This window comes from Hakea prostrata, chromosome 1 (assembly GCF_041222555.1).
Source record: "Hakea prostrata isolate BN-2017 chromosome 1, UWA_Hpros_2, whole genome shotgun sequence".
Lineage (NCBI taxonomy): Eukaryota > Viridiplantae > Streptophyta > Magnoliopsida > Proteales > Proteaceae > Hakea > Hakea prostrata.
In genome coordinates, this window is record NC_142600.1 from 25,793,886 (window position 1) to 25,938,064 (window position 144,179).

The 144,179-nt window shown below is 38.0% G+C and overlaps 3 protein-coding genes and 1 pseudogene across 9 annotated transcripts; 1 reads left to right on the forward strand and 3 right to left on the reverse strand.

Annotated features, from left to right (window-relative positions):
• The first annotated feature begins 12,535 nt into the window (after positions 1-12,535).
• On the forward strand, positions 12,536-48,316 carry LOC149028481 (2-oxoglutarate (2OG) and Fe(II)-dependent oxygenase superfamily protein). 2 transcript variants are annotated; one of them, XR_016170226.1, is made up of 16 exons: positions 12,536-12,644; positions 12,757-12,834; positions 15,819-15,902; positions 16,010-16,153; positions 23,683-23,751; positions 23,966-24,092; positions 31,914-31,986; positions 38,254-38,370; positions 41,268-41,387; positions 41,566-41,584; positions 42,902-42,983; positions 44,015-44,331; positions 44,908-45,023; positions 45,122-45,215; positions 47,287-47,711; positions 47,836-48,316. XR_016170226.1 is itself a non-coding variant. In XM_089137009.1 (15 exons), exons 1-15 carry the CDS (start codon positions 12,555-12,557, stop codon positions 47,353-47,355), a joined length of 1,599 nt encoding a protein of 532 aa, XP_088993135.1. In that variant the 5' UTR covers positions 12,536-12,554; the 3' UTR covers positions 47,356-48,316. The 2 variants fall into 2 exon arrangements, 1 of the variants encoding a protein (XP_088993135.1); XM_089137009.1 differs by having other exon boundaries at positions 47,287-48,316.
• Positions 48,317-60,313: 11,997 nt separating this feature from the next.
• LOC149028482 (protein indeterminate-domain 12-like) lies at positions 60,314-64,388 on the reverse strand. Its single transcript, XM_089137022.1, has 3 exons — positions 63,583-64,388; positions 63,082-63,478; positions 60,314-61,527 (listed from the first exon to the last, which is right to left on the reverse strand). Exons 1-3 carry the CDS (start codon positions 63,749-63,751, stop codon positions 60,609-60,611), a joined length of 1,485 nt encoding a protein of 494 aa, XP_088993148.1. The 5' UTR covers positions 63,752-64,388; the 3' UTR covers positions 60,314-60,608.
• Positions 64,389-78,184: 13,796 nt separating this feature from the next.
• LOC149028483 (pentatricopeptide repeat-containing protein At5g15010, mitochondrial pseudogene) lies at positions 78,185-115,888 on the reverse strand (annotated as a pseudogene). 5 transcript variants are annotated; one of them, XR_016170229.1, is made up of 4 exons: positions 113,709-115,888; positions 100,931-102,884; positions 100,765-100,826; positions 78,185-80,028 (listed from the first exon to the last, which is right to left on the reverse strand). The product of XR_016170229.1 is annotated as a pentatricopeptide repeat-containing protein At5g15010, mitochondrial pseudogene, transcript variant X2 (transcript). The 5 variants fall into 5 exon arrangements; XR_016170230.1 differs by having other exon boundaries at positions 100,765-101,028; XR_016170227.1 differs by lacking the exon at positions 78,185-80,028 and adding an exon at positions 88,610-88,895 and having other exon boundaries at positions 100,765-102,884.
• A 17,246-nt stretch (positions 115,889-133,134) lies between these two features.
• Positions 133,135-135,685, reverse strand: LOC149028484 (heat stress transcription factor A-7a-like). The gene is made up of 2 exons (XM_089137058.1): positions 134,816-135,685; positions 133,135-134,387 (listed from the first exon to the last, which is right to left on the reverse strand). The coding sequence occupies exons 1-2, from the start codon at positions 135,113-135,115 to the stop codon at positions 133,620-133,622; spliced, it is 1,068 nt and encodes a 355-aa protein (XP_088993184.1). The 5' UTR covers positions 135,116-135,685; the 3' UTR covers positions 133,135-133,619.
• Positions 135,686-144,179: the final 8,494 nt, after the last annotated feature.

The window sequence follows — 144,179 nt, forward strand, 5'->3', positions numbered from 1 at the left end:
CCCGGATTTGAGAAAAAAATTGTTGGTTGCTATGAAGTTGTATCCATGGGTCAAACCAAAAATATGTTTCTCTTCCATTGCCTATTTTCCTTATCACCATTTTCTTTAGAATGGATAAGATACTACAAATGTTGTTCCATGTCCATGACCCTTCTTTAGCTAAACCTTCGGATCGAAAGGGTAGTATTGGGAAAATATCTTGCCTTGAGGGTTTGGACCCATAGTGTTTCAGGGTTGGTGATCCATCCTTGTTTTAGAAGGAGAGTTGTGTTGGCATTCCTCCATCTTTTAAAACCCATACCACCATGTTCTTTAGGGAGACAATATTGGTTCCACGATATGAAAGTAATTTGTTTTTGCTTGTCAGGATGCCCGAGCCAATTTTTTTGGCATAGGGAATGAATTTTCTTGCAAAAAGTAATAAGGAAATTTGAAAATTTGTATATGATAGAGGGATGGTGAGTGGAGAATTGATTGAATTAACATTCCCCTGCTAGCATATGACAAATTCGTCAATTTCCAAGATGCCATCTTCTTCTTCATTTTGTGGAGAATGAACTGCAAAGTTTTTGTTTTTGCTCTTCCATGAAAAAGATTTGTTCCTAAGTGGATCGCATCTTTCTTCATTTCCTTGATGCCGAGAGAAGACAGGATTGATTGTTTGTTTTACTGTGGAACATTTCTACTAAAGAAAGCCTCACTTTTATCATAGTTTATTTCCTACTCTATTATATCCATGGTAAAACATATCGCCAAAAATCAGTGAAATTTTGCCGATTTTCGATAGTTTTGCTGACCAGCAAAATAAAAAATAGATCGAAACGAAAATGTTTAAATGTCACCGAAAAATCGCCGATTTTATGGCAAATCAAACGAAAGTTGTTGAAGGAGAAAAAGAAGAAGAAAGAGAGAAAGAAAGAAACAGAAGAGAAACAATAGCAACGGCGATGCTAAAACAACACCGCCACAATTGGAAGAGAAAGAAACATAAGAGAACCAGTAGAAACGGCAGTGCTAAAACAGCACCACCGCAGTTGGAAGAGAACCAATAGCAGCAGCAGTGCTAAAACAACACCGCCTGCACTACCACCGCATATACCACCACCACCACACGCAAGCAGCATCAAATCGTAGACAGCGATTTCCGGCGAACTTTCAGCGAGATTTCGCCGGTTCGCCAGGTAGCGAACCGACGAACTCTACCGGAAGTTCGCACCCTGGTTATATCAGAGAATAAATCTAAGATTGCCTTTAAGGTCAACGTATCCTCTTTTTTTGCACAACAGAAGATATTTCCTAGCTACCTTAAAAGCGATCTTAGATGGGAAATTCAAGGGCTCTTCTAGCTACCTTAATCCCTTTAAAGAGGTTGAGAGCTATGTACTCATTCAGCAACCTTGAAAGAATTTCCATTATCATGAGGAAAAGGTAAGGGCTGAGAGGGCAGCCTTGTTGCAAACAACGTTAGCTAGAGAACCAAAGGTATGGGCTGTCATTGAGCTTAATAGAGAAAGAAGAAGTCGAGATTAGGGAGTTGATAAAGTCACACCATTTTTTGTTGAAGCCTAGAAAATGGAACAATTTGATTAAGACTTCCCATTCAACTCTGTCAAAAGCCTTTGACATGTCAAGTTTAAGAGCTACTTAGCCAGTTTTACCTCTAGTTTTCCCCATAAAATGGAAGATCTCTTGCGCTAACAAAATGTTGTTAGAAATTTGTCTATTGGGCACAAAAGCCCCTTGGCGGCTAGAGATGAAGTCTATTAAGAAGGGTTTTAGTCTAGAGGCCAAAAGTTTAGCCACAATTTTGTAACTAACATTGCATAAACTAATTGGCCTAAAGGCAATTACATTCTTGGGTTGATTTATTTTGGAATAAAATATAGAAGGGTGTGATTGACTCCAGAGGGCAATGTACAGGTGGAGAAAAAAGAGAAAACAAAATCATAGTGATCATTATTGATTAGGTCCCAATGTTTTTGGTAGAACCAAGCAGTAGAGCCATCAAATCCTAGAGCTTTATGCGGTCCTAAAGAGAAAACCATTTTTTTTAGTTCCTCCATGGATGGGAGAACAGAGATCCCTTCAATAGTTCACTTGTGGGTAATCATGGGAATAAACATTCAATAAAAGAGGGATCTAACGGGTCAGAGGAGGAAAATAAATTTTGCATCAATTTAGAGAAAGCAGAAGCAATTTCAGAGGAGGAAGTGATAGACTTACCATTGTATTCCAAAGATTATATTTTAACCAAAACTGGTGATACTTAGGGCCCGTGCTCTGTGATGCAGTTTAAGCAAGAGATCAAAAACTTAATCCAAGTTATACAAGATTTCCTGAAGTTCTATGTTGAGAAGTCTTGCTTGATCAAGTCCTTTCCCTATCGCAAAGAGCAATGCCTCCAAGCCATTCCCTTTTTTATTCACCCAACACCAGAGTTTTGAATATTTCGATTCCATGCTATGCCCACCCTCCATCCCCAGCTATTTAGAAGTTGAATCCATTAGAGCTACTATTCACCTTTTATTGATTTATAGAATGATACTTAAAAGTATATAATTTTGTTTCTCTTATGGATTACTTTTTACTGAGTGTTTGTAGGAATGGAGAATCATTTGGTTTGGTCTACTTTGTTGAGAGATGGGTCTTGATGTAATGGTCAATAGAAAACAGATTTAGCCTAAAGTCAAGACATCAAAATAGTTTCAGAAAATTTCAAGCATAAGGCTGCATGGCAAAATTGCCTAACCCCCTACCCTCAACTTTGTCTAGGGACCTTTGATACCGAGTTAATTTACCCCATTGGCCTTTTGTTTACTTGGTTGCATTAATGATTTTCTCTAATAATTGGAAGAAAAAAAAATGGATGGAAAGTACTTTTTCCTTTTATTTACTAATGGATTTCATTTGCAAAAGCACAATGCAGTCTCCATTGTTGACAGAATCTTAATGTCCTTTAGTTTCTAAATAACATTATTAATTAACCACCCACTTGTTCTAATTCATGTCTCTTTTTTCTTTTTCTTTGTTTATGATAAGGGTCAAACTCTCTTATTAAAACATGAATTAATTATATCTTTTATAAAATGGAGAAGATATATTAAAGACAAAGAAGAAATAATGACAAGACGAATCGAACTATGTTCATTGAATTGTGTGCATTACATATTTATAGTAAAAGTGGCATTTTCTCTAAAATTGAAATATTAGAGACTAGAAGGAAATACATTATATGATTCTTGCACATAATAGGATGCTCTTAATATGGAAGGATAGATTGTTGTGATATTCAATTAATATGGAAATGTGGATCGCCAAGATTGCACATAAGGTGGTTGAGATGTTCATTTGAAAGTTACATCTTTTAATATTATCTCTTTGGGATGATGGACATCCACAATCAATATTATTTAGAACACTCTCTCTTAGATGTCTATCAATAGATAATGCAGCTCGTTAAAATCTTACTAAGAAAAAACTTGTGGAAAAGAAGAAAAAAAAAAAAAAACTTAGTGAAGGAAAAAGATTATACATATCTAAATAATACGTATTGCTAGCTGCCTCATTGAAAACCTTACCAAGAAAACTCAGTGGAACAAAACTTTGGTGAAGGAAAAAAATAATTGTAGCACGTATTTCATTCCTCCTTATGATAACATCATTGAATGTCTTTAAGTTTGCATTTCTCAATCTTATATATTAACTTCTCAAAATGTAAAATAAGCAATGCCTCAATAAATAAATCAGTCAAATTATCACTTAAACAAATTTGTTGAATATTGATTTAACCATTTTGTTGAAGATCATAAGTAAAGAAGAATCTTAATAAAATATGTTTCGTTCTATCTCCTTCAACGTATTGTCTCTTCAACCGAGCTATACATACAATTTTATCTTAATATAATATTGTTGTGAAATCCCCTTTTCTAATGGAAAACCGCATGCTTCCAGGATATGTTGGGTCATTGATCTTAATCAAACACATTCCCGACTTGCTTCATGAATAAATATTGTCTCTGCATAATTTGAAGATGTGGTAGCTATAGTTTTTTTTTTTTTTTTGAATGCCATGAAACAGTTGTACTTCCACTCATGAATAAATAATTTGTTTGAGATATAATTTTGGGTGAATCAGATAAATATATTGTATTTGCATAACAAGTAAGTTGATGTCCACATTCATTTGAATAAAATAATCACATGTCAATATTTCATCGAAGGTACTGAAATATATGTTTAACACCATTCCAATGTCTTCGTATTGGAGAAGAGTCAAATCTTGTGACTTATATAAAATGTTATATCTAGTCGTACATTATTAACAAAATATGTTAATGCCCCAATTGCACTAAAATATGATACTTTAGGATTAAGAAATTATTCATTATTTTTATGGGGTTGAAATGAATATTTCTTTATGTTGAGCGATCTCATAATCATTGGAGTACTCAATGATGTGCTTTATCCATATAAAATCGCTTCAAAATCTTCTCTGTATAAGTTAATTGATGAACGAATATTTCGTTCGTCAAATGTTCAATTTACAAACCAAGACAAAACTTTGTCTTTCCAAGATCTTTCATTTCAACTTTCTTTAAATAATCTATTGCTTTTAGAAGCTCTTTAGAAGTTCCGATGATATTTAAGTCATCAACGCATACACTTATTATAATAATATTATATCTATATTTTTTAATAAATACACAAGGATAAATTGGGTCATTTTTGTATCCTTCTTTTAATAAATATCCATTAAGGCGATTATATCACATATGCTTTAATACATATAATGATTAGCCTTATTGAACAAATTTATTGTCATTTAGAGTTTTTCATATAAATTTTACAATCGAGTAAATCATATAAATAGATTGTAATAACATTCATTTAACGCATGCCAAGTTTTTTATGTATTGTCAAACTAATAAGATATTTGAAAGTGATTGCATCTACCACAAAATAATATCTTTCCATATAATCAATGGTAGGCCTCTACAAAATCCTTGTGCTACAAGTCGTGCTTTATATCTTATGATTTTATTTTTCTCATTTCATATTCACAAAAAAAAAAATTTATACCCCAGTGATTTTTCACCTTCAGGCATTTGGACTATATACCAAAAAACTTTATTTTTTCAAGCGAATTCAATTTTGCTTGAATTGGGTCTTTCTATTTTTGGAAATCATTTCTTCATTTACATTCATCAATAGATTTAGATTCAAGATCATCGTCTTGTTTCATTATTTTAACAATATATTATATGCAAAAATGTATTGACAACTATATTTTTTCCGGTTCTATTTCTTTCTTGTATGACATAATTAATAAGGATTTTTTCACTTTTATTATTTTCAGGTACCTGAACCTCTTTTGTAGTTTATAAAAAGTTGCATCTTCAAAATTTTCATGAGTAATTGTCTCCATATTATGACTATCTTTATAATTTGTTATTTTTCCTTTTTCTAGGATTTTTATCCATAGAACTGATTGATCTTCCATGTTTTAAACGTGGTTTCTCATTTGCATTAATAGATTGCTCTACTGAGACATTAACCCGAATTGGAGTATTTACAGCTAAAATATGAGATTTAGTAACTCTTGGTAGGTCAGTAAATCTGTCAGTTATTTCGTAATACTTTGTAAATGCATTATCTTTTGAACATCAGGTTCACATTGTTCAATGTGAGGATCTAAATAAGATAATGATAATGCATTTCAATCAATCTCTTTTTTTAACTATTTATTCTCTTCCTTTCATGTTGCAAAAACTAAATCATCAAAATGATAATCAACAAGTCTTACTTTAAATAAATCTCCATTCATTGACAAGATAATGTGTCACATCCACCCAGCCGATATCCATCTACTTGAATACTTGAGGGAGTGATCCACGATCACAAGATCAAGTTCACATGCAATCACTTACCAATCCACATAGTAACATAATCATCAACAATAAACAATAGAAGTCCACTAACTAATGAATATGAAGGATCAAGAATATTCAGAAGGATCTCAAAAATGGATATCAAATATGCAAAAGTGTAATCAGAACTAGTAGAAATGTCAATCTAAAAATGGAAAGTCAAACTGCGAATGAAAGAGAAGTTTAATAATCCCAAGGTTTATATAATTTTTGTAATCATTTAAAAGTTTTCATTATTGGATCTATCTCTAATTGACATGCCCAACAACAAACTAAACGAGGCCTATCACTGTTGATCGGAACCGTTGGAGTACTCCATCTCACGATCCGAGTTTTCATATGCTTGGTTTGACCCCCATTACAAACATCCAACCAGGGCATGTGACAGTTCCTCTCAGTATCAACTTGTTTATAACTATTAAAAACAGTGCTAAACTAAACATTTCCAAGGATGAAAACAGATAACCTTGTTTGACAGTTTGACTCATATACATATGTATACGGTCCAAAGTCCTGTCTTATTGACATTGAGTTTCACCCAGTGTCTAATTAAATACATACAACCTCAAAAGAGTTATATACATTTCACAGTCTAGTTTAACAAAACATCAGTTGCAAAAGAAATTCCCCTCCTTGACTTTAAACCATACTCTTGGATGCTAGTACCTTTGCCATTATCATGTACCTGGGGACCTGTCAACATTTACAATAATGAGCTTTGCGGGCCTAGAAAGCAATATAAACAAATATGTAAGTAAATCAAGTAAATCAAGTAAATCATCATGCATCCATTATCACATCAAAGTCATAAAATATTATGCATTTCAAAAAAAATTTTCATTTTTCTTTTCTCTTTCTTTATTAATCCAGATCTAAGCGCTACCTGTAGAGAGAACACCTTCAATCTAAACCACACAAGTGGCATCAGTCTCAATCTCAGTCTTAGCAGTTCTCATTAAGAGATTCTCTTTTCAATCTTTTGGCACAAGACCAGGTGTTCTCTACAGGAGGCCATCATTGGTCTAGACTATCTTTCCACTTTTTAGTCTCGTTTCATGCCTTCCCATTTGGGTACACTAGGTACTAGGACTTATAGAAGCCATTTATATTTTATTTATTCTTTTATTCTTATTTTTCCTCCATTTTCTTTCCTCTTTTTATATTCAATTTTAGTTTTGCATTACTATACCCTGTCCATTTCAATGTGCTTCTTGCATTTCAATTATCATTTAGCCTTATCTGAATAAGACTTGGCACAATTCATACAATCCCATCATTTAAATACGAAAACATGATAATTCTAAATTTAACAAGCATAAACATCATTTCAAATTCATAATTTAATAGTTCAAGAATACCATTAGCATTTCAATTCAAACATTTCAATCAAGTTCTTAAGTTGTCATTCGATCTCATGCACCTTTGTTCTATTCACAAAGCAACATATCATGCACTTCCATAAATTGTATAAGTGAATAAATAAGGTAGACTTTATACTAACATGTGAATGCTACCTATTTACTAAGTGGAATTACCTACTTATAACATACATAGGTTAGTCAATACCACTTACTTATTCCTATTCTATGTGTGTCACTTGATCCTGACTCAGTTAAAGCTCACCATCTCTCATGTATTGTGAATAATCCTCGACTATTTCAATACATGCAAGAACTAAGGCTTCCCCTCCATTTTCCGTATTTCCTTTCTCTCTCCTCCTTTCTCTCTCCATTCTCTCTCAAAACTTCTATTCTCTTCTGTCTGTTCACTTTCTTCTCTCTCCGTTCCCTCTATTCTCTTTCTTTTATTCTTTCTCTTTTTCTTCTCTTTTTGCTTCCACACATTACTTCCTTTTTATTCTCTCTCTCATCCTCTCTCTTCATAAATTCTCCTTTTAACCTCTTTTCTGTTCTCTCTCCTCTCTCCTCTCCAATTCTCCTCTTTCCGTTCTCCCTCTCTTCCTATGTCTTTCAACTCTCTTTTTTCTCCTCTTTACTCCTCCTCTGTTCTCTCTTCTCTTTCTCTTCTCTCTCCTTGTGTTCTATATTCTCTCTCCTTTTTTCTTCTTCTTTCCACGCAAAACCAGCCACCTCCTTATTCTTTCTTTCCACTCTTATCTTAACTCATAAAATATTATATATGATTATAACACCTCATGTCGCCTTTTTTGAAAATTCACCACGTTAGGTGGGAGGTGTCATCTCCTCCTTCTCTCTCTCTCCTTAACTTTTCACATTTTATATATTATATATAATATAATATAACATAATATATACGTGTATATATATTTAAAACTAAATAGTGGGCTTCTTTATGGGCTTGTGGGCCCACTCTATTTCCTTATGTAGTGTCACGACTCTAGTTTTCACAGGTTTGGTGGAGCCCACATTATGGACATTCAACTAGGGCACGTGACAGTTTCTCTCATTATCAACTTGTTTATAACCACTAAAACAAAATGTTAAACTAAAAATTCTCAAGGGCAAAACAGACAACCTGTTTGACAGTTTTGACTCATAAACATATGTATACAGTCTAAAGTCCTGTTATGTTTACATTTGACCTTTCAATAGTATCTAGTTAAGGACATACAATCTCAAAGGAATATATACATCCATAGTCCAGTAAAACAAACATCAGTTGAAACAACAAAAAATAAAGAAAAATAGTTTCCATTTTCCACTTTAAAGGCATTGTCAGGTGGTAGTATTCTTGCCCTTATCATGTACTTAAGGACCTGTCAACATTTACAATAGTGAGCTTTGCAGCCCAATAAGCAATATAGATAATCATGTAAGTAAGTTAGACAATTCATCATACATCAATAATCACATCAAAGTCATATAACATCATGCATTCCAATTTTCTTTTCATTTTCATTTTCCTTTTTCATTATTAAACCAAACCTAAGCGCTACCTGTAGAGAGAGCACCATCAGTCTAAACCACACAAATTGCATCAGTCTCAGTCTCATTCTTAGAGGTTCTCATCAAGAGATTCTCTTTTCAGTCTTTTTGCACAAGGCCAAGTGTTCTCTACAAGAGGCCATCATCAGTTTAGTATATCTTTTCACTTTTCAATTTTGTTTCATGCCCTCCCATTTAGGTACACTTAAGTACTAGGACTTACATAAACCGCTTCATGCCTTCCCATTTGGGTACATTAAGTACCAAGATTTACAGAAGCCATTAACATTTTATTTATTTTTCTTTTACTCTTTTTATATTCAATTTCAGTATTTCATTACCATGCTCTATTTAATTCAATTTATATTTTTCATTTCAATCATCATTTTGTCTCATTTGAATAAATGTAGACACAATTCATACAATCCAATCATTTAAATATAAGGGCATGATAATTCTACATTTAACAAGCATAAACATAATTTCAAATTCATAATTCAACATCTCAAGAATATTATCGACATTTTAATTCAAACAGTTCAATCAAGTCATTAAGCTGTCATCCGATCCCATGCATTTTTATTTCATTCACAAAACAATACATCATGCATTCTTATAAATTGCATAAGTGAGTCAATGAAATCAATTCTATATTAACATGTGAATGCTACTTGTCTACTAAATGGAATCACCTACTTATAAATTATAATATACATGGGTTGGTCAATATCACTTACCTGTTCATGTTCCATATGTGTGAGTCTTGATTATGATTCAGTTAAAATCCGCTCTCCTTCTTGTATCCCAAACAATTAACGATTATTTTGAATACACGGGAGCCAATAGGGGGTTTCCTTTTATTTATTTATTATTTTCTCTCTCCTCTCCTCTCCTCTTTTCCTCTTCTCTCTCCTCCTTAAGTATTCTGCAACTGCATGTACTTCTTTTTCTTCTTTCTTTCTCTTCTCTCTCTCTCTCGCTCCTCTTGCCTCCTTAATGGCTTCTTCTCTCTCTTAACTTCTCACTTCTTTCTCTTTCTTACGCTCTTTACTTTCTTCTATCTCTTCTATGTTTTCTCTGCACGCATAAACTTCTCTAATCTTTCTCTTTTCTTCTCTTATGTTACCCACACAACCTAGTCCCTCTTTCTTTTTGTTCACCTTATAAAGTAAATTATGTAAAATATAATTTGAAGTGATGACACCTAAGGTGTCACTTCTTCTCTACTTAATAATTCTCGGTGCATTAGAAGAAGTCATCTCTTCCTTCTCTCTCCTTAATTTCCTTAATTTACCATGTTATATATATATAAAAAAAAAGGATTTATGCAAGTGTCATAATATTTCATTTTTTTTAAACAGATTCAGATATTGATAAAATTATATAAAAAAAATGTCATATTATATTAATAAAATTAATGACTTAATAGTTCATCATTTGTTTGACTTTAAGATTCATCAGATCATATATCATAATTAAGGTGCATTTACATTGCTAGATAGATAAGACAAACTCTATTGTTTATAGAAAAAAAATACAAGAAAATTGATCATCTTTTTTACCTTAGAATATAAAGCATAATGGCATATGGCCTATCATCTTTGTTTTTAGAACACAATTGTTTTAAGTGAAGTCGTGTTAATAAGATGCTCTTGATATGAAATTATAAATTGTTGTAATCTTCAGTTAATATGAAAATGTTGATCATCAATATTGTACACTGAAGTGGTTGAAATCTTCATTTAAAAATTACATATTTGGGTATTATCTCTTTAGAGGAGATGGATATTCACAATTAGTTCAAAATTTTTTTTTCAGCATCAAAATATTAAATTTTTTTTTTGCTGGTAAAACATCGTTTTAGTAATATCATTATAACAATAATATTTTTATTTTATTTTTTGTTTGTTGTTGTTGTTGGTTGAATGGGTAGTTCTATATTAGAGGTAGAGACTATTATATATACCATAAATTGTATAAAACGTGTAACTTCTTCAGTAAGAAGTGTTGGTCATTATCAATAGAATAGAACAATCTATCGATGATATAATGATAAGTCTTTTTCGAACTAAATTGGATCAGTTACATGAATGATGAATCTTTGCCTTCCATCCCTATATTATCATTTTGACAATTTAATCTCGATCTCTCATTTGGTGAACCAAACCAGATCGAAACAACCATTTGAAACCGCATGTTTCGTGTCGGGGCATGGCTGAACCAGTGAACCGGAAAGTAAGGTTGTATGCATGGCCAGTGTACACGTCAGACTAAATATAAAAGAGAGGTTGGGGGGGGTGAAGGCAGGGGAGCTTCGGTCTATCCATGTATCACAAGGTTGAAAACCATCATCAATGCAAGGTTGTTAGAGTGGTAAAATCTATACTTCTTAGTGGAGAGGTCATAGGTTCGACTCTTGTGGATGATAAAGCTCCATTTGAGGATATAATCGAAGTGCGCCTAAGCTGGCCCACATGAACCTTAGACCGGAAAAAAAAAAAAAAAAAAAAAAAAAAAAAAAAAAAGAAAGAAGGGTTTGAAACATGGTCCGACACGGCGAGTTGAGCGACATGTTGTCCAACTTTTGGGGTCATTTTGACGTGTAACCTAATTTGATACTAATAAACATACTGGGAACATTATTTTTGGCCTGAAACATCTCTTAATCTAAAGTTTTAGATTGGCATATGTCTGGCTATATGCGGGCAAAACTTGAAGTTTGGAAAATTCATATAAACTAATGTAAAAAATGCAAAGAGAACACAAATGCACAACTAGTGAATAGATGTACTAAAGTCTACCAAAAAAAGAAAAAAAAAGAATAGATGTAATAAAGTTTACAATTCATTATACAATTATATTGAGTATGGTTCATGCTTCACATTTTGTTGTTGACAGACACGGGGGTGGGGTGCGGGGAAGCCGCCCCGGCAGGGGTGTGGGGGCAGCCCCCGGAGGCTGTAGAGGTCCTACATCACTTTGGCAAAAATTGAATGAAAAATCGGTGAAAAATCGAATAAATCTTTATTAAATATGTGAATTGGGCGATATATCGCCAAAATGTCGTCGACTTTTTGCAGGGCGGGGCAATATTCCCCTTCGGCGGGCAGGTGACCACCTATTCGCCCACTGGGCTTGTGGGATCGGTGAAAAATCAATAAATTTTATTAAATATGTGAGATTCACTCAATATTGTCTAATTGGTTTTCGGTTTGGGTTCGATTCTTCTTGGGTATTGGCTTATACCTTCTCTAATGGTCTATTTCCTTTTTTGTGAACTTCTTCTTGCCCTATCTACTCCTTTATGTCTTCTCTCACCTCTCGTGTCGCTTGGGACTTGAGTCTTGTTGGTGCTTTGCAATATGTCACCTTGCACGCCGAGTGCATCTCGGCGATATATCACCCTGTTGTCGGCGATACAGATAGTACCATGGTTTGAAAACCATCCCGGTATTTCAAGGGAAAAATAAATAAATAAATAACAATAAAAAACCGCAGCAGGATCACAGTGTGAACTGTGAAGGAGGAGTGCTTTCCCCTGAAGTTTTGAGTTCTGAGTTGGGGCAACTGGGGTGAAGTTTTGTTTGGGGGGGGGGGGGGGGGTGGGGGGGGGGGGGGGGGGGGGGGGGGGGGTTTTTGTGTGTGTTTTTTTGTTTTAAACGTGTTTCGGGGTTCCCAATTTGCGGTCCCATGTGTATAATGAAGAAACCAAGTAAAAGACATGGATGAAGCTCTGCGAATCCAACAGTTCAATTCGATTCCTTCCACTGAAGTTTTCGCATCACAGATTGAATCGAGAAATACACCTGCGGTTATTTCAACTTACCATCTATCTTTCCTTTTATTGTATTCAGATAAGTTAGTTTTCAACATTACTCTTACCATTAGTCACCTGCTAATTTTTCGTTTTCATCCGTGAAAAGGTATTTTACGGCTGCATCAAGAACTGGGAAGCCATTTCCAAGTGGAATCCGTCTAATAATGGACTCGACTATTTGCAGGTTTTCTCATGCTTTGGTCGTCAAATATTTATTGTGTTTGATGTTAGATTTCCAAACAAGTATTCGTCTACTGTTTGATCCTCTTTATTTACTTGTTTTTATATATAATTTCTCTTCTCATCCTTAATTCAGCTGATTTTATATGATTATTGTTGTTTTCTTCGTGATTTATGCTATGCAATTTGAACGAAATTTAATTTTTGACAGAGAAATGTCGACTAGTATAATTCTTCTGAAATAATGGTGTAATTCTATGTGAGGGAAAATATGGTAGTTTGTTGTCTCTTATCTGGTATTTGAACTGAAGGGTATTGTCGATAGAGAATGTGCAAATGTCTTACCTCTTAAGCTTCTACTATCGGGAGTAATTTGTTGAGGGGAAGTTCTTGATAATTTTCACAGGAGAGGGAATATGACAAGGTTGTGCTGGACGGCACTGAGCTGTGAGCAGTTAGACATTTGCATGTCTTCTGTTGCTTGGTCACAAAATGGTGCACGCATAAATGAGAGATGATTTCTTCATTGGCTTTTGTCTTGCGTCATCTACTGTAGACCCAGAACATTCAACTAGAACCTATTGGATCTTGGCAACTGTTTAGAGCTTTAGCAAGTAAATACTACTTAAGCAATACCTTTGTTAGGTGTGGTGGGAGGAAAAAGTGCTATGCTCCCTTTACCATTTGAAGAAAGAAATAAGGTTCGAAGCTTAAATCAGTAATTGTACATAGAGAAAGCTAATGAAAATCTATTTATGACCATGATTTTCAAGACTTAACACTTCCACTTGGTTGGAGGCTCACTTTTTCTTTTGATGATTCTAATTTTTACAACAGAATGATGCGATTGGATAATAGACAAAAATGAATATTGGGGACTCCTAGTCAGAAGTTGCTAAATATTCTACCTTTGTTCTAGGACCAAAAACATTGAAACTGATCCATTTCAAGGCAGTTTATGTTTGTAGCGTGGAAAAATTTTTGGTCGAAACCCGACAAAATTTCGGCCCCTGGGAAAAACAAGATGAAATATGCCGACCGAGAATTTAATAGCATATCTGATTCATCTCGGTTGATGCACCATATTGACCTGAGTTGGTTGAAACAACACCTTTTTTTAGGGTGTATTCCTTTATTTCGACAAGCTTTGCCCAAGTCTTGATGGTTTCGGCATGTTTCTCGCTTGTGGCTTCGGCACAGAGCAGTCAGCATGGAGATTTTCAGAAGGATCTTTCCCTACTTCACCCCCAAGGTTCGATGGTTTCAACACTGGTTCTTGAGCCTTACTTATTCTTGATCTACTTCACCCCTCGATCTCCATTTGCCGCCTTGAAAATTTGCAGGTTCTTGTCTTCTTGAATGAAAAAAAAAAAAAAAGTGGCACGGCCACGTTCAATGGAGACCTATAAATGCTCCTGTACGGAGAAGTGATATAATCCATATTGAAGGAACCAGAAGAGCTAGGGGTAGACCTAAGATAACCTTAGGAGAAGTGGTGAGAAAGGATATGTATAGCTCAGGCCTTGTATTTAGCATGGCCTTGAACAAAACTGATTGGAGGGCAAGAATCCATGTAGCCAACCTCATTTAGTTGGGACAAGGCTTATTGTTGTTGTTGTTGTCTTCTTGAATGAGATTATCATGGGGGATTCAGAAGAAGAGAGATAGGGAGGGTTTTTAAAGTCTTTTGCATGGAAAATTTACTCTTGAAATTCCAAAGCAATTCAGAACAGGGTAAGTAGATTGTCCGGACCACCCAGAACTTAAGCTAATAGTGTCCAAATGTGTTGAAATTTACTGCAGAAGATACCTGGTTTTGGTCTTGGTTTCGAGGCTTGCTGAAACTGGCCTCAAAACCGAGATTTTGAACATTGGTTTGTATCTGTTAATAATAGAATGAAAATTTGATCCATTCCTATCAGATTTCCTTCCTAATGATCTGGATTTTTTTTCAGAAAAATAGAAGCAAATGTTTCTGTTCAAAAACTACTATCTTTGGCTCTAGAGAGAATTAAAAAGTCTCTGTAAAGTAAAGTTAGCATTTATCGAGCAATTCAGGTTCAAGACTGTATGGTGTTCACAGATGATTTTTGGGTCTGCATGATTGCATGATTACACTTCTGGTTTTGACTTTTTGCCCCATGTTTCTATTCCAGAATTTTGACTTTTTATATTCTAATTGCTGGGCTAAATTTCTGCGCAGAAAATGCATTTCGTGAAAAATAATAATTTCTGTATCTAGGCCTTAAAAAACAGAAACATGTTTGTTATGCACAATAATTTATGTATCCAGAAGTTCTATAAAATTTCAAAAATCCATTGAATGCCTAAAAATGTGCCAGAGGTGGCAGTTGCAGTGGTGGTGGCAGAGGATGGGCGGTGGGGTTGGGCTGGATGTGGTGGTGGCAATGACACTGGTGGAGGTGATGGTTGAAATGTATTTTAGAGGAAAGAAGTGGTGTTTTGTTGTGGACATGAAAGTACTACTTTGCCTGTCAAATTAACCATGTCTCATGGAAGAGCAACTTTCCTTTATTTCTTTCTTTTATTTCTGAGATGGAAAAGATACAGAATGGAGCTTCTTTTTTGTCTATTTCTCAGCGGCAAATTTTGTCACGTTTCATCCTATGAACAAAAAAGGTTAACCAGTATTAAGAGATGAATATCTCCATTTTTTTTTTGTTCTGAGAAACTATGAGCAGAGAAATAGAGAAGCAGAAGTGTAATCATGCAGACCGTCAAACTGAAACTCTTTGTGGTTCTTAAATTTTTGGGAGAAGAAGGAAATATTGTGTTGAGTATGATGAATTTGAAACATATGATTGTGGGTCATGTATCTTATTTATTTATTTATTTATTTATTATTATTTAGTTTTATGGCACTTTTAGTTAATTTTTAAGATGCATTCTTCTCATATTCTTTTGGCCTCCGAGTGCCCTTTTTTTATTTATTTTTATTTTTTTAATTAACTCAATCTGAAATTTCAGGAACAAGTAGGATCCTCTATTGTTGAAGCCATGTTGTCCAGATCAGGTCCTGTTTTCTATGGTGATCTTAGAAGCCATGAGAGGGTACTCAAATAAGAAAAATTGTGGGCTACTGGGCACATTCTTTGAAATTTATTGACTCTCGGATTGAATTGGGATGACAATTGAATATTTTCACCTTTCTGTTATAGGTTCAATTGCCATTGTCGACCTTCATCATCTCTTGCAAAGAGCGCCTCCAAAATGCAGGTGATGGTTCTGTTGAATCAGAAAATCCTGGATTGGTAGAGTCAAATAGAAAGCAAGATTCTCATTATCAACTTTATTTAGCACAGGTGATGCATAAGCTTTAGTCCCATCACTATTTTGCTTCATATATTTTCTTCCATTATTTAAAAAAGGGTAAATGGAGTTCTTCTAGAAGTTCTCTGAACTCAACTGAAAGATTTTGTTGTTGCCTGAAATCTTATTATCCAGCTTATAAACTGAAAACACATATAGCACAAATACTATAATTTTTTAGTGATTTAAATGCTACCAACACATATTCAAAGAATTGGATCTCAGAAATTTTAGTGCTTGTACTTGTGAATATTTTTACTTATGAATTTCAGTAACATCCTAGCCAATAAAATATTTCCCTTACTCAATATGAAAGTTAAAAATAACTCGACTTCAGTTGTTTATCACTTCTGATGGGTTTCCTCATGTTCATGGATTTCCATGTCGTCAGATCAATACAATAAAGTAGGATACTAGGAACTTAAGGGTTGGTTAGGATTAGAATAGTTTGTTTGGAGGCAGCGTTTCAAAATGTTTGGATGTGATATCTAGTTAATTTATTATCATTGTGACTTAAAAGTTTTGGTTCCATTCTACCTTATGCACTTCTGCATTATGGTCATGCAGAAGTGTTTATATACCTTCGTTAAAAGTTATGAAGTCTGAATATGCAATCTATAATGTTTACTTTGCCAAAATGAATAGAATATGTAAGATAGCTGATAGTGGACAATCTAGATCATACGCCAAATTAGTGTCGAAATTATAATGAATTGAATTTGTATGAGAGCTGATAGTGGACAATCTAGATCAGACACCAAATCAGTGTCAAAATTTAGAGAGGAACTCCACAAAAATTTAAAAGAGGATTAATAGTTCATGCTTCAGGAAGACTTAGGGTTTTGTTTCTGGGTCTTTGCAGCACTAAGTAAGCTGGTTATTTTTCCTTTTCAAGCTGGACTTGGCTTGGTTATTGGGGGTATTTACTCTTCATAGCATGTCCAAGGCCCAAGTGGTATTTCTTTTACAGTTCCTTAATTTTTGAAAGTGGTGCATGATAGTCTGTGTATAGGCTTGTAATTATTCAGTTTCTCTATGGTTTTGGCTATATGGTTAAGCGTCTTAAGACAATGGCCTCCTGCAGTTGAAGTTTGGCAAGCCTGTGTCTTCTTCTTTCTTATATTTACTGGTTTGTGTGCTTACCGTTTTTGAGTTGCCCTGACAATTGTGGGACTATTTCTCATTAGTCTGGAACAAAACTTCACGTGACCCCACATTATCTACTCTCCTGCTATAATTTATGTCAGTATATGTGAACACATCACATTTGATACTGTTAGGAAAGGCAATTTGGGAAAGGAAAGTTTCATCGATAAGAAAAAGAGGCGGTAATTAGGTGTTCTATACCAATCAAAATTGGTTGATGCTCTCCTATTTTGGTTCTACTTTGTTTTCTATATAGAATAGACTTGTAAATTAGCCTATGAATAGTGAAGTTATTTTGAGGAGTGCTCATGAGATCTATCTGAGCCTCCATAGCAAAGTCATCACTTCCATCTTCACCTCTCCCTCGTTCTTCACCTTATTCTTTCTCAAATTTACATGGTATCAGAGCGGTAGGTCCTCTTATTCCTTTCGATTCTAAGAGTTACTAGTACAAACAGTTGATTCTATAGAAAGGAAAGAGATTGTACTTGGTGTGAGAGTCGTTTCCAGAAATTAAAGAGGATGAAGCACATTATGCTGCACTTGTTGGTGGTTTTTGTTTGAAGATTGATGCAGCTCCATACACTGCCATTATTTGGTGTCTTTTTTGAAGATCGATGCAAGTGAATACCTAGATTGAGTTTCCTTTTCAAGGGGAGAGCTGTGCGATGACCTCTTCTCAAGATCGTTGCCACAATTGATGCTAGAGTTGTCTGGAATTTGCCATTCTCAGGTACGATAGATCTCCGATAGATGGAGAGAATTTTTCTGTAATTTGGGGCTGAGGAAGAGTGATTGTAGTCTTCCTCACTCTTGATCTGTTTAGGGCTGAGTGAATCATGTTTTTGGGAATTTGATTAGTTTTGAAACTGGTTTTGAGTTGGTTTGCTGGTTCGGTTTGATCTAGTGGTTCAGGTGGTTCAATATCTGGTTCTTTTTTGGGATTAATTATGATTTTGGGATTAATCTGATTCTGGGATTAATTTTGATTCTGGGATTAATCTGATTCGATTTATGAGATTAATCTGATTTGGTTTTAATTGTGTTTGGATATGGGAGAAACTTCATTTAAAATACCATGACTGAAATTGTTTCTTCATCCTCTCATCGGTTAACTGAGAAGAAATTGGAGGGTGTATCAAATTTCCACTAGTGGAGGGCTATAGTTAGAATTGTTCTTACTGGACGGGGACAGATAGATCATTTGACTAAGACTGTACCTAAAGATGATGATACTTGGGCAATTGTTGATGCTCGAATACTTGGGCAGATGTTTAATTCCTTGGCCGATAATATTGTAAATTTGGTTACTCACTTACAAACTGTGAAGGAGTTATGGGAGTATTTGAATGTGTTGTATTCTGGTCAGAATAATCTGGCTAGAATCTACGAATTGTCCCAGGAATTTTATTGAGTAGATAGGAAAGGTAGAGATATTACTCAATATTTTGTAGATTTTAAAAGAATGTATGAAGAATTAAACTCTATTCTACCTATCTCCTCAGGTGTCAAAACTATGCAAAATCAAAGAGAGCAATTAGCTGTTATGAGTTTCTTGGGAGGTCTTAGAAAGGAGTTTGACGCAGTTTAGAGCACGATTCTTGGTAGTGATCATGTACCCACGTTAGCTAACACTTTTTCAAGAGTTCTTTGTGTTGCAAGGGAGAATACCAATAACTCTATAGAAAATTCAGCTTTGGCAATAGTTTCCCATGACACTTCTGGAGGACAGACCCCTGGTGGACATAATATAGGATGAACTCAAGGAAATAATTCTGGAAAATATTCGGGTTCACAGAACTCTACTAACAAGACAGGACAAGTTAAGACTTGTCATCATTGTGGTCGTCTAGGACATATTCAACGATATTGTTGGAAGTTTTATGGGAAGCCCCCACACATGGCTAATGCAGTCACCACCTCTGAATCAACCTCTACAACTACTAAAATTCATCTTAAGGGTAAGACTGTAAAGATGATCAAGGAAGATTATATTCGTTTCACTCAATTTCAGGCCACTCAACCACAATCTGCCATTGCTACCCTTGTTCAAACAGGTAATGCTACCGCTTGCCTTTCAACCACATCTTGCCCTTGGATCATTGATTCAGGAGCTTCTAATCATATGACCGGGGCTATAGGTATATTTTCATCTTTTGTTCCATCATCCTCTTTGGTTATACTTGCTAATGGTTCTCATATCAATGTTAAATGAATGGGTACAGTTCAATTCACTCCATCCATTACCCTACCTACAGTTCTTTACATACCTAATTTGCCTTTTAACTTATTATCTGTTCATAAATTTACTTCCACTAATAACTATTTGGTGAAATTATTTCCTGGATATTGTTTATTTCAGGATCTTATGATGAAGAAGATGCTTGGTAGAGGCCATATGTCGGGGGGGGGGGGGGTGTATCTATTCGAGGAGATATCCTCTACTGCTTGTTCTAGCATTTCCATTCCCCATCAAATACATTGTCGGTTGGGGGCATCCTTCTTTGAAAAACCTAAAATTGGTAGATAAAAGTTTTCATTCTCTTTCTAAGTTGGACTGTGAGTCTTGTCAGTTCGAAAATTTCATCGTGTGAGTTTTCCCCCTTGTATAAATAAAATATCAGACCACCTTTTCTCTTTAGTTCATTCTGATGTGTGGGGACCTTGTCTTGTTACTTCTACTTCAAGGTACAGATACTTTGTTACATTTATGGATGACTTTTCAAGAGTCACTTGGCTTTATTTAATGAAAAATCGTTCAAAATTATTTGACATATTCTGTAATTTTGTTATTGAAATTCGTACTCAATTTAGTGTGCCTATTTGTACTTTTCGTAGTGATAATGCAAAGAATATTTCTCTGATCCCTTTTGAAAATTTATGGCTTTTAATTGAATTCTTCACCAATCTTCCTGTGTTGCTACTCCTCAACAAAATCGGGTTGTAGAAAGAAAAAATAGACACTTATTGGAGGTCACCCGTTCTCTCTTATTTGGGATGAAGGTTCTTAAATTCTTTTGGGCTGATGCAATTTTAAATGCCTGTTATCTTATTAACAAGATGCCTTCATCTGTATGAAAAGGTGGCATTCCTAATTCTCTATTATTTCCTTTATCTCCCTTATTTACCTTGCCCCCCCCCCCCGTATTTGGTTGTGTATGTTACATTTGTAATCATCGCCCTAGAATCTATAAACTTGATCCTTGTGCACGTAATTGTGTGTTTGTGGGGTACTCTCGAACCCAAAAGGGATATCGTTGTTATTCTTTCGACTTAAGAAGATATTTTGTTACTGTAAATGTGTCATCTTTTGAGTCCACTCCTTTTTCTACTGAATCTGTTAGCTTAATTGACTTAAATGATGATCTATGTATTATTTAAAGTGTTTTTCCAAATGGTACAGTTCCTTCACCTCCACCTCCACTAGGCATCACCAAAGTATACATACGCCGTCTAAAACCACCTGCTCCCCCCTCCGCACCTACGGTCTCTACCTTTGTGCCGACTTCGTCTGCTGATCCTGCGGATGTTGCTGCCAGATCTGACCTTGATATTCCCATTGCTCTTCGGAAAGGTTCTCGTCCTTGTGTTTAGTATTCCATTTCTAACTTTATTTCATATTCTGCTTTATCACCTGGGTTTTCTACTGCTCTTATCTACTATAGAGACTTGTCTTATTCCTAAGAATGTTCTTGAAGCCTTGTTTAATCCTGGGTGGGTCATTGCAATGAACGAAAAATTACAAGCCTTAGAAGACAATCAGACTTGGGATCTTGTGCCTTTACCCTCAGGAAAGACAGCTATTGGTTGTAGGTGGATATTCACTGTGGAAGTTAATTTTGATGGTTCTTTAGCTCGCTTGAAAGCTTGTTTCGTTGCAAAGGGTTGTGCTTAAGTTTATGGTGTGGATTATGTAGATACTTTTTCGTTTGTTGCCAAGCTTACTTCCATCCGCATTTTAATCTCTCTTACCGCTACCTGCAAATGGCCCTTGTTTCAGTTGGATGTGAAGAATGCCTTCCTTCATGGAGATCTACATAAGGAAGTGTATATGGAGCAACCACCTGGGTTTGTTGCTCAGGGGGAGAAGAATAAGGTTTGTCGCCTTCGCAAATCATTATATGGTCTCAAGTAGTCACCTCGAGCATGGTTTGAACAATTCACTACTCTTGTAATAGAATTTGGGATGACTCGCTGTGAAAGTGATCACTCTGTATTCTTTAAAAACTCTGATGTAGGCAAAATCTTTCTTGTAGTTTATGTTGATGATATTGTCATTACAGGAGATGACACTTCAGGAATTGATAGGTTAAAGATCTATTTACAAGAGAAATTTCAGACCAAAGACTTGGGCAAGTTAAAGTATTTTCTAGGAGTTGAAGTCGCCAATCAATAAAGGGCATCTTCTTGTCTCAACGGAAGTATGTACTAGATTTTCTATTTGAAACAGGAATGTTGGGATCAAAACCCCTAGACACTCCCATGGAAACTAACTTAAAGTTAATGCCAGAAGATGGAACCATTCTTAATGATCCAGAGAAGTATAGAAGGCTTGTTGGGAAACTGAATTATTTGACCTTGACTCGACCTGACATTGCCTTTACTATTAGTGTTGTGAGTCAATTTTTGTCTACCACACGAACAACACACTGGGATGCAATTATTCGAATTTTGCGGTATCTTAAGAAAGCACCAGGACATGGACTTCTTTACATTAATCATGGACATAGAAATGTTGAAGGATTCTTTGATGTTGATTGGGCTGGATCACTTATTGATAGAAGATCGATTACTGGCTATTGCACATTCAAGCGCAGAATCTAATTATCGTGTTATTGCACAGGCAACATGCGAGATGGTATGGATGAAACATTTACTCCAGGAATTAGGAATTATTGATGACACACCAATGAAGTTATGGTGTGATAATCAAGCTGCAGTTCATATAGCATCAAATCCAGTCTTTCATGAACGTGCCAAGCATATTGAAGTTGATTGCCACTTTGTTCATGAGAAGTTATTACAAGGCATAATCTCCCCCAAGCATGTGAGGACTAGAGAACATTGAAGTTGATTGCCACTTTGTTCGTGAGAAGTTACTACAAGGCATAATATCCCCCAAGCATGTGAGGACTGGAGAACAACTCGCAGATTTGTTCACCAAAGCTCTAGGGAGTACAAGGGTTACCTTTTTTTGTAACAAGCTGGGCATGAGTAATATATCTGCTCCAGCTTGAGGGGGAGTGTTAGGAAGGGCAATTTGGGAAAGGAAAGTTCCATCAAGCGCTAACTCTCGATAGGAAAAAGAGGCGGTAATTAGGTGTTCTATACCAATTGAAATTGGTTGATGCTCTCTTATTTTTGTTCTACTTTGTTTACTGTATAGAATAGACTTGTAAATTAGCCTATAAATAGTGAAGTTATTTTGAGGAGTGCTCATGAGATCTATCTGAGCCTCCACAGCAAAGTCATCACTTCCATCTTTTCCTCTCCCTCGTTCTTCACCTTATTCTTTCTCAAATTTACAGATACGTTGTCTGTATTTTGGCCTAAATTCTCCTAAATCTGTTTTTTTTTCTTTTTCTGGGGGGTGAATCTTGCGAATCTGGTTTGGTTTGTGAAATATTGGGATTGTCAAATGGTTACTGAAAAGTCCTTTATTGACATCAAAGTCGAGCAGAATTTTTTGGCTGTGACTTTTGAAAGGTTATAGTGAAGACATAGGATTAAATCCCTGGTCAAATATAAAAAACTGATGAAATAAGATAGAGAAATTTGAATATAGGAATTGATAACCCAAGAGTAACCTGAAGCAGTTTTCTTTGGAAAAAAACCAACCTAAGATCTGGTCTTTGAAGCCAAATGATAATTTTAGGGCAAAGATTCCAGTACACTCATGTGATCCTACAAAACTGAATACAATGAATACCCTTTCCTAGTTGCCATTATGGTTACAAGCACCAAAAAATAGTAGCCTTGAGAAAATACTGTCTCATGAACTGAAGCAAGAGAACTGATAATTGATGTGTAATGGTCTTACAAACTAAAGCATGTGCTTATTGTTGATGTGTAGCACCCTTGCAAACTGAAGCATGGCTATTGACTAATTGTCATTAATGTGCATGTTGCATTGATGGTTCACATAGATACTTCAATGTTCCAAGTTTATTATCATTCTTGTTCATATTTGGCATGTTAAGCTAATAGTCATTCTGTTGACTAGTTTATCTACTTTGTTTTCTATATTCTGTTGAGATTTCTTTCTATGTTGTCCCAACAGCACTACTTTGCTCCCTGTCAAAATTGTCAATGCAGAGTGTTCATAGATCTTTTGAATTGGATGCATTATCTTATTTCTTCATTAATTTTCATGCAGGTACCAATTTTAAATATGGAAAATCAGGAGAGATCTCAAGTTGAAATTCTGAAAGAAGACATTCAAATGGTTTGGACATCAAACGTTACTTTGTTGATGTTACTCTTTGTTTACCCTTTAAAAACAAAAAAACTAAAAAATAAAAAATAAAAAATACTCTGTTGTTTAGTTTATGCATTAGTACTGTTCAACTTTGTCGTCCTCATGATGATCTTGTCCAACTTAATATTTCTATTCTGGTTGAAGTGCAGATGATATTCTCATTAACCTTTGATTGGTGCAGCCTACTTTCTTGGAGACAAAAGCGTTATCTTCTATCAATATATGGATGAATGATTCAAAATCTAGATCCAGTACCCACTATGATCCACATCATAACCTTTTATGTGTAGTTGCTGGATGTAAAAGAGGTGGTTCTTCCCCGCACCTCAACCTCTGCACTCTCTAGTTGTAATTTGTCAAGTTTGTTATTTTGTAACTTGCAGGCAATGGAAAATTTTTACTAAACAATGTCTCTAACCTCCATCCACCCTTGGTGTTTTATTGCATGTTTGGAAGGTCATAAGAATGTCTAAACTAGAACTTTATTATTGTAGAAAGATCAAAATTCTTACTACCCTATTAAACTATTTTCTCAGATGTGGTAAGTAGTTCATATTTTATTTGTCTTTCGTGAAATATATGTTAAAAAAACAAATATTTTGTTGGCTAAAGTTGGTGACATAGCTTGATAGCTGTAAAATTTTCTGGAAAGTGGATTTATTTCTGTTAGAAAACAAGCATTAAATAATCAAAACAACAGCTGAACTTGAACAAAGAAAAGAGAGAAGAAGAAGAAGAGAAAGAGATAAGGAACCGAGAAGAGGCCGTGATTCTGCAAGAGTCTAGAATCACAAAGCCCTTTATTTATAACTTCTAATGATCTAATACAACTTGAGAGCAAGTAATTGTCCTCTAGAAAAGGAAACAAAAAATTACAACTTTAGGGACTTCCTAGCTCTAAAAGTAGAAAGTTCTGAAATTAGAAACTACCACCAAAATATAAACTATGCTTTCTAACAACTCCCAAAACTTTTGTAGAAGACTCCAACATTGAATAGAAGTAGATAACATCAATAGCATTCTGTACGCCCCGTTCTGTTCACTTGCGTCGTTTTCTGTTCCGTGCGTCCGTGCGTACATTTTATCTGTTCCGTGATGTGTCGTGCGTAATTCCCGTGTTTCTTCCAATTTCAGTTAGTTCTGGTCTAGTAAACTGTTCCAAACAACAAATTTGTCTTAGCCAACTAAAATGGGGCGGGCTATATAGATCCTCGCTTCCAATCAGCTCCATTCAAGGTCATATTTGATACGAGGCCTAAGGTATGCATGTCTTTCCTCACCAATCCTCCATACTGGCTCATCCGAAGGCCTTTGTTTAACATGGCCATGCCACCTCTAGTGGCTATCTCATAGCTTATCATGTGTTGGAGCTACTCCCGTATCAGCTCTAACATGATTATCTATGCTTCTCAGATTTGCAACTCATCCATCTCAACACCTTATTTTTTCTCCATTTGATTTCAAGCACATGATGCTTCTTAAATCATAGTCAATCGTATGGTTGTTCTATAAATGTTCCTGTTAATTTGAAGGAATAATTTGATCACAAAACCTTCTAGATACACCTTTCCAATTCATCCATCCTATTGTAATTTTTGTGTGAAATGTCATCCTTTATCTCACCTTCTTTATTTATAGGTGAGCTCCAATAGAATCTCCCTCTCATCAATTTTCACAACCTCATTATGCTCCTAGTGTAACTAGGGCTGCATATGATATACTTCATCATTGTTCTACTCATCTTAAAATATTTTCATTTCATGGTTGATCTTCATAACTCCAATTTGGAGTGAGGCCCTACTTTTGTCTCTTGTTTGAAAATAAATCTTCAACAAAAAGCAATACACCAAGAAACCTTCTCCAGAATGTCTCTAGTTAAATCATCCATGATAAGTGCAAAAATAATAGCTTAAAGATGATCCTTGATGTGACCCAATTGTAATTGGGAATTCAATACATTGACCTCTGTAGTCCATGGTCCATACACTAATTACTGTCCCCTCATACATATATCTAACCATGTCCATATATTTACATGAAACACTATTTTAGTACTTGCTAGATTAACTCTCCAGGGAACTTGTCCTAAGCTTTTACTATGTTACTAAAAACTAGATGGGTATCCTTTTTGTTGTTTCTAAATCTTTCCATAAGTCTCCTAGGTAGATATCTCTGTTGTGGATCTTCTAGGCATAAAACCAAATTGGCTCTCTGTAATTATAGTTACCTTTTTGAAGTACATTTCAATAATCATCTTCCATAATTTCATATTATGAACCATTAGCTTTTATGTCTCTATGGTTATTGTAGCTCTGAAAATGCTTCATGGCTCTATAGTTTTTGTTATCCAAAACTACAATGCTTCTCTTCCATTCGTCTGACATTATCCTTGCGTTCATGATTTTGTTAAACAGCTTGTGAGCCAAGATAAACCAGGTATTGTTAAAGTCTTCCACACTTCTAGTGGGATCTCACTTGGGCCTTGTGCCTGCCTATTTTCATCCTCCTTAAACCACCTTTTCCTCTATGGTTAACACAATCTTCCAGGGCACTATTACTTAAAAGTGTCTTCATTTAGTAAGCTGCAAATCCATATGAGAAGTACTTGTTAGGATGGATGTATTTGGTTTTCCGCCTCATTGTATAGATAGATAAGATTACATATTAGGATAATGATTACCATTAATAATCAAGTCTGTATATTATTCTTACTGATGTTATGATAATGTTTTATTTTTCCACGGCTCTAGTTTTGTATATCTTGTTCAAGAAGGAAGAATTTCACTCTCCTTTCTAAGGAAATGGCATCTACTTTTTGATGAATGTGAGGAACAGAGTAGGTACATTAAAAGAACCAAATAAAAAACAGTAGCATCTTGGCTAGTCAGCTTCCTACCACAAGTTATTGATTGTATACACCAATTTATCCTTGATAAACCACAAGACACTGCTGCTTCCTATGGCAGAACAAAAAGCAAATTCCAAGACACAAACTTATAGAAGTGCAAAATCGAACACTAAAATAGAAAGGTCTGAACCTGTCCATAACTAATAAGGTAAAGCAAGCTGACTAGGAAACTGAATTAGTAAACTAGGAAACAATATAAATAGATATACTGACTCAAAACAGTTCTGAACTTATAGAAACCTAATCTGGCCTAACTAAAAAATATAATAACAATTAAGAGAAAATGAAAACTTAATTTTGTAGGTCTGGCATCTAACTATAAAATAGGTCCATTAAGGAGGTACATTACAATGAGAATACATTGTATCACACATATATGGCCCAACCCAAAGCTTATATTTAGTGAAGTAGTTCTGTTTAGGTAATTTATTCATGTGAACACAAAGACTCCCCTAGCCAAAACCACAAGTGGAGCGCCCAGGATGGCTCCAAGAAGCCACCCTAAGCTGGCCGAACCCTTTTTAAGGGGTATTTTGGGCATTTTGTCCCTCCTTTTTATTATGGAATTATTTCTAGAATTTTTCAGAATTTTAATTGAGTCCATTTTTGCAATTTGAGTTGAGTTTGGTTGCGTTTACAGAGTCTAGTTTTATTAAAAGTTGTTGCCTGAGTCCTAGGTTATCTTAATTAACATGTGCTTTTTAAGTAAAGTGTATTTTGAAATATTCCAATCTACGGGTTATGGTCTTGTAGTAATTTGATTCCATTTTGAGTGTTTTGGTCAAGAGTTGGGATCCTTATCCATTAAGGAATCCCAACCCAAGTGAGGGTCATTTTGTTTCAAGACTATAAATAGCCTATTTGTGCAATGTAATTTTCAGTTTTGATGATTAATTGTAGTTGATTGTGTTGAGGATCAGGGTCTCCCCATTGGGTAGGCTCTGGTTGAGTGAAATTGCTTAAGTTTCTTCATTATCTTCTTCAATCCAGCAACTTCAAAGTGATCATCAAGCAGCCATTCAAGCAAGCCAGCATTCAAGTAATTAAATAAGCCCTCCCCATCTCGAACCCCCTCCCCTCTCCACTGTAGCCTTCTCAGCCCTTTCCCCTTCAATTGCAGCCCAGTTCTACCCATCCCCCTAGCAACTGTAGCCCTCCCCCTTCCCTTCTTCCTGCGATAGCAGCCACACCCTCCCCCTGTTAAACCTTGACTCTCAGCCCTTTTAAGCCCCTTTCACCTCCATTAGGATCCCATTAACCCGTGAGAGCAACTCCTACTGTTACTTAATGCAATTCAGCCCTACTTCCATAACTTCAGAAAACCTGCAGTTCATCTTCTACCTTTAGAAGTTGCAGAACTTTTTAAATTTGCTGAATTCTGGTTCTATTAAGTTCTGTTCAATCAGTTTACCTTCTGAGAGACTTAATATTAATTGAGATCAGTTCTGCAAGTGCAAAACCAGTAGGGGCAAGTCTTCTCCCACCGTAACAGAAGCTGCACTAACCCTAATTTTGGCTTTCAGTTCAAAATTCAAATCTGGACTTCAGTTTATTGAAGAATTCAGATCTGATTTCCAGTTACAGCAAGCTCTAGTGTATCCTAAACCCCTGAAACATCCTTCCCCTTTTGGTGGATTTCCTGGGCAAACCGTAAGTCTGGGGAAATTACTAAAATAGCCCTAACCCTAGACCTGGTTTCCATCATTTATCTGCGTGAATTCTCCTTGGCATGAAGAAATTCATCTCCAGTCTTGCAAAGTTGAGGGATTAGATTTATGTGGTGAACATCCGTCTTCAAATTATAACAGAACTGTAGCAGCTTGGTAGTATTTGGAATTAGTCTTTGAGCCATGGAGTTTTCTCTTCAGAGATCTTTGATGTATTGATGAACTTTATGTGCTCAACTTCTGAACCGTGTCAGCTGTGAATGTCATATTTATAGGTCCCAAGTTCTGGAGCCTTCTCATCAAAGAATAGAAGCACATACTCTATCTCTTACAAGAACAATTTAATGAATGCTCTAGATTAGTTTTCTCGACCACTTTAAGTAGACCTCTTTGGTAAAATCTTCTACCCATTATCTGAAGTCTTTGAAGCTTAACACTATTTCTTCTTTATCTTCACCTTGGTCACAGTTTACTGTGATTACCTCAGCATAATCTTGTAATTAGGCTCTTTTTCTTTGAGTGCTTCCTTTGATGGTGCAAAGTTGAGCTAAGTCTGGTGCCTGACTTCCGTTACTCTTTTCACTTTTGAATTGAACAATAGATGGTTGGTTCAAGTTCTCTTCAACTTCAAATACCTCCAGGCGTAGTCTTGTTGAAGGGCGAGCCCTTTGAATATGTTCTTTAGGTACATTACTTTAACTCATGTTTCATCTCTTGCCATGTCTTAGGTCCTGTCCTCTAATTTTGAGCCTCTCTTACATGGAATGTCTACCATTTCTGCATCAATTAATTTTGTTCTAACCAATTTCATCATTCTAGTTTCGGAGAGTTTGAACCCTTCAAAATAATCATTTGAGCTCTGCAACCAGTCATAGAATACCTCTGTAATAGCATACTTGGAAGTTATGCCTCCCAATATTATACTCCAGTTTTAGGCAGCTGTTGAGGTGCGCTTGTGTGACCATAAAAGTATGCATGCATTTTTTCTTGAAAAGTTGTTGGTGGGTGTGTAAGCTCTGTGGACCTCTATCAATAAACCTCTGCGTTGCAGTTCAGAATGTCCAAGTGGGTCAATTTGGCCTTAGAATACTTTATTTTGGCCCATGGATGGGTTTTATAGACATTAGATTGCTTATTTTTGGGTTTATTGATGTAATGGGCCTAATTTTTAATCCTATAAAGTGGGGGTAATGCTAATACACGGGATCAATATTTTATTTCATCATTTAAGTTGGTGTTTGAGGTAGATTGGGATACTTAATAATCCGATGGGATTCTGTTTTGATCCTGTTTACGTTTTTGTGAGTAATTAACAGTCCTTTTATGAGTCAAATTAGGAGTTCTAGAAGGTCTATATGTATGTAATGCATTCCCTACCAATTAGAGATGAGTTGATTTAATAATGACTTCTAATTGAAGTTTGGTGCTGTTTGTTAGTGCATGCAGGATTGCTTTCCTAATTTTGATTTCTTCTCTTTTCTTTCCCAAGAACTCCTTCTAATCTTCTTACCCAGATCTTTTTTCTTCTTCTTCTTTTAACGTTTTCAATTGAGATTGTGGAAGTTTAGTCCCTAGTTGATCCTCTTCAATCTTGGGCTACAGCACTCTAAGTCTGGTTGTTAGCTATAGACTGTTGGATGTTTTGCCCCATCTTCACTAGACAGAAAACTACCCATGGTAGAAGATCTCGCTCTCGAACCAACGGGGGTTGGTCCAAGTGGTAAGCAGCTTGGTCCGCTTAAGCAAGGTTCCGGTATCGAAACCTTGTGGATGCAAAAAATCCCCACTGGGAGACTCACCCACCACAGCCAGGTGTGCGACTGGGTCGAACACCGGATTAGTCAGGGCAAAGCCTTGGAAACCGGGGTTGGCAACCAAAAAAAAAAAAAAAAAAAAGATCTCGCTCTCGAGCGAGATCTTGCCACCTTGAAAAACCGAGATCTCGACCATCTTGGAGAGATATACAATAGTGTGAAACCGAAATCTTGTAGGATTAGGGAATGCAAGGTTATACAACATGTATTATAGAACTTTTAAGGCATATAAATGAAAAGCAAGTGTATCAAATGCATCAGGTAACCTAAATGTTATCAAAATTCCATCCATATGAGTATCACAATCTCAATTTTCAATAATAGAATAATAAAATTATACAACCATTAGAAGTTCTATATAAGTCATTAAATTATAAGTTCATAAGACAAGCAAATAATGATTGATCTTCCTTCGATGTTGTAAATGAGCTAAGAGTAGTTGTAAGTGAAAATCCATCCGAAATCCATAAAAAAGGCAAAAATTGAGAGTTCCAGCGAGATCCAGGGCGAGATATGGGGAGATCTCGAGCGAGATATCCCAACTCTCTGCTCTCGACCTCCATCTCGTCTTGCCTATGTGAAAAAATGAGATATCTCGTGAGATCTCCCACCATGAAACTACCTTTAATAGAGGTATCAATTTGGTCTTGCTGTCAACATATTGAAATTGCTTACTTTCTCAGAGGTCAGTTGTTGTAACATCATAATTATTCAGAGACCAGCTTTTAGCATCATGATTATCCTCCTACTATAAGGATCAGGAGGTTGACTTGGAGTCTTGTACTGCTCTGTGCCATGGTTATTATGCCACTTATTGTGATTCTGATTTAGATGTAAAAGTACTGGTATGGGAGTGGAAATATCCAGATGTGAGAGAAAATGTGGGTAAATAAAACCAACGGAGCAGGTAGACTGTAAGTCTGGGCAACTATCTTTTAGAAGGTAGAAACTATCCTGGTTTATCCTGGATCCAATCTCCAGATATGCTGATTTGGATGAGTCCTAGTCAAACTAGGTTAGGTCAAACCTACTTAAACTGGGATTTATATGACTGATCTGATCACGGATTTCAATGGTCATCAAATCTCAGACTAAACAGAACAGTGAATTCTAGTTATTGATTTCAGCTTTTATGTTATCAAAAAACCACTTCATTGAAATTGTCAACATGCTTGAAATATACCACAAAAATGGCACTGAAATATGATCTATTTGGTTTAAATTAATCAAAATGTGAGGACTCCATCAATTCACGTGCCATTTTGTTTCAGCCCTTTGGAAATGAAATATCTCATTGATTTTGAACTATGAAATCTGGAAGAATTTTTTTTTTTTTTGTTTATCTATAAATTGTGATATTTGTATATGGTGACTTTCTTTTCTCTCACCAGCATGAATTTCACTTCCTTCCATTGAAAATAGTTGCTAACACAACAATTAAGGAAAAGAAAAGAGGAAAGAGAGAGAGACGAGAATGCCAATTGATTATTCATTGTTATCCAATGGAAGTGGGAAGGGCAGGGTTTTTCTTTTTATTTTCTAAACATTATCTTTGCAATTTTATTTGAGTGGTTGCTTAATGGTTAGCACCTCTTGGTAAATAGAGGAACGAGAAAACTCAAGTTCTTGAAGCTTTTGAGAAAGAGACTTCTGATTAGGTTTCGATTTTCCTTTTTATTTTTTCTACTTTTAAATAAGCAAAGATCATCATAAACAACTAACTGCTTTTTGTACCTGCAGTTGATTTATGGCCTCCTTCAATGAGTCCATCGATGTACCTAATGCCTATTTATGGAGAGGCCTCAAACCATAGGTAAATAATCTTTTGGATAATCAGAAATCTGAACTATATATATATTTTTTTGGATGAATAAAATATCATTACCAAAAACCCAAGGGGAGAGAGAAAGAATGTACAAAGAGGGGGAAGAAGGGGGGAACTTTAGCTACTAGGCCGAAAGGTGGAACCTAAACGCAGGTAACAACAATGAGCTTATTCCTTAGAGAATCGTCACCAGGGGGTGGGGAATCATCTATAGCTTATAGGAGGCATCAAAGCAGATGGCTTTCAGATCAAGTTCAAGGACCTAGAATTGGAGGTCCATCTCCTACCATAAGTGGTGAATAGTGGCTCCAAAGACCAACTTACCAACACGGTCACAAATTGAGTCACCGGAAAAGGATTACAAAATCCAATGCCAATCCCAAGCAAACCCGAAATAGTGTCTAGAATGGGGCCAAATGGAAGCTAAAGCTTTCCCCCAAAAGTGAATGGGAAGGAAAGGACAGGTAAAGAAGAGATGGTCAAGGTCCTCCAAGCCATTCCAATAAAGGATGTAGTGGGAGTTGACAGGGATGTGGCGATGGATAAGAAAAGACTAGGTGGGGAGGTAGAGGCTAAGGGTTCACCAAATGGGGAGGGAGTGGCAAGCGATTTGGCATTTGGACCAAACCATGGGAGCCCAACAACAAGGTTGGAGGAGGTTGGTTATAGGTAGAGGCGGTGGAGGAGCCTGAAGAGGCCTATAGCCAAATAGTGTTATTATAGGAAAGGTTATGGAGGGGGTGGGGAAGAGGTCCAAAGCGATGTGAGGCTTGGGTGAGACTGGGGTGGGGGAGACCAAGAGCCATTGGAAATGGGGATAGATTGGGTGGTGGTCTTGGGGATGTAGGAGTCATAGACTATGCAAGGACCAAGGTGGTTGAAGAGAATACGTAGGGGTGCCAGGGGTCGAGTAAAAAAGAAATACAAGAGCCATTTGAAACCTAGGTTGAGAGGGCTGAGAGGGTGAGGGGCCTCAAAAGGAGAAGCTTCCTCCAGACGTAATTGGGAATAGAGGGGATCAGGGCTATCCAAATGGAGTTAGACTTGAGGTAGGAGTAAACCCATTTAACCTAGATGAGATTATGCTTCGAGGAGATTTTCCAAATGATTTTTAGCAAATTGGCATTATTGTACTATTGAATTCTATGGATACCTAAACCACCTTCTACTTTAGGACATCATACATGGGCCCAATTGATGGGGTGGAGGAAGTAGGTAACTTCATGACCTTTCCAAAGGAAGGAGCAAAAGAAGGCTTCCATGGCTCTAACGGTGGCTTTTGGGATTGAGAAGATAGCAGTCCAATACTGGTAGGATGATTGGAGAACAAACCGAATAAGAACTACTGTACCAAAGAAGGAGAGAACCTTGCTTTTATAGAGTTGAAGCTTCTTGTGAATATGGCCAAGCATAGGGGTGCAATGGAAAGGAACCAAGGGTGAAACCGATGGGCTGTTGGACAAAGGCCTTGACAGGGTTCGAGACCCCAGACAAGAAGAGGGTGGACTTCTCAAGATTGACATGGAGACCAAAGGGGGATTTGAATGGGGCAAGAGACGAGAGGATGTTGGAGATGGAGGAGGGAGAAGCTTTGCAAAAGATCATGAGATCATCTGCAAAGGTGAGTTGGGTCAGGTTGGGTGCCTTGCTTTTGGGAATGGGGGAACTTGGGAAGTTAGTGTTGGATTGATGCAAGAGAGGACCTCTAGGGCAAGGGAGGAAAGGAAAGGGGAGAGGGACACCTTGGTAGATCCCAATACGAGAGGGAAAGAAGCCCGCAAGGGAGCCATTATTGATGATGGAGAAATGATGGGTGAAGATTCAAACTTCAATCTAGTGAACGAAGGTGGGAGGGAACCCCATTAGCGTAAGGGTATTACTAATGAAGTCCCAATGGAGGGAATTAAAGGCCTTGTGGAGCTCAACCTTTAGGAGAGCTACCAGGAGTGGGAAGATCTATCAAACCCTCGAACAATCTCAACATAAATAAGGATGTTGTCACTAATGCTTCTTCTAGAGATAAAAACCAATTGGTTTTGGCTAACAAGGGAAGGCATCAATGAATTTAGCTGATTGGCCAAGATTTTAGCTACAAACTTGTAAAGAAGATTACAAAGAGAGATGGGATAGAAATTGGAGAGAGAGGAAGCCCAACTTCTTAGGAATGAGGCAAAGGAAGGTTTGGTTAATGGAGGAAAGTTGAGAAGGGTTGAGAAAGAAGTTGCGAACAAGACTAACAAAGTTGTCCTAAATGAACTCTCTAGGAGGCAAGGAAAAATCCCATATTGAAACCATTGGGGCCTAGGGCATGGTTAAACTTATGAAAATGAAAGGTAGTAAGAATCTCCATAGTGGAGGGGATGGCACAAAGGGCCTTAAGTAGGCCAGGGTCAACAAATTTGTTAATCAAGTGAGGTGGGAGGGGGACGGAGGGAATAGAAGAAGGAGAAACTTGAGCCTTGAGCATCAGAAATCCAAGATGACTAGAGAGGATGGGGATGGAATTAAAATTGTGGCAAGCTTTAAGGGAGCAATGGAAAAAAGCTCTGTTCAAGTCGCCAAGCTCAAGCCACTTGATTCTAGATTTCTAATGGAAAAAGCTCTATTTTGGGTAAGGGTGTCAATTGGTACGGTTTCGGTACGGTACCAACTTTTCTACCAAAAACTAGAACTGTACCATACTGAATTTACACAGTATGGTACAATTTTTAGGTATTTGCAAAAATGGTTCAGTATGGTTTTGGTAGTAAATCGGTGCGGGAAAACGGTTTAAACACGGTATTTAGTTTGGTACAATTTTTGTACGAACGAACCCATGCCAGTTCATTAAGTTCCTAATGAAATTGCGATCAAACAATCGATAGAATCTAATATTAACAAAGACAAAGTAAGTAAATCTAAGAAGAGAGTGAAGGACAAAACGAAAAACTGAAATAGGGAATTAGGAATAGGGTAAAGGTAAAGTTTGTAATTGTAAAATGACATTTATATCCCTGAATTTGGTACGGCACCAATTTGGTATGGTTTCGGTACATACCAACGGTATGAGTACCTAAAATTGGAACCGTACCCAAGAGATTCAGTTTCGGTACATACCATACCGAATTTTGAACGGTGCGATACGGCACGGTTTTAAACGGCTTGGTTCAATACGGTTAAACGGTTTCGGTATGCAATTGACACCCTTAATTTTGGGTTCAAGAATGAGGAGAGGTCAAGAGAGAGTTTTCTCTTCCTCAGCTTGGGAGGGGTTGAGAGACTTAAATTGGAGGAGGGACTATACTCTGGCAAGATCAGCCTGACACAGAGAGCATTCCCAAAGGTATAGGACTTCCAAGCTTTAAAGGCCTCCTCAATGTTGTAGAGCTTCCAAGCAAAGGCCACAAGAGGGAAGGAGAAGCAATGAACTGGTTTGTCCCAAGCACTAAGGATAGTGGGGAGGAAGGAAGGATTGGAAGTTCACATGTCAAAGAACTTAAAAGGGTTTGGGGCCACAGGTGGAGAGAGATCAGGTGTGTAGGAGGTAAATGGTGGAAAGACCCTTAAGGAAGGAAGTGTGGGAGGTGGGGAATTGGGATAGCTAAGAATTGTTTGCGAGGAACCAATCAAGCTTGGAGGTTGTTTTGTCCCCACCAACCCTATGGCTATGTTGAATGAGAGGGTGATTCGACCAATGAAGATCAATCAAAGCTAAGTCCTCAATACAAGAATTAAAGGCATTAACAACGACAGGGTTAAGGGTGGCCACCCACTCACACGGCGGAAATGGACAATATTGAAGTCACCACCCAGGCCTTATGGTGATCCCCCAACCAAGGAGCCGAGAGACCGAAGATTGGACCACTTAGGGATATGGTCGACGGAGTGATTGAAACTGTAAATGAGGGAGTGGAAGAAGTGGGAATGAAAGGCAGGAAAAGAGAGATAGAGATGCATGATTTGAGAGAAGGAGAAGGTGAGAGAGATTTGAATTTTTTTGGGGGTCCCAAAGGATCCAAATACAACCATTGCACAATGGTCATAATTTTAGAGGAAGGATCAGGAGGGGGCAATAGAAGAAGCAATTCAGGGGCATTGTCTTAGGAGAGATGGGTTTCGAGAAGGCACAAAAGGAGAGTTTGGATGACCTAATGACACCTTGACATTTGCTTGTTTGTCAAAGGAATTCAACACCCCTTAATATTCAAAATTAGAGTTGCAGACTTGAATGGGATAGAGGGAGCTACTATCAAACATAGGATTTGAGGCGTTACTCGGAGTAAGTACAGCCTAGCCGAGGGACATAAGAAGGGGAGCCCAAGGGGGGAGTCTCACACAAATTTGGACCAAAGGGGGAGGGGGTTAAAAAATACTAGCATCAATTAAAGACCCAAATTTTTTTTTTTTTTTTTTTGGGGGGGGGGGTGGGTGGGAGGGTAGGGGGAATGGAGGGGGTGGAGTTGGGAAAGAGGAGGGGTGACCAGGGAGAGGTTGGGTTGGGTTGTGGCCAAGTTCAACATGGTTTGAAAAAATGGTTTGGGAGGTTTGGTTCTGTAGCCATCATAAAGCCGCCCAACACAACGGATTGGGTGGAAGAACCTAAAGGTGGGGGAGGGGGGTTAGAAGGACCCATCAAGGGAGGAGGGTCAATGGGACCATGAGAGATGATGGGTTGGGGTTGGGTAGGACCATAGGCAAAGAGATGGGGGGGGTAACCAAGGTGAGGCAATTTAAAAGGTTACTAGGGTTTGCAGAGGAAAATTTAGACATAAATTTTTCTTGAAAATTGGGAAGATGACGGGTGTAGGTTCAGCAGCAGAAATAGGGAGGAAATTAGTAGGGTAGCATCAAAGAGAGGGGGATGAAGGCCTAGTCCGGGTCCAAGAATGGAATTGGTAGTAACCATTGGTCATTGGTATAGTAACCCGAGAAGATCCAGGAGGATTGCTAGTGGAAACATTTGTAGAGGATCCTGGCAAGGTATGATTAGACTCAGACAACTGGAGCACCTCATTGACCGTGGGAGGGAGTGAGGGCGCTTCTTGAGGCAGTGGAGAATTGGAAGTTGGGATGCCACGGTGGTGGCAATTCCTCTTCTTGCTTCATCTTTGACCATAACTTGGATCACTCGAAGGTATCACCTTATTGGTTAAGAACGGAGGAAGCCGCTGAACACTAGAAGAAGAAGCAGCAGCGGCATTGGAAGAAATAGGCACCACCGGCTGCAAGGAAGAGCTGTTAGGGCTTTCGTGAGAAGAAACAAGAGGACATTGCGCACCCAATGAAGAAGACTTGCAATCTTCATAGCCATGGGCAAAATCCAAACAAACATCACACCTGGGGGAGATTACTTGGTCAAAATATAGGCTGTCATCATTTCGATGGTGATGAAGAGAAGAAGGGCTTTGAGTTGGAAACCTCCACACAGAGGCACGCATAGGATAGTCTCCCCATCTTCCTCGTATTTCCATCCGAGCAAAGAGGCTTAGCAATAACTTGAACCAATCCTGCAAAGACATTCATCATGCCAGAATCCCAAAGGAAAACCAGGGAGGTTGATGCACAAGCGAATGGTGCTAAGGTCGACCCTATGGAGCGGAGTGGATTTCTCCCATTGATGAAGGAAGATAAGGACATTACCAATGAGCCAAAGGGAGAAGTCAAGAGCTTTGGTTTTGTCAATTGGGGAGGAGAAATTGAATATGAAGATCTGACAATCAAGAAGAAACATGTTGATGGAGCCTTGGGCCTGCCGTTGCTTGTTGAGTGAGGATTTGGTAATAGTGAAAGGTCTTGGACCAGGAAATTTGACCAACATGAACAGTTTGCCAGGATGCCTTGTTCAGTAGCAGAAGAGGGACAATGGGCATAGAAGGAGGAGCCAACAGGTGTGGGAGGATGAAAGTAAGGTTGTTTGCAGAGTTATGGGAAGAAGCAGAGAACAGGGCAGTTCAAGCCTCCGAGGTTTAGCAGAGGGGTTTGGGGGTGGCAGAGGGAAGCAAAGAGGCAAGAGTAGGTTGAGAAGAGGATGAGTTTTTTTCTTTTTTTTTTTTTTTTTTTTTTGGGGGGGGGGGGGAGGGGAAGGTTGAATAAGGCAGAGGACTAATATGCTGTGGCATCAGGGCAGTCTTGTTGCTTCTCTCTAAATTTTATTTCTTCTTTCTTACCTTCCGAAAGACTGTGGGGGGGGGGGGGTTGGTCAATCAGTAGTATTTATTTTTTTATGTTGAATTCATATCTTGACCTTATTTTTTCCCTTATTAAATTTGTGAGCAGTTCTGTCAATCTAGAGAACCCAAACTTCACAGTTCATCCCAAAGCAGAACATTTGATGGAGTACTCACAAACTGCCATTCTTCATCCTGGTGATGCACTTTTCATTCCTGAAGGATGGTGAGGTTTTTAATCTGAATCTAAGACATCCATTGGCTAAATTATCTAAGTTCCACAAGATATGAAATGTTACTGCAACTTGTATTTTGTTCAGGGGCTGTTTTCCCCTTTTAATGGGTGGATCTACAGTGGAGTTTCTAGAGGGTGAGCCTTGGTGACATAGTCTCCACTGTGACCAGGTGGTAATGGGTTCAAGTCTGTAGACAGCTCTAGCAAGAGTAGGGTAAGGATATGGGAACAAGAGAAAGATGGGGCGATGGTAATCTGAGGCATTTTCTTAGAAATACTAGTTTCAAGGAGGGAAAGGAGGCTTTGGTGGATTTGATATGGGCTTTATTTCAGCTTGCTTGGCTAGAGAAGTTAAGCGTTCAAGATTTTGTAAGAACCTGTCACACATCAAAGTCATTGGAATTTAAGGAAGACAGTTTGGGGGAAGGGGGTTGGGATTTGGGAAAAGGCTTACAGATGTTTTTTGGGAGTAAGCTAAAAAGAAACCACCGTGAGGGTAGTGGGTTGAAATGATAGGTCCTAGGGGGAATTAAAATTGGCATAGAGAAAAAAGGGGGGGGGGGGATATATGGGAGAGGCAAGAGATTCTGTGAAGGGGTCAGGAGTAGCACCAGGGATGAAAGATTAAAGGGGTTGGGCCCTGTTTTATGGAGTGGATTAGCTAGAGAATTAGGAACCCGTTGGATTAAAGAGTGAATGAGTTGAGGGGTTGGAAGGGCACATGGGGATAAAAGGACAAGTGTTGGGGGTGAAAGGTAGATGGGAGGGATAGGTGTTGGTATGGAAGCTTATGTGTTTATAGGAGAAGCAAAGGCACATGGATACATGAGGATGGGTGTTAAGGATCAAGAGTAAGGGTTTGTTGGGTGAAGGTTAAAATGGGGGGGGGGGGTGTTTTGGGCTAAATTTCGTCTGACATTTGCTTAAAAAGGCTAAATGTTGCCAAAAATATCGTGATATTTTGAGATTCTGGCAATATGTCGCGACATTTTGTTTTTTCTGTTTCGATGCAATATTTTGTGTCGTCTCTGAGCAACATGGTGATATTTCGCATAGTTTTGGCAAAACATGGCTGACATTTCCTACCATGGTTGGAAGGCATGGGACACAGGTCTTCTAAAGGGACAAAAGAGGGGATAGGGGTGTGGGCTATGAATATGGGGACTGTGAGGTGTGCGGATAAAGGTGATGGCAGTGGCACAGGGTTGTCATGGACGAGACTTTGAGGTTCTTTGACGAGATCTTGGTGCTTCCACTAGAGCCAAAGAGCTTGTTGTCACAGTATATCAGAGGAACTGGAACTAGTCATTTGAGGAGCTAGACGAGCAGGGGCTGGTAAAGAAGCTGATTGGAAAGCAATAGTAGCAGTGTTGTGCAGACCAAGTAGAACAGCATCTTGCAAATCCAAGGTACAAGAACAGGTAGTCAAAGAGGAAAGCACAGTATCAGAGACTTTCATCGAGGAGTAAGCAGTGATTGGAGAAGTAGAATCTTGGGCAGCTCTTGAGTGCCCATCATGCAAAATTTCAAAAATGAGATGGAGAGAACTTGTGGGGTACTCAAGAGAGGTTGGAGAGCACTAGCAGCAGCAGCAGCATGCAGAGTGGTGGTAGGTATGGATGGCATTGTTAGACAAGTGTAGTAGCAACTAGCAAATAACAGCAGCATCTGTTGGAGTATTACCAGTTCAAGGAATGTCCATTTCAACTAAAGAAAGGGACCTCTGGAATGACTAGGGGGTGAGCCACAGCAGATTGTTCATGGAGCCATTGGCGGTGGGGCTGTGATGTCTAAGGCGACCACAAATGAGATCTCAGTTGGGGAAGGGGTGAGGGGTTGTATAAATGGCGGTACCAACGGAAGGGGAACTTGGGGCCAGGGTTGTGGAGAGAGGAGACTAGGGTGATCACAGAGAATGTAGGGGTTAATGGCTGGGTCAGACTGGTTCTTAGAATAGGTTGGGGACAAGCTAATAGAATGGGTGGGAGCCACTTGAGTTTTATTGGAGCAATAGTTGGAGTGGTGGCCAAAGTGTACAGGGTGATCAAATCCAATAACATCTTCATCTAAAGAGGGGGGGGGGGGTGACAGCAGAGATTTCTATCACAGGTTCTTGCATAGAGAGCCTTTTCATCTTCATAGTACAGGCATTAATGTGGAAAGGGAAGCCAATGACCAGAGTCACAAACCAATTCACCTAAGGCAATCAGGGCTCCAGAAATCAAAAGGGATGCTTGGTAGCACAATCCAGGGGGAATAGAACTGAAATGAAGTTTTCTTAACTGCAAGGGAGGGTGCCTTGGAAAAATCATCTTTGAACCAACTAGCAGGAAGGACTTTCAATAGCTCAGGCCTTGAGTTCATCAGAGGCAAACTTGAATATGAAGACACCATTGTTGAGGAGGTAAATGCACACTTCACCTTGAACTTTCCATTGTTTCCTTAAAGAGGCTTGGAGATATTGTAAGATGGTCTAGAGTAGAGGAAGTGACTCATGAAGCCACAAATTCATCTAGAGATTTCAAGGTAGAGGAGGTCATTTGGGCAAAAGGTGTAGGGGAGAGGAACCATTAGAAGCAAGTTTCATTTAGTGGAGGGAAAGGTCTGGGTTGTAGCAAGGGTGGCAAGTGGAGAAGAGAGAAGTCCAGGTTAGAAGTTAGAACCAGTCAGGGGAGAGGGAGGGAGGGAAGGCATGGGGGGGGGGGGGGGTGGAGGGGTAGAGCTCATCACAGCCAGGAGCTCAGCTCATTGCTGATGGATTGCTAGACCCAAATTTTCTGTTCCTCAGTAGTTATTGTTTGTAATTGTGTGTTTATTGCACATATTCCCTTGTTCATCTATGAACATACTCAAATACTGCCAGTAATGTTGTTTTCTAATTACTTCAGGTTCCATCAAGTTGATAGTAATGACTTGACTATTGCTGTTAACTTTTGGTGGCAGTCTACCACAATGTCTACCATGTCAGAACACATGGATGCATATTATCTTCGTAGAGTTTTAAGAAGGTATTTCATATCTTATCTCTTGAATGTTATGAGCATTTCTATTAACTTACTCCTTCCTTTCTTCTATGAAGTATTTTTGTTTTTGTTTATTTTAGTTTTGAAGCTCTCTTAACAAATACTAACTTGAGTTCTTTTATGATTTCATGTCACATTTATCAAATCAATCATCCAAATAAAGATTGATGGACAAAGAAATGGTATGCATCCCCTTCATCTGTCTGATATAATTTGTGTGCACTACTTTTCCCAAGTCTCAATAGGCATCACTCTTCGAGTAAAAACTTGGGTGCTTTGCTATTCCAGAATGAGTTGATAACATTTTTTGTCCTTGTAAATAAAACAGGAAAACAGAAGAGAAGAGTAAAAAAGAGAAGAACAGCATACCTGCAAATCTTGGGTAGTCTAGCCATTAGGTTTTAGTCCCCACTTTTATTTAATGTACATTAATAGGGCAACACATTACACAAGGGCAGAATAGTCCACCTGTTATTCCCAGGTTAACACCCGGGTGGGGGGGGGGGGAATCAAGGTCACATTGTCGTGTACAGACCCTAGCAAGGCTCAAAGGCTCTACCAAGTGTGTACACCCATCCTACAGACAACATACTACACAAAAAAGAAAGAACAAGCATTCAAAGAACACAAGATATATGTTGTTTGGCAAATTGCTTATATCCATCAAGTTTTGCTCTAATAGGGCTTCGTATTTACTCAATACTCTCCTACAAAAATTTGTTCACAATAATGATCAGAGAGCACCCACTCTCAATACACCAATACATGAAGCACCCACAAGAAAAAGACACCACAACCTCAAACAACTCATACCAAACAAGCACCTACTTGAGAGGTAATACTATTCAAATAAGGGAGATTACAGTAGGAAAGTCACCCACTTTCTTCAATGTTTTCATCAATATATACCTCCGGGCTTCTTCTCCATACAAATCTTGCTCCTAGGCTTCTTCTCCTTGTTTTTCCTTGTCTCTAGACACCTGAATCGCCAAAAACCCTATTCTGTTTTGCCTAAAATCAAATTTTACAAGAGAAAGAACATGAATATATAGGAACTGTCGGATTATACCTTCTGGATGAATCCCAAATGAAATCTAACTCTTAAAACCATTGGATTGTCTCTTTAAAGTGGTAGGTCAATTCTAAGCCGTCTAATTCTTAACTTACGTAAGATCAAAGCGCACTTCACACTATTATTTGAAATGGAATCTTACCTAATTATTCCTTGAATCCACGATACACCGGATCATTTTAATCATAAGTGCATGTCTACCATGTCAGAACACATGGCTTGTTTTTTTCATTCTTTTGACTTGTGGGAATTTGGGTTAGAAATACCTTTCAGTGGAGAGTCTTGTTTCCTTCCTGCCTTCTAGGCATTTATTTCTTAATATCCTCTTAATGGAGCTATTGCATATTTTATTCTTTTGATTATTTTGCCCATTACTGAGATACAAACGTAAAAATTATGAATATACTGTCTTTCTGACATAGGACAGAATCAAATGTTGCATCCGAGTTCAGCTGGTAAAGGGGACCCCGAAAGGCATGCAAATGACTCACATGAAAATAAAAATGCAGGTTAGCTTTCCAATGGTTTCTTATTTTGTTTTTAATGCTGGTACATGGTACACACATAGACATAGTTGTCAATGCGCTGGGCATTTCAAAGTGTTCGAGCTCCTGCTTGAGTGCTTAACTGGTATAAATTGAGTTCCAGTACTATTTTTTTAATATATCATTTATATTTACTACTAGTAGTCCCAATATGTATTGTATTGCAATATTTCATTAGAATAACAAAAAAAATAATTAAGAGAACAAAGATGCCAAATTTTAAACATACGTCAATATTCATCCAAGAAACTTCAATATAAGGTCACCACATCATCACAATTTACAACATAGTTGTCTTAATACAAAAAAATTATAAATATAAAGGAAAGGAAAGGAAAGGAAAGGCAGTTTAAGTGTGTGTGAGTAAATTCGCCCAACTTTATGATGCCAAAATGAGTGAGCCCAAAAAAATTCAATGAAAGAAAACATTCACTAAACAAAAAGTTCAATGATTTTCTTAATATATTTATCAGCATCTGGAAAAAAAATTGCAACTTTAAGTTTTGATTAGTGTGGTCAATTTACTTGTGTCAATTAGATCTGAGAAATATAGTATTGATCCTATTTTTCCCAGCGTACAAATTTTATATAAAACAGCCAATGAAAAGCTAATAAATAGAATACTTGAAAATTATTACAAAATAAAAAATAGATTCTAAAAACCGAAATACAAATAAGAAGATTCCTTTGGACCATGGTGTAGCAATGCGTTGCTTAGGATGCGAAGATGATGCCTCACAGTCACTAGACAAAATGCTTACTTTCCTGCATAATAGAAAGTGTAGCACTACTTTGTCCATCAAATGCTGCTTTACTGCCTAGGCAACTCTCTGACAACCATGTAACTTAAATGCTTCATTCTGTCAGGATTGAGGATCCCCTTGATACTTCTTTGAATTGGGTTGGAAAACATGTCTACCTTATTTTAGGTTAATACTTTGGAATGCTCTTTTTCTTGTCAAAGCTAAAGTCTAGCACTATTGTTCATTGATTAGGCCATCATATGGGCGAACAGTCTGGAACCAAGGATTTGAAAGGGAAGAACCAAAAGAAGATTATGTTGGATGAGCTACAGCCCTCCACGCTCCAAGCTCTTCATGAGCTTGTATCTTTAGTTCATGAGAATGTTAATGTTACTAGTCAAAGTGATCCTGAGGAATCCATCTCTGATAAGAATGCACCTGTCGATGTGAAGGGTGAAGAAAAGAAACTTGTGACAGCTAATCCATTTCATTTGGATGATGATCCGGTTGCAAAAATCCTTTGGAACCTTGAACCATTTGTAGTCCAGAATGTCTTGTTGGCTTTGGTGGTTAGTCTAGACTCTCTTTTGCATACACTTTCTGTCATGAGATGTTATTTTTGTTTATTTTTTGATAGGCTTCGATTCGATTCTCCTGTTTTATGAAATGGTTCTGGATAATTTGTTCCATTAGTTAAACAATTGGCATGAGTAAAAATTGTCACAGAAATTTTTTGTACTTGCCTGTGCTATTTATTATATATTTTCAGTGCGTCAATAAGGCTGTTCTAAATTTCATTGCCCATGCAATATTCTAGACTCATGTCTGGCAGTCAAATTTGAGGCCTTGCCATTGATAAAGAACTATAGGTTTGAGATTTTACGACTTAGGTTTTGTTCTTTTTCCCTCCTCATGTTAGGAGACATGCATATACAATAAGAATGTATCTCTTCAGTTATATCTCATGTTGGCAGACTTCCACTTTAACATAAGAATATCTTTTTAAGTCCCTCAGAAGTGTGTATCTTCTGCAATTGTCTACTAAAGCAACTTCCTTTTTTTTCATCGCAACTTTCCATTAATTTCTCTGAGAACTCTACTATTTTACTCTCGTCTATTAAGGCCTCGAATTCTTACTGTTTCAGCATAACTTCCCAAGGACGTTAGAGGCTCTAATCCTGCATATGCTTTCACCTGTTGGGGCAGAAGTACTTACCCGGAAATTTGATGAGATGGACCAACAGACAACAAAAGAAGAAAGGTGTGCCTTAAATTCACTCAAATGCTTTTCAATTCTCTGCAGATAACTGCATTTTTGAATGAATGGCTGGGTTTGTTGTCATTCTTTGTTCCTTCCAGGGATGAGTTCTACCAGGCATTTTACAGCATATTTGATGATCAATCTGCTGTGATGGATTCAATATTAAATGGGAAAGAGCAACTTGCTCTCCAGGTAATTATGCACTCCTAGTGTGTTGAACAATAACAATTGGTGTGTTAAGTGTCAACAAGCCTGGCTTTTATTCTATCTCTTAGTATATGCTTGATTATGGACATCTAAAGTTACATGACTGGTTCTCCTAGAACTGATCTATTTATGTGGAGACCAAATAGAGATCAGCTTTTCTGATGATAAGTAATATAGATGTTTATGAATCAGGATGACAAAATGGTAGAAAAGAAGGGCCATATACAGACAATAGAGTACAACAATCAACAAGCCAATGATCAATTGTGTTGGGCTCCTTTCTCTATGGTTGTGTACAATTATTAGCCAAAAAGTTGCCTGCTTCTTACATTTTTCTGTCAACCTATATGCTAACCATGCCCGGTTCCTAGGCTCACCTTTTTCTTCCATCCAATGCTATGGAAACAGAAAAAGCACTACTTTTTAAATCTTTGTTCATTCATCCAGGTGGCTGCTCTGTCTTATAATAATCATCATCTACTTAGGCATCACTTGACTTATTCCTGCAACTCCTATGGGTTTGATGATTTGACCTGAACCTCGTAGGCAAAAGGATAGTGAGCTGACAATTGGTGGATGGATTTAGTAGTCTGTCAACTATTTCTTGGACAGTGGCCCATCTGATCTGGAGTGTTTTGAGTTTCACCTTGTCATCGAACTGTGATCTCCTTGCATACACTGGAAGAGCTGAGGACAGGACTATCCTTACTTCTTGCATGTCACCTTAATGATAAGCCATAGCATTGCCTAATTTTTCTCTAAAGATGTGGTTTATGCTGATACTCAGCAACTGCTATTACCTCTATCCCCAACCAGCAGCTCAAATAGGTACAAGTTCACTAGGATCATGAATATGGTGTCCATGATCGCTTGAGAATCAATTCTTCAATACAATGCCCCATTGGAGTATGATTTTGAGGGTGTTGTAAATGAGGAAAATTCATCTTTGAGGATGCTGCTTATTTTTCCCCTGCCATATCAGTGTTTCTGGCCAATCCCAGTACCGGATCAGTTGATCAGATGGGATTCTTATGTGAATCCTCTGATATCCAGTACACAGTACACAGTAAACAAGCTTATCCATTTGAAATTACGATTTTCTGCATACTGGATTTGCTTGTCCGTCATGTTCAAATTACCATGCCTGGAACAGTTATCATTCTGACCTTAATTGAAGAGTTGCATTGAAAACTACTGGCTAAGAAGTTGAGTTTGTTTCAAAGATTGACACCATAACCAGACAAACATTTGTAGCCTGATATTCAACTATTCAAGTACCCGAGATGAGAGGCTGTCTTAAGCTGAGGCTGTAGTAATTCCATAGTCAAAATTTGTATGAGGGAAGGATGTTCCAATGCGCATATAATGACTATCTTGCAGACTGCAGGGCACCGTGGACCCATACCTGTGGGCATGGATCACCCCCCATCCCCACCCCCAAAAAAAGAAAAGAAAAAACACACACACACACAAGGCAGCAATCTGTGCTGTCATATTTTGTATGTGGGCCAGCAATTCCCACCTTATTGGAGAAGTCTACAATTTGCTTGATAATATTAAATATCTTTTTGCTGATGTAAGTGCATTTACTGGGAAATCTGTTATTGGTTTGTACTTTTCAATCTGATTACATAGAGCAGTCGTTTGCAACTTATTTGACATCCAGAGAGTCCTTAGGCCCCAGCTTTGGCAAAAAGTTGAAGCTACCTCTTCGAATCAGGGACGTTGGTCGTGGAATACCACTTCTAAATAGTTAGGCGAGTAGTACTTTCTTGATCAGCAATGACCTTTTCAACTTTGGCCGTTGGACTGGTCATCTGTGAAGCTTTTAGTTGCCTTCTTTATATTTCTTTCCTTATTTCTTCTATGATTTCCCTTCATATGCTTTCATTTCCCCCCCCCCTAATACTGCTCCTGTTTCGAGACTTATATTTTAATATTGCTAATCCGTTCTTTGGTGATATTAAGATGGTTGCAAGGTCATAGCATGGTACTGGTCAATAAAGCCTACTAACATATTCGTGACTCAGATATGGTTCTGATTCCTTTGTTGCAGGTATTGAGGAATGTATTGGATTTATATGTTGGAGTGAAATATGATGGATCGCATCAATCAGCTGGATGAGGTGCCATAGCTTTTTGACCTGTGATACTGACGTGAAATGATGAGAAACTGATTACTCCACTGCTGAACCTTTATTCCATATGTTTAGATCAGTCCCTATTGGTTGTATCAGATATTATTCAGATGAACACCGTCAGCTTTGTAGAATATAATGAATTAATGAGTCTAGAGATTGCTTCAGATTGCTGCATCTGAAAATGAATTGGTGGAAAATATCACACTGCATGGTCTAAGGATATTCATCTTTGAGCCATTGGGCAACTCTGTTCGACTTCCTCCCACTAGTTCAGCTATCAGCGGTGGGGTTGTAAAGTGCTAAACTGAGCTCGGGCATAATTTTGATCCCATCTTCCCTGGTGAGCTCCAAGTTTTCTATGTGATTTCATGATTATTTGGCTTTCCTGTGTTGCAGTAATTTCCAAATTGATAGCCATTATAAGTGTCTCTTACGCAGTTTACTGTTCCATTTGAATATTGTAGAATTAAGAGAGTAGATACATGGAAAGTTGTACAAGGCTTCCGTGGAGAATCTGACAAGTTGCAGAATTACAAGCGTTGATATGGCTGTGGAAGTTCTCGAAGGCTTCCATGAAGAATTTTAGGGTCATTTTAGACACTGGCAAAATACAACTGTTCAAGGTTTCTAACTGTAAGAGATGGAGCCTAATGATTATGTTATGTTTGGACTGCTGCAGGCCATGTTTCTGCCTCCTTTGGTTTCCACTAAATTCAAAAGCAAAAATGCTCCAGCCTAGGAATCCAAATGCAGAAATTAGTACCGGAGAACACAAGGTAAGATGCAGGCCGACACAAGTAGCAGGATCCCACCATGGGTTCAGAGACCCATGAGATCTGTAGGATAAAGAAAGATACAATAGAAACCTATGACAACCTCAAAAGGGGGAAAAGGAAAGAGTCAATAGCCCTTTTGTTTGTTTGCAAGATAAAAAGAGTGGGAAAAATAAGCAGGTCAATCAGCAGAATAGGAATGGAAAGTAAGGGCTGCAACTGGGTCAAGCTGGGTCGGGTTTTTGCAATCACAAGCTCAGCTCTATATGTTTTAATCTGAGCTTATTTCCGCCCTAACCCTAGTTCAGGGCCAAGGATTATTATCCCTAACCCAAAGCCCTACAGGGCCAAGCCAAGCCCATTCCCGCCCTAATTGGGCCGGGTGGGAATGGGTTGGCCTTGATTGGCCGTGACCCTAATTGGCCCTAACCTTGGCCCTCATTGGCCATGTCTTTGGCTTTGACCCTGATTAGCCTTGTCCTTGGCCTTGATTGACCCTATGTTGGCCCTAGCCTTAATTGGTCAATTCCGTAGACCTAAAATATCAAATGTAAATTCATAAAATATATATATATGATTCATAGCTCATACATATATGATAAATATATATCTATAAGTTTATAGTGTTGCTATATATACATAAGTAAATTTATATTCCATAATTCTATAAAGTGTTCAATAAGTTGCTTTGCTGTTGTTTGAAACATAAGTAAACTCATACTCCAGTAATGCTATGAAATTGAAAACCTCTTCCATTGAGTTTCCTTATTGAACTTTGGTATATATATGGAAATATATAAACCTCTCCGTATGGTGATGTATATTTATATACCTCTCCTATATATATCTTTGTTCATACATATATATATATATTCAAAACTTTGTTAACAAGTAAATCAACGATAATTTAGTAATGATATTTGTTTTTTCATATTTAAAGAAAATGATAATTTAGTTACAAACATAGCTATTTGTCTTTAATAGTTTCTTTCTTTCTCTTTTCTTTTTCTTTCTTTTTTTCTTTTTTCATTTTTTTTCTTCTAAAATATCACATTGGAGGCAAAAGAAAGATGTCCATGGATTCATGATGAGAAGTTGGGGTTTAGATTAGTGAGATATTAATTCATTCTCTATATACTAGCTTTATTATTTCTAATATATTATCTTGCCTTAGTCAAAAAAAAAATCAATGATTTTTTGGAACTAAAAATGACTTAGTTTGAGAAATAAAAAGATCTTAAAAATAATATAAAAAGTAAACTCATGGTCTAATATGATCAAAATGGTCGAAGGTCAAAGTTGAGACTTATAGTTATATCAATGTTAATATAAAGATTAAGGTAAAAATCTACTATATAATCATGGTCAAATTAACATTAAGGCTAGAGCCAAAATTAGGGTAAGGATGGGGCCATAATCAGATGGATGCTTACTACATTGGTAGTGAGGATATAATTTATTTTTATTTAATTTTTTACAAAACATAATCATGTTTTTAAAATTTGACACGTGTCAAGTATTCACCCATGTGGATTAGAATTAATTCCTCTCCATGTGGGTGGAGGGTCCAGACTCAAATCATGGCCAAGATCATGGGCCTAGATCAAGGTCAAATCAAGATCAAGATAGAATCAATGCCAAATCAAAACCAAGATTAGAGGGGTCAAGATCATGGGCCTAGAGGGTTGATCAATGCCCAAATCGGGGCCAAGATCAAGGTTAGAATTAGGACCAAGATTAGGGTCAAGATCAGAGAGAATTAAGGCCAAAATCAGGGACGGGTTGGAATGGGTTAGGCGGGCCAAAGAGTAATCCCAAGCCCGCCCTTAGCCTAGTTCAAGGCCAGAATATTTTGGCCCTAACCCGCCTTTAGAGCCAAAATTTTTAGTCCAAGCCCTATTCGGGCTCGGGCGGGCTTAGGACGGGTCAAGGGTCGCCAGGCCAAACTTGCACCCCTAATGGAAAGAAAAGGATTTTGTAGAAAAATAAAAAATATGGCTCTCATAATTAAAATTATATATATTTTTTTCATTTTCTTGATTTTCCATTTTCCCAAAAAAAGATGGGATGAGAAAAATTAAGTACCACGGTCAATAGATTAACTTTTTTTTTTTTTTTTGGGTAGAAGAGAGAAGGGTTATTAAGTTTTAGAATCATCGACTTTGATTTAAGAAAAACCCAATCTCAGAGAGGGCCAACCACCCTTAGAAAACCCTCAATAGATTAACTTTGTCTGTTCATTTTCTCACTCCAATGAACCAAATAAATCTATTAGACAAATGTTTGGTGCCACATCTTTCTTTTTAGGAGCCTTCTCGTCGGTGTTTTTGTTTTATATACAAAAATTCACTAACCTGGATTGTTTCTATAGAATTATGTTGAAATGATATCTGTTTGAGTAATTACAAGGAAATGAGCATTTTAGATTCTTTTCAAAAAATGTAGTACAAGGGCATGTAAAAGTGAAGTTATAGCAGTTGTTCACCTCATGGGCCTATAAGTCTAACCTGTCCAAGAAAATCTGTGAATTGGGAATTCTACGAAAATCAAGTCAAGTCAATAGCTTGGCCAAGCACTGTGCCCAGATGGTTTGGGCCCTAGTGAAAACTCTTCCTTTTTTGAATTGTTATGAAAAGGGATGTACAGTTCTCTTTCTGCAAGTGAGCATTATAAGTATTATATTTATCCGAAAAGTCGAAAACCAAAGCAGAAGAGAGTATTTTTAGTTACAAAAAAGCAAGGAGTGTGGTAATTATTAAGTTCTGAGGATGAGAAGTGTCCCTGTTGTATGGGGATTTGCAGAAAGAAAAGGGGAAAAGCACATAAAAGCAATGGGTCTGATAATTATTAGGTTTAGGAAGAAAAAACAGATGAGGTAGTAAAAAGAAGAAAGGGGTGGTGACAGATGAGAGATTCCTTTCAATGAAACGATGTGATCCAAAACCACTTTGGATGGAGAGACAAACGAAAGGTCTCTGATATGGAGAGAAGCTTTTGGTTTGTCTCCTTGTGCAGCATAGTGATTAAAAAAGAAAAGCAAGAGTCTTTTTTAGCAGGCAAATGGCATGTATTGTACCTTAACCCTCTGCTACACTCATATATACTTTCTAAAAGCTACCTTGGATGTCTCATAACATTATGCCCCAATCCCTAGGTCTCTCTCTTCAGGAAATTGAGTATTTTGCAACTGGTGCTTACGTTTGTCTTTTTAAAATTTGCATTAGAGGTAGATTTAATTTCTTGTGTTCTTTTTCATTTCCTTCTGGGCATTTAGGTGGTTTCATCTCTAATTCCGCACCAACAACATCAATCACTATTGGACCAGCCCATGGATGCCCCAGCTAGCTTCTCCTACATGCCTTAAGATCCCCTATATGATCAAACTAGGAAAACAAACATCCGTTCAGTCACTGACTCACTGCAAATTCTTTTGCAGGTCTTGACACATCATCTTCGTTGTTTTGCATCATGAAGCAAACTATTGATAAGACAGTCTTTGAGGTTCTTAGATTAATGGTCCAATGCAATCATCATATCTCCACACCATGACCACAAGCACCAACCAGTCATCTCTCCTTCTCCCTTTAGTTTGCCCAATTGTCTAAGTAACATAGGCTTCATTTCTTAATTTTAAAGATTGTTAACTTAGAAACCCATCTTTCCATGTTTCTCTGGGGTTGATATCATCAACTCAGATCTATCATTATCCATATAAAAAAGGGTTTTACTCCGAAGACGTTTTGATCAGCTTCCAGCCAATCCAAGGCTGGTTCATGGTTGTGATACTGTGATGAGTGATTGGGTCTTGCACAGAATTTGAGAAAGCAAAACCTCCAAGAAAAAGACTTCAAAGCTGTGCTGAGCATCTTTAACTAGCAGTTGACATTTCTTCTTCTGTCCTTATTTCTTTTCATTACCCAAAATTCATCGTTCACCTTCTTTTCTTCCCTCCCACCCCCCTTTTTTTTTCCCTCTTCCCTCGCTTCCTTCCTTTTCCTTTTCTCAATCCCACCACTAGACAATGTCGAATTTCGATCCTGAAGGATCACCATCTTGGTACACAAACTTGGTGTGCACCATTGACTTAGTTGCACCTTTCACCCACGCTTACACCAGGTTTACAGTTTCCCTCTCTCTCTCTTTAGAAAGCCTAAATTTCCTTCATTAAACTGCATTCCACTTTTCTTTGATAATTAGATTTAAAAGGTTTTGCAGTTGAATGCTCGATGCAGTCAGAATTTTGCAGGAACAAAAGAGCTATTTTTATGGTTTCTTTTCCACAGAGGGGAAGTTATGATTCATCCGTGTGCTTCTACTTCAAACTTGAAGAGACTAGAATTCCCCACTTACCCATTTACGTTTACAAAATAGCATGGGCTGCCACTTTATTTTAATGGACAAGAGCTACTTGAGTGTGTATGCCCTTTCTCAATCTCAAGAGTTTTTGCTTGCACATCTAAATTTCCATTTATGATGTTAAATTGGCACACTAATAGTGTGCATCTAACATAATCTAGTAACAAGTAAAGAAGAACACAAATGAAAAGTTATCACAATAGCAAAGAATTTATTGTAGTTCAGTAAAATTGTTTATACCTATCTAAGAGAACAAGAAATTTCACTATTTCCTTTCAACTTTATTAAGTGCTATCCTTTATTTGTAAGCATGGGATTTTCCATAGATAAAATGTTTATAGAGAAATCCAATACCTTAATACTATATAATTAAGATTCCAATCCTGTACAAGTAATTGACTCAAAATTCATTCTAATTATAATTATAATTAAAATTTAATTATATAGACATATAGAATATAAGACACTCTCAAACTTAATAATTTAAATAGAGCCATGGTATGTTGATTCTTTTGAATGGTCTTGGAGCCTTGGCCACCATAGCATTTTAATTATCACACTGAATTTTGGAACAAGTTCCTAATGTTCAATGTAATTATTATCCTATTTTGGTGAGAAAGAAATTAAAAAAATGTTGTTATAAAATGAAGAATAAATATTAAAGATAAGGAAGAAAATTAGGACAAGATGAATCAAAAATTTTCATTGAGTTATATCCATTACATATTTATAGTAGAAATATCATCTACTTTGACGTGGAAATATCAGAGTTATATAAGAAAATTCAATATATGATATTAACTCATTCTTTAATTTTTATTTTGGCACATATTCTACCTATAATCACTCAGCTAGAAGTCTGTAATTTAAGGCATGATACTGTAAAACTCTGGCTACTTAGTTTAACAAACTATCATGTAGGACTCCATTGTTTAGAGATTATGACTCATGATAGATGTAATTGTAACTGTTGATCGAAGATGTGATGAAACACAAGAATTGTAGAAAAATAGCAAGAAAAACACAACAATTGATTATGGAGTTCGGTCAATGTGACCTACATCTCTGGCACTCAAGACAGAGTCCGACTGCAATATGAGAAGTTTGAATTATTACAGATTTAGGGTAGAATGAATGTAATAGAAAGTGGTAATCATGGTGAATCAACCAGCGCCTCCATCGCCTGAGAACGCACGCCAATCACCGAAGAAAAACCCCTTGAGTTACAGTGGCATCATCTTCGTCGGAGCCAAGTCTCACGAGAGAGAGAAGAGAAACCCTTGAATGAACCCAACGTTTAATCTTCTTACCTCTCTCAAACCAACCCAAATAACATATATATAAAGACATGAACCAAGCTGGTTCAATCAATGATTCACCCAAACCATAAAATTATAGATTAACCCTTATAGTAATTTTATTGGCTAATTTAAGTATTTTATTTTCTTATAAAAGATAATACTAAAATTGATTCTTGCTCACAATAGAATACCCTTAGTATAGAATGATAGTATGCCCATAATGGAAGGTGCATAGAATGAAAATATAAATTGCTAAAATTGCACGCTGAGCTGGCTGATCTCTTTAGTTGGAAATTATATCTTTTATCCTTATCTCTCTGGAGGTGATGTACATCTACAATCGATATTATTTATAACAAATATAAACTTTCTCCTCAAGTTTCATCAAGTAGATCTTGACTACTATTCTTTAGAGATTAAAAGCATATAAATTCTCTAGAAATTTGTTATCCTGGTACCAATACAAATAGGCTGTTTGTGGAGCCTTCCTTTTAACATGTTAGGTGAAGAGGTCCATCCATCAACCATTTGAATACTAACAGAAAAGACAACTGTAATGTCCTGCCTCGTAGGCCCTCACCACCATATCTTGTTTTCAATTCCTGAGACCCTGACTCTCCCCCACTGATCTCTTCGGTGTGTCCTTGGGGCCTGCGTTGTTATTTGGTGTCTTGTCTTTTGATTTTCATCTGGTCATTTCATGATAAAGAACACTGGAAAGGCATCTTTGAGAGCTATCATTTGTCCTTCCTTACATAAAATTGCATAATGTGAAGAATAATTGCGTATTTGGACAATGATGGTATTTAGTTTTGCATTCATTCATTCATATAAGCACGTATCCTCGTGTGCATGGTTATTGGCAATATTCTTCGATCTTGGCGTCTGGTTCTGTTCCTTAAGAGAACCAGAAGGAAAGAGAGATGGAGAGAATCTCATCTTAGGAGGTGATCCCAACTCTTCTTCTTTTGCATCATCGATCTAAATCATCTAACCAAATATGTTAGATAGCTCTGAGATACACAATAAACTACAACAAAATCAATACTTGAGGTCTTACGGCAATGTTCAATAGAGCAGTACCTTAAATGCCTTAGAAGAGTGATTTGATTTAAATTGAAGAATCAAGAGAATTAGGGGTAAGCCTAAGATATGATTTTTAATAGAATTTAGAGCAAATTGCACTAGCACCATAAATGGAGGCCTTAAAGCACTGACACCCCACTTTATGTTAAAAAGCACAGAAACTCCAAAATTGAATTTTCATTGGATATATTTGTCCAATTTATTACTGAAAATCTTTCAGGGTTATTTTTTAAAATAAACAATGATTAAACTGTTTTCAGAGATAAATTTGACAAATATATCTAATGAAAAATCCAATTTTTGGGTCTTTGTGTTTTTTAAACATAAAGTGGGCGGGGGGGGTGTTAGTACTTTAAGGCCTCCATTTTGGGGTGCTAATGCAATTTGCTATAGAATTTATTGAAAAATAAAAACCTATATAATTAACTCTATTCAGTTGCAGTTGCAAAGGTTGTGTGTAGGTGTATTCTTTGGAGGCAATGTGAACCTTACATATGGTCTTATCATGATCTACATTGTCAGCAGCCACAAAGGTGTGGTGTGACACCCAGCCTAAATCTAGCCCGGAAACCCGATGTGTTTTGGGTGAAGTCGGGTTTTGTTTAATGTTGACTTTGAAGTTTGACCGTGATTTCAGTTTTACTATCTTTGAAAATGAAGGAAGATGTCCTTGTGGGCCATCTCAGTAGAAGATATGGTGTTTGACCCAAAACCCATGGATATTGATGATGGTGTTTCCTTATGGAAACCTTACTTGATTTGGTGTTGAACTATTTATTTGTTAAGAAGAACTTGGTTGATGGACCTAAAGCTTAGTTGGACCTAGTTTGAAGACTTCCCTCCATACTAGGTAAGTAGTATGATGTGTTGAAAGAAGCCCATCCAAAAATATTGAAGTTTAGCCCATTAAATCCCTATTTTTGAATAAGCTGTCCAGGCAGTGGCATTTTGGTAAATATCTGTTTTGAAGGTTTTCAAAAGCTTTATTTCTTTTAATTTCGTGGTAAACTATTCCCACCATGTTTCTAAACCTCTAGATAGTGTGGGATCGACCTTTGAACTTCCTCTTTGGCAACCAATCAACCAACAGGATCAGTTTGGTCAGTTCGGTGAAACCCTAGTAACTCTTGAACTCTTTGTGCTATTTAAAAGGGGGAACTCCATGTGTTTCACTCTCAATCTGTTTCTAAGTCTTTGGAGAACGTGGGAAGATCCCTAGAACCTCTCCTTCGAAGCCAAGGAAGATCCTCAAGTATCTGTTCAGGTTTCTTCAGCGGTTTGTCTTCTAAAAGGTTGGTATTCAATTTGCTTCTTCTTTAATTCATTCCTTCTTCTCTACTTCTGATTTTCTGATCAATTGAAGGGTACTACACTACTGTAATGACCTCTTCTTTAATTCTTTTAGCCCTAGAGTGAATCCCCCAATTCACTCTATGATCTTGAAGCCATATGGCGATGATCCTTGAATTTGATTCCACCAAAGCTCTTAATGATACTTTCCCTAATTTCCTACCTATCTTTATTATTGTGGGGAAGGTCTCATATTATTACCATGACCTTCCCTTGTGTCCTCATGATTGAGGAGTTGATCTTTCCTTGGAACAATTGGCAACCCTTTTATTTTCTATTAATTCATTGGACTCTCCCCAAAACCTTTCTTGATTGTAAATTCTTTGCCCTAAGGGTGAATCTTTATTCTCCCTAGTCTTTTCGTGGGATACACGGATTCTTGTTAGTAAATCCCTAATTGTATGATTTGAATTTGTTTCCCTTCACTTTAATTGAGAACCTTATTTTCTCTCATTAGTAGACCCTTCCTAATTCTATTCTTTATTTTGAAATACTAATGAGATGTTCCTTTATCTATCTTGGGTTGTTTTTGTGAGAATTAATTATGGGTAACTCTCATGAGAGGTAACCAACTCTTATGAGAGGTAACCATATATGAAACCCTATTGTTCTTTTATCTGTTGGAAACTCCCCAACACTTTTTCAGATTGTGCATTCTTTGTTTCTCTTTCCCATGGGTGAATCTTGATTCTTTGTTTCTCTTTCCCTTGGGTGATATTTGTGTTAACCTAAACTTGATCACTATATTTTCTTCATGATCCATGTTTAACCTAATTAGGATTTCTAATTATTCTTTCTTCGTTCTTGTTCTTTTTGAGATCAGGAAAAAGATGATGCATTCTTGCAACCATCTATTCCATGATCTCATCCTATTCTTTGAGATCTATGATCATCATCATGATCTTAACCCTAGCCAAATAAATTCCTTGAAACCCTAACCCTTGAATGATCTTTCTGGAAACCTCTTGTAACCTTCCATGTGAGGGAAACCTCATGGGTAATGTTTCTGTTAACATAAACTAGATTTCCTATGATTTCTTGTTATTTTCTTGATAACAATCATTCCCTCTCTTTTCGTGATCATAACCTTTTCATGAGCCATATGTTATGATGAAACCCTAACCCTTTTTATTACAAACCTATTATGATTGATTTTTCGGACTATGATCTCCCCCATGTCTTCATTTGGGTTTGGTTGTACTTGGTCTTCAACCCCATGAGCAAAGCACCCTTGTATAGCAATATACTTGGGGGCGGTTACTAGTGGCGATTGATTAAACCAAGCGACCGCCTTAAGCGACCGCCCGGTTCGCTTTGGAAAATGCCCTCTTTTGCCCCCTCGTTCGTTATAAATAGCATCCCTCGCCCTATTAACGCATTATTATGTTCGGGATTGCTATTTTGGGCGATTAGGCGGCTGTGGAATCGGCAAGGGATTCAGTGTCCGAAGTGTTGTTAATGATATGAAACCTTTTCTCTTCTATTCTTGGTGATTCTGATTAAGGTAATGAATCTCCATCTGCAATTCTCTTCTTTTTAACCTCTGATTGATATGAACCCATCCCCTTTTTGTTGGTGGTTACCCAATTGATTTGTTGTATCTCCCTTTTCAATGTTCTTGATGAGATCCTCATCCGTAAACGAATCCCCGCATTTGTGTAATGGATGGATCCCATCAAGGGCAATGATTTGGGTAATAAATCTTTGTTAATTCTAGGGTTTCTTGTTACCCCCTTGTTCTAGACCTATTAAGCTTGAAATTCGGACTAAGATCATCCCAAAACGGATTGAAATCGGATGATAAAAAGTCTGATTTTCGGAGTTGGAAACCTGTGCGAATAGGAGGCGGTCGCTTGTGGAGGTCGCTTAACTTAAGCAACCGCCACAAGCAACCGGCTGGTTTCCATAGAATCGTGTAGGTTTGATTTTTGAATTGTTTTGACTCTTGACTCTTATACATTCTTGTAACCCTATGCCTAGGTGTTCTCTGTTTCAAATAAAAGTCTTATAATTGTTTTTGGATTGCAAGTTAGAGGACTTCTACTAAATTACAGGTAAGGACATGCATTCTTATTTATATGCAATTACATATACATGATGATTCTGTTGTTCTATTTACTATTCTTTGATCATGTAACTTGTCAGTAATTGTATAAAGAATGTGAATCTTATTGTACACTTGCTGTTTGTGGTGTTCTTTGATGTACTTCATCTTTTATGATATTGCACGACTGTTCATGATATGATAAAGAGTGATGTAGTGTGATTGTGATGGAAGGGGTATTCCATTGGGATATCTTGGCTTGGGATATCGGAAGGTCGTGGAATGGGACACATGCCCGCTGATGTCTCCAAAGACTATCATGATTACTTGATGACATACTTAGGGAGTCTAGAATTGCATGGCTAGGTACCCCACATGCTATTACCCTTTCGGCAGGGGAATTGAAGCCGGGTGACCCGTGACAATGGTGACGTGACTATGTTTCATCCAACAACTGGTAACCAGATCCGTGCGGAGACTCGGTGGTCCACTATTGGTCATGTAATGGTAGGGTTGCATATGTTAGGGTTGGGCTCATGGACGTCCAAGGAGCGGACCGGGTGTCGCGAGGAGTCATGAGAGCATCCGCCCCAATAATATGTGGATGACCATAGGGTTAAGGAGTGGAGTCCAACAGAGGTATCCGATCCGTGAGGATTCTTACTCCTAGGTTGCGAAGGATACCGAACCGAGTTGGTTGGTGCCATAGGGGAAGTATCTCGGACTTCATATAGTATGTTACCATTATGACCTTGCATTGGATTAGAAACCCCGACATGCGCCAAGTACTCATTGCCAATGGTCGTGGTGAGAGAGTGTTGACTTAACCCCCACCCACGGTTTTGAGAGCTAGGTGTGGACTTACCCCTTTGCCCAGGATCCCTACAGAGGTAACCGGTCCTTGCCGGATCGAGTGATGAGACTTACCCAAAGGAGGGCTGGTGTATATCTTAAAGCATGTCAGCTATTAGAGACTTGCATAGTTAGATCTTAGTAGCATTCATATTTCTGCATATCATCCATATCATTTCATATGTGCATTCGTGGATTGTGTTGACATATATATGAGAATTGCTTGTTCCTTACTGAGTTCGTTGGAACTCATTCCTTTCATTGTATGTATTATATAAACCGTACGAGATGGTTGCACAACGTCGGAAGTTGGAGATGATTCGTATGAAAGAGCCTTCTCGTTTGAAGTCGATGTGGCACAGACAGTGATACATGAACTTGCAGAGCATGAAGCCTCCTGAAGATGAAGACTATTTAGTTACTTATTTTGCTTCCGCTGAACTCGATATTACTTTTGATTCTGGATCTTCCTTCTTTCGTTCGTTCTTGGATTTTTATTGGAGTATTTGGACTCCTGTAACCTTTTTATTGATTATTGTACTATTCTTGCTCTTGATTCATGTATTTGTATTTATTATTATTGATAGACTAAAACCATGGATCCTGTGACGGATCGCACCCACGGGTTGTCGGGCGGGTAACCCGAGCCTGGCGGGCGGGGTGTGACATGTGGTATTAAACCATGGTCTGAATTTAAATTTGAAAATTTAAATCATTCAATAGTGAAATTATCTAAAGATACTTTTGCATGCATCTTATACACTCTTTATTTAAGAAAAAAAATTTGAAGTTTTTTTTTTTAGTTTTTTTCAAAATGTGCTGTGGATCCCACGTGTTTGTGTGGTTGGAAAACCGTCGAAAAGCAGTCTGTGATCCCCGGTCGGAGTGAGGATCTGGATCCGGACTCCAATTCATCTTCTGTATCTTCTATGAATGCTCTCCTCGCATGTAAAGACGCTCATGACATACAAATGATATGACCATCCATGCAGCGCTGTGCATGGCCCCACTCTTGGATGCATGGATTTCTCGTTTTGTGTGCATGCAAACCTGGTTAAATTACCATAATGCCACCATTGCCCCCACATTATTACTGTACCTCCAAATCCCATCCAAAGCACCTCCAAAAGAAACAAGCAATCACCGAACGACGACGACAGAGTACAGACAAACCAAAAAATTACCAAAATGCCACATTATTATATGCCCCACCACGTGAATAACGCGAATGGAAATAAGTGCAAAACACCTATGAAATGAAAAGAGAAAAATGAGAGTGGTATTGTCGTAATTTTAGAGAAATCACAGACAAATGATACATTTATTATTATTATTGTTGTCCAAATTCGGTAATTACCATTAGCTTAACCGTCCTTTTTAATCCCCTACCAAAAAAAAACAAAACCTCTATTCTGATTTCATCTATTCGTTTCTTCTCTTCTTCTTTAGCCGCCGATCGGTGGAGGGTTGACGTTTCAACAGTCTCCCCACCCTTGGGTCTCAGGTGAATGCTCAGCAAATACGAAGCCACCAGAGGTTGAAGTCTTCAACAGTGACTCGTCTTGGTCATAAGGTGGATACCCAACTACCCCATCGAATGATAACACATCATCTCTAAGGTCAACATCCATGAGTACTTCGCCGCCGCCGCCGCCGCCGCCTGCTGATCGGCCGGGACCGGGGCCACCGCCACCACTGTCACAGCATTCTCCTGCCAGACCCAGAAAGTCTCTGGTCAGACGGTCACTTTTCCTCCACGTTTCAAGATTTCCTGATCCATACTCCGGCGAGATTCCAGCACCAACCATGTGACCACCTGCCGTCGTGTTGAACCCATCCATCTTCAACCTATGAGCGATGGAAGATGCCATGTGACTCACTGATTGAGCTTGTGCAGCGCCTGTAATGGCAGATGTACCAACGTTTGCAGCCTTTTGAAGGAGTGCTGTGGCTGACATAGGAGTATTGTTCGTATTGAGCTGTTTAGGGATTGCTCCTGTTGCTGCTGGTTCTTGCAAGAAAGGAGAGGCTGAGATGCTAGGGATCCGCTGATACTGATGATGATGATGCTGATGCTGATCAGGGTGGCGATGGATTTCATTCTTGACTTGAAGCGGGTCTTGATGTGGGTCCCATGAGTTAAGTGAGATGTGAGTAGGAGGAGAAAGATCACTGATCATCATCATCATATGCTGTTGCTGCTGCTGATACTGTTGATGCTGCTGGGCTGAGTATGAGAAGGAAGAAAGAATTGGAGTTGCAGGGTTTTGATGAGGATGCAGATGAAGAGAGTGATGGTCCCTTGGGTTTGTGGTTAATGTGTTCGTGGATAATCTTGCACTCTCTTCGGCTAAGGCATCACAGAAGGCCCTGTGAGTGATGAAGCTGTCCTTCCTGTACATTTGACGTTTCACTTAATAGTAATTTCAGCAACAAAAGTGAGATTTATACTTACAGAGTCATAATTAGCAAACGACAAAGCCAAGGGTATAATTAAACTTACAGTTTAGTGTATTTTTTTTTGATAAAAACTTACTAGTTTAGTTAGCATAAAGCAAATAGAATAGAATGTTAATGGAGATTGTTTCCTTCACACCCCACCCTTTTTTATTTCCCTTGCCCTATTTAAGATATGGAACTATCATAGAATAACAGATCACTTCAATGAAGACACATCTTAGAAGAAACATTTCTTCTTTTCTTGATGATAATCCATGAACCGAAAGAAAGGGATAAAATTGGATATGGTTTCCTTTATCTACAAGGGTCAAGGAAGAATATTGAAAAAGTGTCATGAAGTATATAGATCGAGTGGGGTAGATACTATAAAGTATGAATCGAAGTTAAAGGGTTTCTTAATTTGCAGTTTTCAGATGATCTTTTGAATCTTAAGACCAAAATATGGATGGAAAATTCAAATGCGGCTCTATAGTTGAGGAAATTCAATGCAGGGAGAACAAAGCAAGCAGACTAGTACGTTTGTATCTGATTTTGTGCGCATCTGTGAGTCTTTGAGCTTTTGTGTATGCATATGTGAGAGAGAGAGCACTGGGCTGGGGATGTGCATGTAGAATAGGTTGCAGCTTCAGATTCGGAAATTTTAATGAGAGAAGTCTTTAGAAATCGTGAAAGATAAAGGGTATACGGCTTGAAACCAGGCATATATTCATACTGTCGGAACTAAGGATTTAAATAATAATTAAAAAAATAAAAAATAAAAAATAAAAAATAAAAAAACAACTCTCATGCTTATTATAATTTCTGAGAGCTTCAATTCTTCAGAGAGGATTCCCAAAGTAAATATTGTAAAAGTAGAGCAGTGAAACCAAATCATTATCAGGCCTGAGTACAAACATAGCCATAAGGTTATAGGAGCTCCATTGCCTGAGTAGCAAGTACCTTGAAAGGAAAAATAAGAAAAGGAAAAATGGAGAAGTAACTGGAAGTCTTTCGTAATGGCTATGAACTTGAAAGATGGGGAAATTCAAAAGTTGATCAGGCATTAGTCATTGAGATTATAAAGGTGTTTTCATTTGATTTGAGCAAGATAGTATTGGGTTTTCGGTTTAGTTTTGGACCTGGAAACCAAGAGGACAAGTAGATCTAATGCTTCAAGATTTGTTCACTGGATCAGGAGAAAGAGTCGAACAAGCCATTATATGATAGGTGGTTTCAGATTCATTCCATGCAACCTTTGCCAATCTTGTGTGAGAACAAACCCAAAACTAAGTCATTTGAACCAAAAAAAAAAACCCTTCAAAGGACATTAATGGACTTCCCAGTTATATCAGAAGCCATTAGAATCCAAAGAAATGAAGCACAAGCCAGAGGAGCTGCAATAATAAGGGAATATTTGAGTCCTTAAAAAGACAAGTCTGAAGGGACAAATCGACAGACACAAGGACCCAAACGAATTTAAATTTGATTTTATGGGCGAAAAAATATTACCTGGAGAAAATGGTTCCACAGTCACAACTATATTCTCTGGTTCCACAGGTTTTAGTATGAGCCTTCCAATCTGATTGAACTGCGTATCTCTTTGAACATTTCTCGCACTTCCATTTCTTCTCCCCGTGTTTTCTACAGAAATGCTTCTTGATTCCTGTCAGGTCACCTAGAGCTCTTGAAGGGTGGTGATGGATACATGAAGGTTCTGGGCACACATAAACTTTCTTTATTATCTCTTTACTGGTTCTCTGTCGTAGCTTCCATGGAAGATTATGACCTCTTCTGTGAAGCTGAAGGTTTTGATCCCTCTGGAAACCCTTCTTGCAGACCTCACACACAAATCTATTGGTCGCTAATAGAGTCTTTGGGGATAGAGCAATCACTTCAGCATCTGGATCTGAAACCATAAAAAACCGAGACGCACACAAATAAACAAGATCAGAGAAAAACCTGAAAAACCCTAGGAAAAAATAAACCAGAAGATGTCAAAGTGAACCTTACCAGGGTTGCCAGGAAGGTTCCTCTTCTTTTTAATCTTTTCTTGTTGTGGAGGAGAAGGGGCTGAGAACATGGGATTCAAGCTACTTAATTCATGTAACCTACTACCAGAAGAAACAGTACTAGCTTCCTCAGACAAAGATGTTGAATTAGACATGGTTGCAGGTAACATGCCTTGCTACTAGTAGAAGAAAATTTAGAAACACAAAAAAACCAAAAGTTCGGCTTTCCCTGTAGACCCACTTTAACTCTGAACCCAGGAGATGAACTGCAACACAGGAATGGATATATATCAAAGACCAGCTGTCAGGAATATTGGCAAAAGCAAATCTCGTGAGGAGATGATGATGGATGATGGGTAATTCTCAAACTCTCTATCTACTCTTGGATTGCTTGACTGAGTAGCTCTGCAACACGAATAAGAAACACAGTTCCACTCATTCTCACTCTTGATACCATCTTCAAGGCCACCATGCAATTAAACAGAGAAAAATTAAACAATCAGATCCGTTTCTAACCAAACCTTCACTGCCCATTAACCCTTCAGGTTTACTTATTTTCCGTGTAAATAAAAGGGCTCAGAGAACTAAGAGAACTGTTGGTCACTTTCGGATTGGAATGGAGAGATGGTAAATCTCGGCAGAAGAAAATTAAGAAATTATGGTTACAGTGGCAGACTAAACCCTAAGGAGAAGATGTCTCAAAGCAGAGAAACTGAGAAAGTTTAGGGATTCTGCAAAGTAAGGAGGCTGGCAAGAAATAGAGAGGCCGAAGCAAAGCAGAGAGAAAAGGAATCACTCTCCAGCACTTCCACTTGGTGCATCAAATATTTTGATAGTTTTTACATCTACGCTATTATGATTATTGCCCAAGCATGACGTTGGCACTTTCTGTCGTTTCCTTTGTTCCTGTTATAGAGCACTCGAACCGTAAAAAGACCTGGATCTGAATGGAATGATATTTAAAAAGAGAGAAGGCTTAGGAGAAGCTTAAAAAGCTTTGGTTGGTAAAAAGCAAGAAAAGAGAGAAAGAAAGAAAGATAAGAGGTTCTCTCACAAGTCTTAAACTTTTCAAAAATCTAAAGCAAACATGATTGATTCATTGATTGACTCTCACCTTAGGCAACAGCTTGTTTAACGAGATAGAGAAACCCTCTCTCACCATATAAAGCCTAATGCAGTGGACAAATGTCCTTTCCTCTCTATATATATTTTATTAGCTTAAGTCTAATGTCTTAACCTTGTCTCAACTCTTAATCACTTTTGAACTTGAAATCTGAACTCTACGTACATTCTTCTTTATTGATCACAGATATCAATAAGGTCGTAGGGTAGCTTTTCACAAGATTAAAATTTTGAATATTCAATCGGTTCAACAAAATATCACTCACCATATCAAACTTTGCTTGGAGAGGATAAATTTTAAACCCTAAATCCTAAATTAACCTTTAACCACCTTGATGACAGGGATGATTACATAAAGAAGAATTAATTAGTATACGATAAGTCTTCCACTTGTATAAAGATGAAAGTATTATCTTCCATCATAGATAGCCATGCATGCAATAATCCTTAAATTAGTAAAAAAAAAACCTACTTGCTTGGCCAAGTAAATTCTAATGAATGCTTTTATTTTACACCAACTAAATTCCTCAGAGAAGTCATAAATTTTTTTCCCTCACTGGTCTGATCTCTCTTCCTCCATCAATTTGTACTCTCTTGCATCTGTATATTCCTAGTGCATAGTGAAAGTGGGCCAAGATTAACCCCACCACGGGAATTTTGGAGGTCTTATCCTTGTCAACTTTTTAATATTCCAAACCCAAGTCTAAAGCCATGTAGAGGTAACTGCAGATAGATCCTGCTGGCTCTTCTGCTCTTGTTATGAGAAAACCTTTAAAATTCCACAAAGCTTAGAAGGGGTCAATTTCGCCATTAATTTCATCAGGCTTAAGGGTCAAGGGATTTTCCTTTTCTTTTCAAGATCAGGGCATGCGTTACTAAACGTGGCTGCCCTCTACTCTCAACAGCCTCTGAGGCATGCAACCCCTGCAGTTCAAAGGAGGACCGCGTGTCTGAGAGAGATGGACCCAGCTAAATTTATGTTCTTATTTGGTGAGCCCACCAAATTTACTTCGAAACCTAAGGGCTGTATGCAATTCCTTATCATCCATACAGAGATAATCATATCAGCATGCCACTAGTTTTTTTTTTTTTTTTTTTTTGTACGGGAGTAATTTCATTCAAGCAGAAAAAGGAGGCCTTAAAAAAGCAGAGGAAACAGGGAAACATAATTCCTGAATCCAAGGAGAGGAGCAAGGCCAAAACGTCCTACACGGGATAGACGTGGCACTCCGGGCAAGAACATCAGCTACACAATTGATGCCTCTTGGAATGTAAGAGAAAGAAACATGTACCAGCGAATTCTTCAGCCTTCTGATATCTGATATCAATACTATCAGGTCGATCATCTTCTTAGTATCTAAAAGACTGGTAGAGAGTATTTTTTTCTAAAAAAATTTAATAGCAAATTTATTATTACATATACGATCAAGAAAAATTAAACCCACAAGGGCCACGACTTCTTCACCTTTGTGGTGGTTATCAACTAACAACCTTTTGATGATAAGATTGATAGAGTTAAGATACTCTTACAAATATGTTAGTTGACTCTAAGTTCGGATTCTCAACCTGTCAAGATAAAGATTCATGTTCCCTTCACACCTCTCCATCACGCAATTAGATGCAGTTCACATGGGTCCTACTAGGAATTACTCCTCTAATTTACACGTGTGTTATATAGTGGAGAAAATAAAGAGAATAGAGACCTCTACCTTGACACGATGATTCCATACATGCATTGAATAGGGCAACGCGTTTAATTGGGATCGGATGTAATTGGTGTCGAAGATGACCTTGTGGTTCAATTTAATTTGAAAATTGAAACTATGGTATTTGAATCTTACTCCGATTTTCCAGCTACAAAGAAACAGAAGTACATGATGGGCCACAGGCCCACAACTCACTCACGGGTCAGTTCTCTATTCTTTAGTTGACCAACCCAAAAGAAGGGAAAAAATCTCAAATCTTTTCCCCCTAAATTTACAATCAATTACATTTACTACTTCTAAAAGGAAATCAATTATAAATACATTTTTATTGTTAATATTATCATTCAGTTTTACTAATTAAGAACAAGGGAATATTTGTAATTAATTCGTTTTCAAGGATAGTAGATATAATTGATTGTAGATCCAGGGATCTATATGTAATTTACCCTTCTAAGTTACAAGGACCGTTCATCCCCTCGTTAACTGTTTATTTTTTGCATTATTTTGATCTGGCTTTTCAACTTACGTGATGCTTGATGAGGAGGTCCAAGCGGTCAATTGGATAATAAATCTACTACGTATGTTAATCCATTGTCACTTGGATTCTCTTTTTTTTGGCCAAGCACAGAAAACTTCATTCAAATAAACAAATCTGGGGAGATCCTCCCAACAGGAACATTATACAAATGATCAAGCCCTCTTGGTGGCTGCAGCCACCAAACTTTAGACATACCCAAACAACGGGCCCCTTTAGCTAAGAAATCAGCAGAAACATTGTCTTCTCGAGAAATATGTAATACAACACAATTTTCAAACCCTAGCAAAATGTTCTTAATAAGCTGAACTAAGTTAAAACAAGTCCAATCCAAAGCATTAGAGTCACCATGTAAACTGAAAACCACTGCCCTACAATCAGAGAAGAGCTTGATATGCTTTATCCCTAGAGTAAAAGCAACTTGAATGATGTCATACATTGCTTCCAGCTCCACTTGCGATGCAGATAGAGCCCAATCTGCTTTCATGCTCGCAGCTATAAAAGATCTAGAAGAGGTCTTGATAACCCCTCACGACCACTACGAGAAGTTGTTGAATCCCATGAACCATCTGAAAAAAACATGAAAAAAAATAGGTATCATCAACTTCTATCATTCGTGAATGCAAATCATTAAAAGATACACCTGATGAATCAATCAACATATGAGAACTAAACACTCTAGTTGTGGCTGAAGTAAAGGTAACCTCGAAAGATAGACTATTAATATCCTACAACAAACCATTTAAGGATCAGAGAAAAGTATTTAAGTTGGGTTCAATCCCATCAAACAGATCTCAGTAAGGGGTTGGACTGCAATGTTTCTTATTTTTTGTGTTTTTTCATGTTTTTGAAATAGAAATTGTCCAAATCATGTGTGTATAATTCGGTCTGTTTCTTGTATTTATTTTTTTTTACAACAAGTTGGCGCTTTGGCACATTTTTAAATTCACTTTTCACAGAAAAGAAAACACTTCTTTTGAAAAGGTAGAGGGACATTATTGTCCTTTTATGTTAAAACATAATTTCGTATTTTGAAATCCCAAAATTCGAAAGTTTTCCCCTTTTTCATCCGTTCTTTTTGTTACTAAACCCTCTTTCCTAGTCTGTTCTCACCTAGAAAATGGGAGAGAAACGTTGCCACCCATTTTATCCTAGTCTGTTCTCACTTAGGGTTGTATGATAATGCTCCTAATACACTTATTTTGTGCAAGTTGCCCATTTTGACAGAAAAATGCTTAAATCTTGTATGGTAATAAAATTTAAAAAATATGTGTTGGTTCAACAAAAGTGTGCTAAACCAACTTTTTGGCACACAAATTGTTTGCGCCCAAGAAACTATAATTTGAAGCTTCTTGTGCTAAGAAGCACTTCTCATGAAAAAAAAGGCAGGGGACACTCATTGGAACGACGCCTTACTAAGGGCATCAGTGTCATTTCACTTTATTTCATTCTTAAGCCCTCCAAGCTCGTCCAAATGCTCAAAACCCTTGTATGAAAGTCTCTAATCACCCAAAGAGCTTCTCTATCATTCTTTCTCAATCTCGCACGAAACTCTCTCAAATCTCTAGCTCAAGACTCTCTCCAATCTCTCATAACTCTCGCTCAACACTATTGCTCTCGGATCTCTCACGCAAATCACTCCATCAACGAAACTCTCTGGTTTGCAATCTCTCTGCTTCTTCCACTTCTTTGTCTTTGTTCACCAATGACTTGATCAAATTTGAACAGATCTCTCATGCAAGTCACTCCATCAACTCTCCTTCCCAATCGTTTGCGGAAATCAGCATATGTTAAGGATAATAATGGTCTTTTGCAGTCTGAGGGCAAAACAGGAAAATCACAAACAACCCTAGCCGAATATAGGGTTGCCATAGTCACCACTACTCCATGTGTGCAAGGCTTCAACAACTCCAGTCAAACTCAACTACCTCCATGCTGCAAGACTTCAAGAACTAGACTCAAATTCAACTACTCAAGAGACTCCAGTAGATTACATCTTATCCACAATTGGATTAGACTCAGAGTTGCATTCAAACACACAAGAGACACAGTTTATACCAAACACAAATAGATAACTTGAGTAATTCAAACTCTAGAGTTAGTGTCCAAGATTAATGTTGAGTAGGACTTGCAATTATAAATATGTAATATGTACTACAGTCAATCTCAATGAAGCAAATCACATTCCCGTGGATGTAAGTTGTAGAGATCAACTGAACCACGTAAAATCGTGTGTGTGTGTGTCTCTCTCTCTCACGTTTTCTCTCTCTTTTCATAACTCAAAAACATGTCTCTCTAACCCTAACTCATGGCTTTTAACATAGCATCAAAGCTCCATGTTCCCACCCATTCGTTTCCCTCCCTCAATGGCTTCCTCTCAACAAAGCTTAATGAGATGAATTATTTGTTATGGAAATCTTAGATAGTTCCTCTTTTGAAGACATAAGAACTAATTGAGATTGTTGATGGCTCTTCTCTTTTCCCACCAGCTGCCATTCCCGATAAAGATGATGCTGCAATCTTTCGACCAAATCCTGACCATCAAAAGTGGAATCGTCAGGATCAACTATTGATGTGTTGGATCATTGCTTCCCTTATTGAACCAGTTCATGCATAAGTTATTGGTTGCTCCACCTCTAGAGAAGTCTGGTACAAGCTTGAGTAGATATACTCAACTTGCTCTTCCGCTCGCATAATGCAACTTCACCTTCAGATCCAAATTATTCGAAGAAGTAACAATAACATTCATGATTACCTTCTTTGCATAAAAAATATTTCTGATCAATTGGACACTGTGGGACAACTTGTGAATGATGAAGAACTCTATCTTCATGTCTTGAATGGTTTGGGAGTTGAATACTCTCCTTTTGTGATTGCCATTACCACTCGCAATTCTCCCATCTCCTATGATGAATTACGAGATATGTTATTGATTCAAGAAATTCGGTTAAGAGATGAACTAATGATTGTTGACTCTTCTTCCCCTATGGCAAACATGGTCACTAGCCAACCCACCCCTAATAGGCCTTCACGTCAGCCTTACAAAGGGCGTTTTTCTCCAAGAGGCAGATTTAGTTGTGGTCGTTTTTCTCCTCATCGTGGCTCTCATACACATCAGCCACCTCATCAAACTAACAATTGTTTTATCTGCTAGATTTGTGATTATCCTAGACATAGAGCAAAGGACTATTACTAGCATTTCAATCATGCCATTCAAGGTACCTTTAATGCAATTGCATCTATGAATATTTCTAAACTTTCTAGTGCATCTCCTCTAGATGAAAATTGGTACCCTAATTCTAGCGCTACACATCACATCACTAATGCTCTTGAGAATCTCCATATTGCTCAACCCTACCATGGTTTAGATTGGGTTCAAGTTGGTAATGGTATTGGTCTTCCTATCAGTAATATTGATAACATGAATATTGATACATCTTCCTCTCCAGTCTATTTGAAGTTTGTTCTTCAAGTGCCCTCTATTTGCAAGAATTTATTATCGGTCTCCCAATTCACTAAGTATTAGTTTGTAGAGATCTTCACAAAGCCTCTATCGCATCAACGGTTCAATACTCTTTGTTCCAACCTCAAGGTCTCATCTCTACCCTTGAGTTTGAGGGGGCGTGTCAAGGATAATACTGGGTCTTTCGCGTTCGAGGGCAAAACAGGAAAATCACAAGCAACCTAGCTAGCCGAATCTAGGGTTGCCCTAGCCACCACTACTCCATGCATGTAAAGCTTCAAGAACTCCACTCAAACTCAACTATCTCCATGCGTGCAAGATTTCAAGAACCAGACTCAAACTCAATTACTCAAGAGACTCCAGCAGATTACATCTTATCCACAAGTGGATCAGACTCAGAGTTGCACTCAAGCACACAAGAGACACAATTCATACTAAACACAAATAGATAATTTGAGTAATTCAAACTATAGAATTAGAGTCCAAGATTAATGTTGAGCATGACTCTGCAACTATAAATATGTAATCTGTACTACAATCAATCTCAAGGAAGCAAATCACATTCTTGTGGACGTAGGTTGTAGAGATCAACCAAACCACGTAAAACTGTGTATGTGTCTCTCTCTCCCACGTTTTCTCTCTCTCTCTCTCCATCATTCAAAAACGTGTCTCTCTAACCCTAACTCGTGGCTTTTAACAGCATCTGAGGTATTTCTCTCATTATCTCATCTCTTAAGTTGATGAAATGGCAATTAATCTTGTTAAAATGATTCATTTATTTCTATTCTCAGGTGGGTCTGTTCATTGGTACTCTATCGGGACTAGGGTTTTTCTTCTGAGACCTATTTCGTTATTATTGTTATTGTAACTTCTTTTCAAGCTAAACCACATTGTCTGTATTCATCGTTGGATCTGAATATGTGTGTTTGTTGCTGCTGTCAGATCATATATTTCACTTAACTTGGCTAAATTTTGTTTACGGATGATAAATTTTTTTTATCTACTGTGTATTACGCCTATTTGATTTTCTTCCCATCAATGCACAGAATCCACAACCGGAGCTATGCATGAAGTCTTTATCTTTCTTCTGCATCCCTAAACCGTATCTAATAATCCTCTCCTATGCATGCCAAACAAGTATTATAAGTAAAACTTCCTCACTTTAACTGTAACTAAAGAAGCAACTATTGCACCAACAGAACCCAAGACCAACCCTCTTATTCCCTCAATGGTTCTGTTGTTTGTTACCTATTGAAGCTTGTGAGAATTGACATGGATGGATTTACCTGCTCTGGTGTATATTTTCTTGAAATAGGTTCTAAGATGATTACTAATACATAATCATAGTGTAGTTCTTGAAATAGACTATGGATGGATATACCTGCTCTGAGGTAATTGTTTCCTCTGCTCATTTCAGCTTACTATAATTATCATGACTTGAATTGCAAACCATGTCATGGTTGTTGACTTGAAATGCATGAACTCATCTCATGACTTGAATTGCAAACCATTTCAGGTGCTTATAAGTTTATGCATGATCTTTTGAGTTATCATTGACTTTCATAAAAGATTTGAAGTCTGTTGAAGACGTTACACATCATTTGTTGGACTCTCACTAATATAAAAAGATAGAAAAATTAAATATGGCAATGTGAAAGCTCAGTAGATAAGCTTTGTTTTTGCAGAGCTTTGTACATTGGTGATTTACACATAGGGTTTCTAACTTTTTATTTACTTATTTATTTTATTTTTTTGTAATCTCTAACTTTTTACTTATGGCTTGGAGTTTTTTGTTCTTTCTGGAATTCACAGAGAGAATATGGAATTCACGGAGAGAATATTTTAAAGAAGTATCATCATCTTGGCCATATTCGTATACAAGATTGAGGTAAAAGCAGCTATATGTGGTTGGTTTAGCTTGAAAAAGAAAAAATTCCAAACAATTTTTTAGTCAGCTTTGACTATATTACAAGTCAGACTATGCAACCGAACAGATGATTCTGATAAAAAAGTATGATTGCTGAAGTGAAAACATTGGAGCAAACAAATATACTGTTTTTCTTCTTTGGAAATTGTTATATCTAGAGCCAACATGCATGTGTAGAAAGTATTCTGGCCACGTTATGTAGGAAGCCATATATATGTTACCCGTGATGAAGCGGTAAATGCTGATACTGCACTGTAACGTATGGGTACACAATAGACTAGAGCAAGGATCATGAAAAGTTTGTTAGTCAACAACATGGTTCCTTGTGTCGGCGATATAAGGGTACACAATAGACTAAAGCAAGGATCATGAAAAGTTTGTTAGTCAACAACATGGTTCCTTGTGTCGGCGATATATCGCCGACACAAGGCGAAATTTCGACATGTCGCTGGGGGGCGACACGACACCCCCCAGCGACACTGATATTGCAAGAAGTCGACGATATGTTGTCGACTTCTCGCGATATATCGCTAACGGTCGAAATTTCGATTAAGAACATTAGTTTAGGTAATGTTTTAGATCAAAATAACACTACCAATGTGTTTATTGGCCTCAAATTAGGCTACACATCAAATTTCAGGTCAAAATGACCTAAAAAACCCATCGAAACAGGGGTTCAATTTTTCATCGAACCCCTACCAAAAGTCACCCGACTTTTGGCGATATGTCGGCCATGTCGCCGTGTTGCCAAGGTTCGACACGGCGACATGGATCGACATATCGAACCTTGGTCAACAAGAGCGGAATCAGGATTTAACATTGAAGGGTCGAAGAATAAAAGTCCATATCACCTTCGTGCTGGGGAAGCACTAATGCTTCTTTGCCACACATATTGTGTGGCTCTTATATGACCCACTTAGGGGTCCTACATTTGAATTATTTTATTATATTAAGACATAGTTCGATATATATTTTGTGAGGCCCACACATTTTTTTTTAAAAAATAAGTAAATTATTGATAATGATATTTTTTTTTTTTTTACAAAATATACGTAAATTAAAGCAACAATATATATAAAAAAAATGACACATGAGTTCAACCCTTAAAAGTTGGATGTAAACCAAAATTTTCTTTAGTAGGAGATGCAAACCATTTTTTTTTTTTGGGTGGGGGTGGGATAGGAGATGCAAACCAATGGTAGTTAGTTACCTTACTAATTACAGACATTTTATTCACAATATGAAATAAAATAACAAAAATTACAAATATAAATAAATTGAGAAAGATAAAGAATACTTAATTGTGGAGAATATTTTTTTTCTAAATTTTTTTAACCCACATATATATAGAAAGGGAAAAGAATAAATATGAAGAAAAGATGAGAGAAGAGAGAATAAACAGGATTGAGGAGTTAGTTTCTAATTAGGAATGACATTTTAAAAACCTAATAAGATTTTTTTTTTCCAAAAATTTCCTTAACCCAGGATTTATAGAAAGAGAAGAGAATAAATAGAAAGAAAATATGAAAGAAAAGAGAGAGGAGAATAAATAGGGATTGAGCAAATAGTTTTTAATTATGAATGACATTATGCCCATGATTTTATCTTTAAAAATTGTTCTTAATATTGAGAGGGGAGAATAGTGATATTTCACATGTGGAAAGAGAAAACACATGAAAAATTAAAGAAATTAATCAAAGTTTTCAAAAAATGGGGGGGGGGGGGGGGGGCATGGGCCCCTCCGGCCCCAATGTAGGTCCGCCTCTATTGGTGAATCTAGCTCAGAGGGAGGTGACAATAATATCATTTCTAAACCAAATGATGTAGATCCTGAGGTGATCCCAACTAGTCATATTCTTACACCTAATGGACTCATTCTTCGTAAAAAGACAAAACAAGACTTCAAATGCAAAGAGAAGAAATAAAGAGAACATAGGCACAGAGGTCAGCTACACAGTAATGAAGACAGTCGTATGTATCAGATCGGACTCATCTTTAGGAGAGGCACTAATATTTGTCGAACCCAATATCAAGGAGGATATTCTTGAGACAATGATCGCCCAACCACCCAATTGAATTCGCAGATTGGAACAATTTGTATGTGATGATTTTTAGCTTTTTTGTTGAATTTTATACATACCATACAGGATTTTGTGTCATTTTTATCACAGAATCGTGTTCATTCGGTTTACAATTATACAAGATTTTAGTATCAATGTGAATCCAATTTGTTCAAATGAATAGAGAATCATGAAAAATTGTGCCAATTTATAAAATCATTGTCATACAATCCCTTAGATTCCAAACCAAGGGATGGAAGATGGATTATCGGAATCAAGACACGTCTGTTCCCTCCGACGACCTCCGGCCTCAGGTAAGTTTACAGTCTTTAATAAAATCGTCGTGGATGGTGGGTAACAGTGGGTCCCAATTAATCGTGTCTGGGGTTGAGCTAATGAGTGACGGATAGAAAGAGATAGAGGGAGAGGACAGGACAGATGGATCTTAACTCACGGGAAAGATAAAAAGAGGGACGCTGACAAGCCACCTATCTGACTAGGACGAGTCGTAATGTTCCAATTCCATAAACGTGTGTCAAATTTAGATCCCTCCAATGCCTGAGATACCGAGCATTATGGGACTGACATGGCAACGCTCTTGGCTTTGGCTTTGGCTTTCCACGTGTTCGGTGCATGACAACCAGGCATGCAAAGTTGCAAGTTGGCAACGCTCTTGGCTTTGGCTTTGGCTTTCCACGTGTTCGGTGCATGACAACCAGGCATGCGAAGTTGCAAGTTTGCAACTCTTCCCAAGACTCTCTCTCTCTCTCCCTCTCTTTTATATGGAAAAAAATGATAATCTATTATCACATCAATCTGCTTTATGTATAATCAATCTTCTGTACTCTCATTTTCCACGATAGGAACCAGCAAATCATTAATGTATGGGGTCTACAAAATGTCTAGTGGCAAATAGACTAATAATGACAACATGATTACCCAAAAAATAGTTTAAAAAAAAATTCCCAGAAATTTCTTCATACTTCTTCCGGGTCAAGTGTCGTGTTGTTTATGAATTTGTGGAGATTGCATATCACAATTCACACCAATTGGTTCAAATCTGGCTCAATTCAATATGTGATATACTCACACCTACAAAATCATTGAAGAGTGGTTAGAAACGGAGTCTATCAGTTGGATCGGTGCTTCGTCTCCGATGGCCATATTAGTAAGAAATTAATGAAGAATTGCAGTTCCAGAGCTCGAGTGAGCTCTAGGTTTTTTGAATGTTAGAAAGCGAGAGTTGCATGGTTTTGAGTGAATGAGAGTGTGTTACCTCTTGCTTGTGTTTGATCTCTATTTATAGATTTTCCTTACTGACCAGGGTTATATCTGGACCGTTGATTGAGTGCTACGAAATCAATGGTTATGATCATATTCTTATGTGGCCTGTGGTCCAACCTCATATCATGTTTGGATCGTTGGTTGGTCTAACGTGAACCGGTAATGGATGATTTATCCACAACATGAGCCCCCAAGCCTGCAGAACAGGTCGAGCTTGATTGAGACTATGGTTAGGAGGTTTAGACTTTGCACCCTTTGATCAGTGTAATCATTTTCGTCTGATGTGTTGGAGTTTGTTCTTTGTCTGACCTTAGCTATGAGAATTCTTCAGTACTTGAGCTAATCTCCAATCATCAAAATTTATTCAAACGCTGAGTTCATCCTTTGATTGAAAAACTTCATCAGGGACCCTGAGCTCATTTTTCATCAAGGAGAGTTCATCAAAGAGTCTAAGTTCATCCTTTGATCAGCATAATTCATTAGGAGTCTTGAGTTCATCTTTTGAATAGTAGAGTTCATCAAGAGTCCTAAGCTCATCTTTTGATCAACAGAGCTCATCAGTTGATGTTGAATTCTTATATGATTAGGAGAGTTCATCAATGAACATTGGATTCATTAGAGCTGTCTTTTACCTTTGGAGTATTCATTTGACTCAGATATTAGTTTTGCAACTTCTTACTGACGTGGCAAGATTTGAATTCACCAACGTTTGAGTTTCTGAAATCATTTATGAATCAAATTTTGATTCAAATTTATCTGAAGCTGGATCTCCTTACCTTGGGAAGACGATTAATTTTTGTAATCATCTCAAGAGTAACGTTCAACCCCCAGAGTTGTTTCGAGCATCTAATGAAAGCTTTAGATTGTTAGCCTTTTGTGTTCCCCTCATAAATGCTAACCTTAGTTTTATTCAATATGGTTGATCTTCCACCATTCGATTCCAAAACCTTTTTCTTGGCTAATCAGTCTTTTCCACGTGTTCAGTTGTTTTGTTCCAAAATTTGGATGATTAAGCCTTTCTTTCTCAGACGTCGATTCATATTGGTTACAACCATTGATTTGAAACATCGTATATTTTCCTTCCAAAATTGAAGAGTTTTCAATCACATCGTTCTACCCCCTATATTTACTCCTTCTCAGTTACGTCTTTTCTTTTCCATCCTCATATCAGTTTTGCCTTTGCCTTTTTTAAACTCAAAGTTTGTTTGCAACCTGTGTTACTATGAGCATTTTTACAAACCTTTCTCATCTTTCCCTTTTTATTTCTTTCTTCTTTTCCTTTTATCCTTTATGCACCCGTCTGATAACCCTGTTGACCCTAGTTCTGTTTTTGGGGTTGAAGTTCCTTCAAACCTTGTTTCGGAAAAGACTATTGTTAATCTTCCACCACCGGTCCTAGTGGAGCCCCCAATCCTAATTGGGACCACATTCCTTACGATCATGACAAGGTGATGAACCATTACAAACTAGTTGATATTGCTAAGGAGAAAAGGAATCCAAAAACCACTGGTCCCGAATGGTATCCCGCCAAAATCAAGAAGGTGAAGTTGTCCTCTTACCTTTGAGATTACCGTTTTCTTTCAAAGTACAAAGCTTGGGCTCCTGGGCCTTATGATTGTGCTTATCTAACTGATCAGTTAATGCCATTTACATTAAGTCCTTAGAAGCCAGATTTAGGATTCCTTTGAGGCCTTGGGCCCAATCTGTTATTGATTACTATCAAGTTTGTCCCTACCAATTCACTCCAAACAGTTGGAAGCTAATTAACTGTTTCTGAGCATTTGTCCAAAGGATGGGGGCATAGTGTCAACCTTTTTCGAAACTACTATACCTTGGAAGTTTTCGGTGAGTGTGGCTTTTTACATTTTTCCAAAAGAACCAGTATGAGTGTTGAACTTGATGGGCACTACGTTTTATTGATATGTCTATTCCACATGACAATAAGGGTTGGTGAGAGAAGTATTTCTTTTGTTCCATTCGTTTTTCCAATTACCGCTCTCGATGGAGCTTCCAGTCTACTAAATCTTTGGCTCCTTTCAATTAGAGGCCCCATCTTGATGAGTATGATCATGAAATGTGGGATTTGTTTCCTTCCGGTTTACAAATTGAGGTAAGTGGATTCAACACCGATGATGGGTTGGCTTGCTACGGCCTTCTCCCAAGTACATTCTCTTTATTTTATTTATTTTTTAAAATTTTTTATACTTCCTCATGAGTCTTTTAGGCTGACTTCTATATTATGTTCCAGGGTTGGGATTTGGAAAGCCCCCAACATTATTGAAATCAAACGGGATGTTCATCTTGAGAAGGAGGCCGAAGTTGTGTTTGAGAAGAGAAAGAAAAGAAAGAAACCTTCTGGCAATCTTGGCCAACCTTCACAGAAGAAAGGTCCAAGTGCAGGGAGCAAGAAGTCTAATGAAGGCAGTGATGGCTCCAGTGAGGAGCATGATGATGTTAAAGAGGAAAGAAAGAAAACAAAGAGTAAGAAGAAGAAGTCTGATGAGAAGAAGAAAAGTGTTGATGAGGAAGGTGATGTGATCAGAAAAGAAAAGAATTCTAATGTTGAAAGAAATGATGATGATGAAATTGAAATTACAGGAGTTAGGGTTGATGAGAACCTTCTTCAGAAGTCCAAAGGGATGTGGACTTCAAGGAGGAGGCTCTGTTCCATGGGGCCTTCTTTTGGTCAGGAATTAACTACCCCAAAGAAGAGAAAAAAGATGCAGACTTCATCTCCTGCTTAGAAGGAGAATCTTGGGGATAAGAGGAATACAGAGGGGATAGCCACTCCTGTCCAGCCCTTCGAACGTAAAGTCTCTACTCTGTCTTCCCCAATTCATCATTCTGCTAGCGGAGAGAATGTCCTAGCTGTTCGATCTTTGGAATTTCTTGAGAATACCAATGTGTCTGATTTACCCATTTTCGATGAAGTTATTGGAGAACCTCATATTTCTCTAGAGAGAAAAGTCCATATTAGAAGTCAAAAGGTGAGGGATCCTCAAATTAGTCTAACTGATCAAATTAGGAATGTGGTTGAAGAAATTGTTGCTCATGCTGCAGGTGAAATCATTGAGCAGATCGCTAATCAACTATTTGATGATGAAGACTGTTGCTTGTATCTCAAGATATTACGCAAGTGTACGTATCGCAATCAAATAATAAATGATAAGTAAAGTATCGATCCCACGGAGAATTATATCATTAACTTTCAATGTAAAAGTAAAATTGATTTAAATGAGATTAATAAGGATGATTTGTGTTTGACTAACTAAATGACCAAATGACAGTTAATTAAACTAATGAACTAAATTGGAGATTGAGCAATAGAAAAAACTTAGTGAGTGAAAAGTGTGTTAGGAATCAAGTTTCCCTTCCCCTGAATTTATAATGCAAATGCTAAAGCAATACGACAAACCCAAGATAAATCAAGAACTTGGAATGAATGGCAATATGATATTTTTCAATACACATAAGCTAGCATCCTAAATCAACATCTGCATATTCCTATGAAGAATTGAATTAATAATGCAATTTAAACCCAATCCAATCAATGGTAATGTGAGGTAATTGGGTATTCCTACCCAACCTACTAATTAACACAACCTAATTAAAGATTATGCTAACTCACACAATTCAACAAACACCTAGACTCCATTAATTTTCCAATTAATGAAATCATAACATTCATTCAAGAAAGATCATTCAAGAACTAAAATTAGTCAATATAACATGCTGAATTCATTAACAGTAAAGTGGATTGCAATAAAACTAAAGAACACATGATTAGTTACATCTCAAAATTCAAGTTTAGGTACTACTATCATCCCAACACAGCAAAGATTTAGCCCATAACAAAATTCAAATACATAAAACCAAGTATAGTTGTCATGAGACTAGAAAGTAAGAAGATAGAGTTATAAAAACAAGAAGAAACTAAAGCCTCAATGCTTCCACACAAGCTCCAGCCTTCTTCTCCAGCAAATCAGCAACTCAGCAGCTCCTTGCTTCCACAAGAGCTCCAGCATTCGTTCTCCACCTCTCCTTGCCTTAGCCGAGTACTCTATTCTCCCCTTAGCCATATGTGTTGCTATTCCTCTCCTTTGCCCCCCTTCTCTTTCTTCCAAAAATGCTTTCAATCAGTAGGTTAGATTCTGGCCATAGGATTATAACATTCCTCCTGAGATCAAGGGCTGAGAACAATCATATATTTACAAGAATCATGTCCTCTTAAGTTAGCCCCTTCTGGGCATTTCCACCTGTATTGGATCTAAGAATATTCTGCTCCGTTTTGCTGCAGCAACTTCACAGCAAAGTTAGATGAAAACTTCTTCTCCTATTATGGCTCTTTACCTACATTTTTCAAGAGAAAGAGAAACAGTCAAATTTATCCACAAATCTGAAGAGAAATTCATGTAAATGTGACAATAATGAGCTAAACAAGATTTAACATGTTAAGACTAAATAAGACAACATCTAATAAATACTATCACTAAAATAAAGACAAAATGCTCTTAAATCAAGCCATCTCAAGTATAAAGTTACCAATCTTAACTCTATTTCATAGAGTTATCAAAGACCAAGGAGAATCACCCATTGCACCTGAGGATCCCCCTGTTAACATTCAGGTCCAACCTTAGGTTCAGCCTCCAACTGAAGCTGGAAATCAAGAAAACTTTGCAGTTGATTGTGGTTGACCACCAGGTTGCCTCTAATGATGTTGCTTTAGTACCTCATGGTCAAAAAGCTGCTAATGCTATTCCTGATCATGCAGTTGGTCAAGCTCAAGCTGAAGACAGTCAACGTATTGCTGACTCAGGAGACCACTTCCATTTATAATTTGAAAGAGAATCATACTGCTAATTGGAACTGGGAGGTTGCTCGTGAATGGGGCACCAAAGGTCAGATCCCTCGTGACAAAAGGGAAACTGTAGCTATGACTGACTTTGGTCTTTATTCTCATGCATGGGGGTAAGATACTTTGTTCTTTTCTTTCCTTTTCTGATTCCTGACCATTTTCTGATCTGGTTCCTGATTAATCCTTCTAATTCATTCATTCCTTCTTTACAGATGTTTTGGCGGTGCTTTCAATGCCTTCTCAGAAGTACTGGAAACGGAAAGAGGTCTTTCCATTGAAAACCAAAAGCTTATCAAAAGGAACTTTGAGCTGATCAATGAGGTACAGGATCTCAAAAATAGCTTAGGTACCTCACAAAGAAGATTGGAAGCAACAAAAATCAAGGAGAAAGAATTAAACTCTGAAATTGACAATTTGCAAGATGACTTTAATTTGTGTTCTGACCATTTTCGTGAATTGTAGGAAGAAAGTTCTTATTTGAAATCTTCCCTCTAGAAACAAAAGGAGGAAATGAATCAAATGGAGGCTCTAAAAGTTGATGCTTTGGAAAGGGCTAGGCTTGCCACTAGTGATAGGGAAGAAATCTACTAGAAGTTGAGTTATGCCATAGCATGGTCCAAAGGTTTTGAGGCAAAAAGAAATGAATTATTGAACAAGCTTCGTGAAGTTGAGAGGGAGAATTTTAGTCTAGATAGAGGTAATAAGCAAATGCAAGAAGTTCTGAACTCTCTCTCTCTCTCTCTCTCTCTCTCTCTCTCTCAAAAGAAAGCCAATCTGGTAATTGAGAGGAACAATTTGTATGTTACTTTGAATACAACCTTTCAAGAGAAGGCTGCCCTCAAAGAGGAGAAACGTAAATTTGAAGAGAGAAAAAAGTTGCGGAACGACTATGAAAATTCTGTCAAAGCTATTGCTGAGGCCATTGAACAAGCCAATGATAACCTCACTTTTTTGGGATTTTATGTGACAAAGTATGGGGCGAAGCACTCAAAATTCACCCTGATCTCAACTTCAAGAAAGTTTCTCCTCGATTCCTTCCTACTAGAACTTTCTTCAATGTTCAAGGAATTCATCATCCAGAAGATGATAGTTCCTTAGAGGAATCTGAGAGTGAAGATAGTTTTGGAGAGGAAGAATCTGAAGAAGAAGAAGTTAGAGGAAAAGGAAAAGAAAAAATTGATGATAAGTCTAAAGGTGAGAATTGAGAAGATGGAATTCTAACTCTGGCTGTTATGAGTCCGTTGAGGAAGATCATGCCCAAGATAAAGAAGATGATGTCCAGCCATGAAATTACTCTTTGAACTACTTTTTTTATTATAATTTGACCGTTGTAACTCTGATTTTGTTGAAGTCTCCTATTGTCATTTTGATTCTTTTTTTTTTTTTTTGGGGGGGGGGGGACTGCTGAGATGATAGTACTAAGGGTGTCAATTGGTACGGTTTCGATAATTCAGTACAATTTTTTGTACGGTACCAACTTTTACTACCGAAAACCAGAACTGTACCGTACTGAATTTACACGGTACGGTTTCAGTATTTGCAAAAACGGTTTGGTATGGTTTTGATATTAAATCGGTGTGGAAAAACGATTTAAACATGGTATCTAGTGTGGTACAATTTTAGTATGAAAGAACCCATGCCACTTTTGTTATTAGTTCATTAAGACCTAGTGAAATTGCGATCAAACACTCAATAGAATATGATATTAACAGGGACAAAGAAAGTAAATCTAAGAAGAGGAGTGAAGGACGAAACGAAAAACAAAAACAAGGAATTAGGAATAGGGTAAAGGTAAAGTGTTTTATTTGTAAAATGACCTTTATATTCCTTAATTTGGTACAATACCAATTCGGTACGGTTTTGGTACATACCGACGATATGAGTACCTAAAACCAGAACTGTACCAAGAAATTTGGTTTCATTACGTACCGTACCGAATTTTAAATGGTGAGGTATGGTGCGGTTTTAGACGGCGTGATTCGGTACGGTACGGTTAAACGGTTTTGGTACATAATTGACACCCTTAGATAGTACAACAATTCTATTCACTAGATCATCCAAATATGTATATCATTTGCCCCTCTTAAAGAGTTTTACAATCATCAATCATAGAATGTCTTCTTTACAAGTGCATCGTCTTTCTTTCTGACAAGTTGATCAGGCTGTCGTTTGTCAAGTCATAAGATAGTTGAGCAAAAACCTTGATAAAAAATGGCTGATTAGAAGCTTTTGGGACTTACGAAAAGTTTAAATGACTTATTTAAAAGTCTTGATGGCATACTATTAGAAGCCTTCATGCTGATAAGAAGTCTTTAGAAAAATTGGTTGATGAGAAGGCTTTAGAAAAAATTGGCTGATTAAAGCCTTCGTAGCTAATGAGAAGCCTTTAGAAAAATTGGCTGATTAAAGCCTTGTTGGTTGATGAGAAAGCCTTTAGAAAAATTGGCTGGATAAATCCTTGTTTTGAATTTCATTATGGATGACAAGGACTTGGAGTACAAGATCATCATTAATTTCCAAAAAAATTATGCGTACATCATTGATAATATTTCTTTAGATGAATAATGTTCCAAGGTCACCTCAGTCAGTTCTTGTGTAGGTCTTTAAGCCAATAAGTATTTGAACTGACAATTCCGATCACCACAAACGGACCTTCCCAGTTTGTTGATAATTTTCCACAATTTTTTGGATCTAAAGCTGATTTTTTCCTTAACAAATCTCCAACTCTGAAAGATCTAGGCCTGATCTTTACATTGTAGTAGGCTGTTGTCCTTCGTTGGTACTCTATGTTTTGATACAATGCATTTTCTTTGACTTCACCCTCTTCATTCATTATTGGATCAAATTCTTCTGATCTCTTTGATTTGGCTACTACCTCCACTGGGGCTAAAGCTTCAGATCCATATGTTAGCTTAAACGGTGTCTGTCCTGTAGAAGTTCGAGCGGTAGTCTTGTATGCCCAAAGCACATATAGCAACTCTTCCACCCACTGAACATTCGCTTCATTCAATCGTCTTTTAATTCCCTGAACGAGAGTTCTATTTGTTATTTCAATATGCCCATTGCATTGTGAATGAGCGATAGAGGAATTTCTGTACTCTATGTGATAATGTGTGTAGAATTCCTTGAATATTGTATTATCGAATTACTTATCATGACCTATGAGTAGAACTTTAGGCAGACCAAACCTAAATATCACCTTGTTTCGATAGAATTTTTCCATTTGATTAGTGGTTATGGTTGCTAAAGCCTCTACTTATACCCACTTGGTAAAGTAATCAATTACCACCACAACAAATTTCCTTCCTCTTGAAGCTATGGGAAATGGCCCAAGGATATCCATTCCCCACATAGCAAAAGCTACTGGGCTGAGAATAGAAGTTAACTGATCAGTAGGTTGTCTCTGGATGGAGCCTGGATTTGACATTGATGACATCGCTTTACGTACTCCATTGCATCATACTGCATTCATGGCCAATAAAATCCTTGTCTTCGGATTTTATAAGCCAAAGCTCTTCCTCCTATATGAATTCTACAAATTCTTTCATGGACTTCTATCAATGTGTATTGAGTGTTTGATGATCCTAAACACTTCAGCAATGGACCAATGATTGTTTTTTTGTAGAGTAATCCATTTTTCAAAACAAATTTTGTTGATCTTCTCTTCAAGGTCCGAGCTTTTTCCTTATCCTCAGAGGAAGGATGTCATCTCTGAGATAGGCTATTTTGGATCCATCCAAGATGGCTCATTATCAATTTCCATTATTTCTAGTTCCAAGTAAGCTAGCGAGCTCAATTCTTCGATGTACACTACTTGCAGTAGAGATGTAAACTTTGTTGAAGCCAGTCTAGCTAGGGAGTTTGTCATTATATTTTGCTTCCTTGGTATCTTAGTATTTGGAACTGTGTAAATCATGCCTTACATTCGAGCACCTTCCTTAAATAATTGATCATACGATCATCTTTTGCTTCATAAGCTCTTGTGACTTGGCTGACCACCAATTTAGAGTCACTTTGACTTCATTATTTTGTACGCACAATGATTTGGCTAGACGAAGTCCTACAATCAATGCCTCATATTTTGCTTCATTGTTAGAAGTGTGGAATTCAAAACGAAGTGCACTCTGAACAATAAAACCAGGGGCTTTGAAGAATTAATTATGCTCCTGATCCCTGAGAGTGATTCGAGCCGTCGACATGAAGAATCCATCTACCAGGAATTTCACTGGGATTTCAATCCATGAGTGGTGATACACTCTCAGACACAAAATTAGCTAGAACTTGTGCTTTAATTGCAATCGTGGGTTTATAGTCTATATCATGCTCTGTTAGCTCAACTGCCCAAGACACTTTTATGAAGAATTTTCTTCAATGGCCAATTCGTCAAGACAATTATAGAATGAGCTTGAAAATATGGTTTGAGTTTTCTTGCTGCTATTACTAGAACCAAAGCTTGTTTTTTTATTTTAGGATATCTATATTCGGCATCAAGTAATGTATGGCTTACAAAATAGATTGGATTTTAATGCATACCTTCTTCTTTAATCAATGTTGCACTCATTGCTGCTATAGAATAATAGATTTGTAGAGTTTCTCCTGGAATTGGCCAAGATAAGACTGGTGGACTAGTCAATCGTCTCTTCAATTCTTCAAATGAAGCTTGGCATTCCATTGTCCATCTGAATTCTTTCCACGGATTCAGGTTTTTTAATGCCTTGAAGAAGGGTGCACATTTGTCACCTGATTTGGATATGAATCTGCTTAGGGCTGCCACCTTTCTTGTCAGGCTTTGAATTCCTTTTACGCCATTCAGTGGTTCCATATCCAATATAGCTTTGATTTTTTTTGGATTTGCTTCAATACCTCGTTGTGTGACCATGTATCCCAGAAATTTTCTTGATGAGACCCCGAATGCACATTTTTTGGGATTAAGTTTCATCTCGTTTCTTCTTAAAACATCAAAGCTTTCTCTTAGGTCTGCTAGAGGATCAGCCTTGAAGATGCTTTTTTCTAGGAGATCATCCACATATACTTCCATAATACGACCAATCTGATCAGCGAATAGTTTGTTCATAGCCCTTTGATATGTTGCTCCAGCATTTTTCAAACCAAAAGACATTACCTTATAGCAGTAGCTTTCCTGATTGGTCATAAATGTTGTATGGGCTGGCCCTCTTTCTTCATAAGTATTTGATTATAGCTGACGTACGCGTCCATGAAGCTTAGCATCTGCTAACCAAAAGTCGCATCTATCAATTGATCAACCCATGGTAATGGATAACAATTTTTGGATAGGCCTTATTCAAATCAGTATAGTCTACGCACATTCTCCATTTGCCATTATGTTTTATCGCTTCATGTTTTTCTGCTGAGAAGTTCCTTCAATTCTGCTTTACAGGCTTTATCGTATTGTCAATCCAAAGGTTGTGTTCCACCACTTCTCTACTTAGACCTGGCATGTCTTGAGCTGACCAAGCAAACACATCAGAAGTCTTTTGCAGAAAGTCCGTCAATAGCCTCTTATTTTCTTCGGTTTGTTCAGCCTCCTATCATCATTCCTTTCTCAGGATCATCAAGTTTGAAGAAAATCTTCTCCGTCTTTTCTACTGGTTCTCCTCTCTAGATCTTATCTTCATCTCTATTATTCATAATTTCTATATTTAAAGCTAGAGCTTTACCTTAAGCCTTTGAGTCTTTTAGGAATGTTGTATAACATTGCCTGGAGAATTTTTGATCCGATCGGCATCCTCCAACTCGTAGCTCAGTTGGAAATTTTATCTTCAGATGTCTAGTTGAGATGATGGCTCCTATCACATTTAAAGTTGGTCTTCCCAGGATCGTGTTGTATGCTGACAAATTCGTGATTAGGAAAACTTTGCCACCGTTGTCACTGTTCTTGGATGAGTCCCTAGTGTAATTGTTAACTCAATTGTTCCTTCGACGGGAGTTGACTCTCCAGAGAAACCAAATAGCCTAGTTCCACATGGTTTCATTTTCACAAAATCAAGCTTCAGCTTTAAAAAAGCTTCATACAACATGATATCAACCGAGGAGCATGAGTCAATCAAAACTCTATCAACATCAATCAGACTTAATCAGACTTAAGATCTTGTGCCTTTACCCTTGGGAAAGACAGCTATTGGTTGTAGGTGGATATTCACTGTGAAAGTTAATCTTGATGGTTCTTTAGCTCGCCAGAAAGCTCGTCTCGTTGCAAAGGGCTATGCTCAAGTTTATGGTGTGGATTATGTAGATACTTTTTCTCCTATTGCCAAGCTTACTTCAATCCACATTTTAATCTCTCTTGTTGCTACCTACCAATGGCCCTTGTTTCAATTAGATGTGAAGAATGCCTTCCTTCATGGAAATCTACATGAGGAAGTGTTTATGGAGCAACCACTTGGGTTTGTTGCCCAGGGGGAGAAGAATAAGGTTTGTCGCCTCTGCAAATCATTATATGGTCTCAAGCAGTCACCTCAAGCATGGTTTGGACGATTCACTACTGTTGTAATAGAATTTGGGATGACTCGCTGTGAAAGTGATCACTCTGTATTCATTGAAAACTCTAATGCAGGAAAAATCCTTCTTGTAGTTTATGTTGATGATATTGTCATTACAGGAGATGACACTTCAGGAATTGATAGGTTAAAAACCTATTTACAAGAGAAATTTCAAACCAAAGACTTGGGCAAGTTAAAAGTATTTTCTAGGAGTTGAAGTCGCCCAATCAACAAAGGGCATCTTCTTGTCTCAACGGAAGTATGTACTGGATTTGCTATCTAAAACAAGAATGTTGGGATCAAAACCCCTAGACACTCCCATGGAAAATAACTTAAAGTTAATGCCAGAAGATGGAACTATTCTTGATGATCCAGAGAAGTACAGAAGGCTTGTTGGAAAGCTGAATTATCTGATTGTGATTCGACCTAACATTTCCTTTCCTGTCAGTGTCGTGAGTCAATTTTTGTCTGCCCCTCGAACAACACACTGAGATGCAAATTTTGAATTCTGCAGTATCTTAAGAAAGCACCGGGACGCGAACTTCTTCACACTAATCATGGATATAGAAATATTGAAGGATTCTCCGATGCGGATTGGGCTAGATCACATATTGATAGAAGATCGATTACGGGCTTTTGCACATTTGTTGGAGGAAATCTTGTGTTGTGGAAGAGTAAGAAACAAACTATGGTAACAAGATCAAGCGTAGAATCTGAGTATCATGCTATGGCAAAGTCAACATGCTAGATGGTATGGATAAAACAATTACTCTAGGAATTAGGAATTATCGATGACACACCAATGAAGTTATGGTGTGATAATCAAGTTGTAATTTATATAGCATCAAATCCAGTCTTTCATGAGCATACCAAGTATATTGAAGTTGAATGCCACTTTCTTCATGAGAAGTTACTACAAGGCATAATATCCCCCAAGCATGTGAGGACTGGAGAACAACTCGCAGATTTGTTCACCAAAGCTCTAGGGAGTACAAGGGTTACCTATACTTGTAACAAGCTGGGCATGAGTAATATATATGCTCCAGCTTGAGGGGGAGTGTTAGGAAGGGCAATTTGGGAAATGATAGTTCCATCGAGAGTTAGCGAAAGGGAAAAAGAGATAGTAATTAGGTGTTCTATACCAATCGAAATTGGTTGATACTCTCCTATTTTGATTCTACTTTGTTTCCTATATAGAATAGACTTGAAAATTGGCCTATAAATAGTGAAGTTATTTTTAAGAGTGCTCACGAGATCTATCTAAGCCTCCACAACTTAGGGGTCACTTCCATCTTCTCTTCTCCATCGTTCTTCACCTTATTCTTTCTCAAATTAACAATGCTCAATGATGCCAAGATGCAGAAGAAAAAAGTGCCAATGTTAATGCCTAACCCGTAGTTCCTTTCGAAAGTTGAGCATAAAAACCAGTGCCATAGTAAGCCACTAAAAGAAGGGGGGGGAATTTAGGGCTAGTACCTGTGATATAGAACCAGCTGCCACACATATGGAATAAAGAACTCTTCAGGATGGTTTTCTTGTTCATAGATGAATCGCAATTGATTAAACATCTGTCATAATTTAAAACCAAAAGGAAAACAGAATTATAATCAAACATCAAGTGTACATACATAGTCTTTTCATTAGGGAAGCTGGGGAGAGGTAAATAAAATGAGTTCCATGTACCCAGGAAAACACTCCACCACCCCTTCCGGAGATCGAATTATCAATCCATCTGCCTTTATGCCTTTACCTCGCCATGATCTGGAATCGATTATTATGACTTGAAGGACTTCCTCCACAGACCATTCCCATTTCCCATCCATACTCTGGGCATCCATGTGGCAGTTAAAGAAATCTATTACCTACGAAGGTTGAATACATAAATGTAATGTGTTCTTGAAAATTTTGAACAAATTCAAAGGTCAAAGTTTTAACTCTTTGCTTGAATATGTCCAGCTCCAACTTTTAATTCCCCCTGATACTAACAGATAAGCCTAACAAATACTCCATAAGACACTGCAACAAACACTCCAGAAAACCAACACTAAAACCCAATAGCTACCTTAAGCAAGCCCACATCCCTTCCCCCACCACACTCCCACAAGAAAAAGATAATATATCTTTCCCCCAAAAAAGAAACTACTCTTCAAATGATGACTTGCTTCATGTCTGATGAGACCATAGTCCCTTAGCTCAATGTTGAACATAGTTGTCAAGGTGTACCTAGCAATAATTAGGAGTCCAGGCCCCCCTCCATCTCCTCGGATAGTGCAGACACCATGACAAAAATGAGACAGAGAAATGTGCATATATGCCTGGCCATTGGCCACACTACACCCAACTTCTTATTAACATGAATGTCTCAAAAGTTAATATCATAATATTCTATTGTTGGATACCTCAAACAATCATTGTGCTTTGTATTTAATACATCCATAACATTTGAAAAAACTACAATCAATCAAAACCAAAACTTGGGTCTGTGATGCTTGAAGGCTGCTGTACTCATCTAATTCACTTTAACTCTAGCTAGAAGCCTAGAACCCACATTCAGTTCAGCCTAGGATAACGTGAATTTTTGGACACATGCTGTCCAAATAGATCTTCATCTTCCATTTATCCCTTCCAGAGAACAACTAATGTATCTTCCACTTAGGATGATATCCCTGACAAAGTATCTTCTTATATTCTATTTATACCATATCTGATTACCGTATATTGAATAACAGAATCACTTATGAGGATGTAACACATCTTCTTGAGTTCTACCAAGTGCATGTGCCAAGGTGACTCAACTGGTAAGAACACATACCTATACATTCTGCCACAAAAAGGTAGTAATCAGTCTGTTTCAGGTTTGGATGACCAGCATATGGCAGCTATATCCGACGAGTTTATCCCAAATTTTCTTCTAAAGGTTTGACTTAAAAAAAATGTTAATTCTATAATCTATTATATTACTTTATATGATCTCAATTAGGATCACTTTATCTGATAGTAAAAGCTTGGGCTGCCATTTTGAAAATGTGTATCCAAGGACAGAAGCAGCCACTTCTTCAAAAATATGTCCTAGGTTAGGACCAAGCCCAGCTCTTGGAACCCTGGGAAATTGGGGGCTTGAACTGGGTTATGGCTCTTTTCATTACTCCCATTCAATTGACTATTAAAATGGAAGTTATAGGCTGTTAGTTATTACAAGGTTACAACTATATTAATTACTTATCAAAGCAGCTATTTTACTCATAGCAATGTCCAGCAGTGGTAGGACCTCGAGCTTAATTCTGTCACTTATGATGTTTTCTCTACATGTGCATTAATCTATACAACAATCGAATGATGTACAGTTTACCTCCTCAATGGAGAGAAAATATCTGAACAAGCAAAATTCATATACACAGACATGATAAAAATGAAAGCTGAATAAAATGATTTCAGTAGGGAAAAATCTAAGGCAAATTCCATGTCTTTAAACTTAGGGTTCATGGTACCAAATGTACTTTCTCCATAATGTCAAAATGGACTTTTGCATTGTTTAAGTTAAAACATGGTAAGTATGACAGTAATACACATCATAGTTGTCAACGCATCGCCTATGTGTCATGGCCTTTTTTGGGTCAGGGCAACCTGCTGTTCCCTTGCTTGGTGTTGCCTAGGTATTTGTTGTCCTCTATCTCCTTGCCTTGCGTTGTCACCTTACAACTATGATTCCCATTATTATCAATACACTTAAAAGTTATAAGGGAAAGAAAAAAGAAGAAGCCTTTTTATATATGAAACGATATATAAAGGAAGACAAAAGGTTTTTATAGGTTGGAGTATCTTTGTTATTCCCAGATTGACACTGAGAGGGGGGTGAATCAGTGTCTTCAAAAATTCACCACAATGTGGCTGGGTCTACCACACAGTGTACCACCACTCTGCAATCAAGGCACTCCAATATGTGCAACAAAGAAAAATAAACAAAAACGCAATGCACCAGAGTTTACGTGGTTCGGCCAAATTGCCTACATCCACGGAATAATACCCTACCTAGGGTTTCGTATATTACTCAATACACTCTTAGATATTTTGACTGCTACAACAATCCAGGAACACCAATCCCTGTTATAGTCTAAAATGCAATTCAGACAAGGGCACCAACCCCAACCCCCTAGACAAGCTCCAACTTGCTAGGTCACATTATTTTGACTGCTACAACAGTCCAGGAACACCAATCCCTGTTATAGTCTAAAATGCAATTCAGACAAAGGCACCAACCCCAACCCCCTAGACAAGCTCCAACTTGCTAGGTCACAATGTAAACCAATAATTCAAGCTCCCCAAATTACATTCATGAGATAGATTCTTCATCACTAAACATAACCTCGAAAATAATAGACAATCACTTGTGAATACGGGTTACCTCAACTTGTGTAAGATGCATGGTAACAATACTTGTTTCTCTTTTTCTCCAACTCTTTTTTTTTTCTTTTCAATCTTTTTCAGTTTTCTCTCTTTAAAAAAGCCATACAACCATGTTCCCTTCTTTTCTTCTGCTGCTTCTCTTTTCTTCTCTTTCACTTTCTTTCTTGTTCAGCAAAACAAAAGACTTCTTATTCCCAAGCTTCAGATCTCCATAGCCAACCAACGTCTTCTGGTTCGACCTCCACACTATTCCCAAGCTCCTCAAAACGTCCTCTCTTTTGCTGGAGTTTGCTCTCCTTTTATAGATTAATTTAACTCAGAGTTTGAATCAAACTCAGAGTTCCTATCTGACTTAAACAAGGAGTGTTTTAACGTACAAATTGGACTAACTTCGAGATCTCCAATGAACAATCACACCGTTGGATTTGAAGATCAAGAAGTCGTGAAGCTCTCCTCCAAAAATCGGCTCAATCGGACACTGGATGACCATCTGATGAAGAGGTTGATCAAAACTGGACAGAGACCCTCAAAAACGGGATTCTTGAGTTTTCTTTATTTGAATTGGATTCTTTCTCTCGGAACCTTTTTGTGTGTTGCTGTACCATATCAAAACCCACTTAAGTTGCCAACAATGACAACACCTTCATTTTAGGCCAATGGAACAACAATCTTTATGAGTGGAATATTGAAGATGTGTAACATGCGTTTAAATCTATAAACAGAACAACAAACCTTGTTTAAAGAAGAATAAATAAATAGCACGTTAAAACATAAGATCCCAAACACCCATGGTTCCAAATTCCCAAATTGAAGACCCTTGAATCCCTGATTGAGCCCTAAACTCTAACAGCCTTCACCTTCTAGCTCTCTCTTTTTATATTTTAACCAAACATCCTCAAATGATCAAGCCATGAGTTTGAGTTGCAGTGTCAAGTTCTCTCTCTCTCTCCATTGTCCAATGCTTAAGCCCAAATTGCATCAATGAGTTCTTTCTTTCTCCGTCAAAGGCCCACGCTCAAGTTGCAAAGGGTGAGTGCCAGCACCAATGAATTGCAGCATTAATGTTGTAGTTGTCATGGTGGATCTGCGAACCAAGGCAATGGAGGGCCCTGGATAAAAGGCAACCAAACCAACCTTTGCAAAGGTGGGGTGGGAAAAAAGGGGTGGGAAAAAAAACATGTGGGTCCCATGTGTAGTGGGGTGAGGGAGAAGGAAAGGAAAGGAAAGGGTTTTGTGGAAAAGTGATAGGATGGGTCCCACTTTTTACTTTTCCCAACTTTCCCACCAAATATGTGGGGTTCTAAAATGGCATGGGGTGGGAAAGTTGGGCTGCCACATCCCAAGTAACCAAACAATCTACCATTTTGGGATTTAAAGGAAAAGTGAGAAATCTACACTTTTTTCAAGAATTTTCCCACCCCTTTTTTCCCACCCCACCTTTATTCCAGCAAACAAACGCAGCCTAAGGAGACTTGGTGCGGGTGGGGGGGAGATGGATTGGCAGATTTCAATCCCTAGACCCTTTTTACCTTTCTTCTCTATCATCATTCCCAAGTGATTTCAGGCTGCTCTCTGGCGGCTAAGGGCAAGATCTACTTCCATGTCTCTCTCTGCCTTATGTTCCCTCTCAGGATCTTCTCTCTCGTTTTGTCTCTTTCTGTCTCTCTCGACCCCTCTCTTCTTTTCTTGTCTATCTGATTGAGATGGCCAGGGGCCAAAGCAGGTTACTGCTCATCCTCTTTCTATCTTTCTCTTTCACTGTCTTTCCCTCTCTTCTTTTTGTCACTCTCTCTTGCTCTTTCTCTCACTGTCTCTCTAGTTCTCTTTCACACACTCTCTTCCTTCTCCCTCTAATCTGCCTGAGATGGCTACCAGGATAAGTGATCTATGTTCCACCTTTTTGTCTCTCTCTTCCCTCTCTACCTTCTTTCTCTCTTTCTCTTCTTTCCTCTCTTTGTTCTCTCTCTTTTACCTGAGAATAGCTGGGAGTCAAAGCATGTGTATCCCTCTAGGAGAAGGGGGACTCTGCATGTTTCGTCTCTCTCATTCTATCTCTCGTCCTCTCTCTCTCTCTCCTCCTAGCTTCCACCTACTCTTCCTCTATCTTCTTTTCTTCCTGCTTCTTTCTCCCCATGCTGAGAGCCAGCCCGAGCCCTCCTCCCCTGCCCCTGACACCTCTGTTGTGCTACTTCTGCTGATTGATGCAAAGCTTCTAAAGTCTACTCTCTTAAAGATCTGGTCACGATGAAGATGAAGATTTTGCACTCACTGTAACCTCTTATGAGATTTCTGATATTAGGGCTTATAATGTCAACACTAATTCAATGCTTTGCTATCCTTGCTGTGTCAAGAAGAAAAAGAAATAGTTAGCTTTCTAGGTTTGGCTCAGTTCTGCGCAGCCTCTTGGCCTTGTACTTTGGTCCGTTATTGCCTAATGCTTCGTATCCTCTTTCTTTTTGTGCACCCTTTTAGGTTTGTAAGGCTTGGTGCCGCATATTGAGCAGTCTTGGTTTTCTTTGTATTTTCCTCCCCACTTTGGTAATGAATTTTTTATTCATCTAAAAAATTTATGTAATAATATATAATTGTCAACAGTTGTGGCCTTTATACCTCAAAGCAATACTTTAAAATAAAATATTGCTTCAATCTAATGGAGTAATTTGGGGTTCTTTCCCATGTATGATTATGTAGAATTTTTTTTTTATATGCAGCATTATTTGCCTAAGTTTGGTTTCAGCTATCAAATGAATGTTGTTGAGAGTTGAGAATTGAGTTACCTAGGTGCTCAAGTAATTGAGTTTCTATTTTTAGAGAAGACTCCTTGGTGCTGTCAGTTAGAGTGGTGGTTACTTGGTGTGCAAGAATCTAGACTTTAGAAGTTTCCTTTTCAATTACTTTCTAATTTCAGCTTACTTTTTGTGTTTCTTTCCTTTTTGGACAGATTCTCTTGCTAGTTTGGTCTGTTCTTTCTTTGTAACTTTGTTTCTATTTTTGGGAGGAAGTTTACTTGTCCTCCAAGCATGTAACTTGAAGGTTTTTATTATAAATAAGAGGTGCCAGTGATTCTAGAGAGGTCTGGTCCAGAATTGCAGGGAAGTGGTTCTGTTTTCTCTCTTCTTCTTCCACTTCTTTTTCTTTGTTTCTCCTGTAATTGTTGTGACTGAATTGATTCTAAGTGTGTGATTTCTAACATGGTATTAGAGCGCTAAATTGAGGCATGGGTTGGTAATTTTTCCCTGCAGTTTTGAGAATCCACAGTAGTGTCTATTCTTCTTTCTCTTCTCCCTTGTTTCTTTCCCTTCTTCATCTGTCACAACAGTTGCTGCTTAGTTTGGTTGCTTTTGAATCAGACAACAAACTAAATGAAGAACTGAATCTTCAAGATCTTGTTCTGCATCTAATTCATGCCTGCTGCAGTAGCATATTTTGAGATTTATTCAAAAATCTGTGCAGTGTCTTCCAGTCTCATGAAGATGGCAGGATGTTAAACACCTGTTCTGCTACTTATTACAAGAGCTCAATGCATAATAGGAGTAGTTCCGTGGTCTTCTCCTCAAAAAGTACGCCCAAAATAGTTGGTGGAACCCGTTTTAGAAGTTTTTTTTTTCTTGTGATCTGAAATCTGCCCTTCAGATGCCCTTGATCTTACTTGATTGGTCTCTAATTTTAGGGTAGTTGCTGCTATGCCTCAGTTAATTGGCTATTTATAGCCTTGGTTAGTTCAGGTTTATTTGCATTGCTTCTTACCCTGTTTTTGGGTTATGCTGTTGTTTTTGTTAGTTGAGCAATTTCTTGCTGCTACCTATCCTGGTTTACCACTACTGCTTGAAGTCGATGGGGTTCTCCTAGCTTTTTATTGCCATTTTGGTTGGAAGAAAAAGAGTTTCCATCTTCTTGATGTTAGTCACTTCATGGTAAAAGATCTAGCTCTTGAGTGAGAGCTCGCCACTTTGAAAAACCGAGAACTCGACCGAGATGGTGAGATCTCAGTTGAGATGTATGATCTTTTTGGCATCAACTCTGTGGCCCATCTCAGTAGATTTTAGGATCTCAGCTGGGCTGAAACTTGGTATTTAGCCTATTGAAGATTTGTTGAACACATTGGTGGCCTTGGATTTGTGAGAAATAACCTTAAGTATATTTTCTAAGTTAAACCTATGTGTGAAACCTAAATGCTGCACGATTGGGGAATTCAAGGTTAGACAAAATGTAATGTAGAACATTTAATGCATATAAATGAAAATCTAGTGTATCAACTACCAAATACATCAAAGAACTTCAATGTCTTCAAAATTTACAACCATTAGAAGTTTTAGTAGCTAGTAAGTCATAAATCATAATCCATATGTAGAGGATTCAATCTCTGTACTATGCCAAGGCTCGAGGTTAATGGTGAGAAAGATCTCTTTTCTTGCTGGCTTTGAAAAACCGCCTTGAGGTTGAAAAAGGATTGGCGGATCACCTCTCAGAAAGGGAGGACAGAGGGGCACCATGCAAGAGTCGTGGATGAGAATATGGGATCAAATTACAAAAATTCAATCAAGATCTTCTTTAGCTACTCCACCACCAACTCCAAGCTCTCCAGCATCAGCTCCACCACCAGCTCTAGCAACACCACGACCATGACGTACACTGGTAGCTACACGTCAGCCCTCCATCTCCATGAGGTGGGCTACCATATATTCCCTCATAGGAGTAGGGACAACACGACACATGGCTGTATCACAATACCCACTAGCCAAGTGTTGCTCGTATCGGCGTTTTCCTTCATAGAGGGCTCTCTTGCGGTAGTTGTATATGCTCCTCTGGCCTCTTGGATCCGTAGGGACTTTATGTTGCCACACAATACTATTGTCCTTCATGCCTATAAATAAAAATATAAAGCCACCTCACATATTCAATTGAAATCAATGGTAAGGACTTAGAGTACTACATTAGTTGTACATAAGTAACACAATTGCACATGTCAAAGTCTCAAGTTTGAATATTGAAATTTGATGATTGGTTTACTTGTTGGTAACTTGGTATCACTAAGCATTCTCCATCAACTGATTCTAAATTATGGCCACATATGACTCCCAAGTCAACTCATCACCGTAGTATGTCACATATCGGTTTATGTGGCTCCGTTATGTCTCCATGTCAACATATTGGAGGGATAGCACTTTAGGGTAATCGTCAATCGTGGGTGGGTGAAAGAGCCATTGTTGTTCTTGTTGTTCGTGCTGCTGCTGAATATATGGGTAGGGGTTTCTAAATCATTCAGCCAACAGCCCACCTTCATTCCCATATGCATACTCTCCAGGTGCAGGTTCTTGAGGAATAACATAATTTCCATAAGAAGAGTACCCAATATAATCTGAACCGGTGGTGTGATCCCCATATAGGTACTTTGATGACTGCCAACTGGCCAAACTCTATTGTTGTGAACCATTGTGATTAGATTTATGCTAATGCTCCCCATGTTTGATACAAGATCATGCATGCTCACATCATCATTCCTCTATCCCTAGTTTGATCTGGTCTTCCTACTCCTAGTATAAGTCTAAGCGGCAGAGGAACCGCAGTCCATATCTTGTGTCACATGTGTCGGATGACTCGGACCTGGTGGAGGTGACTCTGTTTGCTGACTAGCCTGACTTCCACCAGCAACACCACCAGCCTGACTGGCTCCATAACTAGAAGGATGACTTGGAGGGATGGTATTATTGACATCATCTGAACTCCCACTACTAAAGCTCACCTTAGCTGTCTCAAGTCAACCAGGTGGCTCCACAAATGGTACACTTGGTCCTGTTAATACAACTACAAGAGCCTGACCACCTCATCAGAAGACATGTGCTCAGCCACAACATTTGGGCCTATGGCAGCAGCAATTAAGGGTGTTAATTCGGTACGGTACCAATAATTCGGTACGACATAGTACCGTAACAAATTTTAAATCCTCATACGAAACCGTGCCGTACTGAATTTATATGGTACGGTGTGAAAACAGTATTTTTAAAAATGGATCGATACAGTTTTGGTACAAAATCGGTACAAGAAAAACGGTAAGGTTTAATATATGGTACAGTATAATTTCGGTTTAAAAAAAACCCATTCTTCTAATCTTCTTCACTTACAACCTAAGAGTGTTAATGGTATTGGTTGTGTAACATGGTCTTTTAGTTAATATTTTAACAGTTTAGATTCACAATATATGAAGAAGAAGAACAATATACTTATATTCTTCATAGAGTATACTTTCAATCTAAGCTTTCTTTATTTGAAGTTTATTTTTCTTTTTCTCTTAACAATTGGATCCAACCCAGGAGTAATGTCAAGATGGATTGGGCCTTAAATTGGGCCCAAACCAACCTAGATATAAGGGTGTCAAATTCGGTATACGATAATTCGATACATATTGACGGTATACTACCTAAAAGAGAAACCGTATCGTGTCGAATTCAAAAAACGGTTTCGGAACATACCGTACCAAATTTGAAAACGGTGTGGTTTGGTACTGTATAACGGCTTCGGTACACAATTGACACCCTTAGCAGCAATAGTAGAATCCAGTTGCCCTCCTGACCCATCTAGTAGTGGGCCACCCCGATCCCTAACCCACTAATATCATCCTCCTCATCCTCTGCAGGGGGCTCGTGGAATATATCAGTCAACTCGATTGGTTCTTGACCTTGGTCATCTATATCATCTTGTATGTGCCCTACTCTTAACCTCATGTTGTAAAGCACATACACTAAGCCCTCGAGCCTCTTACTCCCCAATTTGTTCCGTACCTTACTATGGATGAGAGAGAATGTGCTTTAGTTCCTCTCGCAACCAGAGGATAAGCAAGTCTGTGAGAGGACCTTAATTGCTATGTCTCTGAGATTTGGCAAAGTAAATCCATATAACACCCACCAATTAGCTGCATAACCAAATATAAGAATGCATTAAATAAATCTTAATTCTTAATACTTATAACTTATATAAATTATAGGTTATAGTCTTACTCTGTCTTATGGACTTATCCCTTATAGTAATGGACTACTTAATAGGATCAGTTTTATGCCTAGTTGCAACCGCAAAAGGCTTTCCAAAACTCTCAGAGGCATTATTGAACTCCCTGATCTGTACACCAACTGTTCAATTATTGTATTGTATATGCAATAATACAAGAAGCTGAAGAAACAAATGAATAAGTTCTCACCTCTCCATTAATTGTCCCCTACATGACGGGATCTAGCATGAGCTTCTCCACCACGTTTTGCACCGCATTCATCAACTTTACATTAAGCCCTAGATAATTCTTGTAGTGGTACTTTGCGTTGAGGTAGTAAGCTTGTATTGTGAAAATAAAAAATTTGGTTAGTAAATAAGTTGTTTACTTGTTATAAATTATAACAATGTAAATTAAAGTATAAAACAAAAACTTAAAAGTGACTCACCAGCCAAGTGCAAAGGATGCATTAAGTGCAATTCCCATCTATCATCAATGATCCTCTCTTAGGATTTGAAGGAGGAAGGGGCAGCAACACTAACCAACTCCTTCATTTGCTGAAGGGTAGCATATATATGGGCCATTGTGGGCTTCTTCTCCGAATGCACCATCCTTAAAACAAACATAATAGGCTCTAAAATGCCCACTGTCCTATTCAACTACCTCTAGGAGGAATCATCAGCAATGGTTCATTGGACTACTACTGCATCAGGATGGCTAGATCCATGCCAACTAAGCCATTCCTCACTTGCAAACATATGCTGAAGACTCACCATTTTTCTTCTAGAAGCTTTTCAGAGCCACATAGTTGGTGGTGAATCGAGTCAATCCAATCTTGATTAAATCACCCTTACAGTGGTTCCTCATCATCTTCAGCATATAACCATGGTTATAAATAAAATTACTGACCCTTCTCGCCCTCTCAACCACACCATTGATCGACTTCCTCTTTCCTAAGTCCTTCAAAATGAGATCAATTGAGTGTTGCACATGGTGTCCAAAAGAGGTGGATCCTACTCTTCTTCTTCATCAACATTTCACCAGCTTTCTTGAAATTAACACCATTATCCATGACAATTTAGACAATGTTGTTTGGCCTTACCTCGAAGACCACCTGCCTAAGAAGCTTGTGAAGGTAGTCAGCATCTTTGATTTTATTTAAGGCATCCACTAACTTAAGGAAGGTTGTCTTTCTATTGCAGTTCACTATGAAATTAATGATAGACTGTTTAGTAGGACCAGCATCCATCAGCCATGATAGCAACACCATATGTTGCCCATCGTTCCTTCAATGAACCAATGTATTCCTCCACCTCCTTCTTCACTTTTGGTAAATATTTATTAATCACTTCCAAAGTTGTTAGGCCTTCAACCCCTACACCTGCCCTTGCAACTGCATTGGTCATCCCTTGGTAGTATGGTGTGTTGACTACATTGGTTGCAATATTGTTGTAGAGCATGAATTTGCTGATCGCCAACCTAGCTTCCTCCTCCCTACAGACTTCTTTACCTCTAGCAAACATATATGGGATGCTTCATTGATAGGTGCTTAATGCCTGAAGAGGTAGGATCTTGGCCAAATGTGGCATTGTAATGTGCAGTCTTCCTCTTCCTTTTAGTCCTCCTACTTCCCCTACTTCCGTGAAAACTATGTCTAGGTGGCATGGATGCCCTTGACCCCAAACCACCTGCTCCTCTTGTCTGTTCATACTACCTCACATTCTCAAAATGTAAGGATTGTCTGCTAGCTTCCATTCCAGCCTTCATCTATCTCCATTCGGACTATGACTTAATACCTAGTCTCCTTCTCCTTTCCTCATTGTCGTCTGACTCCTCATCAACGTCAACAAAAGGTCTTTATAGCATTGTATCCTCAAATTCCCTTTGCTTTTGTGCCCGATCATCCTTTATTTATCTCCTTCCCTTTTAACATTGCTGCAATTGCTTGTTGCACTTCATAAGGAGCCTTGGGACACTTGGCAACATCTTTGTAGCCACCAACCAAGTGTTGCTTTAATCTGATTAAACCACTAAAATTCAAGGTCTTGAGGCAATACTTCCATCAAGATTTTTTTCTTGTCGGCAATCAACGAATCCCATGCTGCCAAGCAATGTCCTAGGCCCCACTACCAGTGCCATTCCCACTAGTTGCCATTTAAGCTACAACACTCAAATACATAAGTGAATGTTCCCAAATAATCAATCATTAGAATAATCCTTAGATAATTAAAAGCATGTAAAAACAATTTATAAAACAACAAAACACACACTTTGTTCTAAGATAACATATATACAATGCTCAAAGATAGAATATAAGTAATTAAATATATAATGAATTAACTTACCCTCAGAGGCGGATTACCACGGAACGACTGGAACTCCCAATGGCATCCCTAAATGCCTTCATCTATAATATATAGAGGAAAAAAAAAACAATAACTAGGTTAATACTTAAATTACTTCATAATTTAGTGTAAATTATGAATTATGAATATCAAATCACAATCTCACCTCCATAAGGATGACTGCCTGTTTAGATGGATCAGGTTCCAACCTCTCCAATATAATTTGGACGGCATCTATCAAATCTTGCCTCATCTCAAGCATGTCTTTGTAATGGTATTTGGGATTTAGATAGTATGTTGTGTAAGAAAAAGCAAAAATAAGAGGGAATAAGTCAATACTTAATAGTGTGATAAATTGATAATAGGATAAAAATTGAATTGATTTCTAAACTTAACAACTCACTAGCCTTATATAATGGAAGCTGCAACATAGACTCCCATCTAACTTGGATGATGTCGAGGATTTTCTTGTTGCTGTGTGAGTAGACCTGAACAACTTGCTGCTTCATCCTATCTACTGCAGCCCACATGTGTGGTATAGTAGGTCTTCTTTGTTAATTTACCATTATTATTCTAAAGACTGTCATCGAGTATGGTCAACTATGCTCTCTTTCTTCTTTTAGATGAAGAGCCCTCCCAACTAAACCAAGATGCAAACATGCTCTTAAGGCCAGTCTTCCTACTCTCAAAGCTCTGTAGTGCTATCCAATTGGTAGCAAATCTGGTTATGCTTGGCTTTAGACACTTGTCCCTCATCCCTCATCATCTTTAGTGCATAGGTGTGGGTATAGATAATGGTGCTAACTTGTCAGGCTTGCTCCACGATCTTTTTTAAAAGCTTAACCTTTCCTATGTCCTTTAGCATTAGGTCAATGCAGTGAGAAACACATGGAGTCCAAAAGAGCCTATATCTATCCATCAAGACATCAATATAAAGTCATAAAATGTATATCAGTATATGTAATATAATATTGTAATATGTAGTTAAAAATAAAATTAATATTAGAAGTAGAAGCATGTTTTGATACCTGGGTTCTCCATCATTTTCAACCCAACTTTCTTATAGATGGAGCCATTACGAGTCACAATTTGGATCACATTCTCCACTCCAACCTCCTTCACCACTTGGTTCAATAATTTGTAAATGTTTTTGTATCCGTTTTCTCACTGGATGCATCTACTAACTTGAGGAACAATGTCCTCCCATCACAATCAATATGAAATTGGTGATGTTTTGTCTAATGGGACCAGTCCAACCATCAACCATCATAGTCACTCCATAATAAGCCCGCATAGGCTTCAATCCATTGATGTACTCATTTAAGTCCTCTTTGTGCTTAGGCAAATAGACATTATATATCTCATGTGGGTAGGCCCTTATACACTACTCCCAGCCCTAGCTATCTCCTCAATCATATCCTTATAGTAGGGCCCTTGGGCTGTATGTGTTGGAATACTATGGTATATAGCCTACTTGGAGAAAGCTATCCCCACTTTCTCCTTCACATTCCCCCATAAGTGCTTCAACTTTCTCTGCTTTTGCTTAGGCCTCCTAAATAAGGTTGGATCATTACGAAGAATCTCAATACTTGGAGAGCAGGATTTTGCTTTGGCTTCTCCTCAAAGGGACTTGGGAGCTGTGTGTGCCTCCCATATTTGTTGGCTCTCTAAAGGACCCACTACCTATAGCCCTCTGCTGCCTCCTTATGTAATCAATCCTCACTTGCTCCCTGTTCATCATCATCGCCCTCCTCATCTATGCGGACTCTGGGTTAGGGTCACATCCATACTCCCCTAGCTCCTATAGATCAAAATCCTGCTCTCTTGGCTCTGGAAGATCATCTAGGCATGCATCCTCAAACTGGTTCCCCCGTATTCCCTTCTCTTTCATTTTTTGCTTTCCCCTCGACAAATATAAGGTCATTGCCTTCTTCACCTTTAAGGGCACCTTGGTGCATCCTGTGACATTTTTATCTCACCCACCTATATGAACCTTCAGTCTAGTGGCCCCATCTTATCCTATTTGTTTCTTGCAGTAATTACATTCACTCTTCTTTCTTCTAGCTGTCAGTGGCCTCCTGTGTTGTCAAGCTATGTTTGACATCTTTAAAAGAGAGTGCCTAATACAAGAAGACAGACTATGTTAGAAAGCTCCATAATATGCTCCAAAAATTACATACATGCTTCTAATACTAATCTTCTATTTTTAAATATTAAACAAAAATTAATTAGTATTTTTAGTATCTAAATAATTTAAAATATATATAAAATACACACTAAGTACCTTAAAAAGCTCTACGACATGCTCCAAAAATTACATACATGCTTCGACTAATACTCTCCTATTTTTAAATTTAAAACAGGAATTAATTAGTATTTTTTTAATAGTTAAATATTTGTAAACTTATTTAAATATCTTTCAAATAAAAAAAAATAGATAATTAACACACAAAAATTGATTCATTACCATCACAGCAAAATGATGTCTCACATACATTAATTTGAAGTTCATACATCTACTATACATACATATTTTTAGCAATATGCATAATTTATAAAATAATTTTTAATAACAGAAAAATGAAAAAAATACTAGGAAGAACCAAAAATTAATTTTGACATTAAAAATTCATGGATCAAAATTCTAGAGTAAACATACTTAAATTTGGAAGCAATCCAAGAAGATTTAAGGCACAAACAAAACAAAAATAAAAAAAATGGGGAAGTTGGTTACTCACCTTGCAAGATTTGAGAAATCCACCAATGGAGGACCAAATCTAGTGTGTGAATGAAATGGAGTTCTAGAAATTAGGTGAAATGAGGGATGAAAGCAAGAAAAATAAAAAATAAAATTCTTCTTCCTGAAACTAGTCAAAATATCCATTGGCAATAGAGGCAAAACTTGCGAAAGCTCGACCTTTCACACAAAACTTGTGATTTATAACCCGCCAAAATAACGTTTCAACAGAAACATATCGGTACCCAAATTTTGGTATGTTTCGACCGAAATCCTTGTACATTTTGGCCTAAACATATCACTTCGGGGAAAAATCTGTAGTTCCATTTCGTTTTCAAATTTTGCAGATATAAGTCAAAATTTCGATAATTTTGACCAAATTTTGTCCATGCCTCTTTCACCACATCCTTCAACAACATATAAATGTACTTCACATTCCTTTTCTTTTTGGATGCATCAGTTGATTTGAAGAACACTGTCCTCTCAAGACAATTCAACATAAAATTGATGATGGACTGTCTAGTTGGACCACTCACCCCATCACACATAACCATCACCCCATAATGCCTTTATAAGCTTAAGACCATCAATGTATGTGTTCAAGTTTTCTTGTGATGTGGCAAGTATACATTGTAGATTTAATATGGGGTTGGCCCTTGCATACCACTCCTAGCTCTACTGATCTCATCAAACATGGCATTTTAGTATGGTCACTGGGCTGCATTTGCTGGAATGGTATGGTAGAAAGTCCATTTGGAGAAAGTAAACCCTACTTTCCTTCACATTAGTCCACATATGCTTCAACTTTCTGCTTGTTCTTTGGGTTCTTAAATAGGCCAGGATCTGAGCAGACAATCTCAACATCTAGATTAGTGGGTGCTCCAGATGAAGACATTGCTTGTTGAGATGGATTTGGTTCTCAAAGCTTTTCTTAATGCTGGACGCCTAGCTTCTGCATTGGAAGTTAAATAAAATATAGGGCTTCTCTGAAGGGGATAGAATGCCATAATTAGAGAAAGCGTAAAAAAATAGAACACTTAATCTTGCAGTCTGTGAGCTGTGTATAGATCTTTCCCTTGCTTAGCCTACACCACCTTCATTCGAGTAATTCTGGGTGCAAGGGGTCTCCTGTCGCTAAACTCACACCTCGGGGCTTCTTTGAATCCCATCCAAGAAAATCCGTCCAATTCTTGTGATAGATCCGTCAAGTGCCTCTCCTTCGTGTTGGTCGCCACCCCCAACCCTGCTCTTTCGTCCCCCAGGAAGGGCCCCAACCCCCCCCCCCCCCCCCCCCGGGAAAAAAGGGGGGCCCCCTCCCGGGATCGTGAATGCTCGATACCAATTGTTAAAACCCTAATAATATTTCCCAAAAATTCATCAAGATGCAAAAAAAAAAAAAACGGTTTTTGGGGGGGGCCCCCCCCCCCCCCCCCCGGGGGGTGTCCCAACAACTCTCATAAAACATTCCATATCCTCTCTATTCACTTGTCCCCCTATTTATAGCAATTACGTTCCTACAATATTAATTAACAGAATCATCCCAATTCGAATAGGACTCTTCAAAAGTAACCTGAATTCGAATAGGACTCTTTAAAAGTAACCTGAATGTAATATGACTCTTCAATCTAATCTTAAAAAGTAACCTGAATACAATAGGACTCTTCAAATTTGCCAATCGTTTCCTTCCCTAGAATTTAGGGATTTGCTTTCCTTGTCGAGTGTAGACTCGTGATACTAGGGACCTGTCAGAAACATATACTATAGCCACCGCAAACTTATTATAGTTCTTACAAAAGTTGAGATTGATGAAAGCAAGAATGCCATAATGAAGCAGGTGGTTAGTGTAATTGCAAGCATGAGAGGATGGCCCCCTTTCCACTGCAGCTTGTGGGTTAGTGACTTTTTGACTTTGTATCATGTTACCTAAAAAGTAAAGCAACTCAAAAGAATTTGACATTCTAAGAATGTTTATTGAGAAAATGGTTATTAATTTTGATATCCAAGCAGATAGTCTTACTTTACATATTAAGTAAACGAGAGTTCTGATTGCACAATGCAACAGTCGTATAGTACAGTTTTTGCATCAGTCCCTAAATAACATAATCTAAGCAACCAAATTACAAACAAATTGGACTTTTTCAACATGACTTGACTCTCAAGACTTCTAAATAAACTAATTTACTAGATTTTGGTCTTCATTATAGCTCAATCCAGGGGTAGGAATTGACCATTCTACCCCTCGGATGGATTCAGCCTTCCTGTTTTACAGTTAGGCTTGGGCCCTTTTTTTTGTGGGGGGGGGGGGAGGGGGTGGTGGCCAACCCAAGACACATCAGCTTTTTTATGCAAACCGGTCTGGGGTTGGCTTCCAGGACCCTTTTTAATCATAATCAGCACTGGTTAGGGTTTCTAGGTGTTTTGGTTAGGGTTTTTATAGGTTCTAACACTGCCCAGGTATGCTGAAATTGAAGGCCCAGATCTGAATTTATATAAGAGTTTAAATTCAGACTCGAAAAATAAAATCCTAGACCAGGTAGGACTGGGGTTTGGGTTTCAGTCAAGGCTAGGAAGGGGCTAGAGTTGGCTGTAAATGAGGGCAGAACTTGAAACCCTGCTGTTCAAGAGTTCAGAAGCTATTCCAAGGGTTTAGGGCTAAGTTTGAGTTCTAAGAATTCTGGAAAATCTTAGAAAATTCTGCAACTCCTTCACAAAGAAGATGAGTTGCAGGTTTTTTAAAGTCCAAAAACTGGGCAGATTTGGGTATAATAATGTTAGGACTCTGTTCTAGGCTTAAGGGCAACCCCAAGGAAAGGGAAAAGGGCTCAATTGGGGCTGGGAATGTGATTTTCCTATTAGGGCTAGGACTGAGGACGTGGGGTAAAAGAAGGGAAGGGGAAGGGGTGAGTTGTGATGGGAAGGGGCTATTTCTAAAGTCTGAACTTAAGGGGAAAGGACTGGGGGTTGCGGCAGAAGTAGAGAAGGCTGGGGGTTGGGGATTGGGGATGGGATCTTCTACTTGAGGACAAGGATCCTGAGTTCTTGAATGTTGGACTGAATGCTTGGAAGCTTGAAGATGCTTGATTACTTGAATTAATGTTGCTCGAATGCTTCGAGCAAATGTGGTTAGGGTTCGGGTTGGGGAATGGCTGCAATTGAAGGAGATTGGGCGGGGGTCTTAACTTACTTGAATGGTGGCGAGCTTGCTGGAAAATCTACAGGTGAGCTTAAGACGTTTATGGTTTTCAAAACTGAAGATAGGAACACTCGAAACCAGCCAGAGGTCACCCTCTCAGGGATCCCACAACTTTCACCAACCAATATTCTCAAACTCTATTTTCATTCAATTAAAGGGGAGGAAACCCTTACTGCTTGGGCTGGAGTGTAATTCTCAAAATTTAGAAATTCTAGCAGCAACTTCATCTTCTTCAAAGCATTCCAGCTGCATTAATTCAAGTAATCAAGCATCTTCAAGCTTCCAAGCATTCAGTCCAGAATTCAAGTACTCAAGATCCTCATCCTCAAGTAAGTAGAAGACCCCAGCCCTTTCCCCTCATTCTCAGACGTTAGAAACAGCCCCATCCCCATCGCAACTCCCCTTCCCCTTCCTTTTCTTCTTCCCATGCTTTTAGTCCTTACGTAATAGGAGCCATATTCCCAACCCCAATTGAACCTTTTTCCCTTACATTTTGATCACTCTTAAGCCTAGAACACGGTCCTAATCTTATTTTCCCCAACTCAGCCATATTTCTGAAGTTAAACAAAAACCTGCACTTCCATCTTCTTCCTTGGATTTGCAGAATTTTCAGAATTTTCCAGAAATCAAAAGCCAAACTAGGGTTAAGAGTTATTGAACACAGAGGAAAACAGAGTGGACTGCAAGATGAGGCTGCAAGAGTTTAATTTAAGAAAGAGTCTGCGTAAGGTGGTAGTATCCTAAAATGAGACCCACCTGAGTCCAATTCCCTATTAGTTAAAGAGTCCAAGTTCAATGGTTAGTCAACAGTGGGATCCTTAGCACTTAAAGAATCATAAGTCGAGTCAAAGAGTCTTGTATTAAAGGTATAAATAGCCTTCTAATTCTGAATAAAGTAGATTGGTTGATTTGAGTTAAACAGAGGCTTGGGCCGTGGGGAAGGAAACCCTTGCCGCCTGGGCTGAAATTCTCAGACAGCATCTTCATCTTCCTCAAGCTCTCGAGTTCACTTCAGTAATTCCAGCAATCATCTCAGGCTTCAAGTACTAGTTCCAGCTTTCAGCCAATAAGTGGACAACCCCCACCACCCATCACAGCCTTTCCTAAGTCCCTCCCTCCCTCCTAACCGCCGTCTCTTCTTCTTTCCACGTTTTCAGAACCCATGCCAACTAGGACTCCCTCATTCCAGCCCCAAAACACCCCATTATACCCTCTTTTGGATCGGCCAAGCCTGCTGAACCAAGATCTAACCTCAGTTTGCCCAAACCAGCCTTCTTTATTGAGTTTTGAAATTTTCTGCACTTCATCGTCTTCCTTGAGAAGCTGTAGAATTTTAGAACTTCAAAAAATTCTCAAACCTTCATACCTCAGCCCTTACCTCCTCTAAGTAGTCCCTAAACTACAGAACAGAGATATTACCAACTCTAAACTGCAGGTTACCTCCCCACACCCCAAACCCTAACCTAGCCGAATTCTAGTTCACCTAGGATTGGACTTTCAAATCTGAAATTTGAAATCCTATACAATTTCAGATCTGAAATACAATCCCAGCAGCATTATTGGCCTCTAAAGCCCTTGGGGGAAACACTTAAAGCCCTTAATCAATCCTAGTTATCTCACCCTAGACCCCGGGGTTTGCATCAATGGTATCAAAGCTACAAGAACCAACAGAAGACAGCACCATGGAAGACTCCTATGGCAGCCAACCCTAACCATTGCTGGTTCTTATTAAAGAGGGTCCTGGGAGGGTGACTATACTACTTTAAGATAAGGTTCCTAAAATTAAGGAACCCTATCCTAACAACTCAACCCTAACTAGAATGAACTGTAACTCTTAAACTACTGACTCAAATAGAAAAATAAAAACAGATCCCTGACCCTTGGATCGAGGGGAATCTATCAAGACCCATACTCAACCCAATGTATGAATTTTCGGTGATATGTTGGGGTTTCGGTGGTTTCGGATTTTGGTGAAAAGTTGGGTTTCGATGGTTGCTGAAACCACCGAACCCCCAACATATTGGTGAAATTTCGGCAACATTTGACCCAGATTTCTGTATGTTTTGGCAAAAGCATCTTGAAATCTAGATATTGTTTATTATAACAATTTCAGATTAAAAAGAACAATTGAATTACTTCCTCTTTTAGGCATTCTCCTACTTTTCGTGGCCTTGTTTGTTATTGCTAAAATAGAGAAGTTCCACACGAGGAGGGAAATCTTACATCTCTGAAACCCTAGAAGACATTTGCAGAGAGAGAGAGAGAGAGGAGAGAGGATCGATAATGTCAGAAGACTCAGATATGATCGATTTCTGAATAGAGAAGTGGTGAAGAACAAAGCAAATCCAATCAGTAGTGGTAAAGAACTACGTACCAAAGTGGCTCAATAATTCTCTCAGGTCTTCTAATCCCACAAGTGACAACTATAATCTCCTTCGATATGCTATTAAACTTTCTATTCCCACGCCTAAACCCGCTGAACCCCCGATTCCTGAGCAACCACCCAAAACTAAACAAGAACCAGAAGAAGCTCCGAAAGAGGAGATCAAGGATTCCCAACACACTGATGAATGAAGCTTTATAGTCGCCGAAAAATCACCAAATATCGTCAGATTTTGATAAAAACGATGAATCGGCAATTTTTCACCGACATTTTTGGTAAAAGTTGTATCAACTGCCCTTTTCGTGTTGCAACTTCCGAAAGATTTTTCCTTCCTTGGTTCATCCCCAAAAGGGGGCTTGGAAAATGACCAAAATACCCATGGAGTATTGGCCAGCTTTGAGTGCCTTGTTGGGTATACAAGATTCTTTGACCACTCACTTGAGTCTAGATGCCAAAACTTGTCCGTATCTTCAAGAGGTAAGAAATGTTGTATTTTCCCTTGGACCCTTTAAAGCTCCAGGGGTGGATGGGTTTAATGCTTTCTTCTTTCATAAATTTTGGGAGTTAATTAAAGATGAGGTGGTTAATTTTGTTAAATCCTTTTTCCATGATGAATGCCCACCCTCAAGAGTTAACCATACTTTATTATGTTTTATCCCTAAAAGGGATGAGCTGAAGGAAGTATCGAACTTTAGACCTATTAGCTTGTGTAATGTGTCTTATAAAATCATTGCAAAAATTTTGTCTAAGAGACTGAAACCCTTTCTTCCCAGTTTTATATCCCCAAACTAGGGGGCCTTTGTGGTAAACCGATAAATCACTGATAATGTCATCATTGCCCATGAAATTTTTCATTATATGAAAACATCTTGAACCAAGACTGGGTTTTTAGCTTTGAAATTGGACATGTCCAAAGCTTATGATAGAGCTGATAGAGATATTATTGTAAAACTCTTTAATTTTCTTGGTTTTGCTGAAAAATGGTGCACACTTATCAAAGCTCTAATTTCTTCACCTACTTTCTCAATTAAGCTGAATGGGTCTCCTTACCATTGGTTTTCTGGATCCAGAAGATTAAGACAAGGTTGTCCCTTGAGTCCTTATCTATTCCTTTTTATCATGAAGGTCTTATCTCGCTTACTTAATGAGTACAAGAATCTGAACCTTCTGAGTGGAATAAAGGTGGGACAAGGGGCACTAGAAATTTCCCACCTCTTCTTTACTATCAGAAGATTCTTCTAGGTTTGCTTTTAAGGGTGGACACTATACTTCTTCTAAAGGGATTGGTTGGTGGTTATGGGAGACTGGTTCTCCCCTTCTTTGAGGATACTTACTGGCTAATAATTCTATGAGTAGCTACAAAGGTTGGTGATCCCCCACTTTTCTTCCAAATTTACAAGCATGAAATTTGCCTCAGTTGCTTGAGTGAGAATTTTTCTTAGCAATTGGCTTATTTCTCGCTCATCCATAATACTGCCTCGGCTGGTTCTTATAACTCTAATATCATTGATGTAGACCCAGATCTAGGGTAAATCTTCAAATTTTAGGGTGTTTCGGCCAAAGTAAAATAAGGGCTATAAGGCTACTAGATTTGTTATTTCAAATCTGAAATTGTATAAGATTTCAAATTTTAATTTGAAGCTCAAATCCTAGGTTAACTAAAACTCGGCTAAGGTTAGGGTTTGGAGAATGGGTTTCAGTTGGTGGGTTTTAGAGTTTTGACTTCGCTAGTTTTTTGTTTCAGATTTAGGACTTAGGGTCTTGGAAAGGTTAATGGGGTTTGGAAAGTCTGATCTAAGGTTTAATGAAGCTTCTAAAAATTCTGCAGAAGTCCAAGGTTGAAGAAGACTTGCAGAAAATTTCAGATTAGGGTAAAATAGGTTGGATAGGCTAATTGGCTTAGGGGTTATTTCCTATGGTTGGTTGTGGTTCTAGGGAAGGGGAAAAGGCTTTAAGAGTTGGGAAAGTAGGGTTTACACAAGGGGAGGAGCTGCTGCTTGTGCAGAAACAGGGAGGGGCAGGGATGGCCTACGGTTGTAAGACGACGGTCTTTTGGTCTAGGGGAAGGGGCTGGAGAGCCTAAGGGAGCTTGCGATGGGTTGGGGTGTAAAACTAGGCCAAACAAGAGAGGAAAGTGACTGTTAGGATGGCGGACAGAGGAGAGAGGGTTAGGGTTTGGGTGGGAGAATTCACTTACTTGAAGTTGAAGAACTGCAGAAACTCTTTGTAGAATTATTGACTTGGTGATCAAAGATCTTAAGGTTAAAGAACAGTGCACAAATCCAACCGCAGGTCACCCTCCCAAGGATCCATGACTTCCCAAGTCTATTTTCTCAACCTCAATTCATTCAATTCATCTAATCTGGAAAGAGGGGGAAAAATTCATTAGAAAACTAAAACAAAGGACTCAAACTTAAACTGAGTTACTCTGACTGTTAGGGTCCCATCACAACTTAACTTGGACTTTGAAAAGGGTATCTAATTACTACGCGATCTCAGCACTTGGATCAGAGATCTCACTTAAGTCACCTAATACTAATTAGATAACTTAAGATTACAAACAAACTGGACCCAAAAAAGAAATAACTTTTCTAAATTTAAGTTATCCTAAAAAGTAGGACTTCTTAAAAAGGAAACAATGTTTTTACAATTCTTCTCTTCAAAGCAAATGACTTGACTCTCAAGACTTCAAAATAAACCAAGTTACTGGCCTTTGGTCTTCATTATAGCTCGATCCAAGGGTAGGAATTGACCATTCTACCCCTCCCTAACTCCAGTTTTGGGCACCCTTTTTTTCTTTTTCTTTTTTTTTTTTTTTTTTTTTTTTTTTTTTTTTTTTTGGGGGGGGTTTCCAACCCTAGATACATCACTCAACTTAGTCTTCCAGTCCTTTTTTATGTTTTTGATTGAACCATGGCTGAACTAACCTGTTTTAATTTCTGGTCCATTTCAAGTAAAGTATGAATCATTTTATACTTTAATTAGCTATTAGGCTTTATTGTCCTGTTTAAGCACAACTCCACAAGTTCTATTTCAGTTAGGAGTGCTAGTTCTGTCCTAAGTTTAAGTCCTAGTTCTAGCTGTTTTAATTCCTATTTCAAGAAGCACTTTAGATTTAAAGCTATATCTAGATGGCCCCATCGATTGGGAAGAGTGGAAACTCATTATTTTGACATTTGCTTCAGCTTTTGCTGATACTCTGATGGGTGCTTTGCTTAGTTCGGCATTAATTAGTGTAGACTTGGTAAGGAACCTCCAAGGTGGGTTCTTGGCTAAGTCAAGCCGAATCTTGTTTCATGAGTATTTGACCAACACTGATCCATTCCATCGCCTCCACAACTTCATTTGATGCTGCTCATCAAGGTAGCACCAGCCCCTCTCCTTTCATCCTTCTTTCCATTTCTCAAATTTTAGGGACTCCATAAAATCTCTAAAACAAGAAACTCTATATCTTCCAGTTTAGCCATCCAAATCCAACCAAACATGGAAGATCATATCCGTATATCCTAACCTAGATTCCCTCAATGGTTCTGCTCATTTTGACATCCCTAAACCTAGAAACCATGTAGGGTTCTTAGATCTTTGGACTCCCTAAAACCCTAAAGACAAGAACATAGGTCTAGCACAATTCACCCATCAGAACATCACCAAACTTTAGTGATCATCACCAATATTCCTCAGTGTTTTCCCCATCCAACTAGAGGATCTCTAGACCCAAGACTCCTGTCCTATATCTCTGTGGCAACTTTTTCTACATAGATCTATTTGATCCTAACTTGACACACAACCTGTTTAGCCCTTCATTATCACACCATCCAAATCCCATTGCCAACAGTTATCCTTGAGATCTTCCTCATTTCCCCAATGATACCCTAACCAAAATATCAAGAATCCTTTCTTGGATTCATTTGAGTTGGTTCTCTCAAAATATCTCTCCTAACTGTTATTCAATTGAGGCTAATTCAGCTAAACAGTGCTACTAAAAGCATCAGATTAAAGGCCTCTTCAAGACACAGGGGCAAGGCTGCGTAGATTTGCCCCTCCTAGACCCTGCAGCGGTGAGAGCCTTCTGCACTGGGATGCTCTTTGTTTGTTTCAGGCAGATATGTTAAGTCATTTCATTATTTTGACTTGTAGGATTTTCATTCTTTTACCAGAAAAATTCATCAAGCATGGTGAAACTTCTTCTGGAATATTTAGTATCAGGGCAAGGGATAGGGTTAAATTGCTAGAAAGATAGGAGACTAACCTCTAAAAGGTTGTCTCTATCTAAAACTATTAAAACAAAGAAAGGTGGAAGATTAATGGAATAGTTTTCAAAACTAGTTGAAGTAAACAAATTATATAAATGGTCTTACGTTAACAGATATAAGATTTGGTTGGTCATATTAAATCAATTTATTCATCTTATTTACATCAAGTAAAAAAGACCACTTGGATCTATCTGATAGCTCATCATAATGGCCTAATCCCCCATCATTTTAATTTTCAATCCAACTATCCTGACAGAGTGAGCATTCTGAGTATTTTCCTTATAATTTTAGTGCCTACCCAGACAAGTAACCATGCAATTATAAAATTCTCAAGAAAGCATCTGAGTATCAGATATGGGTGCAGTAAATTTTGTGCACCTGTGTGGAGTCCTCCAAAAAGCTGATGCAAGAGATAATTAACCAGTTGGATGGCTCCTGCAATATGGATCAGATAATGCTGATCTGTGTATTATCTTATGTGAGATCCTACTACTCCCAAAGTGAGAATCCCCTCTCACGCACAACCCTTCTTGTTTCAGGCTGTTTGTAGAAATCTCTTTCATTACCAATGTAGTTGCCTCTGGTGTTCTTGCTTGAGGGACCACAATCCACTAGATTCCCCTTCAAATCTGGCATTACTTGACCTGCAGTTTGCTTACCAGATAACCAAGCCTGAATCATCTCATCAGTCTTTGGTTCTGGTAAAAACCCTTTATCTTTCATCTCTTCATAATACTTTAAGGCATCTTCCAACTTTCCATTGAGAAAAAGCCCATGTATTAGAACAATATAGGAACTCCGGTTAGGGTTCACTCCATTCTCAGACATTTCCTGCCACAGCTTGAAGACATTTTCAAACTGACGCCACCTACAAAATTTCCTGATCAACATGATGTATGTGTCATTATTTGCACTACAACCCAATTCTTTCATCTTGTTCAGTAGGTCAAACACCTCTTCTCCCGTCCTAAGAATACCAAAAAAAGCATGATAGGTCCTTATTGAAGGTGAGAGACCTTGCCCCAGCATCTCATCAAAAATAACTTTCGCTTCAACAGTTCGACGGGCCTTGCAGAGAGGCTTGATCAGAGAGTTGTACGTAATGACATTCGGGATGAAACCCTTCTCTGCCATTGTCTTCATAAGATTATGGGCTTCTTTCACAAGATTCCCTTTTGCGAGAGCATAAATGACTGCATTGTAAACTTTCCTGTCTGGAGCAATTCCCAATTCCTTCATTTGGTTAAACAATTTCAGAACATCATGAAGATTACTGGCTTTCGAGTAGCAAGATATCATACTAGAGTAAGAGATGGTATCACGGAAAATCCCTCTTCTATCCATTTCCTTCCAGAACCTCTTTGCCTCGCGCAGATTAACGACAATGTTACACCACCCATTAAGTATGATATTGAAGCTTTTGGTATCAAATGGGAACACCTTCTCATTGCAGAAAAGAAAGTGTTCAGCATCCTCTACGTTCTTATACCGACATAAAGCACAGAGAAGATCTTGGAATTCTTTAATACCAATATCGAATTTAAACCTCTTCAGAGCATAGAATGTGTTGATTGCCTTACCCACATCATGAACAGCACAATATCTCCTGATCATGATCATGAGAGTGTTGGGAGTAACCCGCGAAGGTCCATTCCTGCCTCCCCTCATCTCATCAACGAGGGCCCAAGCAGTATCAAATCTCCTCATCTTACCCAAAATTGAGATCATTGCGTGGTATTCCCGTACAGTGTGGGAATAATCAGGGCTCTGCTTCGCTGCCCATAGGAAAAAGGTAAAGGCCGCCTCCCAATCATTCCGAATCCTAGAGAGAACCTCCATTACCAGTTCAGAAGAGGCAACTATTCCGCATTGATCGAGGATGTGCTTTGCATCAGGGCCACTGCTTCTGAAATTATGAAGAATACCCATGATTGTCTCGACATTTTGCTTCCACTTCCCATCTTTGGTATCCACTTGTCCATACTGGAAGTCATCTTCACCATCATCTTCCTCTCCTGTTTCATCATCATTATCTGTTTCAGCCTTACGGGGGTTCTGAAACACGGAAGAGTTGCTAAAAGAAGATCTCTGACCAAGGAAATAAGCGTTACAAGGATTTACCGAAGGGATTGGATTGGAAAGCATATATCTGGAAGAACCGACTGAAATCACCAATCGGCTTGCATCAAAACTCCATGAATTGAGATGCGGCGACACAGTTGAGATCAAAAAATAGAGTGACGCCAGCTTAGATTTTCTTCTTATGCTCCACATGCTTTGATTATAGCTGTAGAAGTTCTTTCTTTTGAGAAGAAAAATCGTAGAAATCAAAAAGACAGCCGCTGAAGGGAAACGGAACGCCAAATAAAATCAATACTGAAGCACTGAGGTTGGTAGCAGTGTTCTAAGAAGTTACAACTTGAACAAATGGCCGAGTAGTGGACAGGGGATTTAGGGCAGCGTAAGCTGCGAAGCCAGCTAATTTCCTTGGACAAGAGTAACTTTTGAAAACTTAGGACTAACCATTAGCCTGCGTTTGTTTGCGTTTGTTTGCAGAGGTGCTGTGCAACACAATGGTAGGGGTGTCAAGGTGGAATCCGGATCATCTCCCCGTCCCCCATGGCTTCCTCACCACAAAAACCAGTGGGGCCCACTGGTAAAAAAGTGTTTTTTTTTTCAAAAAATATTTTCCACCGTGGGCCCCACTAGTTTTCGTGGTCAGGAAGCGTCCCGTCGGGGTCGCAGATCCGGACTTGAGTCAAGGTGCAGTTTCGGGTGATTTCGGGCTAAGCCTAACTGTTTCGGGCTGAAAAACACCTAGCCCTAACATGGCCCATTAGCAAAATAACAATTTTGGGCCGGTTTCGGTTTGGTGCAGTTTGGGTTAAAGGTTTAGATTTGAGTTGACTAACAGTTTATGGTGTATAAGAAAAAGAACAAGAAGAAACAATTGAGCATTCTCCAAAAAAAACGAAAATTATATAGAAAGCAAAGTTGCTATTGGTCAATTTTTATTAAAAAAAACCCACCCATTCTATAGAAATCAAGAACCAAGATATTAAGTAGTAAAATGACTATTTGATCTTTGAATTCATGCCTAATTTTTTTAATTGTCTATACCAACTACTTAATGGTAATAGGGTAATTTTCATCCGGACCCCCTGAGGTTTGGTCCAGGTCACTTTTAGTCCAGTTTAAGTTTCCTTTTGCATATGGCTCCCCTGTAATTTTAATAAATGATTAAATAAGGACAAGTTTAACAAAACCTGTTAATTTAATAAATTGGTGACAAAAATACCCTCGTTTGGAATTTTTATTTTTTATTTTAATCTATTAAAATAAATACTATAAAATAAATAAATAATAAACAGTCATCAATTCCCTTTGAACAATTATCTGTGGAAGTCAGAATATCCGTCGACGAAGAAGATTGAGTGAGCCATATTTGGAGATCAAAACCATACCTGTGATCCTCATGCTACTGCACAAAAAAGAAAATGAGGACGATTTACTCTTATTCTGCTACTACTGCTGGTCTCCGTCTGCAACAGGGGTAACCGCTCTTCAAAAGTGTTACCTTTCTCATGTTTCAAACTTGGATCAGTTGCTATTTTTCTTGGAAGTGGATCTTTTGCTTCATTCTTTAGAATCGCAGATGTATGAATGACAATCGGTTATTTTGCTGTGGGATTATTGAATACATGAATATACCCATTTATAATTTTCAATTTTTTTCAGGTTTCTGACTTTGTTTGACGGTCTTTTTTCTTCTGTACGGGCCTTTTTTTTTTTCCGATTTTCTTCTTCTTCTATTTTAGAATGGATTCGTAGTTGACGTTCCTCTACATTCTGATAGAAAAAATCAGTTTTTTCTTTTTGGCTTTTGACTTTCTTTATTCGTTTTTGTGCTCTTGTTTTGTTTTTTTTGGATTGTAGATCCATCGTTTTGAATTTTTTTTCTCAAAGAACCAGTGGTGAGAACAGGTATGGTATCTGACGAATAATCTTCCATCTCAGATCATAATCGAATTGAAATTTGAAATTTGTTCCTCATGACTTCCATTTTGATGTCTTTTAGGGTTTGAGAGGTTGTGATTTGAACTGAATTCAAAACGATAAGAGCAAGTTATTGCTGCTAGGGTTTCCCTTCTCGCTTGAAAATTCGATGTTGAAGACGAAGCCTTTGTGGGACGAAACAAAAATAAAAAATAAAAAACAAAAAATTCCAAATGAGGGTATTTTTGTCACCAAGTTTATTAAATTAACAGTTTCTGTTAACTTATCCTTATTTAATCATTTATTAAAACTACAGGGGAGCCATATGCAAAAGAAAACTTAAACTGGACTAAAAGTGACCTGGACCAAACCTCAGGGGGTCCAGATGAAAATTACCCATGGTAATATAATGATTCACATACTATTTAATATAAAATTACAAAACGGGTTGTAAAATGGGTTATAGCGGGTTGCGGTTCGGTTTCGAGGTGTGGGCTCCATGACCCTCAGCTCAATTACGGCCCATTAAGGTTCGATTCAGGCTATAACGGACCGGTGCGGTTTGGTTTTAACGGTTCGGGCAATAAATTGACACCCTTACACAAGGGGTAGAAAAAAATATATGTGGGCGTCATGTGTAGTGGGGTAAAGGAAGAGAACAGGAAATGAAGGAATTTTGTGAAAAAATGTTAATTGTAAGTCCTATTTTTACTTTTCCACACTTTTCCACAAAGTTCTACACATTTTGTAGGGTTTTGAAAAAACTTAGGGTGGAAAAGTTGGCTTGCCACCTCATCAAACAAGTTTCTAACTTTCTTACCCTAAGCGAGCAAACAAATTACATTTTTAAGATTTAAAGAAAAAGATTGTTTTTTCAAGAATTTTCTCACTCCTTTTTTCTCACCCCACCTTTATTCCAGCAAACAAATGCAGCCTTAGTGACTTCGATTTTACACAAATAGCAACCCCAACCCCACTCCCCATAGCAACCCACCCACCCCGTTAGTTGGTTTACTCCATCGGATATGGCATAGAGTTCAGATTCTCTCACCTAGGTCCACCCCATTTTTTCCTTTCACACTCAACTTGACATAGTTGGGCCGGGTGGCTTATCAAGTTGATGTGAGAGGAAAAAATGAGTGGATTGTGCATTCGGGTGGAGAGGATCTGAAATAAATGGCTAATGCCCATAAGCATGGCTTAAAGTATTCATTTCAACTATCGTATCAGTCAGGTGAATTTAAGAAATGTATCACCTTGTATCATACCAGCCAATGTATTTTAGTGCAATCCAATATATATAGACATATTCATGTATTGTATTGGTTATTTTCAATATGGATAGGTAACGGCTAGTATCGCACCGTATCGTGGATACTTTAAACTTTGCTCATAGATATTACAGAGTGATCAAAATAGTGCCTAAACTTCGTCTCACATGGTATACATTCCATAGGTATTATAGAGTGATCAAAATAGTGCCTAAACTTCGTATCACATGGTATACATTCCATCTACATCAAATTGGTTAAAAGAAGACCATTTTCCATTGAAGGGGTTAGGACCTTATGTTTTCCAAAATCGCAAACAGAGTTGCATAACGACCAAGATTGTACCAAAATTGCAGGCTTAGAGACATTTGTTGTTGTTATACTTGTCGTATGGCTCTCGCATTTCATAGAGTTGAGGTCATTTCATAAAGAAAAGGTTGAAGAAAGTATAAGGAAAGAGCTGTACTTACTTGTTTAAGGCACTCGAGAATCTGGAAGTAGAGTCTTGAAGTTTGAAGCTAGGAGATGACACAAAGCCCATTGATAGCTTGCAAGGCAAGAAAATTCGTAAATGGCAAAGTAGAAGTGTAGATAAAAATGATGGGGTTTAAATAGCCTTTGAATCAAGTTTCAACAAATGAGATCAATCCATATCAACGCTCGAGACTCATGATGGTTTGAGAAGAGGGACGCCATGATGGCGCCTATTCCCAATGGTCAAGAGGATGTAACGGCTCTGACAATGAATTCGACTTTTGTAACTCTCGGGAACATTGAACGTTTGATCTTGCCGAACTATCGCAACTCGTCATCTATAAAGACAAACCAAACGGTTGGTCTACGTATCCTGACCATTCAGTTTGGGGTGCTTATGATAAGTAAAAATAATAATAATAAACCAACAGGATTGAACTAGGGTTGGCAAATCAGTCAGGTTGAGCCAAAGACAAATGGTCCATACCAAATGGTCCATACCAAATGGAACCGAAACCAGAGGATAACCCAAAGAATTTTTGGGATTGAAGGAACTTAACTACTGTGAAAAAAAAATCATGATCCCACCGAATTAGGGATGGGCATTCATGCCTAGAAAGGAAACAACAATTAACTCAAATTAGGGGAATCAAAACCCTATGATAGTGCGGCTACGAAGAAAATTGGTGAATCGACCTACCGATCAGAAATAAGAGGTAAATCATATATAAATAGAGGAACAACACAGAGAGGAGGTAACTGAATCGTTTCCCTCCATTCCGTCTTTCAATTAAGCTTTGCAACTTGCTAGGGCTCTTTGGTAGTGCTCTTATTGACTTAACCTTCGGAGGTGGTTTCTCAACTAACGAGTCGACCCATGTCTGACTCTTGTTTTGCAAGCCTCTGACAGTTGGACAATTTCTAGACATTTCAATTTGTTACGAGATTTCTTTTCCTATCTCTTTTTTGTTGTGACAACCACCATTGGGGCTAGCCAAATCTTCAGCCAAGACTATTTCAACCTTAATATAAACAAACAGCCGTAGCAAAACAATACACACGATACCGGAAACCCTAGCTGTCCAAAACACAGAAACCCTAATTCCAACAATGCCATAACAGAAAATTATGGCAAGAGATGTGAGGAAAGAAGAGATGCACATAAACTTGGAGAACGAGAAAAGGAGAGAGGCAAGCAAGAGAGAGGGACAATGTGAGCAAGAGAAGGAGCAATAATGTCAATTTACCCCATGTAAGGGCGAACTTATCATTTTGCAATTAAACTTAACAAAAAATGGGTTTAAAACTAACCATAGATAAGTTGTAATATTTGTGTTGTCAAAAGTGAAGTACTCTACCAAAAAAAGAAGTGGGATACTAATAAACACAGAATGAGAAGTCCTATAAAACTTCTCTTTCATTCGTTTGCAAATAACACTTCTTTTCTAATAAAAAACTGAAATAAATATATTTAAGATGCCCTTCTGTGAGAGAAAGAAAAAGGAAGGGAAATGAAAAAGAAAGAAAACTGTAGATACAAGAGGCCCTTCTGTGGCATTTTGATATGCTAGGGAAAAAAATAAGATATGATAATTTTTTAAGAAAATGTTTTTAATTCTGTTTTAAGGCTAATCATACTATCATCATACTACTATATATAAAAGGAAAACCTCCAACACTTGTGGCACGTATTTTCTTAGACCAAAATACCCTTCCTAAATAGACATGAACCTTCTCGAAAAACCCGGAATCAAACGATCGCACCCCTTAAAAATCATACTATCATATCATACTACTATTTAAAAGGAAAACTAACAACACTTGTGGTATGTATCATATTTGACCAAACTACCCTCTCAATCGAAAGGTGCCTGCTCATAAAACCACAAAACAACCCACCCCCAAAAGGAGCCTGATCAATGGGCAGCAAGACCAAAAGATGTACCCGCCCACACTCCCGTGTGCTTAAATAGTTACCAAAATATCCACACCCCACAAGTGCGAACCCAGGCGTCTAATCATCGAAGTATAACAACACCAAAATAGAACCCTCCAAACGCAAAGTCAAAACATAAATTAGTTATGACAGAATTTGTGTTAGACCAAAATGCCCCTTCACGTAAAGCGTTTACCCCCACGCCACCGACCACACCCTTTCAAAACACCATCTCTAAACAAAACGCCATTTAAGAACCGGAGCAAAATATCGTCTGCTTTGAAAAGTGTTGTTCCATTGGCCTAAAATGAAGGTGTTGTCATTGTTGGAAACTTAAGTGGGCTTTGATATGGTACAACAACACACAAAAAGGTTCCGAGAGAAAGAATCCAATTCAAATAAAGAAAACTCAAGAATCCCGTTTTAGAGGGTCTCTGTCCAGTTTTGATTAACCTCTTCATCGGATGGTCATTCAATGTCCGATTGAGCCTATTTTTGGAGGAGAGCTTCACGACTTCTTGATCTTCAAATCCAACGGTGGGATTGTTCATTGGAGATCTCTAAGTTAGTCCGATTTGTACGTCAAAACACTCCTTGTTTAAGTCAGATAGGAACTCTGAGTTTGATTCAAACTCAGAGTTAAATTAATCTATAAAAGGAGAGCAAACTCCAGCAGAAAAGTAAGGACGTTTTGAGGAGCTTGGGAAGAGCGTGGAGGTGGAACCAGAAGACATTGGTTGGCTTTGGAGATCTGAAGCTTGGGAATAAGTTTTTCTTCATCTTCTTGAACTCTTCTCGTACACTTGCGTTGTACTTTTTCATAACACTGCGTTTTTGAATAATAAGAAGTTGCTGTTGAAGGAAGTCTTTTGTTTTGCTGAACAAGAAAGAAAGTGAAAGAGAAGGAAGAAGAAGCAGCAGAAGAAAAGAAGGGAACATGGTTGTATGGTTTTTTTAAAGAGAGAAAATTGAAAAAGATTGAAAAAAGAAAAAAAAAGAGTTGGAGAAAAAGAGAAACAAGTATTGTTATCATGCATCTTACACAAGTTGAGGTAACCCGTATTCACAAGTTATTGTCTATTATTTTCTAGGTTATGTTTAATAATGAAGAACCTAGATCATGAATGTAATTTGGGGAACTTGAATTATTGGTTTACATTGTGACTTAGCAAGTTGGAGCTTGTCTAGGGGGTTGGGGTTGGTGCCATTGTCTGAATTGCATTTTAGACTATAGCAGGATTGGTGTTCCTAGACTGTTGTAGCAGTCAAAATATCTAGGAGTGTATTGAGTAATATACGAAACCCTAGGTAGGGTATTACTCCGTGGATGTAGGCAATTTGGCCGAACCACGTAAACTCTGGTGCATTGCGTTTTTTATTTATTTTTCTTTGTTGTACATATTGGAGTGCCTTGATTGCGAGGTGGTGGTAGACCCAGCCACATGTGGTGTGTGGGGACGTGCCTTGATTCACCCCCTCTGTTTCGAGATTAAGAGCTTCACGGGTTTGGCAGATCACCCCCTCTCGGGTCAATGAATAAAAAAAGATATAAACCCACCACGACACTTCTCAAAAGCTGATTCACTATATTGGGACGCACATTGATATTGTCCATCGGAAATCATTTTATGGGCTATACCACCAAGGGTTAGGTACTGAATGAATTGAAGAATCAAAGAACGTGGGTTGCCTGTAATGGCGTTAATTAGAAGAATGAACTATAAACCAGTTTTCTTACTTGAATTTCTCTTGAAGCTTTGGGAATGGAAGATCTGAAGCAAAGAGAACTCTCTTACGTTCCTAAAAGGCGAAAGCCTTATAGATGATCATGGTTTCTGCAAACAAACCATCTCGATTTGGAAGAGGTTTCTATTGTAGGTAAAGAGCCCAGTTTTATTGCCATCATATTTAATTCTTTGTGATTTGTAAGTTTTCTCCTATTTGTTGGATTGGCTTTGGTTTGGTTACTTCATATTATGAATCACAATGTTCTCTTGTGGTTTATGGATCATTTCACTTTGTAAATGAGCAGTTTAGATTGAATTTCAATGTTGGAGCAGGAATACGGATTACGCTTTTATCATTGGCGTATAATTGGTAAGCAAGGATAATGGCATAACACCACATGCACAGGAAAGAGAAGGGCACAAAGGAAGGGAAGAGAACAAACAGGAAAAGCAGAAGTTACAAAACTCCAAATGTGAGAAGAAAAACCCTTTCTTCCTCTCTTATTGTTCTCATATGCGTTTTGTCTATGGAAAGAGATTAGGTTCTGGTTCTCAAAACCCAGCCCAGTGGCTCTCATAGTTTCATCTAGATTGCTTCATTTTGATAATCACAACATATCGAAGATACCATTTTTGGCGTCTTTAGAATTTATATCCAAGCCCAGTTATTTTTCTTCTTATGTTCTTACCATATGATGGAGAAAGAGATGGAATCTCTACATAATCATGAGCTTGCCAAGTCCTCTTACAAGGAATCCCTTCTAAGGGCCTGTGGCAGAACGAGATTTCAAATCTCAGATTCAGAATCCCGTTTGGTTGTAAAATTTTCAAATCAGAAATCGGACCCTTCCTAAAACGTGACGGTTATGGGGGGAAACCGAGATTTCAAAAGCTATACATTTCCCCAAAATCTGTCGATCAAATGTTTTGGATGACCCTTTCATTCCCCCAACTCAATTTTAATTACCCATCAATTGAACCGTAAAATCCCGTCCCCTTAAGTCTCTGGAGGCTGATATACAACATGCAATAATACCTTGTGAGTTTCTACATGCTCTTCTCCCTTTCGTTATGTTTTGTTTCCTTCAAGGGCTTTCTAACTTTTCATCTAATTATTATTATTCAATTGTCCGTTACTAGGGGTAGAAATTCATATTTGAACTCCGAAGTTTCAACAGGTATTTATTGTTCTCCCGATTGATTTCCAATTTCTTCTCTATTATTGTCCCTGTTGTTGGGGAATTGATACTATTTTTATTTCAATTAGGGATTTTCGCGTGAGTGTTAATATGTGGGTGTGCTACAGCCGTAATTTATCTGCTTCTGTACCATATCAATTATCATCAAATTATAAATGGAAATAGCCTTAAGGTTTTCGGCAGGAAAATGCATAAATGAAGAAGGAAAACCATTCATTTTCTCCAAGCAGATTCTTACCGTTCATAGAAGGTAATTTGATCACAATTACCTCTGTATTTGTTTGTTGACATCTGATTGCAATCTTGTGGTGTTAAAAAAAGGCTTGTTGTGTACCTCAAAAAAACAAGAAGAAGAAAAGAAAAAAAAAAAAAGTGTTGCCTGTTATACAGAAGCTACACACTTTATTTTTCTTTAGGTTGATCTTGGGTTGCACTCCCTTTTTTTATCGTATTGATTATAGTGCATAATGTTAAGTGATATTGGTAAGAGTTCATATTCAGTTATTACTGAAGCTTTTCAAATGCAGCAAACTATTGAATGTTTGGATTTTTTGCTTAATTCAGGCTGATATTTGGTTTCTTCTTTTCTTTTTGTTGGTATATAAGTAGTTTACTCTTTCGTAACTGTATTAATTGATGTGTTGCAGCCGATACAGGTTCTTAAACTCAAAGAATTCCTGTGATGATAATTGTAAACGCCAAATACAATGTGAATCAAGTTGGTTTTAGCCAGGGAAAGAAAACTAAAATCAGCCGTATTGAATCCCTAAATTGGGATCTGTATTAGCTTGTCTCGTGGACCAATTCACTGAAATTTGAACCCCTGATTTGATATTTATTTGACGTCATCTAAAAAGGCCATGTAACACTTGAATATACAGAAGGGAGCTGCCATGCATATGAACCCTTAATAGGATTATCTTGTTATGTTAACCTCGATCACTTCAAAGTTCGTATAATAGCAATCCTCATTAACCTCTTTATCCTTGACAGGTAAAGAATACCTTCTTCTTTTTTAGGGGCTGACACTTCTATGCATTTATTGGTGTGGTGTTCTGTCGTAGAAGATGTGCAAGTGTTTATCCACTTTGTAGTTACTAAAATGCATGTGCCTACAACATTGAAATTTAAACTCCCAATCTGTTGGAATGATCTTCTATGTAATGAAGGATGGTGATCCTTAACTAATTAATTAGTGAAGTTTTTTTGGAGTATACAATGTCACATTTGATAGTTGATGATCACCTGTTAAATTTTTTCAAAAGGGAAAGAAAGGATAGTACCTAGACCTAGGCAGGTACAACAGAGATGGATCTAAGTCACAGGTAATTCCTATCTAAATTGCTTTTTTATTTCTCTCTTGGTTTTTTAACATCCCCCAATATTTACTTTTAAACTTCATTCATAATAAGATCACTATTTCTACAAATCTAGAAATTAAAATCTTATATTTCCTTCTGGCCTTTTTTCTTTGTAACTCATCTTAACTTTGGAAATGGGTTCCCTTTCTTTTATTTTGGTATTAATTCGAAGTTGAACTACAGAAGTACAAAATCGAACAGAGTTACAGAGTGAAACAGAGCAGAGACGATATCTTTTTCAGTTTTAGATGATAATGGTATACAAAATCATGCAGGTAAACCTTCCTTTATCTTTTTCTTCTCCTTTGTATATTTTTTCCTTTACAATCATGCTCCCTACTACTACTATCATCTACTACTATCATATGTTAAAATCTTCAACTCTTCAAGACATGGATTTGTTGTTTGTTTGGCTGTTTTGTACTTGGATACTTTTTATTTCTCTTTTATTTCTCTGATGTACAAGGATAGACTTTGTTCTCCAAATCAAAAGATCTTTTATTGGTTTTTCTTTTAGTTTTAAAAAAGAAAATTACAAGGAACCTCTACTCATTTGACTACTAGAATTGTGGAAGTTCAGCACCCCATTGAGTATATTGATCAAGACTCTTTATCCTCCATTTGTCTATTGGTTTCTAGGCAAAATATCCGTACTAAGAGTAGCTGCTTTCAACCAGTGGTGAATTTTACCTTTACTCAAACACAAATAAAATTTTTTTGTTTGACTTTATTTTTGGTTTTTTGGTTTTTTTTTTTTTTTTTTTTTTTTTTTTTTTTTTTTTTTTTTGACTTCAGTTATTTCGGCTAGAATTCTTAGTTTTTCTTCCTCTCACTAATCCATTTCTCTTCTTCTTCTTTCTTTACTTTCTTTACTTTGCAAATATGAGTTCATAAATATTGAGGTAGCAAAGGTAAATTATAGTTAGAGGACTCAATGAGAAGAGAAATTAATGGCTAGAATATCAAAGCAGACAATTGACATTCTTGCTTCTAAAGTGGATTCATCTGTCTATGATTAGTTAGTTATGAATTGATTGTTTGATAAAATACATGCACATGGCTTGTAACACAACATTTTTTATTGTATCAAGCAATTAGTGGGGGATTAGTTTTGGGGTCTAATTTCTCCCAAGTGTGCAAGATGGCTAGACTAGATCGCTAACACTCAAGATTAGCAAGTTTAAAAAGACAGTACCAACCATTGACAACAACAATTAAAAAAACCGGAAGCTACTTTACAGTGTCAATACCAAATTCTATATAAAGTGGTTTTTGGAATTCGAAATGGTCTATAAGGAACTCTAAAGTTTCAAAACCGAAATTGGTCACCAGACATTAAAAGGAAGATGGGCAAAAATGAATGCCAAACTCTTCGCCTCCCTCCCCTGACCACCAAAGAAAATAAAAATATAAAATAAAAACACATTTAAATGACTGCCAAAGCATCAAGACAATATAATAAAACAACAATTCTAATGTTACTTAGATTAAGCAATACCATAATAAAACAACAATTTTAATGTTATTTGGATTAAGCAACACCGTGAGGGAAAAAATTTTACAAACATAAACTAATGACCTTAAGGCAAAATTTATTTTCTTTCATTCTCTTTGACTAATTTTTTCACGTCATGTATAACCATGTGCATTTGCACATGCAAGTTTTACTAGTCATAATAAAAAGTGATTAATTACAAGACAATAACAACGATAGAATAAGCAAACACTTCAACAAACTTGGGAATGGCTCAACACTTTCTTTTCATATTGTACCTATTTCAAAGTTTATTTTTGTTTAAGAGGATAAGAAGAAAAAAAAACCTCTGAATCTATAATGGATTTTAAAAATTAAGGAATTCATTTTGTTTATTTATGCCGTGTCTTCAATGGACATGAGCTCACATGACCCAACATTTATGGGTGAACTAGGCATCAGATTATTTCAAAACTGAAAACCCTTGCTCACCTTTTCTTCTGGTTCCTCCATCTCAAATGCACCTCTCGGTTTTAGCATGTGTTGTCCAATATTTTCCCATGAGAGCTTCAAGTTCCAAATTTTTTATATCAGAAATGACTAAAAATGATACAAGAACCTAAATATACTTAAAATCATAGTTTTTAGCTTCATGCATGCCAAGTTCCTTTTATATAAGTATTAAGTCCTTATCTATCTCTACGCCCATTCTACCATTGTTAGTAAAAGATTTTCTCAGTAAAACTGAAAAAATGATTTCCATGTTATTTTAAAATTTAAAAAAAATGTATTTTATATGTGGGTACATTTTGGTAGAAGAAAATATAAGTACTTACCTTATAATTGTTGTTTTTCTCCAATGTCTTAATGTTGTTTTTGAATTTTCCTTGGATTTTACTGCTCTTAAAACAAAATAACACTTTTACCGATTGAAAAAATAAATAAAATAGAGGGAGCAACACTTTGAGTCTAGATCAGAAAGAACACTAATTAAGAAAAAGATTGTAACCAAGTGCAATTTTATGGTGTAGGGAGTTTTTATAGATAAATCTCATGCCAATTACATGTAAAATATGCATGTCTCACAACAATTAAATGAAGAGATTTGTTGTGGAAACACTTATTTTCATTAACAAATCAGTCTAATACCTCTGTTTGCACATGATTTGTGAAGACTCTTATTCATAGAGGACATCAGAGAATGAAGTTCTCTCTGAGCTCGAAAGGGATATTTGAAATACATAATTAAAAAATATTTTTTTAAAAATATAGAAGCTAAAAAAAATTATTTAAAACCAAAATTGGGGAAATAATTTGAACACACTGAAATTACAAAAGTAAATTATGAGTATTAAAATTGGCAAAATTTTACAAACCAAGATTGGAAAACGAAATAAAAATCTTGAAAAATACGTCTACAAAAAATAATTGGGAAAATAAAGTAAGAATTGGAAAAATAACTAGACTAGTTATCTAAAAAGGAAATTTAATTTAGAATCAACACATGTAAGAATTTGCCAACCCATGTGGGTGGCGGACCGACTTACGCGTTACGAGACAATTAGAAATAAAATCTTCCAAACAATGGTTGTCGACGTGTCGTTTTAGCAGTTAAAAAGTGATATTCTCAAAACATGTGAGGTACTAGGTATCTGAAGGCCTAACTATACCACCTGTCCATGTAAGTTTCATAGTGACACTATTATGTCAGTTCAGTTAAGTATTTTCAATTGAAGGTGAATGGCTTCAAGCCAATCAGAGGAGTTGATCCCAAGTACTGACTTGCACCTACCAGCTATGTTGTTCTCTTGGGGTGTGTCTCATCTCATAACATACACAGTCCGACACGTCGACCGCTGTGTCGGTGCCTGGAGACACCACCGAATAGGTCGCCATGTTGGGTGACTTTTTGAAGAGTTGGAAAAAATGAAAAATTCGGAGACATAGTTCCAACCTCTGTTCTTCAGTTCCATAACGAAGAGCCGGAGTCCAAAATCCGGCAAGAACAAGTAAACAAGTTAAAGAAGAGGCGGTTTCGATTTCGATTTCACCTCTACGATTACCTGAAGATTGTTTTGATAGTAAAATCAATAGCAATAGCAGAAGATAAGCGGTAATGGTGGTTGTTGCTGCGATTCTGTGAAGGCGAGATGAGAGAAATCTTCAAATCTCCCAAAGAAGAAGAAGGCATGGAAGACATTACCATTCTTGAACGATTTTTTTGGGATTTCAAAATAGCAGCAGCAGGAGGAGCAACAGCAATAGAGCTGTTCGACATGGGCAATGGTTTCACTAGTGTCGATGCTGGCGCAGATGGGGTTACAGCTAGTGTTGGTAGCCTAAACTGGTGCAGGTGGTGTTTTGGCCGGAGAGGGCACTAGGGGCTGCAGCGATGGTGGTACAAAAGTACAATAGTCGAAGCTGGTGTGGAAACTGGTGGAGGCAAGGGCTGGTGCCACCACAAGCTGTTCTCCGGCCGAATAGTCAACCGTCGGCAATATATCGCCGATAAAGTGTAAAAATCGTGTTGCTGGGGGGTTTCGTGTCGCCCCCGGCGACACATCGAATAATCGCTGTGTGTCGGCGATATCAGCGATATATCGCCGAGAAAGTGTAAAAATCGTGTCGCTGGGGGGTTTCGTGTCGCCCCCCAGCGACACGTTGAATAATTGCCGTGTGTCAGCAATATATCGCCGACACACGGTACCGTGATAACATATTCAGGAGTTTGACCCTACCACTAATTAACTTGGATCAATTTATACATCTCATTTGAAAACCAAGCTTTGGGTATGAAGGGTAGTTTCCCTTAACCTAATTAAGTTAAATAATTTCCCTCTCATTTTGTTCCTTAGGTGGTTGAAGGGAGAATACCTTTACCCATCTTTGTTATATATCTCACCAGAAACCCCACCACTACCACTCCCCTACCACTCCCCTGTTGTTGCCAAAAATTGAACCAAAGACTGGTCTGAGGATTGTACCTCTTATTGTTAATTTCTAAGAAAACTAAAAGAGATGAGAAGAAAAGATAATATGCAAATGATATAATAAGAAATGCATTGACAACGGTGCAGGAAGATGACAGAAAAGAAAGATAAGATACCAGAGGAGAAGCAACACCCCTGATTAGGAGAAAAACTCAGAAGATCGATAGCTCCAAATGTCACACCCCACCCACTGGTATTGGCCTCGCCTGATAACCTGTAGGATTGGCTACCAATGTAAGATGAAACATAGTCACATCACCATTATCACGGATCATTCGACTTCAATACCTCCGCATAAAAGGTAGCATCATGTAAGGGTTTCTAACCATACTATCTAGACCTCCTAGGTATATAATTAACAACCATGATAGTGTTGGGGGCATTAGAGAACAATGTTTCATACCACAATCCCTGATATCTTGAGCTATAGATACCCAGTAAGGATATCCTCAATCATAGTCACAACATCCCTCTATTCATTATCACATAACAAGTCATCCAACATTTTATTATAAGTTGTATACAATAAATCATCATTCACAACGTATGACAGGTCTTTCATCGGTGGAATCTAGATCCATGGGCTCAGGTATGGATCATGGACTTCAATCCAGATAGCCCACAGCTTATTTTGTCTGGAACTTGGGGTATTCAGGCTTGCAATATGGATCTCGGGTTAGAATATAGGGGTTGTTACACCAAAAATCACAAAACCGCGCTTAGATCCAAAAAACGCAGGCACGGAAGATTGTAGATCTAAAAAAGAAAGACTTCATATTTGAACTTTATGATGATATCTGCAGAGACGATGTGCCCAAGAAGATGCTTGAAAATAAAGAACTCCAAAGACATCTTGTTTGTTTCGGTCTATCATGGATCTGTTCATCTACTGGTGACTAGAGTTGATCCATGTTGGATCTGTGCGAAGAAACAAAAAGCTATCTATTGGAGACAAGGGAACTTACTTTCAACCACTAAAAGAACCTTAGGATCATTTGGGTCATCGACCTTCTCTGTCTCTTTCATGATAGTGGATTAATATTCACTCTTTCTTCCTCTGCAATTTTTTTGGGAACTTCAACAATCGGTGGAGTTGAAGGGGCTTCTAGTTTTTTTTTTTTTTCATTCATTCATTCATTTTCAGCTCTCCTTTCTGGCAGGGGCCGACGATGTTAGGTTTTTCCCAGCAAACAAGGTGTAGGTAGAAGATAGGTGAAGGGAGAATCTCTTCACCCACCTAACTATTGAGTACCTAATGAGTGAGAGGGGCATTACAGTCATTTTAGTTTTAAACTAACAAAAAGTAATTTGAGTAACTTATAATTTTACAAAAGTGTAAAAAAGGCACCATGCAATTTAACCCGCTTAAGTCAATGCCCTACAAAAAAAACTCTAGTTTTCAAGTGATATCATTGTTAAATTGATATCAATAATATCTCAACTACATGTACACTAAAGCAAAAGAAGACTCTGTTATTAAGTTTGAATCATCTTAGAGATAAACGTAAATAAACAAAGAAGTGATAAAGCTTAAGCTGCTATTAAATCTCATGTCAAAAATACAAAAAAATATCTCATGCAAATTAAAGATAGAATGCACATGGACATAGGCAAAATTCAAATTTCACATTGTTTCGTTCCTGTCCATAAAATATAATAATTTATAAATTTATATTGATGCATTGACCATAAAAAAAATAAGGACAATATCAAAATTAGCATCAGGACAAAAAAATAGAGACGGGTCGAATAAAAAAATATTAATCTAAATCACGATCCTTAATTCTAATTCAAGATTAGAATATTTTGACCTTAACTCACCCTCAAATTTAAAATCTTGTACTCAAGTCCTGGTTGAACTTAAGATGATACAAGATGGATGAGAGCCACAAAACAAGACTTACACCCCTACATGCTAAAGGGATAGATAGCCTTCGGATGTTAACTTGTAGTCCTATTACCAACACCGAAAAAGCTTGGAACCTGTGCATTAAATGCATAGGATCATAAAGCCGAAATCTCGACAGTCGAGATCGAAATTTCGACCGAAATTTCGATCCCATCGCTCAAAGTGAATGGCTTGATGGTCCTGCGCATTTATTGCACAGGACCCAAGCAACGTCCTACGAACACAGGCCCCCAATGCGCAGGACCCAAGCAACGTCCTACGAATACAGGCCCCCAATGCGCAGGACCCAAGCAACGTACTACGAACACAGCCCCCCCCCCCCCCCCCCCTTCCCCTTCCCCTTCCCCCTTCCTCTCCTCCATTATTCACCGCTCTCAGGATCTCAGGAACTGAAATGCCTGGTCTCAATAGGTCCCCAAGTTCCTGGGACCTTTTATAGTGACTTGCGAAGCCTTGTAGCTGGTTTTGGTGAATCTTGCAGGCATTGCCGTGGATGATGACATGTGTGGTCCTAATACTTGTTTAGAGCGCTGTGCAAATGCTACCAGAACCTTGCACTGACAGTCCACCGACTCTTCTAGGCTTTTTTTTCTTTTTCATTTCCTTTGTGTCCACAGACCTTTCTAGGCTACAATGCTGTAAACACGTCAGTCATTTCGCCGCTGTCTGCAGAAGAATTCTGAACAGAAAAGACGACACTAGGCAATGAAAGAGAGGTCAAGAAACCCGCATGAAAAAACTCAAACCTAACCAACTGTTCAGGTAATTTTTCTAAAAAAAGAAAAAAACTTTGGTCGATTTTGTGAAAGCTAACTCCACTTGTGACTGACACTTGTTGCTGAAATGATAGCTTACACGAATACCATACTGCATTTCTGGGTAAACGGAAAGTGTTTGTTATAGAGGTCAAATTGGGATTTAAAGCTCGGGAGACCATGGATATCACAAAAATATCTTTAGAGGTGATTCCAGGAATTCGGAAAACTAATAACTTCAGATGTTCTACATAGACATATGGATGGATCCTTATGATCCTTATCTTTTAAGACGAAAAGGTGAATTTTTACTTTCTTGATGCTTGATCAGGAAGAAATGGTTGATGAGAAAGCTTCTTCCATAATAAGAACTCGCTTGAACTTTAATCATTACTAAACCAAAAGATGTATTTGCAGTTTGTAATGACAAAGTTCTGCTAGAATGTTCACTGTTTTTATGTAAAAGAAATGTCATTGTGAAATATCTTTAAAGACTTTGACACAATACACTGGAACAACCATAAATAGATTCTTCATCGATATAGACAAATAAGTAAAACTCATCTTTGCCATCATTAGGTATACCTAATGCGATGATCATATGATGAGAGTACCTAAGCCAAACCCTAATTTTGATTGCATTATAAGCTAAACCCTAATTTTGATTGCATTATAAGCCAAACCCTAATTCTGATTGTATTATAAAATTTAATTCATGGATGACTGTACTCGAAGGGTTTATAACACGTATGAAGTCACAAAGAAAACAAATAGATATATCTAATTTTCAATAAAAAATGAACGGTTACCAAAAACAAGGGAAAAAATCACAAAATGAATGGGATCTAAATGACCCAAAGCTGGGTCTCATGAACTTACATATATCCAACACTTCTCCAGATTCTCTTGAGGCCGTGTCTGCAAGCATTCTGCACAGCTGGAGAGAATTGAGATAATGGAGGAACAGGAAGTGATAAATTCTTCTAAAAGACTAAAACTAGAAAAGAGAATAAGGAAAGTTGCAGGTGAAAAAACACATCCTAATCTTCAGCAATAGTACTAGTTTCCTTCTTATTAGACCTAGCTTGTCTACTGATATAAGTTATATAACTCTTTTGGTCAATGAGAAAAGGAACCAATATGAATTTTGAGGACGATCTTGGGCGCCATAAGGATCAGAAAAGCTTCTACTCTTGTCTACCTTGAACGAGAATTCAGGTAATCAAACTTTGTCAACACATTCATGTCTTCCTCGTCTTCCTCAGCAGCTGAGGGGATCGTTCCATCACCCAAGCCCCCATTGAACAATTCTTCCCAGAAAACCTTATCAAGTCCTTTACCTTCTTCACCCACCAGTTTCATTTCTTGCTCTTCTTCTCCTTGCGCCTTGGCAGCTTTACCAAATCTCTGCATCTCCATTGCCAGCATCTCCAGTTCAGATGTTTCGTGCCCAAATAGGTCTCCGAAGTCATCTGGCTCGGTCTTGATTCTGCTTGACTGGCCAACATCTGCGACATTGCTGGGTCCTTGATCGATCGGCATCATTTTCTTTATGACGGCTTCCTCTAGTTCCCTTCTCCTTTCCTTCTGCTGTACTAATTGCTGGATAAAATTTGGGTTTTGCATTGCTCTTGCTAAGAAAGTCATCATTTGTTGCTGCTTTAACTCTGTTCCCATTAGCTTCTGTTCCATGGCTTGAAGGTGAGCACGGGTGTTCTGCTGCTTCTGTCTGAGTTTCACGAGTTCTGCCATAAGGACGTGCTTGTCATGCCTCAGCCTGTCGTTTTCTGAATCAAATTCAAGTACTTGTCCTCCTTCGAGGCAGTGGCCGACAGATTGCTGCTGGGGGATGATAGACTGAGACGGTGCCTTCCTCCTCTTGATGTTCTTCAACAGATGCTTGTGACCTCTTAGAAATCCTTCATGGGCAAACTCCCACCTGTCTGGATCGATCTTTCTAAAGCCCTGTGCGGATAAATTCTCATCAAATCAGGAAACTGAAACAAGCAAAAACTTTCAGCGATTTCTAGATCTAGGAAATTAGTCCGAAGAGCTTAGTCAGCCAATTCGTCAAATTCAAAGAGAAAGAACGGTGAAACTGGGAAACATCAAAAACCCTAGTCACTTTCCAGTACCTTTTTTTGTGGGAAAATTCACGTACTTTCCTTTGCCTACTAGAAATGGAAAAGGGGACCCATAATAACAGCAGGAAATTATAGAAAAATGGGAACTTGAAACTTCGAAAATCAATATATCAATAAACAACTTTCTGGCAGTTTCATGATCCCCTTGTTCTCGATTGTTCATCCTCAACTTTAAAAGTAGATCCCAGTGGCCAAACTCAAGACTCATGAGAATAAAACGAAGAAGCTTGATAAAGAGAAGAAACTTACATAGGTGTTTAGCTGTCTGACGAAACTAGAAAAGTTGTTGTGCTTGAAGTATCTGGGAAGAAGATTCATGGAGAAGGTGTGGGAATCCCAGACAACGAAGCTGTTTCCGGCTATGCTCCAAGAGACTATATGATCGACGCTGGGGTCATTGACCACATCGAACGTTTTTGTAAGGAAAGGTGGGGGGCCTGTGTCGCTAAGACCTTCCATTGGCTGGGGAGGAAACGATGGCTCGCTCGAGTAAGATGAACTCCCCTTCCCCTCAAGAAATTCTTCTTTCACAGCGCGTAGCGGATCCATGACCGAAAATGATTAGAAATGTTAGGAAGCTTAATGGGTTTCAGATCTTTTCCTCCTGAAGAACTCGGTAATTTCTTAAATGAAAACTGGATTTAAAGCTGAAATGCTGTTGTTAGATGTATTTCTTCAAAGGGTTTCGTATAGTAAGCGAGTTTAGTTAGCCGGATCCAATCAAATGGGTTGGAAGAAAGAATTACAAATGGGTTTTGGGGAGTAGAAACTGCAAATGAAAGCATTGAGTTCATCTGAATCCAACAAATTTAAAGAAAGACTTGAGTTTGATTAGTCACATTACTTCAAACTCAGATGCTGCTTCAGGTTGAAAAGGAAAAAGAAAAATCAAATAACCTAATAAACCGAAAAGAAACGGATGATCGCATTTACAATTGCAAAACAAAGTGAATTAGGTCTAAGGCTAACTCGGATCCTGGAGATATTTGGAATGGAATGCCCTTTTTCTCTTTCGTCGTTAGGTAACGACAGTTCACGGTGCTGCGTTCTCCTGCGCAGCAGCTTTACCAGAGGGGCATGGAAAAGGACGAAAGACAAGAGATAGCGAAAGTCGGCGAGTTCAAACTTCAAAGCATAAATCGATCCACCCGAACTTTCCAGACAGTGTTTGGCATCTTTTATAATATTGCTTTTATTTCCCTTTTGGGTAAAAGTATAGAAATTGAAGGGAAACTTCAAACCCTAAATTTATTGAAATACGAAAATAATTTTTTTTTTAAAATTACAATAGGATCCCTTAATGAGGCTAAATCAGGTTCGTGTATATATATATATATATATATATATATATATATATATATATATATATATATATATATATATATATATATATATATATATATATATATATATATATATATATATATATATATATATATATATATATATATCACTTACCTCCTCTCTTAGCTAAACAAATAGCACTTCACCCCTCTTACTTGGATAATATCACTTATTTCCCCTTTTACTTAACAAATATATCAAACACCACCCATCTAAACTTCCTCGATTAAATTTAACTTTTACCATTAAATATTTTTCAAAAACCCCAAACTACCCTTGACTAAAAATATTTTTTTAATTTAAACCCTAAATTATCATAATCACCCTAATATTTAAAATACTAAATTAGTGTCGTGGCACTCACGGATCAAGTTCCTCCGTAGGTTATTCCACTTCGGCGCATATATCCTCCTCTATCATTAGCCCGGTTATTCCCTTTCTTCCTGGTCTAAGGGGTCGGTAAGATAAAGTATTCCTTGAAGGGTGTTATACCATACTTAAATCCCAAATTATCTTTAAAATTAAAACTCCAACATACCTTTTTTTTTTTATTTTTATAAATTTTATCAAACAATTAAAAAAACACGAACGGTTTGATATCAAAATGCAATTTCAATACTCAATTATCAAAAGGGTACATTGGGCTTTTAATAATTAAAGATAATTTGAATTTTAACTATATTGTTTTGGTTTTTAACAACTATTTTAATTGAGGGTAATTTAGTATTTTAACTGCTGAGGTGATTAAGATAATTTAAGGTTTAAACTAAAAAAATTTTTAGCCAAGGATAGTTTGGGATTTTAAAAAAATATTTAACGTTAAAAGTTAAATTTACTTAAGAAAGTTAATAGAGGGGAGGTGTTTGATATATTTACTAGGTAAGAGGGGGTGTAAATGCTATTTGTTCAGCTAAGAGAGGAGGTAAGTGATATTTACCCAAAAAAAATTATATCTTATCCACAGTCAACTAACGATGTTTGAGGGCTATTTTTTTATAAAAAAAACAAAAAAAGGAAAAAACCCCCCCCCCCCCCCCCCCCCCCCCCCCCCCCCCCCCCCCCCCCCCCCCCCCCCCCCCCCCCCCCCTCGCGCGGGGGGGGGGGGGTGTCCCCCCCCTCTCTTTTTTCCGGTGTTTTCCGGGGGGGTTGGTAGAAGTAGGTCTATATATTCACGCGCGACCCACGCAAGGCATCAAGATTACATAAATCCAACCCGATCCAAAGAGCCAGAGTCCCCCCCCCCTTCCCCAGTCCCCGTTACACTCCCTTTTAACAAAACCAAAAGAAACATTTTGGAGCCGAGATGCAGAGTTACCACATCCCACACTAGTTTTGAATGTCCACGAATCAACTCCCTTGGTCACGAACCCGATCACTTCCGCAGAATCGATTCCATCAGACATTGCCAAAACCTTCCTCCACAACGAAATAACAAACCTTCACGTAGTGCCAACATTTCACCAACAAGGATCGACTCAAATTGGGCTGGGATTGCTAACCCTCTAATGGGCCTTCCCCTTGAATCTCTACACACCAAGCCCAGCCCACACCCTCCCCCGTTTGGCGATCCACGTTTATCTTTACAAACCCATCAGCGACAATCCACCGATCAGCACCCTCGCCTCCTCTCTTTGGCGCAAATCTTCTCGGTTATTCTCAATGAAACATTCAGCAAACTCTCTCGCCTCGCCGTCGCTTTCTCGCCACTCTTTCCGGCGACCACCGCACTCCTTCAAGATGGCTCGTTCCTTGCTTTCCATATTCTCCGAACATATGCAATCATCGATGAGCTTCCTTGAACTCTTTCTTCGCTTTCGGTAGCATGATTTCCACTCACTAATTGCTTGATGCATCAAAGGATTAGCCCGCGAAGGACAAAGGAGATCAACCATACCCTGCGTGCACGCTCTAACAATATGTGATCGGTAGATTCCAACTCACCACATCTGCTGCATCTAGGGTCAAAATTTGTGATCCTCTTGGATAATTCACCCGCCGGGTAGCTCCTGCCGCCGCTCTCCACAACATGTGTTTGATTTTTGGGGCTGCATGACAATTCCATATTTTTTCCATACCACCGAATCTATGATGACTCGTGAGAACTTCTTGATGATGATGGTTGAGTGCTTCTCTCCCTTTCCTTCAAGTTTAAGATATGATGGTATGTAGATTTTACGGAGAATATACCACTTCTTGCTGGACCCCAAACTTTCCTGTCTTCCCTAGATGTTAGCTGATTCGATTTTTAAAATCTCCTTTGCATCATCTTGGCCAAATACTTCATTAATTAGATCCCTCCTCCATGTTCTGAGTCTTCATCAATTAATTCTCGAGACCCATACAATTCCTTTCGATCTCTCGTTGCGCTCTTTATCTTGAAGTCGGGATTTGAGAGGATCCACAAATCTTCCCACACTCGTATGATGCTCCATCCCCCACAATCCATACTAATCCTGTTTTAAGAATCTTCCCGCCCTCTATAATACTTTTCCATGCCCAAGAAGGATTAGAGCCCACCTTGCGATAGAATCGAGTTTGGAAGTAATTTGCTTGGATTCTTACCCAGAGACATCCGGATTACTCCAAACTTTCCAAGCTAATTTACATACGGCCAAGTTCGTATGTAGGATCCCCGACCAAGCCCACCTCTATCCTTTGCTTGGCACAACCTCTCCCACGACACCCAACAGATCTTTTTTTATTAGCATTTCCACCCCATAGAAAATTTGTAGCATCTTTTCCCGATTTTTTCATGATGTGATTTGGGAAGAGTAAAGTGGGATGCTTGCATAATTGTTGATGGTGAGGCCAATAGATTTAAGAAGCACTTCTTTTCCAGCCATAGATAGGAGATTTGATTTCCAACCTTGCATTCTCGTTACTTGCTCTTTCTTGAATTTCTCTAAACCCTTCCTTCTTTGAAGCTTTGAATTCCGAAGGAGACCCAAATATTTTTTGGAGGCCCCCCAACAGAATTTTCAGAATCCTTGCCAACCATCTTTTGATTCTAGGAGCAGTGTTAGGGCTGAAGTAGATAGAAGACTTTTGCTGATTAATTTGTTGACCACTTGCAGCACAGAACATATCTAGACAAGCTTTGATGTTATGAAACTCCCGAACATTGACCTCCGAGAATAGCACTCGTGTCATCAGCAAATAAAAGATGAGAAATTGGAATAGTCCTATTTCTTACTCTTAGCCCCGAAATAAGTTTCTCTCAGAGAGCAACTCGAGAACGGAGTTAAGGGCTTCAAAGACATAACACAAAGATAGCAGGGGAGATAGGGGGTCTCCCTGTCTAATCCCTCTGGAAGGATCAATTGAACCTCTAGCAGCTCCATTCACCAAGACTTGATAAGATACTGATTTAATGCAAGACATAACAAGATTCACCCACCGATCACAAAACCCCAACTTAGAAAGTGTTCCTTCCACAAACTTCCATTCAAGACTATCATAAGCCTTCCTAATATCAAGCTTTATGGCCATGACTTTCTTTTTCCTTTCTTTTTCTTCCTAATGTAATGAAAACATTCATGAGCCACTAGAATGTTATCGAAATGCTTCTATTTGGGACAAAGGCAGATTGGGGTTCACTAATGATCCTATCAAGGATGCCTTTCGGTCTAGTTGCAATCACTTTTGTTGCTATTTTTACGGTGACATTGCAAAGACTTATAGGCCTAAACTGATCAATAGTATCAGGCTGGTTACACTTAGGAATTAAGCACACATAAGTAGAATTAATATCCTTAGGCATACAACCAGATGAGAAGAGATCGAAGACAAACTTACATATATCTTCATCCACCAGTTCCCGAATGCTGATAAAAGGTCAGGGTAGACCATCCGGACTGGAGACTTTAGTGGAGCCATCTCTCGTCAATGCTTGCCTTAATCTCCTCTTTGCTAGGAACTCTCATCAGCATATTGTTGTCTTCTAGAGTGACTTTTGGTTGAACCGATGACAACACATGAGTGAGTGCTTCTTCATCAATACCTTTAGAAGTATAAATATCCCCGTATTTGTCCAAAACCTCCTTAAACATTTCCTCTTCGAGCTGGTCCATCTTCCGAGCTTAATTTCAGCTTCGTCTGTTGTGGCTTCTTCTTTGGATAGTAGAAGTCCGAAAGAACTTGGTATTTCTGTCCCCCGCTTTCAACCAAAGCTCTCTAGATTTTTGAGCCCACATTTCCTCTTCTTTTTTTAGCTCTAACTCCAGCAGTTGATGCAGTTTAACCTCCTTCTCCTCATTAACCTGTGAAGGTTGTTGAAGAACACCTTCCAGCTCCTTAAGAAGATATGATATCTTTGATTGTACATGACCAAAAGTATCTTTGTTCCACTTTAAAAAGACTTCCTTAATATTTGTAGTCTTGACCATTAATTTTTCAGCAGAATTATTGCCCCCTTCGATACTCCAAGCTTGATTTGCCACCCTTTTGCACTCCTTGTGTTGGAACCACATTGATTCAAACCCGAATGGTCTTACACCGAACTCCTACCTCCCACGTGTGTCTATTACAATAGGTAAATGATCAGATCCAGTAATAGGATGAACCACCACCGAAGCTTCCCCAAATTGGTTTCTCCATTCAGCATTAGCTACAGCCCTGTCCAATCTTATCCTGATATTTGCTCCACCTTTCCTTCTATTGTTCCATGTAAATTGAGGTCCTTTAGATCCAAGGTCAAGAAAAGAGCAATCATCCATCATTCTTTGAAATCTGTCATTATCATAATTACTTCCATTGGAACCACCTTTCTTCTCTTTCCAAGAGACAAATGAGTTAAAGTCTCCAAAGCATAGCCACGTCCACTTCTATTCACCGCTAGGTTTCTCAACTTGTCCCAAACCAGCTCTCTTTTATCCCTTTCCGGATCCCCATACACCATAGTGTGTAAAGGATGTTGCTCCATTGAAAGATACTTCGCATCAATCATTCTTTTGTTAGATTCTATAACATTCAAAAAGGTAGAATTCCCATACAAAGCGCCAATCCACCTCGCTTTCCCAATCGGCTCCTCGGAAAGATATTGTTGAGATTCAATTTCTTTCCTAATCTTCTTAGAACCTCCATCTTGTTTTTAGTTTCCATCAGAAATCTTCGTCTCACCTTTCTTAGAGTTTTCAAAGCTTGCTCGCGATCTCCCAACACCTTGACAGTCCAGTGTTATCTTCATAAATCCCTTTGGTGTTGATAATCCCCAACAGCCAAGGGCCCTCCTCTAAAAAAGAGGGAAGTAGATTGGTTTTCCCTTTGTTCCTTACCTTCATCCCCCCGTCTCGTTCTTCTGGAGGCATGATTGACTTTCTTTTTCTTAGATTTGGAGTCTTTACGTAGCCCTTCGAAGGTTGAACTAAACTTCTTCTTCTTGCTAGCTTTTCAAGTTTCTTCTTTCCTCCCATTCCCAATCCACGTGGGAGAGAACTCCTTGATAACCGACATCCTCCCGCTGAATATGTTTACCACAAGAATAGTTCCCTCTTCCTCCGCTGACTAGACTTTCTTTTCTCCACTTTGCTCTCCTTCTTCACCTTTTATCCTCGGCCGCTCGTTGGTCTTCGTTGCTTTTGTTTCTTCTTTTTGGGAAGGGTTTGGTGTATGTGCAGGTTCAGCTGGGGAGCTATTTGGTGGCTTGGTGTCGGGGAAATATTGGATAACATAGGTAAAAGTGTCATCGTTTGGAGGATTTCCTTGGAATGATGGATATGGTTCATGCCATGTGTAAGCGTGTCTCTGGGGTTCCGTTGGCATGTGGTGTTGTTGTGAGTTGAATTATCCAAAGTATGTAACTTAAGGTAAAGAAGGATTTCATATGTATAAAAAATTCGAAACCTCTCACTTAAGGTAATCATTGCTCGTTTGATTTTGCTTCCGTTAGAATAAAATTAACGTACCATTTTTGCATTTCAGATAAATTCCAAGGGGTCAAGTGAAAACTCAAACAAAAGATTTTTGAAAACATGATAAGGAAGAGAGAATGAAAGAGCAAAATCTACAAAAGTGGAGTGTAGGACCTTGGCTGTTATGATCGAACACATTTGAGTGGAATGCCAGCATAAACCCTAGAAAATGATTTCAGTTTCAATGAATTTCTACAAAATGAAAAAGTTATGGCTTTGATTGGAAAGAAAAAAACCCCCTTTTTCGGGAAAATAATAAATATAATTGATTGGCATTAAAATCCTCTACTATGCAAATATGTGTCTCACATTTAATACATTATCACAAGTGGCACTTGGAAAAGACCAAATTAATGGTTGAGATTAGAATAACACATATTTAAAAGTGAAAAATCTTTGAATGAATCATCAAAGGGTTGCTTAGTCGGTAATGACCGGCACCTGCTAGTGAAGATGTCACAGTTCAACTTTTTTTGTGGTATATGTAATAATTCCTACCCCTAATATAAAGTTACTAATTCCCCCCCTAAAAAAGAAATTCTAGCTGTTGTTTCCCTTTCTCCACTTCAGTCAGCTTCATGGTGCTCTCTGGTCTTAGGCCAAGGCTGAACTAATTCTTAATTCTTAGTACTTTTTTGATCTAATCAGCTATTGAACTGGACTGCAACTGAATTGATTAGACGGGTTTCACTATTTGGTTTCCATCGCTTGAAATGTATAATTTTATTTTCAGCCGTTTATTTGGTATAATTTGCTTGTTGCTTATCGTGATGCACTGTTATGGATGGCAAACACACCCGCATCAAATTATTTTCCTTTGAACTAGTGGGGTTTTGCTTGGGAGTACATGGCACTACTCTGAGCAGCGAACGGATGAATTTAAAACTCACCTAAATCCTCGAATCTTGACCGTTGTATTCTCGAATATGCAAAATCCATCCACTTAAGTGACTCTGGGGCGGTTTCACAAAATAACACAAACAATGAACTGAACCAATGAAACGACCGATCTAAAACTTTAACGATTCATTAAACTCAATTTCCGTTCACCTTTCGTCTTCCTCCTTTGACAGATTGAGCACACAAGTCTATTATGCTCTGCTCTACTGTGCCTTCATAACAATAAATCTATGGGGAATAAAGCTAATTTAAGGCTTGGAAGTTGGAATATGAACCATGCTATAGCGTGTGATCACAGAAGGGTTAGGTTGGGAGCTCATGCCCTGTATAATCAACTCCATCAAAGAAAAGAATCAAGATCAAAGAGACTTTGAGACAAGAACCAATCATGTTGTTTTATCAAAATGTGTCAGGCCAAGAAGACCCATCATTCATTTTTGTTAGGAAAACTTGAAAACAATGAATTAATTGATAGCAGTGAGAGATTTATCGATTGCAACTGTCAAGAAAGGACTCATGATTCATTCATTGTCAATTACTGTTCTTGTTCACAGGGAAAGCCTAGGTCGAGGATGATAATGGCCTGGGTTGGCCCATATAACTCAAGCAGGATAAGGTTGGCCCCACTAGCAGATAACCATTTCTAGGTTAGAGTACTCTATCACCACGTTTGTTCAATAAATTGGATGGCGTCAATGACTTGTATAGACCATATAGAAGAAAGTTCTTTGGCCTTTATGTCTCTCTCTCTTTTCTGTGTATTCTTGTATGGAACATCTAAGGAACTACATGCAAGAGTATACAATCTACTGAATATTGCACCCTAGAATCAAACTGTAATGTTCATTGTTCAATCATGTGGAAGACAAGAATAAGGTACTACCTCCCGCCATGGAAACTCATTTTTGGAAGTCGTTTGGAAGTTCCTCTCCAAGAAGATCGTCCTCTCCAATGTCGAAGAAATCTAGTTCTTCCAATTTTTCCTTAGCGACCGACTAATGGAGAGACATAGAATTTTCTTGCTAATAAAACTGGGAACCAGAGTTTATAGAAAATTGTCATAATATTTTCTTCTTTTGAATACAGGTTAAGATGAGCTATGTAGAAATGGTGTTCTTATCAAACACCTCCAGGTAACCGTCAAACAATTATCAAGGCAGTTGCCTTGAACTAAGTTGTAATTACCAATAATGTTTAGGCCACATCATAACTATAAGAAATTAAAATCTTAATTTTATTTATTTAAATGAAAGAAATCTAACATTCTCCCACTTGGCCCAAACAACATTACATCTTAATTCCTGATGTTTAAATAGAAAAATATAACTGTACGAATAATAGCGGTAAACATCTTTGACTTAGGCGGTACCTTCCATGTATGAAGAGACAATATTTCTTTTCCTACATAAAACCCAACTTTATGAATAAACCTCAAATGTTTATTCCTGGTTCAACAACAT

Coding starts and splice junctions, on each gene's coding strand:
- LOC149028484 (XM_089137058.1), bottom strand. CDS start 135,115: ATGGATCCGCTACGCGCTGTGAAAGAAGAATTTCTTGAGGGGAAGGGG. Junction 134,388..134,815: donor TCAGACAGCTAAACACCTAT/GTAAGTTTCTTC, acceptor TTATCCGCACAG/GGCTTTAGAAAGATCGATCC.
- LOC149028482 (XM_089137022.1), bottom strand. CDS start 63,751: ATGTTACCTGCAACCATGTCTAATTCAACATCTTTGTCTGAGGAAGCT. Junction 63,479..63,582: donor GAACCTTCCTGGCAACCCTG/GTAAGGTTCACT, acceptor TTATGGTTTCAG/ATCCAGATGCTGAAGTGATT. Junction 61,528..63,081: donor TGTGGAACCATTTTCTCCAG/GTAATATTTTTT, acceptor TCAAATGTACAG/GAAGGACAGCTTCATCACTC.
- LOC149028481 (XM_089137009.1), top strand. CDS start 12,555: ATGGATGAAGCTCTGCGAATCCAACAGTTCAATTCGATTCCTTCCACT. Junction 16,154..23,682: donor ATCAACTTTATTTAGCACAG/GTGATGCATAAG, acceptor ATTTTCATGCAG/GTACCAATTTTAAATATGGA. Junction 42,984..44,014: donor ACATGAAAATAAAAATGCAG/GTTAGCTTTCCA, acceptor TTCATTGATTAG/GCCATCATATGGGCGAACAG.